This window comes from Moschus berezovskii, chromosome 8 (genome assembly GCF_049115385.1).
Source record: "Moschus berezovskii isolate FMDL1 chromosome 8, NW_MosBer_1.0, whole genome shotgun sequence".
Lineage (NCBI taxonomy): Eukaryota > Metazoa > Chordata > Mammalia > Artiodactyla > Moschidae > Moschus > Moschus berezovskii.
The window spans coordinates 85673807-85817985 of NC_142467.1; the positions used below are offsets into that span (position 1 = coordinate 85673807).

The 144179-nt window shown below is 41.3% G+C and overlaps 3 protein-coding genes and 2 pseudogenes across 11 annotated transcripts; 4 read left to right on the forward strand and 1 right to left on the reverse strand.

Moving 5' to 3' along the window:
• The first annotated feature begins 9107 nt into the window (after positions 1-9107).
• LOC148777111 (sorting nexin-15 pseudogene) lies at positions 9108-10061 on the forward strand (annotated as a pseudogene).
• ALDH7A1 (aldehyde dehydrogenase 7 family member A1) lies at positions 10017-81812 on the reverse strand. Of its 4 annotated transcripts, none has more exons than XR_008686366.2 (19): positions 81402-81696; positions 79757-79810; positions 78825-78890; positions 72481-72561; positions 71996-72119; positions 67266-67398; positions 65253-65297; positions 62208-62285; positions 60285-60382; positions 57051-57092; positions 55076-55170; positions 52767-52851; positions 51737-51843; positions 49318-49434; positions 47734-47831; positions 47422-47495; positions 45647-45722; positions 35143-35261; positions 10017-10586 (listed from the first exon to the last, which is right to left on the reverse strand). XR_008686366.2 is itself a non-coding variant. In XM_088838813.1 (19 exons), the coding sequence occupies exons 2-19, from the start codon at positions 81507-81509 to the stop codon at positions 44042-44044; spliced, it is 1536 nt and encodes a 511-aa protein (XP_088694939.1). In that variant the 5' UTR covers positions 81510-81577; positions 81727-81812; the 3' UTR covers positions 42531-44041. The 4 variants fall into 4 exon arrangements, 3 of the variants coding, with proteins under 3 accessions (XP_055284685.1, XP_088694939.1, XP_055284684.1); XM_088838813.1 differs by lacking the exons at positions 10017-10586; positions 35143-35261 and adding exons at positions 42531-44096; positions 81727-81812 and having other exon boundaries at positions 81402-81577; XM_055428710.2 differs by lacking the exon at positions 10017-10586 and having other exon boundaries at positions 34168-35261.
• On the forward strand, positions 68696-69556 carry LOC148777112 (heterogeneous nuclear ribonucleoproteins A2/B1 pseudogene; annotated as a pseudogene).
• A 6173-nt stretch (positions 81813-87985) lies between the features above and the next one.
• PHAX (phosphorylated adaptor for RNA export) lies at positions 87986-97470 on the forward strand. Its single transcript, XM_055430743.1, has 5 exons — positions 87986-88145; positions 89717-90330; positions 92184-92304; positions 93641-93724; positions 97162-97470. The coding sequence occupies exons 1-5, from the start codon at positions 88050-88052 to the stop codon at positions 97429-97431; spliced, it is 1185 nt and encodes a 394-aa protein (XP_055286718.1). The 5' UTR covers positions 87986-88049; the 3' UTR covers positions 97432-97470.
• Positions 97471-99538: 2068 nt separating this feature from the next.
• SPMIP10 (sperm microtubule inner protein 10) lies at positions 99539-126320 on the forward strand. Of its 6 annotated transcripts, XR_008686507.2 has the most exons (6): positions 103356-103483; positions 104155-104237; positions 104725-104885; positions 105061-105142; positions 121241-121354; positions 125576-126320. XR_008686507.2 is itself a non-coding variant. In XM_055430859.2 (3 exons), the coding sequence occupies exons 1-3, from the start codon at positions 99996-99998 to the stop codon at positions 104932-104934; spliced, it is 405 nt and encodes a 134-aa protein (XP_055286834.1). In that variant the 5' UTR covers positions 99539-99995; the 3' UTR covers positions 104935-105030. The 6 variants fall into 6 exon arrangements, 1 of the variants encoding a protein (XP_055286834.1); XR_008686501.2 differs by lacking the exon at positions 104155-104237; XR_008686504.2 differs by lacking the exons at positions 104155-104237; positions 105061-105142.
• Positions 126321-144179: the final 17859 nt, after the last annotated feature.

Here is a 144179-nt window from a genome sequence, read left to right on the forward strand (position 1 = left end):
GTAACCCATTCCAGTATTCTTGCCTGGAGAATCCCATGGACGGAGAAGCCTGGCAGGCTACAGTCCACGGGGTCGCAAAGAGTCGGACACGACTGAGCGACTGAACTGAACGGAACGGACCAGATGAAAGCGACCTTAGTCAGAATGCCTTCAAGGCAGTAGAAGTAAGAGAGTAACAGTTTTGCTGGCTGCCGAAGGAAGGTTTGTGTAGTTTTGTCTAACCAGCAGCATCCTAACAGTACTTCAATTTTTAAATACTTGTTTATTTTTAATTGATCGATGATTGCTTTATAATATTGGTTTGATTTCTGTCATACATCAACATGAATTAGCCACAGGTGTACACGTCCCCTCCCTCTTGAACCTTCCTCCCACCTCCCACCCATTCCCACCTCTAGGTTCTTACAGAGCCCCCGTTTGAGTTCCCTGAGTCATACGGAAAATTCTCATTGGCTGTCTATTTACATTACATGTTAGCATACATGCTTCCACAATACTCTCCATTCATCTCACTCTCTCCCACTTCTCCCCCACCCTTGTCCGTAAGTCTGTTCTCTACGTCTGCATCTCTACTGCTGCTTTGAGAACAGGTTCATCAGTACCATCCTTCTAGATTTCATGTATATGCATTAATATTCAATATTTATTTTCCTCTGACTTCACTCTGTATAAAAGGCTCTAGGTCCATCCACCTCATTAGAACTGACTCAAATGTGTTCCTTTTTATGACTGAATAGCATTCCATTGTCAAGGCTATGGTTTTTCCAGTGGTCATGTATGGATGTGAGAGTTGGACTATAAAGAAAGCTAAGCGCTGAAGAATTGATGATTTTGAACTGTGGTGCTGGAGAAGACTCTTGTGAGTCCCTTGGACGGCAAGGAGATCCAACCAGTCCATCCTAAAGGAGATCAGTCCTGGGTGTTCATTGGAAGGACTGATGCTGAGGCTGAAACTCCAATACTTTGGCCACCTCATGCGAAGAGTTGACTCACTGGAAAAGACTCTGATGCTGGGGGGGATTGGGGGCGGGAGGAGACGGGGACGACAGAGAATGAGATGGCTGGATGGCATCACTGACTCGATGCACATGAGTTTGGGTGAAGTCTGGGAGTTGGTGATGGACAGGGAGGCCTGGTGTGCTGCGATTCATGGGGTCGCAAAGAGTCAGACACAACTGAGTGACTGAACAACATTCCATTGTATATATGTACCACAGCTGTCTTATCCATGCATCTGTCGATGGACATCTAGGTTGCTTCCATGTCCTAGTTATTGTAAATAGTGTTTCTAGTTTTTAACATCTTTATTGAAGTATAATGTATGTGTACAGTAAACTATACATATTTAAAGTACATGTTTTAAGTGTATACCTGCGAAACCATCAGAGAATCAAGAAACATGTCTGTCACCCCCACAAGTAATTCCCCTGGGAGCACTCTCTATGCCCCTCTCCACAGCTTCCTCCCCAGGCAACCACAGATCTGCTTTCTGTCTCTATATGTTACTGTATTTTCTAGAATTTCATATAAGTGGAACCCTAGAGTCTGTACTTTTTTGTCTGGATTCTTTTATTCAGAGTAATCCTTATAAGATTTATCTACTTTTTGCATGTTTCAATAACTCATTTCCTTTTATTATTTAATAGTATTTCATATACATACAGTAAAATACTATATATTTCTTATTACTTAATAGTATTTCACTGTATGTGTGAATATATATATTTATACATATAATGAAATACATATATATATCTCTCTCTCTTTGAGATATAGATTTAATATACATATATTTTTGAGATTATATATATAATATACATATAATGAACTATATATATAACACAAATTGTTTACTCATCAGTCTGGATAAACATGCAGGTTGTTTCTAATTTTTATTTATTACAAAGCTGCTAAGAACATTTCTTTTTTTATAATTTATTTTTTATTATAAAAACTGAAATTTACAATGTGTTTATATCACTCACTGAGAACATGGCATTTAAAAACAACATCATTAAAGAAAGATAACAAAAATACAAAGTCTTAAACCTACAGGATATGGAAAACATTATCCACTGAGGCCTTAAATGTAGTAGACTTTACATAGAAAGGAAAAGCACTGAGTATACAAGTATACAGCCAGTTTAAGAAGTTAGCAAGATAAGCAGAATAATCATAAAGAAAAGAAAGCACCTAATACATACCAGGTATTAATGCAATAAAAATAAAATTGAGAGGCTCAACAGAGTCAAAGCTGCCTTAAAAAGCTTCTCTAAAAAGGGAAACATCAGGTAACAATAATCAACAAGAAAAACCTTACAAATAAACAATATTCAAAATGGGAATTATTCATAGAAGCATTAAGAATATAAATAATAGAAACAACTTTATGCCTGTACATTCAAAGATTAGTTGCCTTCTATACAGGGTTATCGTTACTGTCTTTCTAAATTCCACATATATGTGTTAGTATACTGTATTGGAGTTTTTCTTTCTGGCTTATTTCACTCTGTATAATGGGCTCCAGTTTCATCCACCTCATTAGAACTGATTCAAATGCATTCTTTTTAATTGCTGAGTAATACTCCATTGTGTATATGTACCACAGCGTTCTTATCCATTCGTCTGCAGATGGACATCTAGGTTGCTTCCATGTCCTGGCTATTATAAACAGTGCTGCGATGAACATTGGGGTACACGTGTCTCTTCCAATTCTGATTTCCCCGGTGTGTATGCCCAGGAGTGCGATTGCTGGATCATATGGCAGTTCTATTTCCAGTTTTCTGAGGAATCTCCACACTGTTCTCCATAGTGGCTGTACTAGTTTGCATTCCCACCAACAGTGTAAGAGGGTTCCCTTCTCTCCACACCCTCTCCAGCATTTATTGCATGTAGACTTTTGGATAGCAGCCATTCTGACTGGCATGAAATGATACCTCATTGTGGTTTTGATTTGCATTTCTCTGATTATGAGGGATGTTGAGCATCTTTTCATGTGTTTGTTAGCCATCTGTATGTATTCTTTGGAGAAATGTCTGTTTAGTTCTTTGGCCCATTTTTTGATTGGGTCGTTTATTTTTCTGGAATTGAGCTGCAGGAGTTGCTTGTATATTTTGGAGATTAATCCTTTATCAGTTGCTTCATTTGCTATTATTTTCTTCCATTCTGAAGGCTTTCTTTTCACCTTACTTATAGTTTCTTTGCTGTGCAGAAGCTTTTGATTTTAATTAGGTCCCATTTGTTTATTTTTGCTTTTATTTCCAATATTCTGGGAGGTGGGTCATGGAGGATCCTGCTGTGATTTATCTCAGAGAGTTTTGCCTATGTTCTCCTCTAGGAGTTTTATAGTTTCTGGTCTTACATTTAGATCTTTAATCTATTTTGATTTTATTTTTGTGTATGGTGTTAAAGATTGTTCTAGTTTCATTCTTTTACAAGTGGTTGACCAGTTTTCCCAGCACCACTTGTTAAAGAGATTGTCTTTTCTCCATTGAATATTCTTGCCACCTTTGTCAAAGATAAGGTGTCCATAGGTGTGTGTGAGTTTATCTCTGGGCTTTCTATTTTGTTCCATTGATCTATATTTCTGTCTTTACGCCAGTACATAAACATTTCTATAAAGCCTGTGTGTGGATATACCCACTCACTTCTTTTGGGTAAATACCTAGGAGGGAATGGCTGGGTCATATGGCAGGTATATGTTTAACTTGTTAAGAAAGTGTCAAACTTTTTCCCAAATGTACATCACTGAACATCAGCACAGCAAGGTATGAGAGTGCCAGCTCCTCTATATCTTCAACAGCATTTGGTATGATCAGTCTTTTAAATTTTAGACTTTCTACTATAGAAATTTTATTTTTTTTGATCAAAATTAAATAAAATTTATTTTTTATGCTGTTTTTCTTTTTTTTTTTCATGGTTTTCCATCTATTTTTTTTTTCAAAAACAATTTTAGGAATCTTTACTTAAAAACAACCTTATCTTAAAATGGAGTAACTTTAGTTTTACGAGCAGCAAGCAAAGTACAGAAGCAAAAATGCATTACAGGAGCATTAAGTTCTACATTAGGTCACAGCGTCTAATCTGAAATCACACCCGTAATATCATTTTTCAGGATATCTGGGAAATAGTTATTTCCCAGGATGTCTGAACCATAGCTACTCTATTTTGACTTTTAATTGTAAAAAAAAAATTTTTTTAACAGCCAAAGCAGATTTCACCATTAATGACGTCAGTGTTTTACTAGGTATGAGAAGATGCAAGAATTGGAACTCATAAAACCTTTTTCTGAAAAGATCTAACTATCTGAAGGCCTGTTCTGCCAGTTTTTTTGTTGTTGTTGTTGTTGTTGTTTTTCAGAGCACAGAGTGCCTCATTCCTGATTTTCACCCTGAACTTCTTTCAGGGGGTGTTGAAGGTCAGCAGCTTGCAGTGGTCATGATGTAATCTTTGTAGAGGCAGCTGGCAAGTACCAACTTCCAGTCAGCAGGGTCCCTTCATAGCCACATATCTGACCATGTGACACCATTTCATAGCCATTGTGTCCCGCGGTGCTGGGAAGGCTCATTTCCAGGCCTAGGGAAATGACGGGCCACTCAGTATGCTAAAATTGGACCAGGCCTTGCAAGTAGCAAAAGTCTCTGGACCACTGTCTTACTAGCCTCCTGGTCCAGGAAAATATTTCCTCTTGTTGCTTTTTCCCATACCCAGAGTCACATTGTTACAATTATTGATCTCATATGGAACTGTCAGTTCAGCATTATATCACAGGCTCAGTGAAACAAGTAACATAGAAAATAATATAGCCATAGCTAGCAGTTATTAGTAAAATAAGAAATATACGTCAAGAACTTTCATTAGATAAAGCCTGGTATACCCCAAGTCACCTGACTTCATTCATTAAATGATTATAGTCTGGTGTTAATCTCCTGGTTGTACATTATGGAGCATCCGACCTTTATCTGAAGATTGGTTACTGAGATAAGCCTTAGAAACTAACCTAGAGTGTCCTTTTTAATAACTTAAATCTTTTAGCAGTATCACATAACAAGGAACTGTCTCAGCAGTGAGTCTTAGTAAACACTGCTGCTGCTTCTAAGTCACTTCAGTAGTGTCCGACTCTGTGTGACCCCATAGACAGCAGCCGACCAGGCTCCCCCGTCCTTGGGATTCTCCAGGCAAGAACACTGGAGTGGGTTGCCATTTCCTTCTCCAATGTGTGAAAGTGAAAAGTGAAAGTGAAGTCACTCAGTCGTGTCTGACTAGTTGCGACCCCATGGACTGCAGCCCACCAGGCTCCTCTGTCCATGCGATTTTCTAGGCAAGAGTACTGGAGTGGCTTGCCATTGCCTTCTCCGAACTTTCTACTATAGAAATTTTAGACTTTCTACTGTGTTGTAGTATTTTATTGTTGCTCTAATTTGCATTTCCTTAATGATTACTGATGCTGAGCATGTTTTCATGTGCCATTTGACATTATTTGTATATCTTCTTTGATAAGAAGTGTTTTATCCATTTTTTTAATTGGGATGTTTACTTATTATTAAGTTTTGAGGGTTCATTATATATTCTAGATAAAAGTCCTTCATCACACATGTGATTTGAAAATATTTTCTCCCAGACTGTGGCTTGTCTTTTCATTATCTTTATGTCTCTCAAAGAAAGGTTCTTCTCTCCAATGCTCTGCTTTGCCACCTGGGTTTTCTCCTACCTCCATTTCTGCAACCCTCATTCTGCCTGGGTTCCCTTCCTGCAGCCTCAACATTCTCTCCAGGAAGTCAGCTGGAGCAATCAGAGAACTCACCTCCATTGTTTCTCTTCTCTCAGGATTAACTGTCCTTCAGTACATAATCTCCAGCATCTTGAAAACCATTGCTTATACATTTTTTCTGGATTTTTTTCATTGGAATGTTAAAATCAAATGGAGATTCTTTGAAAATTCCCTGAGCAGACAAAACCAGTTTAGACATAAAAGAGAAATTCAATGTAGTTTATGAGACTCAGTTGACCTGGGTCATTTCTTCTTCCTGCTTCTGGAAATCATAACCAAAACTTGAAGTGTTTCCCAAGGTTGATATGAGGTATATATCCTGACCAATTTTCCCTATCAGTTAGGAAAATCTGAATATGATAACCAATAACTGAAAATTAAACAGTCACTGCCTTTCCACTATGTAAGCTGTTCCATAACAATATACCCCTGAGCCTCGTAGCATGAGCCTCATTCCATGTTTGGTTTGAGTGCTCCCAGTTCATGGACTATCTTTTTGGTGTGTGCATAATCAAATTCTACTAATTACCACTTCAGTGATTCACTGATTTTAACTCACTTGTTGCTGAACCTTTGACACACAGAGATGGCAAATCTAGTCCGTGTTACTCCGTCTTGAGTGGGGATGGAATTCCCACACCAGACAACTTTGATCTCAAGTACTGTGAAATAGGTAGAAAGAACTATTAACTTGAACACACCCCCACACCATATACAAAAATAAACTCAAAATGGCTTAAAGATTTGAACATAAGCATGATACCATAAAACTCCTAGAAGAGATCATAAGCAAAACATTCTCTGACATAAATCGTAGCCATGTTTTCTTAGGTTGTCTCCCAAGGCAATAGAAATAAAAACAAAAAAGCAAATGAGACCTAATCAAACTTACAAGCTTTTGCACAGCAAGGGAAACTATAAACAAAATGAAAAGACAACTTACAGAACAGGAGAAAATATTTGCAAATGATGCAACTGACAAGGGCTTAATTTCCAAAATATACAAACAGCTTATACACCTCAACAACAACAACAAACAAACATCCCAATCCAAAAATAAGCAGAAGATCTAAATAGACATTTCTCCAAAAAGAAATAAAAATGGTCAGAAGGCACATGAAAAGATGCTCAGTATTGCTGAGTATTAAAGAAATGCAAATGAAACCTACAGTGAGGTACCACCTCACACCAGTCAGGATGGCCGTCATTAAGAATTCTACAAATAAATGCTGGAAAGGATGTGGAGAAAAGGGATCTCTTCAACACTGTTGGTGGGAATGTAAGTTGGTACCACCACTATGGAAAACAGCATGGAGGTTCCTGTAAAATAGAGTTACCATATAATCCAGCAGTCCCACTCCTAGGCACATATCCAGACAAAACTGTAATTCAAAATGATACATGCACTCCTATGTTCATATTCAGACATGGAAACAACCTAAATGTCCATCAACAGATGAATGTATAAGGAAGATGGGGTACATATACACAATGGACATAAAAAAGAATGAAATATGGCATTGGCAGCAACAAGGATTCAACTAAAGATTATCACACAACGTGAAGTCAGAAAAAGACAAATACCACAAGATATCACCAACTATGATACAAAATGAACCTATCTGTGAAACAAAAACAGAATTACAGATATAGAGAAGAGCCTAGCGGTGGCCAAGAGGGAGGAGGTAGGGGGAGGGATGGAGTGGGAGGTTGGGGTTAGTGGATGCAAGCTATTATGTATGGAATGGATAAAAACCAAGATGCTACTGCATAGCACAGAGAGTTATATTCAGTATCCTATGATAAAGCATAATAGAAGAGAATATTTTAGAAAAGAATTATACACAAGTGTAACAACCACTTTGCTGTACAACAGAAATTAACACATTGTAAATCCATTATACTTCAAAAGAATTGTTGACTCAATGATGTAACTGAGCAGGGTCCTATGAAGCCTTCTCAGAACACCAACCTCCCCATGTCCTCTACCTGTCTCTTGTCTGTAGAAAAACCTTAACCTCGTAGGCATTCCCTGAGTTCCAAAGGGTAAATTTAATCGGAGAACTGAGAAAATGCAGAAGGAAGGGAAAACAGTCAAGCCAGACGAAATAAAAATTTAGCCATTAAACAAAGTCAAGGACCTTTTGTTTCTCCTCAAGGGCTATGGATAAAATTCTGAGTCATGTCCTTTGAGCTGTTTTGCAGATCCTGAAACCACCGCCAAGTGGAAGAAGTTAACTGTATGCTGCCCACAAACACAGTAGAATCCCAACCCGTTGGAACCAGAAGGGTGATGATGTTGACTTTCAATTACCTCACCACCAGCCAATCAAAAGAATGTCCGTGAGCTGATCACACACCCTCACGACCCCCTCCTTCATCATCTCTAAAAACCTTTCCCTGAAAGCCTTTTGGGACTTTGGGCCTTAAAGTATTACTTGCCTGGACTCCTTGCTTGGTGCAATAAAAGCTGCATTTCCCTTCACTACAACCTGATACATCAGTAGATTGACTTTACTGCAGCAGGCAAGTGAACTCAAGTTTGGTTCAGTAACAGGGAATCAGAACACAAAGACAGCATGGAAATAGCAAACCCAGGTTTGGAGGGAACAAGAGTCAGGTGGCTGAAAGTATCTGAGCTTAGAAGCTGGGAACAGGCTGGGTGGAGCTGAAATTCAGCCTTCTGCAGAAGGGGCACGTCAGGAGGCAGTAATGTGTCAGAAGGATCATAATGAGGCTGGTTCTGCAAATGCTGAATAAACCACAAACCGGATCCACCTGCTGCTCCAGAACAAACTGCCAGTGCCAAGCCGAAGCCATGAGAATAAGATAACACTCACTGTAACAGGAAGAAGTTAAGAAACCGGAACGAGGCGCAATCCCTTCTTCCTGTCCAGCCTCACAGGCTCTCCCTAGAGCCCTATGTTAGCAGAATCTAACAGGGAGCAGCTGGCAAAACAGAAATATGGTTTGAAAAGTTGCAACTTTAGCAGCACAAAGCAGAGTGCGAAGGAAGGGCTTTAAGCTAAGAAAGAACCCCTTAATAATGGCTATGGGGCACCCCTTGGGCTACGCAGCATCCATACACATCCCTTCTATAGACACTTGAACTCTCACATGAGAAACACAACTTTGTTTCTAACACGATGCAACTCCACTTCATGCAAAGGAAGGCAGTCTCATCCTTACCCGAAAATGATGAGATGCAAAGTCCCGATACTGGTTGTATCTACTTGCTGTGATACAGCAACTTCCACAAGCTACTTGGAAATCCAGACTACCTCCTCCGCCTCCTCCATGAGTTCCTCACTTCCCCCTCCCAGCCCCGACCCTCCCCATGCACAAGTGTTTGGTGGTTCAAGCCTCAGTGGCTGAGGTGCCTCAGAAACGGACTAAGAACTCGATATGCTCCACAGTGCACGTGTCTGTGCTGAATCACAGCTCCCAACTCAATCAGTGCTTCTGGGGTGGGGAGGTGACAGTCCTCTGGAGTGTCCAGGGACCTGCGCATCCTGCCACCTTCTCTGATCCCCACACCATCCCCTTGAGGAGCCTGGGCTCCGGTCCTTGTTGAGTCCTGGTTGCACCAGCAACCCTCAGAGAAGAGGGCTGCAGAAGAGAAGAGGCCTTGAGTTGTTGAAAGTGCCAAGGGACCATCCCCCACCCCACACCCTCATCCAGCTCTGCCCACCTTTAACTGTGGGAGCACTGAGGAGACATCCAGTGCCCCTGCCGAGGCCCCATCACTGAGGCTGAACTTGCCCTCTTGGACCGCTTTTCCAAGGAAGATGCAGGCCTCACACCTACCCGCATCGGTGAGTTGGCATCGCTGTGGACAGAGTCATACAGGCTGAATCAGGGTCTGGGGAAACAGGAGGTCAGGGAGAGGAAAAGGAGGAAAGGCCCACCCCTGCTTATATCAGCTAAGCTTCAGAGCTTCTCACCCAGGGCTGCAGGAGGAGGCAAGCCTGCAGCTCTGCAGGGCTACCAGGATGGCATGCACACGCTGATTCAGGGAGATCCCAGTGCCCCATCCTTTGGTCTCAGGGAGGGTGTGAAGAAGGCAGCCAGCTACCTGAAGCAGTGGAGGCAATCCTGCACCTGTCCCAACTTCACCCCAGGAAGGAGTGGCTCCTTCCCCAGGGCTCTAGCACCGCCAGCCACCTCCTTCTCTCTCCCTGGTATCTGGCCCTGTCCCCGTTTTATAACTCCAGGAGACATTTCTGTATGTTACTGGACCAAGGATGAGAAAAATAAAGAATTCAAAGCTCCCCAAAGAGTTTTAATTTAAAATAATACTTTAAAATAAAATTATTTTTTATTATCCCTCAAATTTGGTCATAGTGCCATCTGAATATTCTGCTCTCTAGTGACTAAATCGTAAAGTTCAGTTCAGTTCAGTCGCTCAGTCGTGTCTGACTCTTTGCGACCCCATGAATCACAGCACTCCAGGCCTCCCTGTCCATCACCAACTACTGGAGTTCACTCAAACTCATGTCCATCGAGTCAGTGATGCCATCCAGCCACCTCATCCTCTGTCGTCCCCTTTTCCTCCTGCCCCCAATCCCTCCCAGCATCAGAGTCTTTTCCAGTGAGTCAACTCATCACATGAGGTGGCCAAAGTATTGGAGTTTCAGCTTTAACATCAGTCCTTCCAATGAACACCCAGGATTGATCTCCTTTAGGATAGACTGGTTGGATCTCCTTGCAGTCCCAGGGACTCTCAAGAGTCTTCTCCAGCACCACAGTTCAAAAGCATCAATTCTTCACCACTCAGAGTTCTTCACAGTCCAACTCTCACATCCATACATGACTACTGGAAAAAGAAAACAATTGTTACTATAAACAAATATTAATATAAATCATACAAATACACACACACATACACACAAGAAACAAGAAAATACGCAAAGCTGCAATTGCCTTCATTTTTGTAACTAATCACAAAAACAAATTTATAATCCCCTTCCATCTTCCACTACCCTTTACATCTTTTCTTTGACCTCAGAAAGAACCTCAGCTGATCAGAATTCTTTACCTGGCAAGGTGACTCAAATCTTTCTTCCTGAAGGGTCTGAATTCCCAGAGCCTTCCTCTCTCTTTCTTCTTCTCCCCACCACCTTTCGTTGGTAGTGGAGGTGGTGGTTGTGTATCGGCCCAATGGCATGAACAAACCAAAATAGATATTTGGCAGTCTTAGCCTCCAATTCAATAGAAACATTTGTCCATTAGGAGCAGACAAATGTCTGCTCCAAACCAGCAGAGTCCAAAATTGCAGGGTTGGGGGGCAAGAATCCCACAAGGAGATTATTATTAAATAGTAATAGTGAAAGGAAGACTTCCCTGGGGGTCCAGTGATTAGGAATCCGCCTGCCAGTGCAGGGGACATGGGTTCAATCCCTAGTCCGGGAACCACATGTGGCATGGCAACTTAGCCAGGCAACTACTGAGCCCACGCGCGCTAGAGCCTGTGCTCCTCAAGAAGAGAAGCCACTGCAGTGAGGGGCCTTAGCACTGCAACAAAGAGTAGGCTCAGCTCACTACAACCAGAGAACGTCCACACACAGCAGTGACGGCTCACTGCTGCCAAAAAAAAAAAATTAGTTTTGAAAAATATTGAAAGGAGATACACTTAACTCCAACCTTGACTCTTGGGCCTGTGTCTATAAGAGAGGCACGCATATGTGGGTTTCTTTCTTCATCTTGTAAGACAGAACCCTATGCTTTCAGGGTGTCTCTCCTAACTGGTAGCCTAACAGGCCCTTCATGAGGCCATGCCCTATCTTATTAAGCCAGCAGCTTCTGAGTGATGGAGTATGTGGCAAAAAAAAACAAACAGTGGATTCTGTAGGCACTAGCTCTTTGTTGAAATTCTGTATCATGAAATGGGTTCTTGATAGAAGCAATGTGGCATGGAGTGAAGTCACCATGATGGTGAGTAAGACAGAAACATGGACAGGAAGGCAGATCCATATCGAGAACGCGTATCTGTTCCAAAGAGGAATCTTTCCCTTCCATGCTGGAAGAGGTCCCAAGCAACAGTCTTGCCACCAAGTTGATGGCTGGTCCACAGAGGAATGACGTTATATCAAAGATTGTTGCCAGGTTAGGCACTCAGATGGAACATCCCTGGTGAAGGGAACTTTGTGTGGTTGAATCTAGAACAAAACTTCATGACAATCAATATTTATTCTCTATTTAAAGATTAACATCTGAATGCGCTACTTTACAATAGATTAAACAAGGACTCTAGCCCTTAGGGTCGCCCTTTCAAAAAACAGAGATAATCACAGTTTCCGGTCTGCCTCCCCACCAGCATTGGACTTGTTAAAACGCAATTTATTAAGTGGATGCCTAGTTGGGCAGTCAATCTGAGATGGTCAGCTGTCAGGGAAGTGTGAAAAAATTTTCCAGATTGCTTGGCTTTGCATGGTTCTGCTGGCTACTTCAGGAGAGAAGAGCGGTGGGTCAGCTGCATCTCTTCCATGGCATACCTCCTCATTTTCAAGGCTGTGGCAAATTTCCATTCAAGGGTTAAAGCTGCCTGCCCATGGGGAAATTAAACCATTTCTTGCTCAACAAAGAAATAAGAACAACAGCTACGTGATAATGCTGGGGCTCTGACACGCTTGATCTGTATAACGTTGCATGGAGGATGCGATACGCTGTTGGCTTTACAGACAAGCATATGTGACCCAATTTGCTTGCCACACAGTTATTCCAGAGAGGTAGTTTACTGACAGAAGAAAAATGAAGGCAGAGTACTGACTGCACAATCAAAGCCAAGTGGCTGCTGAACAGAATACGATGCTGTGTAAATCCTGAAGCCATCCCGGAGTAAAGAAAACTGAATAACAAGGAGAAAGAAATATTCACTAGAAATGAAATACTGGGTGATTTCTACTTGCATCTTCCCAAAAATTTAGTCACCTTTGGTAACTAAAATAGGCATGAGCTGTTTTGTTAGTACTACTTAAGGTATATATTTAATTTTCTTAAATTCCCTTCAAAAACTTAATTCTATGGTTTTGATTTTAGGTTGCAAACATTTAAAGTCTGCAGCAGTAAGTTCTTAGTTTTGTCAGTTCTTTTACTGTCATGTAACCAAGTAAGTTCGTATGTGGAATTCATGTTACTTTTTGTGTATTTAATCATGAAATTTAATTTCGCATACTTATTTGTAATGTTTCTTTTCAATAAAAGTGACTATTTTTGTTGATAAGAAACAGGGGGAATAGACACAGACTCAGTCTCCATCTGGGCTCAAACTCCTCCCCATGAGCAGAATCTGACCAGCAATCTTGATAAAAGAAGCAAATAAGCTTCACCATACACATCTTTTGCTGTCATTGTTGTTTAACTCTTAGGAATCCTTAAGAGAGGTTTTCAAGTGGATTTTACATCCTTCTGTATGAACAATGAGTGGTATTTGATATTGATGCTTTCCTCCAACACTGTTTTCTTTAATGCAAACATGAAATTCAACTTAAGGCAAGCCTGTCTTGCAGACTTGTGACTGTATGATCTTACTGCCCAAATGGATTTTTAAATAAACTTTTATATATATATAAAAAATAACACAGTCTATGTTTTTGAGGGGACTGAGCTCCCTTAAGACTCCTGATCTTTTTCCTTGTACTTTCAATATTAGTTTCAAAGAACAAATAATATGAAAACAGGTATCCAAAAATGAGATGAATTTGGCCTAAGAAGCAACTGTAAAATTTTCTGAGCAATTGATTCATTTCTCCATTTGAGGGACAGATAAATTGGGTGGGAATCCACCTATGTCAAGTTGTAGTCTCTAGAAGAAGGATTTAGTCAGGTAAGGAAAGAACATGCCTGGCTTCAATCAGAACTGCTGCTGCTACTGCTAAGTCGCTTCAGTCATGTCCGACTCTGTGCGACCCCATAGACGGCAGCCCACCAGGCTCCCCCGTCCCTGGGATTCTCCAGGCAAGAACACTGGAGTGGGTCGCCATTGCCTTCTCCGCCAATCAGAACTAGACTCCTCCATTTCTTCATGGAGCCTAAATGAGGGTCAGAAGTTTCCTGGCTTCAGATGAAGATGGCAGAGTGGGAAGACCCTGGGCTCACCGCCTCCCCTGTGCACAGCACAATCAGAATGATTTACAGAGCCACTCGGAGAAGGCGAGGCACCCCACTCCAGTGTTCTTGCCTAGAGAATCCCAGGGACAGGGGAGCCTGGTGGGCTGCCGTCTATGGGGTCACACAGAGTCGGACATGACTGAAGCAACTCAGCAGCAGCAGCACAGAGCAACTACTGATGAAAACAACCTGAAGCCCAGCAGAAAAGATTCTCTGCAACCAAAGACATAAGCAAGGAACCACAGTGAGATGGGCAGGAGGGGTAGAGATGAGGGACAGGCAAGGTCCACATCCCTAGCCAGGCAACCCACAGACAGGAGGATAATCCCAATTGCAGAGGTTTTCTCAAAAGAGGATTTTGAGCCCCACATTGGGCCCCCCAGCTCAGAGTCCTGCAATAGGGAGACCGGTCTCCAGAACATCTGGCTTTGAAGGCCAGATGTTTGGGGAGAGTCAGAGGGTTGTAAGAAACAAGCTCCACTCTTAAGGACTCACATGAAAATCTCATATGCTCAGAGACCTAACACAGAGGCAGTAATCTGAAAGTAGCCTGATCAGACCCACTTGGAGAGCCTCCCAGAGTGGGAGGAGGAAAATGGGATTCCCCTTGGGGACACAAATATGAACAGCAGCTATCTGAGAAGCTTGTTCTACCACAACGACACTGGTCCTACAAAGTACGAGTTTGGAGTCCTCTCTCCAATCTGTTAGCACCAGGGCTTACTTGTCCACCAGCTGGGTCAGAACCAGTCCTGGAAACCCTAGACTGCATAGCCCCCTTAACTCTGAACCCAGTCCTGTCCACCAATAGGCCAGCCCCAGCCTCAGGATACCCCAGGATGTGCAGCCAGCAATGCCATGACCCTACCCTACCCAACAGCAGGCCAGCAGCTTATGCATGAGGCAGGGCCTGGCAGCCAACCAGACCAGGGCCCAGCCCTACCTACCTGTGGGCCAACATTAGTCAGCCACACCACCGCAGATGGGCCCAAACAGCCCACGCAGGGGCAGCCCTCAGTTCAGTTCAGTCCAGTCATTCAGTCGTGTTCAATGCTTTGCGACCCCATGGACTGCAGCACGCCAGGCTTCCCTGTCTATCACCAACTGCCGGAGCTTGCTCAAACTCATGTCCATTGAGTCAGTGATGCCATCCAGCCATCTCATCCTCTGTCGTCCCCTTCATCTCCCACCTTCAATCTTTCCCAGAATCAGGGTCTTTTGAAGTGAGTCAGTTCTTCACATCAGGTGGCCAAATGTTGAAGTTTCAGCTTCAGCATCGGTTCTTTCAATGAATATTCAGGACTGATTTCTTTTAGGATGGACTGGTTGGATCTCCTTAATGTCCAAGGGACTCTCAAGAGTCTTCTCCAGCACCACAGTTCAAAAGCGTCAGTTCTTCAGTGCTCAGCCTTCTTTATAGTCCAACTCTCACATCCATACATGACTACTGGAAAAACCATAGTTTTGACTAGATGGACCTTGGTTGGCAAAGTAACGTTTCTGCTTTTTAGTATACTATCTAGGTTGGTCACAGCTTCTCTTCCAAGGAGCAAGCATCTTTTCATTTCATGGCTGCAGTCATCATCTGCAGTGATTTTGGAGCCCCCAAAATAAAGTCTCTGTTTCCACTGTTTCCCCATTTATTTGCCATGAAGTGATAGGGTCAGATGCCATGATCTTAGTTTTCTGAATGTTGAGTTTTAAGCCAACTTTTTCACCCTCCTCTTTCACTTTCATCAAGAGGTTCTTAAGTTCTTCACTTTCTGCCATAAGAGTAGTGTCATCTGCGTATCTGAGGTTATTGAGATTTCCCCTGGCAATCTTGATTCCAGCTTGTGCTTCATCCAGCCCGGCATTTCATATGATGTACACTGCATACGGAAAAAGCAAGAGGGTTCCAGAAAAACATCTATTTCTGCTTCATTGACTATGCCAAAGCCTTTGACTGTGTGGATCACAATAAACTGTGGAAAATTCTGAAAGAGATGGGAATACTGGACCACCTGACCTGCCTCTTGAGAAACCTGTATGCAGTTCAGGAAGCAACAGTTAGAACTGGACATGGAACAAGACTGGTTCCAAATTGGAAAAGGAGTACGTCAAGGTTGTATATTGCCACCCTGCTTATTTAACTTTTGTGCGGAGTACATCATGAGGAACGCTGGGCTGGAAGAAGCACAAGCTGGAATCAAGATTGTCGGGAGAAATATCAATAACCTCAGATATGAAGATGACACCACCCTTATGGCAGAAAATGAAGAGGAACTCAAAAGCCTCTTGATGAAAGTGAAAGAGGAGAGTGAGAAAGTTGGCTTGAAGCTCAACATTCAGAAAACGAAGATCATGGCATCTGGTCCCATCACTTCATGGGAAATAGATGGGGAAACAGTGGAAACAGTGTCAGACTTTATTTTTTTGGGCTCCAAAATCACTGCAGATGCTGATTGCAGACATGAAATTAAAAGACGCTTACTCCTTGGAAGGAAAGTTATGACCAACCTAGATAGCATATTAAAAAGCAGAGACATTACTTTGCCAACAAAGGTCTGTCTAGTCAATGCTGTGGTTTCTCCAGTCATGTATGGATGTGAGTTGGACTGTGAAGAAAGCTGAGAGCCGAAGAATTGATGCTTTTGAACTGTGGTGTTGAAGAAGACTCTTGAGAGTCCCTTGGACTGCAAGGAGATCCAACCAGTCCATTCTAAAGGAGATCACTCCTGGATGCTCACTGGAAGGACTGATGCTGAGGCTGAAACTCCAATGCTTTAGCCACCTCATGCGAAGAGTTGACTCACTGGAAAAGACTCTGATGCTGGGGGGGAATGGGGACAGGAGGAGAAGGGGACGACAAAGAATGATGGCTGGATGGCATCACTGACTCGATGGACGTGAGTTTGAGTGAACTCCAGGAGTTGGTGATGGACAGGGAGGCCTGGCGTGCTGTGATTCATGGGGTCACATAGAGTCGGACATGACTGAGCGACTGAACTGAACTGAACTCTGCATATAAGTTAAATAAGCTGGGTGACAATATACAGCCTTGATGTACTCGTTTTCCTATTTGGAACCAGTCTCTTGTTCCAAGCCCAGTTCTGTTGCTACTTGACCTGCATACAGATTTCTCAGGAGGTAGGTAAGGTGGTCTGGTATTCCCATCTCTTTAAGAATTTCCACAGTTTGTTGTGATCCACACAGTCAAAGGCTCTGGTGTAGTCATAAAGCCGAAGTAGGTATTTTTCTGGAACTCTCTTGCTTTTTCGATGATCCAACAGATGTTGGCAATTTGATCTTTGGTTCCTCTGCCCTTTCTAAATCCAGCTTGCAAAATACTCCTTATTGCAAAATTCAGACTTAAATTGAATAAAGTAGGGAAAACCACTAGACCATCCAGGCATGACCTAAATCAAACCCCTTATGATTAGACAATGGAAGTGACAAATAGATTCAAGGGATTAGATCTGATACACAGAGTGCCTGAAGAACTACGGACGGAGGTTCATGACATTGTACAGGAGGCAGTGATCAAGATCATCACCAAGAAAAAAAAAATGCAAAAAGGCAAAATGATTGTCTGAAGAGGCCTTACAAATAGCTGAGAAAAGAAGAGAAGTAAAAGGCAAAGAAGAAAGGGAAAAATATACCCAACTGAATGCAGAGTTTCAGAGAATAACAAGGAGAAATAAGAAAGCCTTAAGTAAACAATGCAAAGAAATAGAGGAAAATAATAGAATGGGGAAGACTACTACAGATCCCTTCAAGAAAATTAGAGATGCCAAGGGAACATTTCATGCAAAGATGGGCACAATAAAGGACAGAAATGGTATGGACCTAACAGAAGCAGAAGATATTAAGAAGGTGGTAAGAATACACAGAAGCACAGTACAAAAAAGATCTTCATGACCCAGATAACCACGATGGTGTGATCACTCACCTAGAGCCAAACATTCTGGAATATGAAGTCAAGTGAGTCTTAAGAAGCAACACTACAAACAAAGCTAGTGGAGGTGATGGAATTCCAGCTGAGCTATTTCAAATCCTAAAAGATGATGCTGTTAAAGTGCTGCAGTCAATATGCCATCAAGTTTGGAAAATTCAGCAGTGGCCACAGGACTGGAAAAGGTCAGTTCTCTTTGGTACTGGAAAAGGCCAATCCCAAAGAAAAGCAATGCCAAAGAATGTTCAAACTACCACACAACCGCACTCATCTCACACACTAGCAAAGTAATGCTCAAAGTTCTCCAAGCCAGGCTTCAATAGTATGTGAACCATGAACTTCTGGATGTTCAAGCTGGATTTAGATTGGGGCAACTCTAGAGCATATAAATCTGGTAACCAGAAGGGAGTGTGCTGCTGGGTCCCATAGGATATCTTCTATGTATGGCCACTTCTTAGGGTTAGGAAGCATAACCGATCCACCTAACACAGAGAAATAAAAACAGAGAATTAGGCAAAATGAGATGACAAAGGAATATTCCAAACAAAAGAATAATAAAAAGTCCCAGAAAAAGAACTAAGGAAAGCAATTACAATGAAGAGATCAAGGTAATGATCGTAAAGACGCTCAACAAACTCGGGAGAAGAATGAATGAATACAGTGGGAAGTTTAACAAAGAGTTTGAAACTAAAATGAAAAGCCAAATAGAGTTTAAGAATACTGTAACTTAGACTTCCCTGGTGGTCTAACTGTGAAAAATCCACCTGCCAGTGCAGAGGACACAGGTTCGATCCTTGGTCCAGGAAGATTCCACAGGCCTTGGGGCAGCTAAGCCCGGGCACCACAATGACTCACACCCTGTTAGTGGGAATGTAAATTGGGGTAGCCACTATAGAAAACAACATGGAGTTTCTGGGAAAAAATTAGAACTATCACACAACCCAGCAAGTCCACTCCTGGGTATTTTTCCAGAGAAAACAAAAACTCTAAAAAAGAAATATGCACCCCACTGCAGCTTTATTTACTAGCCACGAAATGGAAGCAACCTGAGTGCCCATTGATAGATGAATGGATCAAAAAGATGGTATACACACAGATACACTGGAATATTGTCATTAAAAAAAAAAAGAATGAAACCTTGCCATTTGCAACAACATGTATGGACCTAGAGGGTATTATGCTAAGTGAAACAAGTCAGGCAGAGAAAGCGAAATATCATATGATTTCAGTTACACGTGGAATCTAAAAACGAAATAAGTGAACAGCACAGCAAAACAGTAATAGACACAGACACAAGAACAAACGAGTGGTTTCCAGAGGGGAGGGAGATGGGAAATGAAACGGGCGAAGCATAAATTTCCAGTTATAAAATAAATGAGCCATGGAGATGGAACACCCAGCACAGGCACACAGTCACTTTGTAATAACTTTGTGGGGTGACAGGTGGTAACTAGACTTATCACGGTGATCATTTTATAATGCATAGAAATACTGAATCACTATGCTATGCACCTGGAACCAACATAGTGTTGTAGGTCAATTATCCTTCATTTTTTTTTTAAACTTTGCTAAATGTCATCTGGGGAAGTGGTGATGAATATGAAATAAGGACACCTGAAAAGCCCCTGAAGCTATAAAATGATACAAAACTGTAATAAGATGATGGCACTTACAGGGCTGCCTTTTCTGAGGTCAGCAACCTTAATGGCCTGAATAGATCTGTGTGAAAGGTTGCCAGGTTTCTGTCTGGTTCTGCTCCAAGTAAATATTCCCCATGACCACATCTGCTAGTGAGGTGTGCTGTGTGCTTAGTCATGCAATTGAGTCTAACTCTTTGCGAATCCACGGACTGTAGCCCACCAGGCTCCTCTGTCCATGGGGATTCTCCAGGCAAAAATACTGGAGTGGGTTGTCATGCCCTCCTCCAGGGGATTTTCTCAACCCAGGGATCAAATCCTGGTTTGATACAGGTCTCCCGCATCACAGGCGGACTCTTTACCATCTGAGCCACCAGGGAAGCCCCAAAGTACAGAAATAAGAACGTGATCATCCGGGAAAAAGAGGAGACTGTATCTATTTCTAAATCAACATTTTTATAGTCTTTTATTCCAGTACCACCAGATTTTTACATATGTAAAACTTCCTGGCCTTTGGATAAATGTTAATAAATCAACCCAGGTGTTTATAAAGAACAAAATAAATCACTCACATTCTTTGCTTCCAATTTCACAAACACTACCTGAGCCAGTGAGGTTAAATAATTTTCTGGATGCCAAGCACCTAGAACTGACCCAGGGGATTTGCTTTAGACCATTCAGTTTCCTTGCAAATCTGGGAGCTAGCCATGTGGACGTTTTTATTAATAGACACCTATATGATGGGGGAAAAGTGGAAACAACAGCAGATTTTATTTTCTTGGGCTCCAAAATCACTGAGGACGGTGACTGCAGCCATGAAATTAAAAGATACTTGCTCCTTGAAAGAAAAGCTATGACAAACCTAAACAGCATATTAAAAAGCAGAGATAACCTACATTGTTGGTGTTCAAGTTACTTTGAAGGGGTTACCTTGCTTGGATGACCCTAATCTTTTTCCTCCAGGGAGAAAGGGAGTAATGTATGTTTATATCAATTTGCAAATTCCTATACATAGAGATATTTTTTTTAAGTGTGAATGTAACAACATACTGTGAATTTCATCTTGGTTACAAAGGACACTCCTTCAGTCAGATACCCAAATAAAATCAGCTCTGAAAAAAAAAAAAACAGAGACATTACTTTGCCGACAAAGGTTCAAAGCTAGAGCTTCCCTTGTAGCTCAGCTGGTAAAGAATCCACCTGCAATGCAGGAGACCTGGGCTCAATCCCTGAGTTGGGAAGATCCCCTGGAGAATGAAAAGGATATTCCCTTTTTTCCACTCCTGTATCTGGCATGGAGAATTCCACAGACTGTATAGAGTCTGACATGATTGAGAGTCAGACATGATTGAGCGAATAAGCACACACACACACACATATAGTTTTTCCAATAGTCATGTATGGATGTGAAAGTTGGACCATAAAGAAGGCTGAGTGCCAAAGAACTGATGCTTTTCAATTGTGGTGCTGGAGAAGACTCTTGAGAATCCCTTGGACAGCAAGGAGATCAAACCAATCAATCCTAAAGGAAACCAACTCGGAATATTCATTGGAAGGACTGATGCAGAAGCTGAAGCTCCAATACTTTGGCCACCTGATGTGAAGAACTGACTCATTGGAAAAGACCCTGATGCTGGGAAAGATTGAGGGCAAGAGGAGAAGGGGGCAACAGAGGATGAGATGGTTGGATGGCATCAGCAACTCAGTGGACATGAGTTTGAGCAAAGTCCGGGAGATAATGAAGGACAGAGTAGCCTGTCATCCATGGGGTCGCAGAGAGTTGGACACAACTTAGCTACTGTACAATACTATCTAGACCTTGGTTTTAGGAAGTAAACAAGCACAGAAGTTAGTTTTTTCTTTCATGAATTTGATTTTCATTGCTGGAGAAGACTCTTCAGAGTCCCTTGTACTGCAAGGAGATCCAACCAGTCCATTCTAAAGGAGATCAGTCCTGGGTGTTCACTGGAAGGACTGATGCTAAGGCTGAAACTCCAATACTTTGGCCACCTCATGCGACAAGTTGACTCACTGGAAAAGACTCTGATGCTGGGAGGGATTGGGGACGGGAGGAAAAGGGGACGACAGAGAATGAGATGGCTGGATGGCATCACCAAGTCTATGGACATGAGTTTGAGTGAACTCCAGGAGTTAGTGATGAACAGGGAGGCCTGGCGTGCTGTGATTCATGGGGTTGCAGAGAGTCAGACACGACCAAGTGACTGAACTGAACTGAACATTATACTTCATATTTAATAGTATTACTTATTTACTGAAACTTGGCACCAGACAGTACAACTAGACACTACAATTCCCTGGTGAGACTAGTTTGAACAGCTAGGACACAAATGCTGCCTGAGTTTGAAACACTCAGCTCAAGCAGCTCATTTTCCCAGGTATTTAGGTTTCACCTACCTTCAAGCTCTCCTAACTTACTCTGGCACTGGGAAAAGCACAGGCCTGCTGCAACAGAAGTATTCTTATCTACCTCTCTTTCTCAATCTGATTCTGTGACCACAGGCCCAGTCTGAGGAGGAATTCTTTGATTACTGGGCCATTCTATTTAGCAACTCTACATTTCTCAGGGATAAACACAATGGAATTAAAGGCATGGCCCTCGCACCAAAACTACATGGTCAATGCCAACCTCAGCATCCCAGAGAGGTAGATCCTGAAACCCCATCAGATTTCCTGAATTAAAATTTCTGGTGATGGGTTTCAGAATCTAATCTTCTCATTTAGAGTAAAATGTTTAAATCCAAATGCATGCTAGTTGTGAACCATGTGTTCCTTTACATTTGCAACAGATGACAGTAAGTCTAAATATCACATTTATTAGGTAACTTGAGAACTTCATTCTCAGTCAAACATACTAAAAAGGATCACAATATGCTATCCCATTTAGACATAGAATTACTTTGTGCTGAAGGCTTTTAAGTCCATGAAATCTCTTATCTACCAAAAAGCAGAGCCTCCCAACAGAACTCAGTTGTCGTAAGTCCACTCCCTGAGAAGAACTCTAATTTTATCACACCCAAACAGACATTGCTGGAAGACTAGCATTTTTCCACTTAGTCTCCTAAGTGAGCCCATTTACCTTTCCAAAACTTCATTTGTTTTCCCCCAGCGGCCTTTTCTCTCCCTCCCTTTCTCCTGTTCATCTAGGTATATAAGACTCCAACTATGTAACTGTTTCTTTGGGGTTTTCACTTCTTTTCTGTGAAGTCCTTCATACATGTAAAATTATTTATATCAGTAATATCTGTATAGATTTTCTCTTGTGAAGCTGCCATTTATCAATTTAATTTGCAGGTCTCACAGACTGAACCTAAGAGGATGGAGGAAAAACATCTCCTCCCCTACAGTGTCAAGTAAAGTCTATGGAAATTTGTGACATTCATCCAGTAGAACAACAATAAGAATTTTTTATTTTTAGATTAGAACTGGCCCAGCCAAAAGACATAGATATTCTTGATATTTCCAGGAGTTCTGGAAGAAGTGATATACCAATTTCTAAATCTAGTGACTTATGAGCTCAAAAGTAGTTAGCAAGTGTCGAGACCACAGATTCTGGAACCCAAATCACTACATTCAATTTTTTTTCCAGTGACTTACTAACACTGAGGTTTGGCAAAGTTCCCTGTCTTTTTGGCATTCATCACATTGCCTGCAATGGACATAGTGACTCACAATTCTGCATGTTTATTGGCAGCGTTCAAGGAAATAATGGGCAAGAGAATCTGGGATGAGAATCTGAGCCTCACCTTCCAGGGATATTATATGCAAAATTCCTCCTTTATGATTATTTTTACTTGATTAAGGATCACTTGTTTTGGAACTGAGTATCTCATCATAGAATACAATTAAGAATATATCTGAGGTTTCTCCTTATGAGTCACAAATTATATGAACATTGTCTTTCTCACACAAATAATAACAGGGAATTGTTACAAAGCTCTTTTTTAAAATATATAATATGCCTTCAAGCCACAGAAAAATCTGGCCAAAAATGAATTTATTCCCATATCAATATTAAAATTTTACAGATGAGGATGCTAAATTCTGAGAAACTAAATGACTTTACTAAGGGACTAAATGGGGCTTCCCTGGTGGCTCAGAGGTTAAAGCGTCTGCCTCCAATGCGGGAGACCCGGGTTCAATCCCTGGGTCGGGAAGATCCCCTGGAGAAGGAAATGGTAACCCACTCCAGTATTCTTGCCTGGAGAATCCCACGGACGGAGAAGCCTGGTAGGCTACAGTCCACGGGGTCACAAAGAGTCGGACACAATGGCAGGGGAACACACTTGAACCCAGATGCTCTGATTCAAAAATCCCAGCCTCTTCCTACCACACACTCTGCCTCATGAGCTTGTCCTAAATCCACACTGCAGTGCTTTGAAAAATCTCCTAACTAGTAGGGTGGGAAAAAAAAAAACTAATCCCAAAAGACTCTCAAAATTAAAATTATTGTAGACTTCATGTTATATCACATTTCATTAACCACAATGAGACGTCACATGTCACAAACCAGCTATTATATGGACAAGATTAATACAGCCATTCTTTAAATTACTCAGTTTGCATTTTTTGTTAAATATAACAGTAGCTTAAGAATTTACATTTTGCCTCAAGTTATGCAAACTTTCCCCAGAAATTCTGAAATAAGTTTGATTTTGATCTTGTGGGAACAACTCTCCTTTGCTTAAGGGCAAAGTGTTGGGTCCATTAACCTTTCAAAATCGATTTAGTGCAACGATCCTAAGATTTTACTGAGACCTGAAGTTTAAGTTCAATTGTATGACCAGTATTTGTGACTATGGTGTTGCCATAGTAATTTACACCATTATAAAGAAGTTTAATGCACATACAAGGCTGTTATTAAGGGGGGAACAAAAGTATTCATTACAAAAGTATCTTTGATAAGAACTAATTGAAGTACACATAGTAATGTGAAATTACCATTCTCTGGACTTTCAGTTCAGTTCAGTTGCTCAGTTGTGTCTGACTCTTTGCAACCCCATGGACTGTAACACACCAGGCCTCCCTGTCCATCACCAACTTCCAGAGTTTACTCAAACTCATGTCCATCGAGTCAGTGATGCCATCCAACAATCTCATCCTCTGTCATCCCCTTCTCCTCCTGCCTTCAATCTTTCCCAGCATCAGGGTCTTTTCCAATGAGTCAGTTCTTCACATCAGGTGGCCAAAGTATTGGAGTTTCAGCCTTAGCATCAGTCCTTCCAATGAACACCCAGGATCGATCTCCTTTAGAATGGACTGGTTGGATCTCCTTGCAGTCCAAGGGACTCTCAAGAGTCTTCTCCAGCACCACAGTTCAAAAGCATCAATTCTTCAGCGCTCAGCTTTCTTTATAGTCCAACTCTCACATCCATACATGACTACTGGAAAAACCTTAGCTTTGACTAGACGGACTTTGGTTGGCAAAGTAATGTCTCTGCTTTTTAATATGCTGTCTTGGTTGGTCACAGCTTTTTTTCCAAAGAGCAAGTGTCTTTTCATTTCATGGCTGCAGTCACCATCTGCAGTGATTTTGGAGCCAAAAAAATAAAGTCTCTCATTGTTTCCATTGTTTGCCCATCTATTTCCCACGAAGTGAAGGAATCAGATGCCATGATTTTAGTTTTGTGAATGTTGAGTTTTAAGCCAACTTTTTCACTTTCCTCTTTCATTTTCATCAAGAGGTTCTTTAGTTCTTCTTCGCTTTTTGCCATAAGGGTGGTGTCATCTGCATATCTGAGGTTATTGAGATTTCTCCCGGAAATCTTGATTCCAGCTTGTGCTTCATCCAGCCCAGCGTTTCTCATGAAATACTCTGCATATAAGTTAAACAAGCAGGGTGACGATATACAGCCTTGACAGTAATGTAAATCAATTCATGTATTACTGGTATCAAATATCTCATATGAATCTAGTCCTAACACATTAAGATTTAAACACCCAGATTCTATTCCAAGCATCCAGGGCATTTTTGAGCTTAAAAATGTTTCTACATCTCCCAGATTTCAATGCCATTGCTCATTTGCTCCATTAGTTTCTACTCCTACAGAATTAATTTACATCACTTCACTTATCCAGATTTCAACCCTCCAGAATTCTCAAGCAACCAGAGTATCTCATACTCTGATAGTTCAAAATAAAAGAAAGCAAGAAATAGTAATAAAAGGCAAAAGTTAACCAAACAATTAAAAAAAGAAACAGCCTGAAGAATAACTGAACACTCAACTTCTGGAGGTTGTCAGAAGGCAAAATTCTGGTTTTCTGATGACCAGGCCTGGCCCTTTGTATAATGGTCATAAAACAATGGGGAAATAAAAGATGAATGGAGAAAAAGAGCAAAGGAAATGATAAATGGCTGTTGATAAGGAGAAAACAGGATGGGTCAGGGAGCCAGGCAGCATCCACTTGGTAAAAAAGAGAGCAGAGGCACCCATCTGAGAGGATCCCCCTCTCTGAATGGGTCACTCAGGCTTCTACCAGCCCTGTGAGTGCCAACACCAGAGGAGGCTGTGCCCCTGCACCCAGAATACAGCCTGAGGGCAACCAGTTCCCACTGTCACCTTGGGGGGAAAGCTGGAAGCAGACCAGGCCAGGAGAGCCCTCAGACCTTATTGTAAGTCTAAGCCCAGGGAGGAGACAGAGAGAATGTTGGCTGAAAACATCATGAAAGGTGGGTTAGGCAAAGCCATCAAGAAGTTCTTAGGCCAAAGGAGCAAACAAAGGAGCTCCAAGCAGTCCAGGATTGGGTCTGTCTTCACATTCTACCATGCGCAGTGGGCTAGGAGCAGCCGTGGGGGCCTGGCCTCAGTGCACCTCAGTGATGGATGTCAGAGTATAGCGGCTGGGGGACTTGGTCAGTCATGCTTCCTGCAGCCAGAGGTCTGCGAAGCACATCTGAGTGACCACCACGTCCCCCACCCCAATGGATAAGTAGTGAAACTGAGTCACAGAGAAGTTAAGTAACTTCTGAAAAATCAGAGCTAGTTAGTAGAGGAACCAAGGCTTTGATGCTCTGGTTTCAGAAGCCATGCTGCAGAGCACTATGCTATAGGCTGTCTCCTGTCTAAGCCTACATTTTTCACAGCTTCAGAAACTGTTTAAAATTCACAAATTGTCTTTAACAGACAACTGCATGTGCTTCACTGGGAATACAGCATTCAAGAAAAGACACTCTATAATAATTTCAGTAGATGCCCATCAAAGCACAGTTACTACCTTCATAAACCACCAAAATTAGGAGAGCATTTCCTAAGCCTAGATAACTACAGAGCAATCTAAAAAACTAAAATAAAAATCATATGTCCAGAATGACTCCTGAGCCCATGATGTGCAATAACTGAAATGATCACCATTTCTTGTTTTATCTCCATCCCACCCCCAACCCTTGACAACCACAAATCATTCTCTATGTCTGGTCACTATTGTTTTTAATAGCACAACATCAGTCAACTCTAGTTCATTACGTCCCTCAAATCTTAGAATACCTGATGTATGTTTCCATTCTCTAGGACCAAGCAAGGCCAAATTCTGATTGAGAAACCAAGTAAATAGTCCTGTTTCACTGGGTGAAGATTTTCTTAGTAGACCTGGAAACATGTCTCAGTATCCTAAGTTTCTTTGCTACAAGTAAACATTTCTAGAAAAATTTTCTTTACAGAAAAGGGACTACAGAACTGAAAGCCCTGGAAACAAAAGCTGCACAAGGGCTCCCCCAGGGCCTTTCATCACATCTCAGGCTGAACCAAGTCCACCTGCCATTTGCTGTCTGGCTCCAGCTCTGGAGGTCAGTGCAGGCACCCTTGGCCACCACTGCAGCCCGGGGCCCTAGTCCAATTCCCTCTGTGGCCAGGATAGCAGCCAGCACCCGGTGCCCTGGAAGCAAAGACATAAGGAACCAAAGCCACTTCTCATTCTTGCCTCACACCCAGGAGTTCCACGGGCCCAAACTTCCCATTTCTCTATAGTCACCTGGGAGTAAACCTACTAAGTTGTTCAAGATTTCGAGGGCCAGTGAAGTTATCCCAGACTAAGTAAAGTCTCCTCCTGGAAGCCATTCAGTGGAGAACATCCACGCTGTGGCTTCCATCCATCTATCCATTCAAATTTTGTACCCAAGGGCACTCATTTGGGAATCACAGTGTCCCCGGACTCAGAATCATACAAATGGCAGATCTTTTGTCCTCTTTCTGGGCCTCAGATTGCTTAATAAAATACATTTCAAGTGTCTTACTCCCTCTGCATGTGACAGACAACCAGGAACTTTAACTTTTATATAAAGAAAATCCACTAAAAGCAAAAACCTATTTGTATTAATTTGATTTGTTTTCCTTATGATAATTCAGGAAAATAACTACCAAGAATAATGGTCCCAAATCCTCTAAATCTGAGTCTGGTCTGAATTTGCAATGTATGAGGCCACTCCCCATCCACCCCCACGAACACACCAATCCCAGAATGCACTGGGCTCCTGAGACTACAGCTGGCAGCAGCTGGCACATCTCAGATCTTCGGTTTCACCAAAAAGTGGATCAAGTGGGAAACTTCAGCTGGGTGGGAATTGTGGCTGATTTTTCCCTCACACTGGGTGTGTGAGAATGTGGAGGTGTCCTTTCCTCAGCATTCACCGAACTAAGCTTTCCAACGCACAGACAAATGTGAAAAGAATCTCCCTTTTCTAACACCCTGCTAAACCCTGGGAAATCACCCACCTGCAAAAAAAAAAAATGTCCTTGGCTTTTTGTTTGCTTTTGTCTTGGGTAAGCCTGCCATCAGGTACTACCCAGAATACGCTAATCATTTTTGCCATACGTGCCTCTTAAAACATTGTCTTTTTCACTATGCTGCTGCTGCTAAGTCGCTTCAGTCGTGTCCGACTCTGTGCGACCCCATAGACGGCAGCCCACCAGGCTCCGCCATCCCTGGGATTCTCCAGGCAAGAACACTGGAGTGGGTTGCCATTTCCTTCTCCAATGTGTGAAAGTGAAGTCGCTCAGTCTTGTCCGACTAGTAGCGACCCCACGGACTGCAGCCCACCAGGCTCCTCTGTCCATGGGGTTTTCTAGGCAAGAGTACTGGAGTGGCTTGCCATTGCCTTCTCCGCTTTTTCACTATAAAGTTTGACTAAGTCAGGACTGGATACTGAAATTCTCAGCACTGAAACTCTGAAAGTAACTCATGTCAGATGGGCACACGCCATAGACCCTGTCTCCCTTCTGGTGATTATCAACTGAAAACAGTGATGGATGACCCAAAAAAGGATAGTGATGCAAAGCAAACACAGTATCTCCCCAAAGGACCCATTGATCTACCACCTGAAAGGCAGAGGGGCATGTTAATTTCTCAGAGAAATCAGAGTATTACTCTGGCTAAACATCAAGTTATGTTATGTGATATTCTGAAGAAAATAAAAAACACAATACAAGGTGTTACAATTTAATAGTATTTAGTAGTATTAACACTGTGTACAAATTCAATTTCATCCTCTGTTTGGGCTTCAGAGAAGGCAGGAGACAGGCCAAAAACAAAAAAGGATCTTTTCCTCTCAGGAAAACGCCCACTTGGGAATTTTTACTCAGTTCCAGGGAACAACCTTCATAGTCCCATATACAGGTAAGGGGCAGTTTTCCTGTTACACTGGTAGGAAGAGCTAGTCTAGTTCCCTAGATTACAAAGGCAGTGACAGAGCAAGAAGCAGGCAGGATTACCTGGGTAAGGACCCTGCCTCAGCAAAAAGACTCTGGACCCAAACCGTAGTTATTGATAATTTAAAAGAGTAAGTTACAAATGATGAGGGACACAGACTTATTCCATTTCTGCTCTTTAAACTACATATATAACTAATATCCCCGTAGGTCAGAATTCTGGCTCTCTTCCTAGTCTCATGAAAGTGTGTGCCATGTTCCCAGCACACACCCCCTGCCTTACTCCGGGCCGGTCACACCAGTCTCACCCACCTCCTTTTAGAAAGTCTATCCTATGTGCCAACCTCTTTCCTGTTGGAGAAGAAGCTGTTCCTCCACCCTCTCAGCTTCTGTGGCTCTAGAGCCTATGGACTGAACAGACAAAAGAGAGATTAAGAACAAAAATTCCCACCAGGCCAACCTGATGACCCAATCTGCTTTCAGGGAATGGGGCATGCAGAGCTAAAAGTGCTTATTTTAATGTCCCATGACTCCAATTAGATTGATAAAATTCCCAATTTCATGACTGTCTAAGCTTAATGGTAATTCCTACAGGGGGAAAAAAAAACGTATTATAAACTGAAAACTGAAGGGAAAGCCTTTTCTCATACAGCCAAGTCTCACAAACCTGTTATCTAGAGGCAGAGCTCACAGACTGCCCTCTCCCCACTGTCTGCACATCCCCACAGTCAGCATTCCTTGAAAAGAGACAGAATTTCCTTGTTCCTTTATGGTTAAGGTAAGTGAAACACAGCTTAGACAACTAGGTGTATGTGGGAAAGAACTAGTGTACAAGATAAGGAAACATGTGATTGTCAAGAAGTTCTTACTCATATGAGCTAAATTAGACTAGGCAATAAAGAAATTCAAATCTTATAAAGGACACCAGGAAACAGAAATTGCTTCCAATGACATAAACAAAATAGGGGAAAAAAATCTTAAAAAAAAAAAAGCAAGTGATTGGCTGCACTCTCCTTTTACTTAAGAGCAAAAAACAAGGTGGGCATACCAGACTTTTTGCTTTGCTGCCAGTTGTAGATGCGTAGCTACTTTCAGCCTCATAGGACAAATCAATATATTAATACTGAATGTACTGATTTGTTATTTACATTTCTAATGCCAAAGCCTTTGACTGTGTGGATCACAAGAAACTGTGGAACATTCTGAAAGAGATGGGAATACCAGACCACCTGACCTGCCTCTTGAGAAACCTGTACGCAGGTCAGGAAGCAACAGTCAGAACTGTACATGGAACAACAGACTGGTTCCAAATAGGAAAAGGAGTACGTCAAGGCTGTATATTGTCACCCTGCTTATTTAACTTCTATGCAGAGTACATCATGAGGAACGCTGGGCTGGAAGAAGCACAAGCTGGAATCAAGATTGCCAGGAGAAATATCAATAACCTCAGATATGCAGATGACACTACCCTTATGGCAGAAAGTGAAGAGGAACTCAAAAGCTTCTTGATGAAAGTGAAAGAGGAGAGTGAAAAGGTTGGCTTGAAGCTCAACATTCAGAAAACAAAGATCATGGCATCTGGTCCCATCACTTCATGGGAAATAGATGGAAAAACAGTGGAAACAGTGTCAGACTTTATTTTTTTGGGCTCCAAAATCACTGCAGATGCTCATTGCAGCCATGAAATTAAAAGACGCTTACTCCTTGGAAGGAAAGTTATAACCAACCTTGATAGTATATTAAAAAGCAGAGACATTACTTTGCCAACAAAGGTCCGTCTAGTCAGTTCAGTTCAGTTCAGTTCAGTCGCTCAGTCGTGTCCAACTCTCCGCGACCCCATGAAGGCTATGGTTTTTCCCGTGGTCATGTATGGATGTGAGAGTTGGACTGTGAAGAAAGCTGATCGCTGAAGAATTGATGCTTTTGAACTGTGGTGTTGGAGAAGACTCTTGAGAGTCCCTTGGACTGCCAGGAGATCCAACCAGTCCATTCTAAAGGAGATCAATCCTGGGTGTTCACTGGAAGGACTGATGCTAAAGATGAAACTGCAATACTTTGGCCACCTCATGCGACGAGTTGACTCACTGGAAAAGACTCTGATCCTGGGAAAGGTTGGGGGCGGGAGGAGACGGGGACGACAGAGAATGAGATGGCTGGATGGCATCACCGACTCTGTGGACATGAGTTTGAGTGAACTCCAGGAGTTGGTGATGGACAGGGAGGCCTGGCGTGCTGTGATTCATGGGGTCGCGGAGAGTCAGACACGACTGAGCGACTGAACTGAACTGAATCCAAAAGGTAAGAGGGTATATGCTCCATCTTGGTGAGCATATTCATGAAATAAATTACCAAAGAAAATGGGCTTTCCTCATAGTTCAGTCAGTAAAGAATCTGCCTGCAATGCAGGGAACCTGGGTTCGATCCCTGAGTCGGGAAGATCCCTTGGAGGAGGGCATGGCAATCCACTCCAGTATTCTTGCCTGGAGAATCCCATGGATAGAGGAGCCTGGCAGACTACAGTCCACAGAGTCTCAAGAGTCGGACACGACTTGGCGACTAAATCACCACCACCAAAGAAAATACCCTCAGCTGAGGCTGTCCTAAGATTCAGAACATCTCTAACTGGCATGGTTTTCTATGATCATCCCAGCTAGATTCAGATTTCTAATCCAAATTTCTCCTCAGAAATGCAAAGAAAAGCCAAGACACCTGTTACAATTAGGTTTGGCTGCAAGTCATAAACCAAACCCTGTAACTGCAACAGCATAAACAAGGTAGACGGTCATCTCTCTGTCTCAAAAGGGCCTAGGAGTTGGCAGTCCAGAGGTGATTCGTCTGCACCTAGAAGTCCTCAGAAACCCAAGCTATTTTAATACATGGCCACATCTTGCTGTAAGAGACTAGCAGATGCTATCCGTCTTTATCCAGGCACTCATGCACCCTTCACAAGAGGGAGAGGATGGATGCTGGAGTAGGAAATGAGCTGTCTCTACCAGATCCAAATTCTACCAAACACATAAAAGGGATCACAATATGCCACCCCCAAATATGCCACTTTGGCATAATCTCCTTGAGCTGAAGGCAATTGAGAAAAAGCAGAAAAAGCTCTCTGCTCATCCCCCATCAGCCTAAAAGCTTAACTTGCCTTGTGAAGATGTCCTCCTCTCTCACACCCAGAAGGAAAGAACAATGTTTATCACCAGAGCTTAAGACAGCACCCAGACGAGTCTGCAGAAACTAAACCTTACTATTAGCAGATAACCCTTTCTTTCATTATGTTTCCCCATATACTCAATATCCCAAAATTTACTACCCCTAGAAACCCAAACCCCCTTAACTTCATCTTTTCAATCCTCCACCATTCATTGCCCTTTGTTAAAATGGAATGTAAGTCCCCAACAGTAACTACTTCTTGGGTTTTCACTTCATTTGTAAGAAGGCCTCTGTGTACATGCATGTGAGTTGCTCAGTCATGTCCAACTCTTTGGGACCCCATGGACTGTATGGACTATAGCCTGCCAGTCTCCTCTGTCCATGGTGATCCTCCAGGCAAGAATACTGGAGTGGGTTGCCATTTCCTTCTCCCAGGGATCTTTCCAACCCAGAGATTGAACCCGGGTCTCCTGCATTGTAGGCAGATCCTTCTAAGCCACCAGGAAAGTCCCCTCTGTGTACATAAAATAATATTAAAATTTGTATTTCTTTTCTTCTGTTAATCTTTTTCTCAGTTTAACTCACAGGTCTCAGTGAAAGAACATAAGAGTGAGGAAGAATTTTTTTCCTTCCCCACACATACAAACAGAAGTCAAACCCTCCACAGAGCATCCATTTATTCTTTATTCAACAAACATTTACGGATTCCATACTACGTGGGAGGAGAGACAGAAAACTTGGTTAAGTTCGGCAAGGTCCTGCCCTCACAGAGCTTTCCTTTAGTGAGGGAAGCAGACATTAAAAAACTACTGGGGCAGGGCTTCCCTGGCGGCTCAGTGGTAAAGAATTCTGCTCATGCAGGAGACACAGATTCAGTCCCTGATCCAGGAAAATCCCACATGCCCCGGAGCAACTAAGCCTGCGAGCCTCAGTGACTGAAGCCTGTAAGCCTAGAGCCACTGCTCCTTAAACAGAAGCCACTGCAGTGAGAAGCCCATGCACTGCAACAAAAAAAGTAGCCCCTGCTCTCCACAGCTGGAGAAGAGCCCTCAGAGCAGTGAAGACACAGCATGGCCAAAAATAAATTAATTAATTTTTTAAAAAATTACCGGTGCATACAATAAACTGCAGAAAATTCTGAAAGAGATGGGAATACCAGACCACCTGACCTGCCTCTTGAGAAACCTGTATGCAGGTCAGGAAGCAACAGTTAGAACTGGACATGGAACAACAGACTTCCTTCCAAATAGGAAAAGGAGTACGTCAAGGTTGTATATTGTCACCCTGCTCTTTTAACTTCTATGCAGAGTACATCATGAGGAACGCTGGGCTGGAAGAAGCACAAGCTGGAATCAAGATTGCCGGGAGAAATGGCAATAACATCAGATATGCAGATGACACCACCCTTATGGCAGAAAGTGAAGAGGAACTCAAAGGCCTCTTGATGAAAGTGAAAGAGAAGAGTGAAAAGGTTGGCTTGAAGCTCAACATTCAGAAAACGAAGATCATGGCATCTGGTCCCATCACTTTTTGGGAAATAGATGGGGAAACAGTGGAAACTGTGTCAGACTTTATTTTTTGGGGCTCCAAAATCACTGTGGATGCTGATTGCAGCCAGGAAATTAAAAGACGCTTACTCCTTGGAAGGAAAGTTATGACCAGCCTAGATAGCATATTAAAAAGCAGAGACATTACTTTGCCAACAAAGGTCCGTCTAGTCAAGGCTATGGTTTTTCCCGTGGTCATGTATGGATGTGAGAGTTGGACTGTGAAGAAAGCTGATCGCCGAAGAATTGATGCTTTTGAACTGTGGTGCTGGAGAAGACTCTTGAGAGTCCCTTGGACTGCAAGGAGATCCAACCAGTCCATTCTAGAGGAGATCAATCCTGGGTGTTCATTGGAAGGACTTATGCTAAAGCTGAAACTCCAATACTTTGGCCACCTCATGCAATGAGTTGACTCACTGGAAAAGACTCTGATGCTGGGAGCGATTAGGGGTAGGAGGAGACGGGGACGACAGAGAATGAGGTGGCTGGATGGCATCACCGACTCAATGGAGGTGAGTTTGAGTGAACTCCGGGAGTTGGTGATGGACAGGGAGGCCTGGCATGCTGTGGTTCATGGGGTCGCTAAGAGTCGGACACAACTGAGCGACTGAACTGAACTGAACAGAACCGTGGGGATGCAACAAAAAAGATCTAACACTGGGGTGAGAACGATCATATGAAACTTTCTGTAACCTTCCTTATTGTAGTTAAGGAACAGAAATAACAAACCAGAAGTAGACCTTGTAAGTTCAATAACAGCCCTAAAGCGAATTTCCTGTAGTGATTGAGTTGGAGCCACAGAGCGGCCAGCACAAGATGCTTAATGGTAAACAAAGGTCAGCCAGGGAGACTTCGCTGGAGGAAATCGGCCGGCCAGTTAAAAAAAAAAGCCTCTTTTGTTTGTGGAAGCTACTAAAAATCCAAGCCCTTCAAGTCATTTGGGCAACACAGAGGGAACAATTGGGCTTTCCCCTTTTTCAGAGGATGCGCTTTACGGAGATGAATCTGGCTGGGGGAGAACCCGGGCAGCACACTGACTGGGTTCTTTATAAAGATCTGGGACTGGGGGGTAAGTCGTGACGTCAGCCACTTAGCCAAAGCGGCACTTCGCCTGACATCTTGACCTGGGAGGGAGGGGGCCCTCGGCAGTGCGGAAGCTCTGAGAGGGCTGGGAGGGAGGCGGGGAACACCAGCAGCAGCCAGCTCTCTGCTTTCGTGAGCAAGAATGAAATGAAATCCCTCAAGGAGGAAAGGAGGGAATGTGGTCATGAGAAAGTCCTTGTTAAATGTGCAGAGGTCAAAAAATACAATGGGGAACGCAGACTCAGCTTACCTGTGTTCACAGGAGATACTGGAACGATCTGCCACTTCCTAGGCAGCTAAGGCCGACAGCAGAGGTAGGCAGAGGTGAGAATTTATCTTCTCTTTTTCTGACTCCTTGTGCAGGGCAAACTACGAGAATAAAAAATTCACTGGGTCATTCCTACAGAGTCTACAGCCCTAAGCTGTAGAAAGTTTCCTGGTACTTTTTCCTCAGAGGTTCCTTCCATTTCAAGAGGTTAAAATCATTTGATCACTCTGTTTTGGGGTAGCTAGAGTCTGGATTTAAAACACCAGGAAACACGGCAATGATTATGCAGAATTCTTTTCCGTTAGGGCAGATCATCAAGTCAAGAAAAGAAAGAAAAACCTTCAATGAATCATCTTTGTTATTCTTACCACAGTTTGTTACGTTTTTTAAATGAATAATTGAGGGAAGTAATATAAAACTGACATCCCATTCTCCAAGTTGCAATTCAAAATAAAACAAGATGCATCCCTGAGACACTGTCCCCTCGTGTTATCCCCAGAAAAGACAAGGCCACGTGTCATCTCCTCCCCCAAAAAGAACACAGGAAAAGATGCTCTCATAGTCCTCTCATGAGGACTCCTCTCACAGGCTGCTTGAGATTATAAGCAAAGAGCATTTCCTGGCTCACACCTGAATGTCCTCATTTTAATTGCAAACTCAATCCATAAACTGGAGAAAATGTCTCCTCTTTTCACTCAGAAGATTTTTTCACAGCTGAAAGCCAAACAATTTGAATCGGAGTTCACCAGCTCAAAAGGAGAGATGCAGCGGTATGGCATGTGGCTCACTGCAACCCAAGATCAAACCAGTTCCTGTCATGGTACTTGGGTTTCTCTCAAGAGTCCTAGGTTAAGACTTCCTTAAAGGGACTCTGAGCTCATCAGAGAAAGCACTGGCAATCCCACCACAACAGGAGTAGCACAGTCTAAGGAGCATCTTTCTGACCATACACAAGACTATGCCCATCCTCCCCACTCCTTTCCAGATAAGTGTCTATGCTGACAGCCTAGGTCTAGACCTGCCAAACAGGGGTTAACCTCCACACCGTGTGGTCTCTCCCAGACCTTGGTTGTCAAAGGAATGACCTTTGAATCAGAGGTGACCCCCATCAGTCCAGATCCCTGAGGTCTCTTAACTAAATCAGTGCCCCTTGGCTGGCCCCAGACCAGCTCCACACAGAATACAGAGAGCTCCACTGCTTCTTCCAGTACCACCATGCATCTATTACACTTTACCCAGAAAGTTCTAACATCTGACATCGCACTCGTATTTTACAACGGTGCTGAGAAAAGAAGTATAGTAGGAAGATTATGCCCATTTTACAGAGGAAGACAGGGGCCTCAGAAGAGATGTGGTTTGAGAATGGAATCCTGCCCTTCTGACAGCCCAGATACAAAAAATTAGAAATCCACTGAGCCACCCCAGAAAATGCAGAGGAAGCTCACATTTGGTTCTCAGCCTCTCTTCCTTTTCCCACTTCTCTTAAACCAGCACTGACTTCTCCAGGTACCCACTTTCCACTTGGCTGTTGGCTCTCTACAGGATTTCCTCTGTCAACTCTACCTCCAACTATCCCATTTGTCGAAACTTCTCTCTTCCACCTCCCATTCTGTTCTAACCAACTCTGAAATTTCCCTGACTGCCTGCTTTTGGAAGCTGATGACTTATGTTTTTTATGAAGGGTCATGACGAATACCCCTAAGTAACGATAGCAAAATCTAAATGAATTCTTAATTGGCTGGTCATCAGAGCCTAAGGAAGTAAAGCGACATGTGACAGAAGACATTCCCCAAACTGGGCAGAAGTGAGTGTTTTTAAGAAACACTCTGGTAGAAGTTGCTAATCTTCCCCCAATAATTTTGTCCTCTCTCAACACAACACCCAAGTTGTGTCTGTGTACGCAGCTCCCAAAAATAAAGGTTTCTCAACCTCCCATTCGGCTGTATATGCCATGTGACTAAGTTCTGCCACGTGATGTGACATGTCGCAATTGACATGTGCAACTTCCCGGTCACACCCTTAAGTGGAAGAGTGCCCTCCCCTACCGAAGTATGTGGTAGCGATGAGTCATCCTTTATCAAGCAGAACCATCAGAAGCTTCAGGCCCAGACACCAGGAGGCCACCAGTCCACCCTGGACTACCTACATCTGGACTGTTAAGTAGAAAAGAGATACTACCTTGTTGAGCTTTCGTTCTTTGCAGTCTCTGAAAGAGAAGCTAAAATTATATCCTAAATATGGGCCTTGACTGGAAGTCTATAAGCTGTTTTCATTCTTCTTGGCATAAATACTGCCTTTAGCTGAGAAGGGTCAGACTGGGGCAAGTTTGATTCACCAGAGTCTAAAGAATAAAGCCTCAGAACCTTTGGGCTGGAAGGAAATGTGTGAAACTTCGAAAGATCATCTGAGCTGTGGCTCGTCTGTGGTTAACTGGCATGCACAGCCTCCTTCCAAAGAAATTTAAATTTGAATTCTTTTCTGAAGGCTAACACCTAAGTATAAATGAAGCACTTAGCCAATTTTGGCCCATGGACACCACATGGCCCAGTCTATTCATTTTATAGATGAGCGAACTAGGACACAGAAAGGTCAGATTACTCCTCTAAGAACATTCAGCTTCTGAGAAGCAGAGCTGTGCTGAGGACACAGGTGCTCCACCTCCCAGACCTGTGCCACCTATACATCTAGCTGAAGCCCCAGGCATCTCAGCTCCCAGACAAGCAGGCAGGGTGAGAGACAGCATCATTTTAACTGGCTCAGGATTCTTTGTAGTCTCTGTTGCAGGAGCTAAAATCTACTCTTTGCCTACTTTATTTCTTCCAGAGCAGTTCAGTCCTAACACCATTAGGCAGGTGAAGACTGTCCCCATCTGGGGACAGCTATGTATAGGATGCCTGAGTTGGCTGAGAAGGAAATCCACGTGGGAGATGATACCAGCACCCTCAAAACCAGAAGTAGGTGAGGGAGGTGTCCTCAGAAAGATGGGAGATTAGCTATCCCAGTGAGAAATACATCAAGGGTAATGAGAGGCAGTTTCTTATTATCAGAGTTGCAAATACCAAAAGAACTAAAATGAACCCTGTGATGTTGGGTTGGATATGGAAGTTTTGATGTGAACTCCTAGCTCTCAGTATAAGCAGATTCAGAAGTAAACACAGAGGTACTTGTGTATACAGTTGACCCTTGAACAACGCATTAGGACACTAACCCTCTGCAGTCAAAGACACACACATAACTTAGAGCTGCCCTTCTGTATACGAGGTTCTGATCCTGCAGATTCAAACAACATATGAATGTCTAATACTGTAATTCTGCTGAAAAACAACTGAGCGTAAGTGGACCAGTTCAGTTCAGTCGCTCAGTTGTGTCCAACTCTTTTGGACTGCGTGGACTGCAGCACGCCAAGCTTCCCTGTCTATCACCAACTCCTGGAGCTTGAGCGAACTCATGTCCAGAGTCAGTGATGCCATCCAACCATTTCATCCTGTTACTGCCTTCAGTCTTTCCTAGCATCAGGGTCTTTTCTAATGAGTCAGTTCTTCACATCAGGTGACCAAAGTATTGGAAAGTATTCAGCTTCAGCCTCAGTACTTTCAGTGACTATTCAGGGTTGATTTCCCTTAGGGTTGGCTGGTTTGATCTCCTTGCAGTCCAAGGGACTCTCACAACACCACAGTTCAAAAGCATCAATTCTTCGGCATTCAGCTTTATGGTCCAAATCTCACATCCATACATGACTACCGAAAAAACCATAGCTTAGGTAAACTAGACAGACCCTTGTCTGCAAAGCAATGTCTCTGTGGACCAGCACAGTTCAAACTCTTTCAAGAGTCGGTTGCACATGTATTTCCCAGCTCTATCCTCTGTAAGGACCTAGCAGCAGTTATATCTTCATGTCACTAGTCATACCTACGCCAGATCTTGGCTTCCAAATATGATTCTTTTCTATTTTTTGGCTGTGCTTCATGGCATATAAGATCCTAGTTCCTTAACCAGGGTTTAAACCTATGCCCACTGCATTGGAAACAAGAGTCCCAACCAATGGACCACCAGGGAATTCCCCCTAAATATGGTTCTTGACTAAAAGGAATCAGAGCTCCTGGGAGAAATGGCTGATACCAGAACTGGGGTAGGTTAAGGACAAGAACAACCTGGGACATCTTGTTTCAAAAAGCTAGGAAGTGCCCACAGAACAAGGACACATTCAAAAAACACAGAAGCCAGCTCGAGGGGAACTCTGCTGGCCAAATCAGGGACATCAAGGTACACTGTGAGCATCCAAAGTAATAAAACAAATGGATTATAACTTACTGTATAAAACAGGAAAATAGATGAGACAACTAAGAGGATAAAAAAGTTTGAGGGGGAACTGAACACACAGGTAGTTTCAAAGTATCTCCCCACAAAAGACATTAACTTACAAAGGAGAAATAGTTCACAATGAAAAAAGCTGGCAGACACCACTCTGGTCAAGGTATCAATGGTAGTATAAGACAAAATGCAATCACGCACCACCTCACAGGACGCAGTTAGGGGAACATGACGTCATTTCTGCAATTATAACTGCCAAAGGTGCACAACCTGAACCCAACCATGAGGAAACACCCAAGTTGAAGGTCACCCTACAAAGTACGTGGTCTGCAGTTTCCAAAGTATCAAGGCCATAAAAGCCAAGAAGAGACTAAAGGAAACTAAGTATGTATGACATGACTCCCTTTGCTGTAAGACTCTACTGGCTCAAATGAAAAGATGAATGGAATCAGTGTTAGTAACTTATCAATTGTATATGGTTACACAGTCAAATGTAGTTTGTGGGAAATAAAAGCTGAAGTACTTGGAGTTGATGGGGAATCAGATCAATAACACACTCAGTTTAGAGGGGGAAAAGTCACTTCCATTTTTAAGTTCATGATTATATAAAAAATAAAGAACATTACAAAAAGAAAGATTAGCGATCGAGAAACAGGCAGGGAAGGAGGCATTGCTAGAGCTCCAGTTTCAGGGGCTGCAACTGCTGTCACCAGACACTAACTCTGGGGCCAAAATGCCTGGGTGCAAATTTTAGTCCCATTACTTATCAGCAGTGAGACTTGGGGAAAGTTGCTTACCCCCTCTCTGTACCTGTTTCCTCATCAGTAAAATGAGGATCATAATACCTAATTTGTAGAACTGTTGAGAATTAAATGGGTTTATATTTAAGTGCTTTGAAAAGTGCCTGGATCACAGTTTAAGTAAAATACAATGTCCCCTGGAGTTGTTAAAAATGGAGTAAACTCACACATATGCTCACTACAGGGAGCAAGGGAAGGAAGAAAAATAATACTTTTTTTTAATGAAAAAGACACTATTCTGTGATTATAGACATTGTTTTTCCTCTGACACTTTGGGCCTTATGTTTTACCTAAGCACAATAATCAACTGCAGCAAAGGTGATCTGTGTAGTTATCAGATGGAGGTAGGGAAGGCGGGTAACCAATGCTGCTGGAGTGAAAAGCAGCTGAGAAAAGCCCAGCCTTAAGTTTAGCACATCGAGTTTAACGCAAAATCTTTTCCATGGTGACTTCCTGGATACCTGAGTCAGAACGAATCACTCCCCTGCCAAACGGAGGCGCTTGCTCTGATCAACAGCGCCACCTGCAGGGCAACACCGTGAAGGCAATTTGATAATACCTGATTCCTGGCCAGAATTCTCTAATAGAAAACCCTAGAATTGCCAGACTCGATGGACGTGAGTTTGAGTGAACTCCGGGAGCTGGTGATGGACAGGGAGGCCTGGCGTGCTGTGATTCATGGGGTCGCAAAGAGTCAGACACGACTGAGCGACTGAACTGAAATGAACTGAGAATTGCCAGTGAAAAGACCAACAAATCGCAAACGCTGGGGATTACTGAATCTGTCCTCCTATTTCACACCTAATCTACCCAGGAAAGAAAACTGCCTCTGCAACAATTTACACATAAGGAAAGAGGAAAAATCCAACTGACAACTAAAGTCATAAATTATATAGGAATAAACTTTGCTAAGAATGATAAATATTTGAATTCAACAGATACCATGTACCTAGATTTTTTAAATGAGTATTATAAATTGGTTCTTTCCTACTTATAAATTTGTGATTCCAATAAACATTTCAAAGAACTTCACTTTTCAAAAACCAATGCTTCTAAATTTCTTTCAGGAAAATACATTAAAAAAAGTTTTTTTTTAAGTGCAAAATACAGAACACACCCTAATAAACATTTACTGAACTCTTACCATTGACAAGCACTATGTTACTTTGTAATATTTTTTAAAAATCTTTATAATTGTTACTGTCCTGTACAGTGGAAATGCTAACCACAGCTGCTCAGGTCCACTGTGGAGGCAGGAACTCTCGCAGTATGGCTACAGCACTCAGGGAGAGTCAGTCACAGGGGATTCAGTGTAACCAGCATCCAGCAACACAGGACTAGGACTCCCAGCACCTTGAATCACATGGCCAGAAATAATGCATACAGATGTACATTTTAACGTCTATAGCTAAAAATGAGTAACTTTTATTAAACCAGTAATAAAACAAAGAGGGCCATTTAAAGGCAAAATTTTTTAACAAATGTCACAGCAAAAAATGTCCTTGTTGCTAGAAAGATGGAGAAAACTGAATTAGTTTCAAAAAAAACTTTTGCAATCAGTTTAACTTGACTTTTATAACCTAAGATTAGAGCTGGTAGTACCCCTCTCACCAGTGTATTGGAGATTATTATTTCAAATTGACTAGCATGGCGTGGCTTTAGGAGATACACAAGATGGAGAACCTCCTTAAATAACTGATTGCAGAGAAATTATAAATGTAAAAATTTTAAAATTAAAACATCGACACAGCTTGTGTTTCAGAATATTTGCTAAAAAATAAAATGCTTGGAAAAAACTGGGTATAAAAAAATATTTCAATCAGTATTAATCTCATATAATTTCACAAAATGAAAACAGCCAGTTACTACATGGTTTCTAAAAATGTTTTAAAGTAGTGCTTTATTTTCTTCAGACTATATTCTATAGACAGGGCTACAAGACCTAGCACTGTAACTTACAAAGAAAAACCATGGCGAGGTTTTTTTAAAAAACAAATGCCCAAAGAGAGTAATTTTCTCAAGCATCAGTTTGTATTAAAAAGTATGTATATATCAATACAAGGTGATTGTCTATTCTGAACTTCAAAACATGGAAGAAAACTTGGCTTTCAGCACAATCATCCCATGAGATGTTTAAAAGGAGTCCCTAGTTCAATAATGGGAAACAGACAAGTGTGCAACTTTGTGTGCTAGGAAGTGGGGGTGGTGGAAACGGGATCAAGAAATGGAGGATTTCAAGCACCTGATTCTCCAAGATCATTTTCTTTTTCATTGGCTTTAATTTTTAATCAAAGTCATACATCCTCTTGATTTAAAGAGACAACAGCTCTACAAGATCTGTTATGGAAAACAGCAATGCCACCTTCTCCATGTCCCTCCCCCCTACCAATTTACCTTCTCCTGAAGCAAGGAATTTTTTTCAGAATTTCCTATCTTTATAAGCCTACGTTGGTATTTCCTATTTTGTAATTTTAGACATTATTGATTCTCCACCACAGAACATAAACTGCCTACCTTTCTAACCTACTCTCATACCCTGAACTTCTGCCAACATGCTTTCAAAAGGTTTATCACCATGTTTGGCTTAATATCAAGGCTGACCACAGCTTTACCTAGGTGAACACTAGTCCCAGCTGGGCCATGGAACATGCTATGAATACCTTTCCTTCCCTGATAAATTTATAATCGGTTGGTCTTTTCATTTGCTTGCTTCTCTGTCATAACTCAACCCTAAACTCTTTGCCCATTGTCTAAATCTCTCTAATACATCCTGACACATCAGGTCCTGTACAAACATCATCTTCTTCCAAGGCTTCTGCCCAGTCCAGTCTGGCAGGAGTTAAGGTGGTGGGTAGTTACTACCCATTAGGGGAGCGAAGACTGCCAGGAAGATGGAACTGCAGGAGCCAGTGTGCGCTTGGCAGAGCCACTCCAGGGGCTCCTGGGCAGATTCTCAAGAGAAGGAGGCAAATACTCAGCAAAGAGAAAGTGAACTATGCCAAGGTCACTGCAAACACATGCTGCGACGCACTTGGTATTCTCTAAGAACAAACCTAAAGGCAGTTACAGAAGCTTAACAGCTAAGAAGGACAGTCTGAGGTTGCCTAAGAAATCCAGAGGTGCTTGGCATAGAAGTCCAGTCATCCTCAGGTGCACGTTCTAGGTGGGGCAGGGGCAAAATCTCCGTGTGTCTCGCAAATTTCTTCTGTGGTGACACAGGTGATCCTGAGCTAGAGAAGCTGTGATGGTGATGAATGCCCTCGGACATCTTAAACCCCAAGTCGATCCACAAGCATGACTGTCCTATGGTCCTCCATAAACAACAGACACTCTCTTCAGCCACACCCTTTCCAGGGTGTGTGGGTAACGTGAATCAAGCTCGCCACTGATTTCTTTATTTGCTTAGGAGATGTTCCAGGATCTACTGACAAGACTTCTATTTTCTTCTCTATTATGTTTTGATTTTTTCCAAATTCCCACCATGACATGTACTATTATTTTTTATAAATTATAAAAATAATCCTAAATTTAAAAAATCAGTAACTACCAGTAACATAAAAATTCACCTACTCTACTTTTTCTTACTTGAGACGATGTCATGAAAACATTTTTTTAAAAATGAGTCTTGATTCAGAAGCATAAGGGATTAGCCACCATCATATTCAAAATGATGCATTTATTCAAGGCAAATACTCATTTTCTTTGTCTTCTTCAGAAGAAAGAGTTATAACAATGCGTGAAAGACTTGAAATGTCAGTTTCAAGCACTTTTTACTGAAACTTGATTCCTTGGGCCAGAGGAAGGTCCTTACTGTAGTTGATGGTACTAAGGGGGGTAAAAAATGAACAAAAGTAAGTGAAGAATAGTACACACGTAATAGAGGAAATTTTATGCCATGAAAAAAATGTAGCCGATCTGCATATGTTAAGAAGGCCAAATGTTCAAGTTATAAGTTGGTGAAAACAATTAGTACACAAAAAGGTTAGTATAGATCCAGTTTTATAAAAGAAAAAAAAGGGAGAAACACAAAAGTCTGAAAAGACACACAGTATATGTGTTAGTCGTGGTTTTCAGGCTGTAAAGAATATGGAGACTATAACTTCATCTTCTTTATGTTTCTCAATAACATGCAGTGAATTAGTAGGAAAAACACAGGGATGCACATTTGATAGAAATAAAATAAGGAACTGTAATAATTTGGAAAATAAAAGGTTCCCTCTTAGCCATCTGGCTTTACTCCTGACACAGAGTGTCCCCATTAAATAGGTTCCAAAAAGGCCGCAGCTATTAATACATGCTTGGTCCCCTAGATCCCAAGTACACAAGACAAATAAAAGGAAGACTGTCTTCAGCAAAAGGGAATCAGGCAAAGAGCATGCGTATGTCTGAGACTAAACAAGCCATAGCCAAAGCACGTCAGAAACTCCTGACACATATTCAAAACTTTGCTAAGAGTAGATCTAAAGCATGCATGCATGTGCGCGCGCGCGCACACACACACAATGCTGTGAGGTTAAGAATGTGCTAACTTGACTGTGGGAAACTTTTCACAATGTATGCACACGTAAATCATCATGTTATACATTTTAAATATACTGCGATTTTGTCAGTTATATACTTCAGTAAAGCTGAAGGGGGAAAAAAAATTCCTGACCTACATGAAGTTGCTGGGGAACTCCCCACCTGCTCCTGCTGAGGTTCTAGAGCCAGTGAGAAACAGTAAATGAGACAAGACAGTGCCCTGGTTCCTCACCCGTGCTCCTTTAACACCTGTCACCACACGGGCCTCACCTCACATACCATCCTATTGCACTTGGATGGAGCAATTTCTATTTAAAGGCGGGGGTGGGCAGATAGAAAACAAGTAAAAAGTCCTAATCAACATCTCCCAGCAACAGGTTCCCTCACCAGCTACCCTTGTGCTGGGTGAACGTGCTGTTCTACTTTCAAGGCTCATGCTCGCTATTCCCAGAGAGCAGGATCCGCCCCCCCAATCACTAGCCAGGCCTGCAGGCAGCCCGCCCACCTCCATGTCCTTCTACCCTGGTAGACTGCAGGGGCAGGTTAACTGCACCCAAGGAAAAAACTCAAAGGACAGCCTCTTCCACTTTATCCTGCTGGCTGTCCCCAAGTGTCTTGCTACGGTGCTGTCCCTAGACAGAAACCATTGGTTTCACAGTCAGGCACTGGGCACTAGCTGAAGACAATTAGGAAAATAATAGTACCAAGTGGATGATCTGGAAGGGGAGAGCTGTGGAATGTTAAAAACATAAAACCAAGAGAAATTACACGAACACACAGCAGAAAGCAGAAATGTGCAGAAGCATGTTCTAGAGGCTGCAAGGCCAAACCGCTTCCCCAAAGCCTTCTCTTACCAAGTAGATCTTCTCATGTACTGCTTCCAGGCATCACTGCCCGACTCCCTGCCACCGCCAGTGTGCTTCTCTCCTCCTAGAGAAGTGCACAAACAGCTCGTGACTCGTGTGCAGTGCCTCCATGTGGGCTCCTACTCAGTATCAGGGGAAGGAAGGCACCAGGGGACCAGAGCTACCTGACCAGGTACCTTACCTGTGGCCATGGCCAGAGTAGCTCCTTTGCAAACACATAAATAAAAGACAGAGACCAAAACAAACACCAAAAAGGGAACTACTTTGGAAAATAAAGTTAAAGGAATTAACAAAAAACAGAAATATCAAGCAGCAGAATGAAACCTTAAAAAACCTTACCATTAGACCAAGGTGTTAAGAGTAGAAACCTCTCGACAAGGGAAATATAATTTATTTTCCCATTTATGCTTATCTGTATATAATTTTCTAAGATATACATAAACTAATCTTATAATTAAATGTTTAAATGTTATATTAATATTTTTAAAGAGATTATAAAAAGATAATGATTCCACAAAACAAGAAAAGGTTACATTTAAAAGTATGCTATCAAAGTACACTTAATATTGTCTTTTGTAAGAGCAGAGGAGAAAAACTTGAGAGAAAGAAGAAAAGTTTGAAGAAATCTCTCAAAAAGACTAATGATAATGAGATAGATAAAGGGGAAAAAAACAAAATTAGATAATTCTTCAAGAGATAACATTCAAATAACAGGAGTTCTAAAAATTAAAACAAAAAAAATCAAAGGGAAAAAAACTCAAACACCACTAAAACAAAATAAAACTATCAAAAACTTTCCACAACTAAAACCTGTGAGTTCCAATGCTAAGGCCAATTACTAGCCTACTGACTGTGCAACAAGAATTTTACCCAGATCTCCACTGAGGAATATTACTGAAAAATTTCAGAACATCAGACATAAATAACAGACTCCGAACTTTTGAAATGAGGGGAAAGATCAGAAATCAAAGTGGATTGGGTTTTTCAACTACAGTAATGGAAACCAGAAGACAAGTAAGTTATAACTTCAAAGTCTGAGAAAAGTTACAATCTGTGCAGAAAATACACAGCAGATCTGTTTATAATGCTGTTAGCATCTGGAAATTTACAGGCTAACCAGTTCCCCATATGGTCTCACTGGGCAAACAATGTAGTTTATGTAGTTTATGTTTAATACCTGTTTTATTAATATACACAATGGAGTATTTCTCAGCCATCAAAAAGAATGCATTTGAATCAGTTTTAATGAGGTGGATGAAATTGGAGCCAATTATACAGAGTGAAGTAAGCCAGAAAGAAGAACATCAATACTGTATATTAACGCATATATATGGAATTTAGAAAAATGGTAACCTGAACCCTGTATAAGAGACTGCAAAAGAGACATAGGCATTTAGAACAGTCTTTGGGACTCTGTGGGAGAGGGTGAAGGTGGAATGATTGGGGAGAATGGAATTGTAGCATGTATATTATCATAAGTGACCAGTCCAGGTTCGACGCATAAATTTTCCTCTGTTCATTTCTTTGCATTTGTGCTTTTTTAATAAAATTCTTTTTTAGAAATAAAAATAAAAAAAAAAAGAAAAAAAAAAATACCTGTTTTCCTTCTGAGAGTCTGAAATTTGGGGGCATGTTAGGCCTTGCATGCCTGTGTGACCAACTCCCAATAAAAGCTTTGGGTACCAACTGTCTATGCTTTCCTGGCAGACAATGTTTCACATGTGTTGTCCAACATGGTATAACAAAAAGGATTCTCTACATACCAAATGCACCTCCAATTTCAGCCCCACTCGTCGGAATGTTCACGTTTACAATGCCACAATCTGATCCTTTTGGTCTGCATATATAAAAAGGGAGGCACAGTGAAAGCAAAATATAGGGAAGTTTAAAAAATACATATATATATACACATATACACACAAAAATGAATAAATAAATAAGCCGAACAAAACTTCTAAGACTCTCAATGCTGAAAAACAGATTTTCACCTATGATGGCTTCATTTTCTTTTTTGTAAAGTCCATTCACCACACAAATCAGACTTATATACATTTTCAAAATAAACAAAGTTATACCCAAGCCAGCGAAAGACTCTGCTCATATCCTTGGTAAAGATGCTACTTGAAAGTCCCTGTTTGACTTCATTATTCCATGCAAAGACCTCATCTTCACTCTAAAAGGACAGACATTGGAAGCTGTTAGATGATACAGTGTCAGGTCCAATCACTAATGGTAAACTCATTCCATAAAATTTACCAGTGTAATCGTAGGGAAACTAAGGAGTCAACATCTTCCTAATACAATGCTTTGTGGGATCTTCCCCTCAAATGAACTTTGAGAAAAACATATAAGGGGACTTGCTTGGCTGTCCAGTGGCTGAGACTCAGTGCTCCCAATGCTGGGGATCTGGGTTCCATCCCTCATCAGGGAACTAGATCACATATACTGCAACTAAGAGTTTCCATATGAAGACCCAGCACAGCCAAATAAATAAATATTAAACACACACACACAAGTACATCTTCCATTCAAGCCACCACATATAAGATCCGTTATTTACTAAGCTCTTACTACATGCAACATATGACCTGGGCATTGAACACACATTTATATGTTTAATTCTCAGCCAATGACATAGGCTCGATGTTATCCCAAATTTACAGATTAGGCTGCTGCTTCTGCTGCTAAGTCACGTCAGTCGTGTCCAACTCTGTGTGACCCCATAGATGGCAGCCCACCTGGCTCCCGTCCCTGGGATTCTCCAGGCAAGAACACTGGAGTGGGTTGCCATTTCCTCCTCCAATGCATGAAAGTGAAAAGTGAAAGTGAAGTCACTCAGTCGTGTCTGACTCTTCGTGACCCCACAGACTGCAGCCCACCAGGCTCCTCCATCCATGGGATTTGCCAGGCAAGAGTACTGGAGTGGGGTGCCATTGCTTTCTCCGACATATTAGCCAAGAGGGGCTAAATGATATGCTCAGGAACTGACACATGTAGACACATTACAAAACATGAAACTACAATTTATAGTCACATTACATGGAACAATAATAGACAATTTAAAGCAAGATTTTAATTCATGCAATCACATAATTGCAGCAAGGTATGTCTCATTACCCTTTAACTGTTAATCATAGTAGCCAAGCCTCGATTCAATCTCTAAGCTGCTGCTGGCAGAGTAGGGCCTGTTGCACGTGAGGAAGGAGACCCTCTAGATACCTACATCTGCTGAAACCTCTGCAGCCTGTCCTCTGATAGAGGTTGGAACTGTACATTTCTACCTTCTCATTTTGTGCACTGGTATTGAGCACTCAGACTATCAAGCTACCTGGTCCCTTCTGTGCACAAGATGCTTGCATAGCATACACAGCTCAGAATCAGGTGATACGGACAACATGGGCCACATTCTCCATCAACTGCAACACTGGCCCTGGGCTTGTCTCAATTCCCCAGCATCTAGCTTAACATGCTTTATTGCGTCAAGTGTTCAGATTATCATATTTTGTCCTTAACTTTCAAATGTCTACGAATCAGAGTCATTTTATAAAGCCTCCCCAAAGGCTGACTGAGTGAAATTTAATATGCCTTTATTTTCTCCTGGTCTTCTCATTTGTTTCAACATTAAACTAGAGAAAAGAGAGAAGGAATCCACATTTTACCTTGAATTTAAAGACATAAAGAATCGGGGCAAAAGTCTCTGTGTGTACAATGGATGCGTCATGGTCAAGACCTGTCACAATGGTCGGTTCTACATAATTTCCAGGGCGATCCATAACCTGCAGCAGAGAAAGGAAATAAAACCATTTGTTTTTGGTTCTTCAGTTCAGAGATACCATCTTTGCCTATATTTTAAGGTTTTTTTTTTTTTTTTTTACGGACCATTTTTAAAGTCTTTATTGAATCTGTCACATTATTGCTTCTGTTCTATCTTTTGGTTTTTTGGCGGGGCATGTGAGATCTCAGCTCCCCAACCAGGGATCAAACCCACACCCATTGCACTGGAATGTCCAGTCTTAACCACTGGACCGCCAGGGAAGTCCCATGCCTGTACTTTTGGGAAAAAAATAAATATCATTTATAAGTGAATTATTTCTCCAAAATAACTTCCCATCATGAATGAAAATTTCTCTGCCACCTGTTGGTTCTAACTTAGTTGGTCAGAAAAGGAAAAGAAAAAAGGGTCAAGGACAGAGCCAGGCTATGCATCATGACCAAGTTACAGTGAAAAAATGTGGCTACAGGTGGCTATTTTTAACTCCACATAATTTTTAAAGAGGTAATCTATATCCATCCTGTTAATCTATATCCATACCCACACCCCAAGGCCTCCCCAATTCTTACATTGAAGCCTTAAACCTCACCTTCTCCACTGTGACTAAATTTGAAGATAGGACCTTTAAGGAGGCAAAGTTAAATGAGGTCATGTGGGTGAGGCCCTTATCAGATAGAATTAATTCCTCATAAGAAGAGACACCAAGGACCTCCTCTCTCCAGGCAGACCATGTGAAGACACTGAGAAAAGGCAGCCACCTGCAAGCCAAAGGCCTCATCAGAAAGAATCAAACTTGCCAGCACCTCGATTTTGGACTCAGCCTCCAGAACTGTGAGACAATAAACGTGTTGCCTAAGCCACCCAGTCTGTGATGCTTTGTTATGGCAGCCCTAGCAAACTAACACACAGTAACACAGAAACCTAAAGCACCAAAAGGGCATACTGCAGACACCCTCCTAACTAAGCTCCACATAACCGAATTACTAGTTCATCTCCACGTTATCTTCTATAAAACATTCTGATGCTGGCAGCAAGCTGCTTGGCCAGTGGTCAGTTCTCCAGTGTGCCTGTACAATTCTGCTCTCACCTTCTGAACTATATGTTTACCAAGAGTCATCTGTATTTACTTCCAGTTCTGTATGCAGCAGCTGTATTTGTTACTGTAATCCTATACTGCATTATGTAACTTAAGTAAATTATTACCCAAGGGGGGAAAAAGTTACTTCTAAAAAGTTATACGCTTTAAAAAAAAAAAACCTCAAGGTAAATAAGTAACAAAAATACAAATGTGCATACACATCTCTATCAGGCGAAATGCAGGATTCTGCTCTCAGAGAGCTTTGCAAGAGACTCAGTTCACTGTGATTTTTAAAGAACTGAAAATACATTGTAGATAATAAATGATACTTATAGCTTATTCAAGGATGAAGACAAATTTCTATCGTACATGAAGAAAATGCCTTGGGTCTACATCTCAAGAATCAGAGTGTGAAATGAAATTCATATTTTACAGCAAGACAAGAAAAATTTAACCATCAAAAGCTTTCTCTGCCCTATGGCCTCCTCTCTCCCCTCTACTGTGCATTGTGTATCTGTATTATGTGTCAACCAAACCTCCCTACAAGCAGAAACACCTGCTCAACCATAAATAGCAAACATTCTCTTAGCACCCATAAGACAATTCCTAAAATATAACACTCCTTCATTATCTTGTAAGGAGCCACGATGACATTTCTCTAGACTGTGTAAACTGTCATTTAATATACAGCCCTCTGTCTAAAATACTTTTATAACTGCCTTGACTTCTAACAAGCAGAACGGTTCTCGAAGCTTTCCAAGATGCTGTTTCTGAGTTATAATCAACTTGGCTCAAATAAAATTTTCCATTTCTTTCTTAAACCAACTAATTAATTTTCCATTGACAACAGTTAATATGTGTCAAATTAAAATGCTCGTAGTGTGTATTTTTTTGATTCTCCACCTTAAATGACTTAAAAATCACTACTAAATGCGGATTTAAAATGCACTGAATACAGTCTTCCCCTGTACCATGAAAAAGAGGTCTTCATCTTCCTTCCATACAAATTGCCAGGCACTCAATTCAAAGATAACCTTGGCTCTGAGTTGTGCCTTTTCAGAAATGTTCCATGAGTGTTACACTGTCATCCATTCAAATATGTACTTACTTCCCTGTTACAAAAGGAATGCAGAAAAGAAAGCTGGCAGTCAGGGACACTTCATCAATTTACCCAGAGCCTACCTGTGCGCAGAAGGAAAAGAAAGTCCTGACCTCAAGTGGTCATTACCTTGCCACCATAGACAACGGTGCCACCTTCTTTCTTTGCTTCTTCCACTGCTCCAAGAAACATGCTTACTGCCTGTTTGGTGTGGAGTGGCCCATAGAGGACATTAGCTGGAGAGAAAAAAAGAATGCTCTTCATTTCACCCTAAAAGGCATCATTTAACTATTTTAACAGCTATCCCAATGAGCAGACCAATCCCTTCATATATCACTTTGGTTTACAGCAGGAGGTTTCAGCAACCTTTCTCTGCAAAGAGCCAGACGCTATTTAATGCTTGGTGTGACACGTGGCCTCTGCCATGACTACTCAACTGTACCAATGCAGTGCAAAAGCAGCCACAGAAGATATGCAAAAGAGCAGGTATGACTGAGTCCTCATAAGCTTTCTATAGAGAAACACAGAGGGTCAAATCCAGGCAAAGAGCAATCAATTCATCAGAGCACTGCAGTCAAAATATAGGCTCTGCTTCTTCATTACAGGGTGACTATTCTCTCAGAACTTCATAGGCCCAGCAGTCGTGAGCAAGTTAAGGGTGCAAGGGGGTTGGGGTGGGGGCAACGAGGTCAGACCACACAAGACTATAAACTTGCTAAAACGGGGCTCCAAGGCATCGAAGTTTAGTCCAAAAGCAATGAATGTGTTAATCAAGAGAGTGAATTATCTGATTACATTTTTAAAACTGCTCTGGTTATGCTGGAAGACAGAAATGGAAGCAGAGAAGTAAGGTAGGTGCCTCTCGTCACCTTGCCTGAGGGAGGATGGTGTTAACTCCAAAAAGGGAAAAGGAGAAGGAGCAGCTCCTCAAACTCACCCCACCTCAAGATCATTTCCCAAGCTCACCCACCAGCTCACACGAAACACTAAGATCCTAACTCAGAGCAGACTTGGCACCCTATATGCCCAATACGAACCTGCTTCATAGTCCCTTGGGACTCTCAGGACAGTGAAAATATACATATATAAGTAGAAAATCAGAAACTCTTATAACAGCAGCAGTTAGAAAGAAAATCTCTGAAATCAACCAGATACTCACAGTCCCAAGGGTTCCCAACACGGATCTGTGCGTAGGCCTTTTTAAGTCTATTGACAACTTCATCATGGATGTTTTCATGTAAGAACTAAGTGAACAAACATTCAAGGGATTAGGAAATACAAATGCACTATTAATAATACATATAAATAGTACAAATAAATGCACAAAATTGCTAACAATGTACAATTTTCTTTTTTTCGTGCAGCCTTATTTTGTTTTTTGCCCTCATCGTGAAACTGTGGGATCTTAGTTCCCTGACCAGGGATTGAACCCATGCCCTCAGCAGTGAAATCTCAGAGTCCTAACCACTAGACTGCCAGGGAATTCTTCCAATTTTTCTTAATAGCACTGATTTATACAGGTGATCCTGGAACAACATGGTTTTGAACTGCTCAAGTCCCCCTGTATAAAAATATTTTTCTAGAATAAATGCTACAGGACTACATGGTTCACAGTAGGTTGAAACAGAAGATTTTGAATACAGAGGGCCAATGATAAATCACACAGAGGTGTGCAGTACTGGAGTGGATTTTTCTAAAGACTATTGATGCTTTTGAACTGTGGTGTTGGAGAAGACTCTTGAGAGTGCCTTGGACTGCAAGGAGATCCAACCAGTCCATTCTAAAGGAGATCAATCCTGGGTGTTCATTGGAAGGACTGATGCTAAAGCTGAAACTCCAATACTTTGGCCACCTCATGTGACGAGTTGACTCACTGGAAAAGACTCTGATGCTGGGAAAGGTTGGGGGCGGGAGGAGAAGGGGATGACAGAGAATGAGATGGCTGGATGGCATCACCGACTCTGTGGACATGAGTTTGAGTCAACTCCGGGAGTTGGTGATGGACAGGGAGGCCTGGCGTGCTGTGATTCATGGGGTCACGGAGAGTCGGCCACGACTGAGCGACTGAACTGAACTACTGTCCCTATAGAAATCGATTTGGACTATGATCCAAACAGTATCCTTTAATATTTGACACTTAATAGAAAGGATACAATAGTATCCTTTAATATTTGACACTTAATAGAAAGCATAGCTATGCATATTTGCTCCAGGACACAAAGGAAAAACAAAAGTTAACCAAATAAAAAAATGCTTGACATTTACATCATTTCATAGTTTGCCATGTAATTAAGACTGTAATATTTTGGAGTATGACTGTTTCCTTCTAAGCTTTAATGCAATAAGTGCTTAAGGTGAAGAAATTTAATAAATTGTAAATACTTTATGAAAATTGTGCTTAAATGTTTTTGAGAACTTCAATTGAATAATGTAAAAACAAAGAAAAGATTTATATTCATTCACTGTAAAATATAGGAAAAGTGAAAATGAGAAGTCATGGCAAAAGTAAAGACTTAATTTCCCTATTATCTTATTCTAACTAATTTGGATTATGCTAATCTAATAAAGAATTTGTTCACATTCATTGTGGGTGAGAGGAAAAACTCAAAGCTAATTCCTCCATAATTCGATTTTTTTTTTTTAATGACAGGAGGAAAACTCAACAATAATTATTTTTAAAAAGGCAAATGTAGCCAAATTTTCTGCCTAATCAAAACTTGTTTGGCAGAAGTTTTCAGTAGCACAAGTCATGAAAATTAAGGTTGTATCCCATAAAAAAAATTTTAAAATTCAGCCCAAAACTAAGGGTGGATATTAAACTTCCCAAGCCCCAAACACTGAAGGGAAACCACTCTCATCATACTCACTTCATATTTACGTGCTCTATACACTATGTGTACAGACTTAGACACTTTTAAAGAGAGAATACACATACATTTACTTTACAGAAAATTATGCCACATCAAGTCAAATCCAAGACTTGACTTACAGGCCAAAATTTTTTTAATTTTTAAAATATTTTACTACTTAAAATGGCTTTATAAAAAAGCCAAAATTGTCTATCTTTTAGCAAACAGTTTCGAATTTTTCAAATGTTTTGTTGTTGCTGTTCAGGCTCTAAGTTGTGTCTGACTCTTTGCGACCCCATAGGGTGTTTGGGTTGTTTTATTCTCTAAGTGACACGGGACTCTGTCCACATTGTTAGGTGCAGGATTCAAAGCAGCTCTAATCTCCCGAGTCCAACTCCAGGGAGGGCTTGACCACATCCAGCTTGGGGCAGAGCTAAGGCAGAGACCCTGGCTGACCAGCACAATGCGCCAAGCAGCACAGAACAGTGCAGGAGCGTCAACCACGTTCAGAAACCGCAGGTTTCCAGTAGCGCTTCTTCACACTTCCTGGATGGTACAGTGTGTTAAAAAAGGGCAGTGGAAAAGCAGGACCCTCTCACACGCCCACACAGACACTCACCAGGCGCCTCGCGGTTGTACACCTCTGGCCGGCTGTCCCCACGGCTGCAAAGAGAGCTGACGGGACGACTAAGCTGAGGTCCGCATCCTCAAATGCTTAGGGAGACAAAACACACCATTAGTGTCATGAAGTAGGCTTCTTGACACTAAATGCTCTAAGATGATGCCTTTCGAAAGCACAGGAAGAGAACATCAGAACTACTTCTATAAGATGAGCAGGTTCACACTGCAGAGGCAACTTCTCTCCCAGGGAAAATGAAATGAGAATAGAGCGATGAGTTCATCCTCTCTGACCTGTTTTATCTTTCACCTCTCAGGAGTCTCTGATGCTGACTAAGCCTTGTCTGCACCCATACATGATCCCTTCTATAAGATACCGTTGTCTTTGTCAGTTTTACTTGCCTCCACCCTCAACCCCACGGCCGATTACAATGGCAGCTTCCCTGGGCCATAGAGAGCCCACTGGGACCCTTCTGATTTATTACCACCATCAAACCAAGCTCTCTAACTATATCTACACCCTCACCTGCATCAGTCCGTTCCCTTAAATACTACTTGTTCCCCCCTCTACAGAAATTTTTTCAAATCTCTCAAACCCCTCATGCCCTTTACTCCTGTACCAGATGACCTCACCCTGCACTTCGCAAAAAATCTTGGAGTGATCACACACCAAGCCCTTTCCTGCTTCCTCTGCAACTCTGAAGAGATCAACACAAAATCACCTCCAGATTCCTCTCCCCTTTTGTCTATATTCCTTCCTCCTGCTCTTCTGCCCTCTGAAGAAAAAACGAGCATTGTCTTTACAAGATTAACCCTGCCAGTGATACACGGTATTACTTACAACTCCTTCCTTTCCACCCCTTCCATAAACTTACAGTCCCAATTGCCTTTTACATCCTCAATTTTCCCCTGTCTAGTCTAACAGCATTCTCAGACTAATGTGATTGTTAAGAAGGTAGTTTATACAACCAAACAGACCAAAGTTCTTATCCATCCCCATCCCTTTTTTAGTTGTGTTATTTTCACCTTTTTAAGCCTCAGTTTCCTCATCCATAAAATGGAATACTATTATCTGGGGTACTAATGGATGATAGGAAGGAGTTTTACAAAGAGAGCTGTGCTCTGGGGTCTGATTGCCAGGATATAAATGCTGACTCTGTCACTTTAGGCACATATCATTTTAAGCCTAAGTGTAACCTTCAAATGAGATTAATAAAGGTATCTGCCTCAAGGGACTATTGTGGGGATTAAATGACATATGGCATAAAACAGCTTATCACAGTCCTTGTCAAACGCCCAGTGATCAATAAATGCTAACTGCATTTTTTAATCAGCTCTCTTTTACAAGATTAGAAGTTCATCCAGAACAAATCCTTCATCATACACTTTTTCTATTTCTGGTGTCCCCCAGAAACACAAAGGCATTAAAGACAATAATGATAGCAATGTACAATTAGGAAGTTTTTTATCATAAAATTCATAATTCTATGAAGTCTCAACCAACTGATATTCATTATATTATCCAGAAGTTATGCTGGTGGACTATTTCCTTTTGTGTCAAACAAGTGAAAAAGAGAATTAAATAATCTCTAAGACTATAGCTAAATGATAAAATACCTTAAGGAAGTATTCGTTCCCAATATAAAAACACTCAATATTCCATTGAAGACAAATTAGTATTTCTGGAAACAGATCATATAAGAGTGACTTATTTATTCGAGAGAAACATGTGGCCAGTTTAAAAGAAAAAAAAAGGAGAACAAGAAACATGCCACATTAGAAAGTCTCACACACAGGTTCTAAGCCCCAGGTAACATTTTCCAAACATGAGCACACCTTGTTCTGGCTCATAAGGAAAAGTTCCCACGCACAGGAGTTAGATCTCAAACACAACAGATGAGTTCTCACACGAGTTCTACACATTCAGGATGACTACTGAAGATATGTTAACCAGAAAACAAAAAAGGCAGCCTTACCTATAATGGCATTGTTTCCTCCAAGTTCTAATAAACTTCTCCCTTTAAAAATATATAAACACAAATTAATGCCTATTTCAGTTTATTGCACACATCTGCAAACCACAGCCTATCCCATTTATTTTCAGATTTAAAATATAGCATGAGCATAAATCAGTTGTACCTTAAGGAAAAGAAAAAAGAATGAGCATTGCATTAATGTCAAGATGACTGATTTTAATAACTGTATGATGGTCATACGACAAAAAGTCCTTGTTCTTAGGAAATACACAATATTTAAAGGAATACAATGTCTTCAACTTTCTCAAAAGGTTCAAAAACAATATACTCTCGCAATATATATGTGTTTTTTTGTGTGTGCGTGTGCTGCTGAAGAGAAAGTGATTTTATTTTTTTTTAAATTTATTTATTTTTATTGGAGGCTAATTATTTTACAATATTATATTGGTTGGTTTTGCCATACATTGACATGAATCCACCCCGGGTGTACATGAGTTCCCCTTCCTGAACCCCCCTCCCACCTCCCTCTTCCCCTTATCCTCCCCTCTGGGTCATCCCCGCACACCAGCCCCGAGCATCCTGTAACATGCATCAACCCTGAATTGGCGATTCGTTTCACATATGATAATATACATGTTTCAATGCCATTCTCCCAAATCATCCCACCCTCACCCTCTCCCACAGAGTCCCAAAGACTGTTCTATACATCTGTGTCTCTTTTGCTGTCTTGTATACAGGGTTATCATTTGCATCTTTCTAAATTCCATATATATGCGTTAGTATACTGTATTGGTGTTTTTCTTTCTGGCTTACTTCACTCTGTATAATAGGCTCTAGTTTCATCCACGTCATTAGAACTGACTCAAATGCATTCTTTTTAATGGCTGAGTAATACTCCATTGTGTATATGTACCAAAGCTTTCTTATCCATTCGTCTGCAGATGGGCATCTAGTGCTGCCATGTCCTGGCTATTATAAACAGTGCTGCGATGAACATTGGACTATGTGTGTCTCTTTCAATTCTGGTTTCCTCGGTGTGTACGCCCAGGAGTGCGATTGTTGGATCATATGGCAGTTCTAGAGAAAGTGATTTTAAAAATGGGGCAAGTGACTGGTAAAACTTATTAAAGAGTATATAGGATTCTTTGTGTTAGTCTTCGAATTTCTCTAAGATTGAAATTATATCCCCTTAAACTCCAAACAGTTAGTGTAAAATGGTGCAGTCACTGAGGAAAATTATGCGACAATTTGACAATTTCCCAAAAACTTAAACACAGTAAGTTTTCCACCTCTGGGTACTTAACCATAAGAAGTAAACAGGGACCGGAGTAGTATTTGCAACAGTATTTTTCACAATAGCTAAAAGGTAGAATCAACCCAAGTATCTACCAACAAATGCATAGATAAATAAACAGTGGCATAGCCATACAATGGAATAGCACTGTCTTAAAAAGGAAGTTCTGACACATGCTACAGGATGGATAAACCTTGAAGATACTATGCTAAGCGAAATAACTGAGACACAGAAAGACATCAACTGTATGATTCTATTTATAAGGGAAGGTTCTTAGAATAGTCAAATCTGAGACAGAAAATATAATGCTTGTTCCCAAAGGCTAGGAGAAGGAAGAAATGAGAAATTGATTTTTAATGGGTAGAGAGCTGGGAAGACAAAAAAAGTTCTGGAAATGGATGATGGTGACAGTTTCACAACAATATAAGTGCAAATGTACTTAATGCAACTGAATTGTACAGTTAAAAATATATATATATATAAACCAAATGTAAAGTTTTGTTATATATATACATATGTTACCACAATAAAAAAGTTTAAAAATTATGTGCTCATTGTAGAAAATTATTTGGAGAAAAAAAAATCAAATAAGCCAAAGGCATGGCACAAGTTACCATGAAATCTCTCCTCAGAATTTGAGACAGTGCCTTCCAATCTCTTTCCTATACATCTATATTCAGTTGAGATAATAATAATCTATTTTACTTTACTTCCTTAATACAAACCTATCAGTTCTTCTCTAAATTATTGAGCTATTTTTTTTAAACATCACAATATAGCGTTCCATCACCATGATATAAGCCAACTGTTATTTAACAACTTCTCTAGTGTTGCATATATCGGTTGTTGATTACCTACCTCTCATTTATCTACTTAGGTCAGGGGCAAAGGGTATGAATATTACAGCTCCTGATATGCTCTGCCAACTTACATTCCAGGAAGGTATACAGGAGGCTATGTACACCATTCTCATTTTACACTCCTGAGCACTGAGAGTTGAGATTTGTTTGCCTCAACTTAGAGCTGTGTTTATTACTGATCTTTTAAATATATATTTTTTCTTAACTGCACTTCAAAATCAGCTTCTATGTAAGTAACTTCTATTTACTTGTGATATTAGGAGCATATGTAACAACAGGAGAATATGTTCTCACCTCCACTACTCTGAAACAGTTAAGTATCAAGTGGATTTTTATTTTTAAAGGATTTTTTTTTATTAATTTATTTTATTTTTGGCTCTCTTGGGTCTTCCTTGCTGCATGGGCTTTTCTCTAGTTACAGATTGAGGGGGCTACTCTCTAGTGTGTGGGCTTCTCACTGAGGTGGCTTCTTTTGTTGCAGAGCACGGGGCTCTTGGGCATATAAGCTTCAGCAGCTGTGGCTTCTGGGCTCAAGAGCACCAGCTCAATAGTTGTGCACAGCTTAGCTGCTTCAAGGCATGTAGGATCTTCCTGGATCAGCGATCAAACCCATGTCACCTGCAGTGGCAGGTAGATTCTTTACCACTGAGCCACCAAGGAAGCCTAAACATCAAGTGGATATTAAATGACATGGAGATGGGGCTGTTATTACCAAAGCCACAGAGAGCTACATCATAAATGAGAAAAGAACAGATGCAAGTCTTCTATGCCGCATTCACTCTGGGTCCTGTACTCTGAATGGTCCTGTTTAAATCACGAGTTTCCTTTTTTTACTTGCGAAACTGGTCTGATACAGATTAATAAATACATTTGATATGATTCTACTACAGTCAGTTAGGGAGGGAATGACATCCTTTTCCAAATTATGGTATATCTGCTGTTAATATTAACCCACTATTAACTATATCTTTTCTTTTACTTGGACCGTCAGTCAAATAACCCCTGGGAAAAAACCCAATCTTTAGATTGCACATCCATAGCTGAGGGTATTAAAATGCTCATTATAAATCCAACACTTACCAAACCTCTCCTGTACCATAAGGGCCACCTGTTTTCCCACCTGAGTGCTCCCGGTGAAGGATAGCAGGTCCACTCGCTCATCCTTGGCCATTGCTGTGCTGCAGGGGAACAGACACGGTCGCTCAAGCAGAGAAACCCAGCAATGGTGGCATCTGACAGTACCTAACCCACTCTGGGAGCTCTCCATTAACAGAAATCACCTGAAGGATGTTGTTGAGATATTCCTTTGTGATACACCCTTCTTGTACTGATGGGTGACTAGCCATTTCAACTGGAACGTTTCCTTGATGAGCATCTCAGTTATTTTGAAGTCTCTTAAAACTGATTCTTTCAAGAATTAAAAGTTTAGGGACTTCCCTGGTGGTCCAGTGGTTAAGGCTCCATGCTCCCAATGCAGGGCGCATGGGATCAATCCCTGGTCAGGGAACCAAGATCCCACATGCTGCGTGGCTTAACTAAAAACAAATAAACTCTTCAAAATAAAATAATTAAAAAATATTTTTGAAAAAGAATTAAAAGTGCAAAGACTGTAGGGAAATATCCTAATCATCCCTCATAGAAGCTGACTTAGAAAGTCTGTGCTAGGATTTCCAGTTTCTAAGGAAGGTAGACCAGACACTGTCAATCTGAACCTCCTTGCTTATAGCTCAGTGCTTCAAAGGGTGTGGTGTGTGCCAAGCAAGACAGACACAGATTCAGACCAATGCAGGGCGGGAAATGCTTGATGACACCGTGCATGTGGGCTTCCCCAGGTCAGTCAGCACACATGGGCACTGACACTCAAGGGGGTTGCTGCTTAAAGCCCTCTTGCATACACTACTGTTATCATCTGAGCTATACCAAGGCCAACTTGAAGGACTGCATGTCCTAAGTACAAGAACAGAGTAGGTCAAAGGATAGACATGTTTTAAATGGCATTTAGATAATACTTCACTATATGCGCTCTTTATATGGGAGTTCTATTTTGTAAATAAAATTTCTAAAATGTTCTCACTTATCTAAAAAAAAAGTCTTCACTACTCCTTTTTGAGACTGCCCATTAAGTACGATAGATGGAGACAAGAGTAAGACTTTCACCACACCAGTAAGGGTTCTAAGACCTGACTCCTAGGAAACATCACCTAATAAAAGTCCAGGCCAGTAGAACCAGCTTTTACAATGGTTCAGAGAAAGTATAGTCCGTTCCAGTTGAAAAAGAGGTTGTGACATTCTGCCAAGTGAAAGAAGCCAAACACAAATCATACAAAATGTTGTATGATTACATTTATAAGAAATATCCCAGACAGGCAAATACAGAGACGGGAAGCAGAAGAGGGGTTGCCAAGGGAAGTGACTGCTATGGGAATCAAGTTCTTTTGAGGGGAGGGTAACAAAAATGTTCTAGAATAAAGTAATGAGGATGGCCGTACAACACTGTGACTATTCTAAAAACCACTGAATTGTACATTTTTAAAGACAGAACTTCATGCTATGTGAATTAAATGGCAACTTTTGAAAAACAATAAATCAGAAGTTGGGTCTCCAGGGTTCCCTTCTTTGGTCACAGAGGAACCCAGAGAATAGGCTACGGGTCCTTGGTGGGGAGTGAGAAGCCAGAGCACAACTCCACAGTTCTGCTTTGTAAGTGAGCACATTTGATAAATCAAGCGCCAGGAGACCACAGGCTGCACACCGGCAGTCATGTGTAACACAAACACCTTACAATAGAAGCTCTGGGCAATGAAAAAGACAACTCTCACTCGCCCTCCAACAACAGCTACATATCAATGAAGTAAAGCCCAGGGAGATCCGTTAGCAGTAAAGATTTCCAAACACCACTCTCACCTCCTCCACTATACTGGGTTTTGAGATCCTAGTAAAGAAGATTCTAGATGGTCATCCCAGGTCCTGCAGCAGAAAGACACTCTGGGCCTGCTGACTTACCCGATATCTGCTCCACCGCAAGTCAAGGAACAGACCGCACCAGGCAGCCTGTTGTCCTCCAGAACTCTGGCTATTATCCTAGAAGAGAAAAGGCGATTCTAAGGAAGGACTGATGTAATCTCTTACCATATTTTGAAAAATAATAAATTCCAACCACTTGGCTTGCCTTTTTCAACTTTCTCTCCCATCCCTCAAATATCTAGGCCTAGATTTCTCCTCACATACTAGAGGAGGTTTTCAAACACTTAAACGCAGAACCTTTTTTTCCCCCCTAAACTTCAGAAGAAGACAGGCAAAATACATAAAAGACCTAAAGCATCGGTCAGGAAGTTCAAGTGATCACTGTCCTTAAATATTTTCTGCCCAACTATGAAGACATCCGGTTCAAAGTGGTAAATTGACTGCAGGGCTTTTAGGGGGCAGGTGGGGGAGCCCTTTCTCACCACAAATCCATTAAAATAATGTTAAAGAAATAAAAAGGGATATATGGAATAAAACCCAGAAAGATGAAGAAAATGAAGGATAGCTCCCATTAGCCATGAGAGGTTTTGCCACATCTCTTCCAACCAGAGCCAGCTAGAGAAATGGTAAAGGATGAGACGGGAAAAAGGTTCCCCAAACCAAGAGGGGATGTGGAGGAAACAGCAGAGGGCGCAGGACCTGCCTGCAGAACCCAAGAAAGCTCAGGACTAGTGTCAGGACTGGCTTCCCACCAACCTCTCAGTCAGGAAATAGCGCCCCACCCACCAGACTAAAGTAAGGTGGACAAGCACAGTCTTCTCTTAGTCTGCTGCTTACAACTTAGGCTGTTAGAGTCAAATAAGAAACACAGTTCAGTGCTACTTAAATCTCATTTTAAGTTGTAAAATATGGCTCCAGTAATTCCGATTTCTCTGAAACAGGGTTCTTTCATTGATTTTGAGCTTCCTGAGGAGGAGGTGCCTCAATGGGGCAAGAATTCTTTTGATCCATCACCCCAAGCTACTGGCTACTTTCCACCTGAAATATCATAAAGATCTAAATCCTATACCCACTTCCATAAAAAAGATACCATTATCATACCCAAGTAAATTCTCCAATTGGCCCCCAAAATGTCCTTTACAGCTGTTTTCTTTCCTCCACCCATCAAGGATCACACACTGTAGCTGTCATGTCTGAGACTAAGGATCACGTTGTATAATTCTCTCCAGGGACTCAGGGTGTATCTACTGTCTGCCCAAGCAGCTGACTGCACCTGAAGGGCAGGCATTTTCCTTTGCACCTGTGGGTAAAAGTTAATCAAACCCTCTCTCCCTAGTGCATGAGAATCTGACCTTGGGTTAACTCTTCAGTTTTGTTCCTCAGCTTACCTTAATAAATGCCAATGTCAACAATGCTATCTAGACAACATGGCTCATGGTAAAAGCAACCCCTGACTGATCACCCCCATCTAAACTGGAATAATGACCCTAGAACTATGACTGGAATCTCATGCTTTTGCTCTTCTCTGAGCACAGTGGCTTCTGTAACTACATGTCCCTTGTGAGTGGCTGAAAGCCACGCATACAAAAACTGTTACAAGACTTCTTGGTTTCTGTGGGGCATTGAGTTTCTAAGCCAAGGTAACCCCTGTCTAGTGTAGATCTCAGCTCCTCTGCCCCAAATAAACTGCTCCAAAAACAATGAATGAAGAGAAATACCTGTACCTGATGCTATCCTCCCAGAAAACTATGCTCCTGTCCTATATCCTTCTGAACAGACAGGTACAATACATAGTCATCTTATGAGTCTGAACAGCACCTGAGTTTAAAAACTCGCAGTGAAAAAAAATAAGAACTCCCAGTGGATGGTATGATACCTTTGGTTAACTCCAGCACAATATATCATCATTTAACTTACTGTCTTCTATCACAAAAATCAGATGATATTCTCAATCATCTTAAAAAAAATCGGCCATGTTCCTATATGAACACCTCAAAACTTTCAAAGGTTTAACCAAATATTTAAAAGCACAAAGAATACCTTTATGCTTCAGAATACCAAAGCAATAACTGAGAACATCAAAATAATAATTTAATCAGCTATTTTATAACAACTGGCAAGTCAGTTCACCATGTTCATATTAACTGTTTGCTTGTTGTTTTTTTTTTTTTAGGGATTATTTTTAAAAATTGCCGAGGGGAATCTCACTATTGTGTTTTGTATATGGGTTCTTTTTCATATTTAATTTGAACCCTTACCTTGAAAGACTTTGTTTCCTCAATATCACACATTCCTGTTAATACTGACACACACTACTCCCTTAGCCGACTTTTTGCTTCCTAAGCCAGTGCTCCTAAACAATCTTCTAACATTAAGGACGCTCTTATGAATAGACTTCATCACAAGCTCTCTGCCAATAGTTCTTAAATCAGAGAACGCAGGCCATGCAAACAATGGATCATCAAGGGCCCATCATCACCCTACACAGGAAGCCATTTTCCTCTATCCGTTCTCTAACTCTGGAATGATAAATTAGTAACATTGATTTTATGACTTAACTAGTGTTATCATGTTCCCAAAGAGGAATAAATAAAACAGCAATTTTTAACCAAAAGATGAAATACATTTTAGACAGTGTCCGAAGAATCAGTTGAATAGCATAACCCTTTCTTTGTTTTGATCAGGTCTATTAAACAAGAGCAATGAAAGTATCGGCCTGAGTACAAATTAAGACCATTAACACGCTGCATAGTTACAGCATATAGCCCCTACATTGCAAGACTTTATTTCCTCTCCACTGGATTTGTTTTTATTTTGCAAGTGTCAAAAAAAAAAAAATGTTTTAAGAGTTCAACATTTATATCAGTATTTGGCATGTTTCCCACGACTTAAATAACATGGCCCTGAAAAGGGTCTATAAGCTACATAACGATATAAATATGTTATCACAATGAAAGAACAGAGTTTATCCAGATTCTATGCTAAAATAAATGACACTTTCATGTCAGATTAAAAATTCAGTGCTATCAATCACCCTTTTAAGATTCTCCCGGACCCAGGAAAAAGAAAGCCACACATACTTACTTTGTGACAGCTACACTAATGAGGGAAGTTGTAGGAGCTCCTTTCCTTGTAAGAGTAAAAAATAAAAACAAAAATTCAGCTTACTTTGGTGAAAATCATAAATACCTTTTATTTTTAAGCAGAAGCAACAGTCTTTGTGAGAAAAAGTTCTAAATAAATAACAGAGCCTAATAACTGAAAGAGAAATCAATCCAGCTTGGTGCCTCTGGGGCCCAAGGGACTATAAAACTTCCATAAGCATAAAAATGGCACTGAGACTCCACATTAACCTCTGTCTATTGTGGAAACTGAGTAAAACAGAGATCAATCAACATGAACTTTCACTGGAAGACTCAGGGGGCTTCGGAAAACCACACGGCTAGCCTTTGGTAACATGATGCCAAATTATTGATCCTTCCAACTATGCCTTGCTTATATAGTCTTTGAGTACCTTCAACTGAGAACAATGCTAAGATCAGTACATATTAGTGGGGCAGACACAAAATGGGCAAAGACAATTCTCCTGGTTTTCCTGATGTAAGTGGCTCCACTGAACATGAAAGCTAAAAGCAACTGTTTTGTCATCTATAAATACTGACATTTCCCCAGCTAACTTTTACTATCGCATATTTCATAGCAATGTAACATTTAACACAGCAATGGGAATACCGGCCAAGTGCCTCAGAATCACTTGGGAATTCACTATCAAATTTTTATTGAATTAAAAAAAAAGAATCGTGTTTCTAAAAGAAGGTTGTGACTTCTCACGAGTTCTCTTTTCCCTCCTAATTGTTTATTCAGTTTTCCACTTGTGAAATGCAGCATACTGAAGACAGTATCTGGCGTTCAGTTCAGTTAGTTCGGCCACTCAGTCGTGTCCGACTCTGCCACCCCATGGGCCGCAGCATGCTAAGGTTCCCTGTCCATCACCAACTGCTGGAGCTTCTCAGGGATTTGGCTCCCAGTTTCTGGCACACCCAGTATCAACAACCTTGGAACTGTCTGAATGACAGAAGGGCCTTTGTTATGCTACTGAGGTAACTATTGCCCATCCCCACAAGATAGCTTCAGGATGGGAGGGAGTGATGAGAAAGATCAATCATGGGGAGGGAAGGAGGAAGACTTGAGTTCAGTCACATGTACGATGATTTACTCAATCATGCCAATGTCATAAAAACCCCATAAAAATTCTGGACGCCAAAGCTCAGTGATGCCTCCTGGTTGTGAAAATGAAATGTCCTGATCTCACAGGGAGAGGGTAGGGATGCTCTGTGTTTGAAACCCTTCTAAACCATGCCCTAAATATATCCTTTACAACAAGTACAACCATTAAATACTCCATTTTCTTGAGTTCTGTGGGCCATTCTAATGAATTACTGAAACCAATGCATGTGCTGTGCTTAAAGTCACTCAGTCGTGTCCGACTCTTTGTGACCCCATGTACTGTGGCCTATCAGGTCCCTCTGTCCATGGGGATTCTCCAGGCAAGAATACTGGAGTGGGTTGCCATGCCCTCTTCCAGGGGATCTTCCCAACCCAGGTCTCCCGCATTGGAGGCACATTCTTTACCATCTGAGCCACCAGGAAAGCTCTGCTGAAACCAGTGGTAACCTCCAAATCTGTAGACAGCCAGTGAGAACTGCAGAGGTCCTGAAGCCTGGGAACATTTGCAGCTAGCGTCTTAAGGAGGAGGAACTGTGTGGAAGACTGAGCCCTTAAACAGGTGGAGTCTGACACTGAGTCCAAGTAATTAATGTCAAAATTGAATTACAGTAAACTTGCTTGGGTAGAAATAACTAGAAGAAAGAGGGTATAAGATTTGTCAAAAAGTTGAGTCAAAAAATATAAATTTTACCAATGGTAAAATATGTAAGTAACTAAAACCCAGCATTTCACACTTAGCAGGTGTCACTTGCTGTGTTAATGGAAAGAGGAACAGAGAACATTTCAATACATTTGCAATACTTTCAGTAGTACCGGAAAATGGAGACTTTTACCATCTAACCACTGGATAAGAAAATGAGCCGCTCTTACCAAAGGCAAGCATTCCCACAGATCATGGCAATGGCGTTGTTCCAGCCATACACGGCCACGGGGAAGTTGAAAGCAGTGATGATTCCAACCAGGCCTACAGGATTCCACTGTTCAATGAGAGCATGGCCAGGTCCTGAGGAAGAAGAAGACATGGAACATGCTTAAACACATTAATTTAATGCCTGTCGAGGTCACAAGAACAAAGTCTGCAATCTTTCATTTTCAGAACAAAGATGCACCAGATCACGTGGGGACTATAGATGCTTTGTAGCAGATCACCTTACACAGCTGGGGGACACTGGTTCATTCACCAGCATACAACAAATGCTGTTATTACCAGACTATCTTACAAACCATGAGGATATCCTTTAAGCCTCTATTCCTCCAAGGAACTGTGTGGATCAGGGAAGTCCCATCTGGGAGACAAGGAAACTTCAGAGAGTAAACGAGACATGTCCTTGGTGATGTGATCACTCAGGGCAGAGCACGACCACAACACAGGAGTCACGACTCTCAGGGCCATGTTCCTGATGGTGCCAGATGAAGCCCTCAGCTCACCTCTCTAAATTCAGGACAAGGTGACTCATGTACAGTGGGAAAAACGTTTTAATAATTACATAAACTTTGAATGAATTAATTGTACACATCTTTACATACATACAGGAAAACTGAAAACATAAATTAAAATAGTTGTATCTTATAGACAAACTTAAGTCACCATAATCCCACAAGTTGATATTGTTCAGTCGCTCAGTTGTGCCTGACTCTGCAACCCCAGGAACTGCAGCACCCCAGGCTTCCCTGTCCTTCACCACCTCCCGGAGTTTGCTCAAACTCATGTCCATTGAGTGATGCCATCCAACCATCTCACCCCACAAGAGCCTTATTTAATCAAAGGCAGCTGAAGCAGTGAAGAACCAGAGCAAGGAGTGCAAGAACCAGAGCAAGGAGTGAAGAACCAGAGCAAGGCCACGTCAGCAAGAACAGGGAACCCACCACTTGTGCCAGCTCACTCCCAGGCCCTCCCTTAGTCCGGGAACCCTATTCTCCCTATAGGTGATGAGCTGGTAGTCTCTGCCTCAGAGCCTGCCTCCTCCTCTCTGCCCCTCCGCTCTGTATCCTTCCCCCCAGGGAGACAGCATAGCTCTGATGACGTGACTCCCCCGGCTTGCCACTGCTGGAGCTGCCCTCAGGATAAAGGCCAAACTCCAGGAAGACTATCTCCAGCAAGCTACTGGTTGCCTTCGTCTCAGGTGTGGGTCACAGGATAGCTCTTGGAACTGGGAGAACCAGTATTCACAAATCAGACTGTTCTGGAAAATTGAAAGGTGCTCAAGAATTTCGAAGGGTGGCACCAGGTCTTTGTGAAGGTGCTCCTAGAAGGTGTTGTTCCTGGAGCAGTGGAGGTTCTCCCCTCAGATCTGGGGAAAATGGCTGAAGTGATGGAGTCCAAGATCGAGCAAAGTTTCCAAACTGTTACTTCTTGGAGGAAAAAGAAGGAACAAGAACAATTCCGTAAACTCTTTATTGGTGGTTTGAGCTCTGAAACCACAGAAGAAAGTCTGAGGAACTACTACAAGCAGTGGGGAAAGCTTATAAGCTGTGAGATCATAAGGGACCCTGCAAGCAAAAGATCGAGAGGGTTTGGTTTTGTCACTTTTTCATCCATGGCTGAAGTGGATGCTGCCATGGCTGGCAGACCTCATTCTATTGATGGGAAAACAATTACCCCCAAACGTGCTGTCCCAAGAGAGGAATCTGGACAGCAAGGGGTTTTCCTAACTGTGAAGAAGCTGTTTGTTGGTGGAATTGAAGATACAGAGGAACATCATCTTAGAGATTACTTTGAGAAATATGGAAAAATCAATGCCATCGAGATAATTACTGACAGAGAGTCTGGAAGAAAAAGAGGCTTTGGATTTGTGACTTTTGATGACCATGATCCCGTGGATAAGATTGTGTTGCAGAAAAACCATACCATCAACGGCCATCATGCAGAAGTGAGAAAGGCCTTTTCTCGACCTAAAATGCAACAAGTCCAGGCTTCTAGAAGTGGAAGGGGAGGCAAAGCTGGTTTTGGAGATTATCCTGGTGATGATGGAAATGTTGGACCAGGGTCAGGACGAGGAAGTAGTTTGGAGGACGATCTGATGGATTAAGAAGTGCTCAGTGGACTTGGTCATGGTTATAATAGGTGTGGAGGATGACCAGGAACTGGCAATTTGGGAGTTAGCCCCGGATATGGAGGAGGAGGAGGAGTTTATGGTGGTGGAGGACTTGAATTTGGATAGACAAGAGGATCTTTAGCTTCCTATTTTACATGGACTTGACTGTACAAAGAGGAGAGAATAAGAGCCCAGAGGTAACAGGGCAGCTTTAGGCTATCCAAATAATTAATGAAAACTCTTTTCTCAGTCATGCCATGACTGTGGCAGTGATGTAGCAGAAGACACCAGAACAGATGCAGAGTCATTTGTGAATGGATTGGTATACTTAAGAACATCACCTTACTATGGAGGAAAGAATGAAAAACATTGCTTTTGAGACAGTTTTCCAATTTTTTTGTTTCTTTCAAGTAAGAGGACAGAAGCATCCTTTCTTTGATAACATTAATTTTTTAAGTGTCCAGTGACATGTGAACCTCTTTTCAAGATTTTTCTCACAAAGTTTTGAAAAACTGTTTTCTAGGATCATGGTATAATGAGACATTTAAAAAACTGAAGTGTCTTGTAATTAAGAAGTTGTTGTACATTTATGATTTAATAAAGACTTCTAAAGGAAAAAAAAAAAAAACAAACTCCAGGAAAAGCCCCTTCCCAAGGTTCCTTCTCCACCCATCTCTCCCTTCATGTTGTGCCCTCCGGCAGGGCTGCAGTAACACAGTTCCGCAAACGAGCCAAGTTCTCCCACCTTAAGCTTTCACACAGGCTTCTTCCCAGTTTAAAACCTCCCCTGGGAATACCCGGGCAGTCCAGTGGTTCAGATTTTATGCTTCCACCACAGGGCACAGGTATGATCCCAGGTTGAGGAACTAAGTGAAGATCCTGCATGCCGCGTGGCCGATAAGTAAACAAAATTAAAATGCAAGGAATCTACAGCTTTATACATTTCTTGAGGGAAAGGACTACACTTTTCCAACCAAGTATTACCTATTAGATCACTTGGCAGACACTCAACAAGCATTAATTGAATTAATGAAGTCAAAGTTACCCAACAGCTTCTGCATAAATTAGTAATCTATTTTTTTAATGTGTGAACAATTGAAAATGATTTTAAATGGTGAGTCAGGCATTAGAGCAAGTAAAAATCAAAGTTACTTGCTTGCACATATATACCTCCCCAAATTGGCAGTTTACTTTCTTAACTCTGAAAAACCTCTGAAAAGTGTTCAATATAAAATGAATCTTGGCTAATGGGACTCACTGTTATGTGTCCAATTATGGACAATAACTGTACATTTGAAAAGAACTCCCTCTTTCTACCAGCAGGGAATCTGCCCAATATTCCAAGAGGAAGCAGGAAAACGTGATTTTTTTTTTTAATGTCTTTTCCTGATTATAAATGTAACCTAATTCCCAGTGTGTAAACTTTGGAAAATACAGAAGAAAGACAATACCAACCATTAGTAATTCTGCCCTGACAGATAACCACTATCACTACTCCAGGAGATTTCCACCTCGGTGCTTTCAATACAGTCACATGAATTCACCCAGTTTGTTCCACTGACGTGGCAAACACTACAAACTGCGTAAGCCCTTGTGCCCGTCACTGAGTACAAGGCTGCAGCACAGTTTAACTACCAAAGACTAAAAACACCCTAAATATCTATTACTTGGGAACTGGTCATCCTTACAACAAAACAGCCATTAAAAAAAAAAAAAGATGAAGGGAGCACCTTATTGGAACAATATGAAACAATTTCTAAGATAAATTAAGTAGGAAAAAAGTATAAAACGGAACACAGGGTTTGCTACATATCTGTCTGCACCTGAAAAAGCTACAGAAAGATATACTGGAGAAACCAGAAACATCTGATACATTCATGGGAATACTATGGAGTATCCCACTGGGAGGAGGAAAATATTTCTTCCTTCACCTTTTTATTCCTCTTTAATTTTGTGAAATGAAAAATACTATCTTTTCAAAAAAAACAAAATAATCTAAAAATAAGTATATATAAAAAAAGAAGACAAAAGAAGTAAAAATAAGTAAGTACAACTTTCCTATAAAGTTTGCAGTTGGGGAAGGCAATCTTTATGATCTCTTGACAATATCTGCTAATAGACTGCCAAAATTATTTGCTCAACCTTTGTCATGATTGGACATGTAGGCCATTTCCATGGGACAATGCAACACCTTAACACCTGAACCTCAGTTGCATTTCAGATTATTTACTTAAATCAAGATTCTGGAAACTTGCATTAAATATTTTTGGGATAGATATTTTTCCAAACTGTTTTCCAGATAAGATTGGTGATTCACTTCACAAAGTCTCCGTAAAAAAGTGTCAGTCTTGAACTTGCCAACACTGAGCTTTATCTTAAAAAATTGTAAAAGCTTAGGCATATTTATCTGATTATTTTCACCTGTTTTAATTTGACTTTCTTAGTAAAGAGATTAAAGACATTTTCGTATACAAGCATTTTGTAGAAACTGCTCACAACCAGAGAATTTGGGGGAGTTCTCTGTTTCGGAGTGCAATACTTAGCAGAACTGACTTCACTGCTTACTTTCAGAAGGCAGGATGGGTCCCCCAATCATCCGAGATAAGCCAACAGCATAATCACAAATATCCACGTATTCCTGAACTTCTCCCACACCTTCCACCAAGATCTTCCCCATCTCCAAAGACACCTAAAAATACAAAAGACCAAGCAGCATTTTTCCAACAGAATTTATGCTTTAAACATTAAATTTGAGGTGGGGAAAGCAAAACATTTTGTTTCTGCTTTGTGAGGGTTATAAACCACAGTCTGTTCTTATTTTTCTGAAGAATTTTAAAGCCCAAGAATTGTCTTCACATTTTCCTGTCCATCTTGCTAACCTGTCCTCTAAAGAAAAGATTTTTGAAATATATGTTACAAATTTATATACATATATATTTTTGAAATACATAAATTATGACCTTAAAAAGATCACAATCTTATACACAAAAGTAAAAAACAGCCTTATTCTCCACTAAAAGTACTATATATTTACTACAAAAATACTTTACCAAGCTTCCTAGTACTTGGATCTTCTCCCGCAAGGCATCACCAATCTGTCTCACTACTTCTCCTCGCTTTGGAGCAGGAATCTAAGGAGGAATGGCATTTCAGTGTCTGCTGAAAAGTTTAAGTTCATGTTTATTAACACAGTACTAATGTGCTGTAAAAGAACAAAGCACAGCCACATCAAAAACATCTGTTTTGATCTCATCAGTGTCTGACGTGACAGGCCTTAAAACCCATGCCAGAGACCAAGAAAACATACAGATGACACATTCTTGGTGAGCAAGGACTGTGCCAAGTACAGAGAGAAATTCAGATTGAACACAACTTTTTGGGATGACTCTGCATGCGTAGTCGTTTGTTCCTTCAGCTGTGTCTGACTCTCTGCGACCCTATGGGCCATGGCCTGCCAGTCTCCTCTGTCCATAGGATTCTCCAGGCAAGGATACTGGAGTGGTGGATGACTTTGGAAATCTCTAAACACCTTACATAACCTGTAACCCTAAATGATTCCCACTGATGTTTTCATATGGGTCAAACTGATTGCATACCCAAACCCTAAATTCAGCTTACTTAGGCTGGTGTCCAAAATCCATTCAAATCATACCACTCACTCACGAAATACTTTCTGAGCACTTACTGTGTGACATCAGCAGTACTAGGCACTGGAGCTAAAATAATTGAGGCACTCATGGAGCTCAAGGCTCTTCTTCACTCTCTCTCTTCCCCAAATGTACACCAAGTATCCTTGTATAGTTTTTCTAATCTAAGGGTAGCCTGGCTTTCTATTAACATTTAAAATGCATCCTGCGTCCCCACTACTTTGAACAGGCAGTTCTACTTCTGGAAACTGAACACATACATTAAGTGTGCAAAAGTATAGATTACAACAGCATTTACTGCGATGCTATTTCCGGTAGAGAAACAGAAGCCATCCAAATGCCCATCAGCATAATGAAAGTCAAAGTCACTCAGTTGTGTCCCACTCTTCGCGATCCCATGGACTATACAATCCATGGAATTCTCCAGCCAGAATACTGGAGTGGGTAGCCTTTCCCTCCTCCAGGGGATCTTCCCAACCCAGGGATTGAACCCAGGTCTCCCGCATTGCAGGCGGATTCTTTACCAGCTGAGCCGCAAGGAAAAGCCCATTAGCGTATGATTGGTTAATTATGGAATAGCCATTAAATGGAGGGCTTCCCTGGTAGCTCAGATGGTTAAGTCTGCAATGCAGGAGACTGGGGTTCGATCCCTGGGTTGTGAAGATCCCCTGGAGGATAGCATGGGAACCCACTCCAGTATTCTTGCCTGGAGAATCCCCATGGACAGAGGAGCCTGGTAGGCTACAGCCCACGGGGTCACAAAGAGTTGGACACGACTCAGTGACTAAGCACAGAACAGTACACAAAATGTCTGGACACTTTCTAAAAAGAATAAAGTAGGTTTATAAGGAAAAACTTTTAAGAGACATAACAAGACAACAACAACAAAAAAGCAAGATAATGCATATGGTAAATAAACTTGCTTAAACTTGATGGAATATACAAGAGGTTAACAGTTGCAATTTCCAAGAAATGGAATCATAACACTTTGATTCTCTGCATTTTGTGCATCTGCAACATTTGCCATTTTTGTGATACATGCACACTTTTGGAAACAGTAAAGAAAAACTGTAACGTTAAATGAAACAGCAAAGATCCTCTATATTTTCTAAGGCATTGAATGAGTTGAGCCAAATTTAGCCCGCACATTTATAGCCTTAGCAAATTGGTTAATTTCAACTCAGAATGGCTAATTCAGTACACATGACTGCTGCTGCTGCTGCTAAGTCACTTCAGTCGTGTCTGACTGTGTGACCCCATAGACGGCAGCCCACCAGGCTCCCCTGTCCCTGGGACTCTCCAGAAAAGAACACTGGAGTGGGTTGCCATTTCTTTCTCCAATGTGTGAAAGTGAAAAGTGAAAGTGAAGTCGCTCAGTCATGTCTGACTCATAGCGACCCCATTGACTGCAGCCTACCAGGCTCCTCCGTCCATGGGATTTCCTAGGCCAGAGTACTATTCTGAGCTTATTCATTCTATCAGTCTTTGAACCACCACTTATTACTGCACACATTTTATGTGCGAGAGAGTGTGCTATTCCCTAGGATTCAAGGGAAACAAGGCAGCTAGATTCAAGTCCATTGGGGATGGCAGACACAAAACAGGAGATTATAATCTCACGTGGTAAGCGCCATGATGGTGCTGGACTACACAAGTGGACCACCTATGAGTATTAACCCAGCGTTACTTGGGGGCAAGGAAGTGGGAAGGAAGGGGGCTTTCTAACAAGTTGAGGCCTAAAGCATGATTGGTGTTTGCCATCTGAAGAGGTAGGTAAAGCAGAGGGAAATTATGGGGGACAGAGAAGAGAACATATGCAAAGGCTAAAAGGCAAGAGAATATGATAATTTGGGGAAACTATAAAGACTTCAAAGAAGTAGGAGTAGAAAGTAGGGGCCACACTGCAAAGGACCATGTAAAGGGTCCAAAGAGCAGTGGGGAAATCACTAGAGGGTTTTGTACAGTGGGGAGAAAAATCAGAGTGCATTTTAATTTTTCAGCTGCATCACGCAGCATGCAGGGACTTAGTTCCCTGATCAAGGACCAAATCCAGGCCCACTGCAGTGGAAGCACAGTCTTAACCACTGGACCACCAAGAAGGTCCCTCACAGTGCATTTTAAAATACCACTCTAGATGTGATATAGAAAATGTTATCAGAGGGAGGAAAGACTCAGGCAGGAAAACTATGAAGCCAGACAAGAGATGGTGGCTGTCTGGACCACAAAAACAGCCATAGAGACAGACATAATTCAAACTGTTAAGACTTGGCAGCTGATCAAGTCTCAACCCTGGGTACACATTAGAACCCACCACCTGAGGTTTAAACTACATTCCCTCTCAGATCACTCAAACTTGACTTTTTTTTCTTTCTTCTCGCTTCCAAAATGATGGGTAGGAGCAGCAGGAGATAAAAAGAATGTCAGGAATAAGTATGAGGTGAGGGATGAGGGGGAGCCCGAAACCAGGAAGACAGTCCCATTCTCCGTGTGCGTTTGACCAGCCCAGCACAACAGCACATGAGTAACCCTAGACCCTCCTGAGACAGCCACCGAGAGCCCTCATCCCTGCACACTTCACTCTGAAGTCAGGTTTACAGTGAGCATCAGAGGCAGCCATGAAAAGGGAACTAAGAGCACTCAGTTAGTGATCTGCTGAGCCCTTGGGGAAGCATTGCAAAGACAACGGTGTTAAAGAGTTACAGGGACATACGTATACCTACGGCTGATTCATGTTAACGTTAGGCAGAAAACAACAACATTCTATAAAGCAATTATCCTTCAATTAAAAATTAATTAACTTAAAAAAAAAGAGAGAGCTACAGGTATCTGGAATCCCTTTATGCAGCTGGAGAAGGCCCATTCAAGTTCCTGACATCAAGAGAAGAAAGAGACTCTGGCTCTCCTCCTCACCAGGACTGCAGGAGGAAAGTGATGACACCCATAGGGGATGCAGACGGGCAGAAACAGGTGGTAGGACTAAATCAGCTCATGAAAGAAAGCAGCAGAGCAAGAATTCCCAACCAGGTTCTTGATGGTTAGTTTTAGTTAAGAGAAACATTTTTATAAACTGCCTTTTCATATTTTCATACTCTGTCTCCTTTTTCCTTAAAAAAAATAAACTTCCCTTTCAAAAGTCCCAGGTCTAATACAAATGAACTAAGTGAAACTGCAGTTTGTCCTCACAGGCAAGGCACCCAGAAGGGTGAGGGCCAAGCAGAAGCAGCCCCATGCAAGTGAGGAGCCAAGAGGAAAAGTGTGTACACCAGGAGGGGACCAAGCTGTGTTCTTTTCATGTTTGAGGAGTCCCAGAGGCACACTGAAGAAATGCTCTGCTTCCTCCCTAAACTCTGGACTCAATTGCTCACCTCAAATTCCAACAGTGGGATTCCCAACTGATTCTACCATCACCCAGAAAAGCCACTCGTTCCCACTTAGCAGCCCCACTCTATGGAGAGGAATAAAAATTAAGGGCAGAAAAAGAAAGAACACTAGGTGCAGAGGCTCGCGTGACTGTGGAAGAGCCGACGTCAACGAAGAACCTGAAATGGAAAACAGCAACGACGACAAATCCAGCACAATATTAAAGACATCACAAAGCCAACTGCCACCCCGTGGGCAAAGCCAAGACTGACCTAAAGGTCAGTTCAGGGAAAGAAAAGACCCCGAATTCACACAAATCTTTTTTCAAACAAGACTGTATTTACTGTGGGTACAAACACACATATAATGGAAGTTTCTCATCGAAAGTTCCACTAGCATTCAAAACAGCACACGCAAAGAGTGAATCTTAATGCAGCTTATGGACTTCAGTTACTACTGATGTGTCTGTACTGGCTCGCCAATTATAAGACGTACCACACTAATGCAGGGTGTTAGTACAGGAAACTCAGGAGTTCAGAATAAGCCACCCCAGAATGGGCCAGTCCGACAAGTTCTTTGGCTTTATTTTGAGCTACAGATAATTAAGCCCCAGGAGACTCCAGAAGAGATTTCTAACTCCCCTTAACAGCCCAAAAGAAATTAGAAAGGGACCTGTACCAGGAGTTATCACCAGAGAAAACTTTTTGTATCTGACTTATCTGCATGAGAGGGAAAACATCTGCTTACCGAACACTTGCTCTGCTCACATTCCTAGCAACTATCCTCCTCCTCTTTGAAGCCCCAGGCTCCTACCCCTTTACTTAGCTCAGGATGGTGTATAAGCCTCAACTGTCTGGCTGCCTTTGGATCTCATATCTTTATGCCTCCCCCTCATAAAAAATTAAAATTTGTTTTTCTCCTGCTAATCTGCTGTATATTGGTTAATTATTAGACCAGCCAAAGAACGCAGAAGGGAAGAATAAAAAAATTTCATCCCCTACAGTTTCACCCTAACACTGTTCTAAAATATAGTCTATTAATTGAAAAAACAAAAACAACACAGCTGTCCCTCAGTATCCATGAGAGATTGATTTGGGACCCCCATGGATTCCAAAACCTGTGGATGCTGAAGCACCTTAAGGGTGGTGGAGGACAGTCAGCACTCCATATGATGTGAGCCCTGCAGAGGTGGAATGAGCTGATTTAAAATAAGTTGACATGGTCACTATTCTCTACATTGCTAAGGTGAACTTCACTTAGCACACTACTTTTGCAAGCAGTATTTTCTTTGTTCAAGGATTTTTTTCAGTTCAGTTTTTAATTGTATATAATAAACCCTGAGCCTAACTTATAGCCAAAATTAATTAAAGGAAACGTTCTTCCTGCTTTGCACAGAGGCAGTCTCTTGGCTAACAGTAACCCTGCATCCAATTCAGGGCTCTCCTGGAGAGTCTGCCCTTCCCCAAGTTCCCAGAGCAACCACTGATTCCAGAGGAAAAAAAAACAAACCACTGAGGCTCAGCAGTCCCAAACTCAGCAGCACATGGTTCTAAAAATCAAACAGGTACTAAGGTTTACCCCTGCATGTAAGCATGTTAAATGATTAACTCATTGAACCCTTATGATAACCCAAGGGGTAAGCACACCTAGCCTCCCCTTTTCTACAAAAGACAAAGCACACTAAGGCAAAGTAACTACCTGAGGCAGAGCTGGGTTAACCTTTCAGGATATTCCTATAGCTTCAGGCCAAGTATCTCAGGCAGAAGACCAAAACAGGTGTTCAGGGTGAACCGGCAAATCCAGACTAAGCCAGTTTTTCACTCTCCCCTCCTCCAGAGCCTGGCCCTCATCTATCGACATTTCAGGGTGGCCCAGCCCAGCTGTCAGTTCCTACACCTGCTCACAGAACTGGTGGAGACAGAGACGGGGAAGGCAGAATTAGCCTCAAAGCCTCATCAGACTGCTGAGGAACTGGAGTCTAGGCCCCTATTAGAGCTGCTGCTGACACCACTCCCTCTGAACCAAGAACGCCAACCTACTCCTAACATCCTCTCCCTGCCCCTAAAATAACCTGGTGGTGGGGAAGGAGCATATGGTTTCTTTTTAGCATAGATATTCCTTTCTCTTTGCTTAATTTTTGGAGACTTGGGTGTTCACAGATCAGTTGGAGACAAAAGTGTTCATAGATTGTTCACACTGCAACAGTACAGAGTTCTTTTCCCTTTAAAATTACCCTACTATTGAAGGCAAAATATGGAAGAGTACTAGTTTAGGACTACAGCTTAGATAGTCACAGCCCCCAAGAAGCTCCAGCTTCAGCAAGGGGGTGCTGGCTGCCTCCTGTCTGTCATTACAGTAGGTATTTGTGTCAGAGACTCTGTACTTACATCTGCCCAGATGCTCCATGCTTCTCTTGCTTTTTCTACTGTTTCTTCATAGTCAGCCATGCTGGCCTAAATAAAGATTTGGAGGGAGACAAAGGGAAAAGGAAAGGGCAGTGATGATCTTCTCCTAAGAACACAGACTTCTGGAAAAGCACTGTAAAATCCCCAGTGACCCTAAGATTTGTTGTTTAAAATGATTATCACGGCTTATACTTCCCAAAAGTTGCTGAAATTTGCTAAGTTAGAATCTGTACTTTTTAAAACCTTGCCTTTCAAAGCAAGGTCCAGGAGCCTCATCTATGAGCAACACCTGAAGTATATGAGAAATTCAGAACCTCAGGCTACAACCTAGATTCAAGAGGTCAGAACATTCATCTTAATCCAAGTCCCCTGGTGATCCAGAAACACAGAGCTCAATGGAACCCCTCTTGAGTAGTCCTCTCTAGGGGTCTCCTTTTTCAGGGCACATACACTCTCACAGAGTACAGGATCTCCCCAAGAATTCTTTTTTTCCAACTGGGCAGTGTAGCACGCAGGATCTAAGTTCCCCGACCAGGATCAAACAGGTGTTCCCAGCAACTGAAGCCCAATACCTTAACCACTGAACCTGCAGGAAAGTCCCTCCCCCAGACATTCTTAAATGTTAAATTAAAAGGAAACATTCTTTGACTTTGTTTTTTTTTTTTTTTTTAGTTCTACCAGTTTATTGCTACCAACCATCTCCCTCCACCATCATGCACACATGCTCAGTAATGTAACCCCATAGACTGCAGCCCGCCAGGCTCCTCTGTCCATGGACTTTTCCAGGCAAGAATACTGGAGTGGGTTGCCATTTCCTTCTCCGCATTCTTTGACTTTGTAAATTTGTATTACTCAGTGAACACGGGCACAAACTCCCTAAGGGCATTTTGCATTAAAAAAAAAAAAGCGCTTACCTGTCTGACTCTTGCAATGGGCTCATTGTTAGCAGGACAGTAGGTGGTGATAACCTAAAACAAAAAGATGATCTACATAAATAGAAAATGGGGGAGCAGACCAAATGGAGGAAGGTAAAAAGGAAGGTGGGGAGGGGGCGGGAACGAAGATACAATAACCAAACTCAGAACCTTTACATTGGTGGTGGTGGTGATGGTTTAGTCCCTAAGTCGTGTCCGACTCTTGCGACCCCAAGGACTGTAGGCCACCTGGATGCTCTGTCCATGGGATTCTCCAGGTGAGAATACTAGAGTGGGTTGTCATTTCCTTCTCCATTAACTTGTTACAAACAGGAGACTACAAAGTTTTCACTTTTGACCTGAACACTCAGAACAACCTTTTCTGCAAAACCTACCCTCGCCATGCAAAACCTACCCTCGCCATCTAAATATTAGGCATCTAAACAAAAGCCTAAAAGTAACACATTATTTTGCCTCTTCTTCCATTAACAGACCAAAGTTACAAGTTTTAGGGACTTCCCTATAGCTCAAATGGTAAAGAATCTGCCTGGAACTCAGGAGACCTGGGTCAGGAGGATCCCCTGGAGAAGGGAATGACAATCCGCTCCAGTATTCTTACATGGAGAATCCCATGGACAGTGGACCCCGGTGAGCTACAGTCCGTGGGGTCGCAAAAGAGTGGGACACGACTGAGCAAATAACACACACGCAGTTACAAGTTTAGCTTATTCCCTTTCTCCATAACTCTGCCCACCCTCTGGTCAGAGGTGAAAAGACCAAGGCTAGACAACCAAGGGAAGGGCGTGTGTCCACATGAACTGGTATAGATTTAAAAAAGGCTTTCAGGAAACGGTCTTTCATCCATGAACCCAATGATTGGATACCACAGGAAAAACAGGATAAAACCACCAATGGGGGATTTGGGAACAATTAGAACCTGCATTTCCTACAGCCGCAGGTAACTAAACGATGCCTTTCCTCTAACAAAGCAGGTTCATTCAACAAACTGTTGGGATGTTATATAATGTTTTCTTATAAGTTTTCTTTCGTATGCAGCCCTCAAAAAAAATCAAAGTAATAACAACCTTATCTTTCCATCCTAGTCTATAAAACATTTTATTTAACATTAACTGAGTCAAGCTACTGTTAGGGTCTGGAAATAAGAGAAATGCTGAAAATCTGGCCCTCGAGGAAGCTCTGAGCCCAATGATTGCAAAACAGGATTTCAGCAACTTCGAACTTGCATTCCAGAGGATTTCAAAAAAGATAATATAATACTGTAGAACATTACCTGTGGCGCACGTCACATGTGAGGAGCCACAGTCAAGTAGAAAAGTCAGATTTCCACTGCCAACTGTGTGGCATTTCGCACTACAGAGTGCAGAGCTCCGCCGTGCGTTTTAAGTACGCTTGGGAAGTTCAACCCCTTTCTGCTCCAAAATTGAACTCGATTCTCGGTAACGCGCGAGACCTAACATCTATTGGTACTTTTAAAGGTTCTACTTGAGAAAACGTTTACTATTGACTTCAAAACTTCCCACCCAGTTATAAGCCGACAGCGTCCGCGGGCATTAGGGCTGGGCAGCGCCTGTCCGGCCTCCCAGCGCGAAGCGAGGCCGCAGAGATTTGCCCAAGACGTGCGTACCTCTCCCCGGCCTCCCCAGCTTCCATTATACACGCCGTCGTTTTCCTCGCGGAGCCCCAGCTCCTTCAGCCAAGCATACTGGGGCTGATTGATGAGCAGAGTGGACATGAAGGCGGCAGGCCTGCTCCGAGGCCCGGAGAACTCGCTCTTCCTTGCAACGCGCACGCAGAGCAGACCTGGAACACGCCACATTATGAGTCAGGGATGCGAAGGGCGCCTGCGGCCCGGGGAGCAACTGAAGCGGGGCCCGCCCCCGCGCCCCCCGGAGGAGCCCATTGGGTGGGCCCGGCCCCGCCCTCGAGCACGCCCCCCGCCGTCGCCCTGCCTGGCTGGGTCTTGCGCGGGAGCCGGGAGCTGTGGCCTGGAGGTTAACCAGGGCCCGGAAAACGATGAGGGTGAAACCCGGAGGAAGTGAGCAGGCTACTGCCATCTAGTGAAAGACGGCGGGAACAGCGGCACCAGCTAGGAACTTTTTCCAGCAAAATATTGGATCTAAAATACAGTGAAAGCCTCTCAGGCTGTAATGTGCATGTGATCTCAGCTGGCTATCGAGTTAAATGCACATTGTGATTAGGTAGATCTGGACTGGGGTCCAGTCTACCGCCGTACCACCCTGAACGCGCCCGATCTCGTCTGGACTGGGCTCTGAGAGTCGGTATTTTTAACCAGTTCTGGTGGAAAGAAGAGGATTGTTTCCATCTCTTTGTTACATTACAAATTAGAGATTTCTAATTATTGAAAAATGGAAATTGTGATAGTTCCCTCCAAATATTCTGCGTGGGTATATTCTTGCTTTTGAAGAACAAAGACAGTTTTGATCAATTTCCTTTTTTCTCCATTTCTTCTCTCTTCCTGCAATATTCTTGCCATCCCCACCATCCCATCTGCCACCTAATTCCACAATAACTAGGCCTATCCTATTTAAGGGAAATGGCAACATCTCAATCAGCATGATTTGGGCAGGAGCTTAAAATATACACACACTCTCAAATCATTGCATAAATAAGGTGATTCCAAACCTACTTTCCCAAAATATTACTTCTCCGTACTTGCCTTGTGGCCTTCCACATGGCAATCAGACAGTTGAGAGTCACACGTTTCTTTACAAAGCCTGTGTTTTCCTCTCATGGTGCCTTTGCCCTACTGTTCCCTCCATCTGTAAAACCTTTCCTTCCATCTCTGCATTCAAGCTTTATCTGTTTGACCCTTAGAACATAAATGATTTCAACAAATCATGTTGAAACAGGCATGTATCAAGCATCTACCAGAAACTGTGGTAAGTGCTGGCGATATCTGAATGGTGTTTCCACTTGAAAATGTTATACTTTTCCCCCATTAAGGCAAGGACCACCTCTGACTCATCCTTGCATGACTCCACAATTCCAAGCATCCTACCAGGCTCACATCCATTTACATCATTGGGGGAAAAATGAACCTAAGAACACACCTCAGCAGTAATAAGCAAGGATACCCTGTTCAGCATTGGTAATCTGTATCAACAACCCAACTACTCCTGTCCATCCACTCCTAGGACTGACGCACTAATTTCCCTCATTTTAATTCTCAGACATTTTAATAGAGAATTTAATTCTCCTCACTTTCTGGCTGCCAGTAAGATTCTTTGTACATGTATCCCAACATCACATCCTTCCATTGTCTTCCCCTCCATTTGATTCAAAAAATGAAAAGACATTTACAGATGCACTAAATTTTAGAAGCAACACATGACGCTCTCAAGGAATGTTAACTTCCATCTCTTCACTAAGTCAAAAAGAGAGGTTCATGATGGTCTCCCTCTAAACAAGTTTTGGGACGATAGACACTAGCAACTGCCTATATGGAAAATAAGGATTACATCTCTCTTCCACCTTCTTTTTTCAAAACTTACTTAGCCTGTCAATAGGAGGTCAGGGAAAATCACCAACAATGAATTTTGATGGGGCAAAGCGGGAAAATATAGAATTAAATGAATCCTATGAAGGCACATTTCACACTTGAAAAAGAATTAAATGGATTGTACATGAAAGCATATATAAAAACTGCAAAGCCCTACAGACATTTAAATGTCAGGATACCTTGAACTAATTTTGTATTAAAAGTGGAGGAGTTAGTAGATGGCAGATTCTACTTTTTAAATGACTTATCAAAGGCCTCAGAGAGTGGTTAAAGCAAAGACTCTGGAGTCACAGCCTAAGTACCAATGACCTGGGCTTGGGAAGTCCTCTGTGAATACTAGCTGTCTTTATTCTTCAAAGATAGTTGGCCAGAAGGCAGAGTGATATGAACATGCATGCTTGCCCCAAGACAGCAGTAAATTGGAGAAATCACCACCACTCAGAATATAATTGCATTATTGTAAACTCGGCATCTGACTTTTCAGAGCATCAGTGAGTGACACTAACTATTGCTCTGGGCATACTCAGAGTAATCAAGCTCACCAAAATATCAAAATATGATGTTGCAACTAACATGCTGGCTTATTATTTAATGGGGAAAATTATTCTCAGAAAGGACCAACCATTCACATCCTCTAAATACTGAGTTCTCTCCCAGGATACATTCTACCTATCTAGTGGTTTAATGAGCCCAGTGTCAGAAGAAGAGTTATTGATTAATAATATTTGATTCCAGCATTCAGTGGTCTCAGGCTACTACAGTCTCTCAAATGTCCAAATTAACCTATAGATTAAATGCAATCCCAATCAAAATACCAGAATTGGCAAGCATATTTTAAAGTTTAAATGGAAAGCCAAATGATCTAGAATAGTCAAAACAGTTTTAAGGGGGGAAAAAAAGAATAAATTTACATTACCTGATTTTAACAATTATTTTAACAATTTTACAATTGTTATAAAGCTACAGTAATCAAGAAAATGTCACACTGGTATAAAGACAGTCATAAAGATCAATGGATCAGAAATAGGGTACTCAAAAATAGACTTTCACATGTATAGTCAATTTTCAATGAAGGTGTCAAAGAAATCAAAAGAGAAAGAATAGTCTTTTCAACAAAGAGTGCTATATTATTTGGACATTCAGGCGCAAAAAAAAAAAAAAAAGAACCTTGACTTCTACTTCATGCTATATACAAGAATTAAGTTAATATAAACCATAGACTTACAAGTAAGAACTAAAACTCTAAAACATCTAGTGGAAAACATTGGAGAAAATCTTTAGTGTGAGGGGCTGTTCTATGCATTATATGATATTTAGCTGCATCCCATACCACACAGTATAATGTTAATAACAACATGAAAATGTACTCCTACCTCACACTACACACAAGAACCCATTCAGGGGAACTGTAATTCTATGCAAAAGAAGTAAAATATCAGTTGTCTGAGAGGAGTTAATGCGTCTGCCTCCAATGCGGGAGACCCGGGTTCGATCCCTGGGTCGGGAAGATCCCCTGGAGAAGGAAACAGTAACCCACTCCAGTATTCTTGCCTGGAGAATCCCATGGATGGAGAAGCCTGGTTAGGTTACAGTTCACGGGGTCGCAAAGAGTCGGACACGACTGAGCGACGGAACGGAACGGAACGGAAGAGGAGACCTTAGACAACCTAATCAGTTCAGTTCAGTCGCTTAGTCCTGTCCGACTCTTTGCAACCCCATGAACCACAGCACGCCAGGCCTCCCTGTCCATCACCAACTCCCGGATTCACTCAAACTCATGTCCATCGAGTCGGTGATGCCATCCTGCCATCTCATTCTCTGTCGTCCCCTTCTCCTCCTACCCCCAATCCCTCCTAGCATCAGACTCTTTTCCAGTGAGTCAACTCGTCGCATGAGGTAGCCAAAGTATTGGAGTTTCAGCTTTAGCATCAGTCCTTCCAATGAACACCCAGGATTGATCTCCTTTAGAATGGACTGGTTGGATTTCCTTGCAGTCCAAGGGACTCTCAAGAGTCTTCTCCAACACCACAGTTCGAAAGCATCAATTCTTCGGCGATCAGCTTTCTTCACAGTCCAACTCTCACATCCATACATGACCACGGGAAAAACCATAGCCTTGACTAGACGGACCCTGGTTGGCAAAGTAATGTCTCTGCTTTTCAATATGCTATCTAGGCTGGTCATAACTTTCCTTCCAAGGAGTAAGCGTCTTTTAATCTCATGGCTGCAATCAGCATCCGCAGTGATTTTGGAGCCCCAGAAAATAAAGTCCAACACTGTTTCCACTGTTTCCCCACCTATTTCCTATGAAGTGATGGGACCAGATGCCATGATCTTCGTTTTCTGAATGCTGAGCTTCAAGCCAACCTTTTCACTCTCCTCTTTCACTTTCATCAAGAGGCTTTTGAGTTCCTCTTCACTTTCTGCCATAAGGGTGGTGTCATCTGCATATCTGAGGTTATTGACATTTCTCCGAGCAATCTTGATTCCAGCTTGTGCTTCTTCCAGCCCAGTGTTTCTCATGATGTACTCTGCATATAAGTTAAATAAACAGGGTGACAATATACAACCTTGACGTACTCCTTTTCCTATTTGGAACCAGTCCATTGTTCCATGTCCAGTTCTAACTGTTGCTTCCTGACCTGCATACAGGTTTCTCAAGAGGCAGGTCAGGTGGTCTGGTATTCCCATCTCTTTCAGAATTTTCCACAGTTTATTGTGATCCACACAGTCAAAGGCTTTGGCATAGTCAATGAAGCAGAAATAGATATTTTTCTGGAACTCTCTTGCTTTCTCCATGATCCAGCGGATGTTGGCAATTTGATCTCTGGTGCCTCTGCTTTTCTAAAACCTGCCTGAACATCTGGAAGTTCACGATTCACATATTGCTGAAGCGTAGTTTGGAGAATTTTGAGCATGACTTTACTAGTGTGTGAGATGAGTGCAACTGTGCGGTAGTTTGAGCATTCTTTGGCATTCCCTTTCTTTGGGATTGGAATGAAGACTGACCTTTTCCAGTCCTGTGGCCACTGCTGAGTTTTCCAAATTTGCTGACATATTGAGTGCAGCACTTTCACAGCATCATCTTTCACGATTTGAAATAGCTCAATTGGAATTCCATCACCACCACTAGCTTTGTTCATAATGATGCTAAGGCCCACTTGACTTCACATTCCAAGATGTCTGGCTCCAGGTGAGTGATCACGCCATCGTGATTATCTTCGTCGTGAAGATCTTTTTTGTACAGTTCTTCTGTGTATTCTTGCCACCTCTTCTTAATATCTTCTGCTTCTGTTAGGTCCATACCATTTCTGTCCTTTATCGAGCCCATCTTTGCATGAAATGTTCCCTTGATATCTCTAATTTTCTTGAAAAGATCTCTTGTTTTTCCCATTCTGTTGCAAGGAGAGATAAGAAAGCCTTCCTCAGCGATCAATGCAAAGAAATAGAGGAAAACAACAGAATGGGAAAAACAAGAGACAACCTAATAGACCTGTCTATTAGGAGACCTGGAGTCAAGGCAGAGGTCTGCAATAGCTTAGCTATGTAATCTCCCTTCAGTTACGAAAATAAAACGGGCCAAGTGACTTCTAAGTTCTAAAAAGGTACTAAATTCATATTTCAAAAATATAAATTCATTTTTTCCCATACAGTCTATACTAAGGAAATAATAAAACAAGTTTGTAAAAAGACATGTTCATTGCAAAACTGGCTACACTTTAAATGTACACCATCAGAAACTAAATAAGTGATGCTACCTCCATGCAATGGAAAAACTGGGAAGTCATTAAAAGAGAGCTAGATCTTTATATTTTGGTATAGAAAAGTGTCCTGGATAAACAGCTATATTGTTTCTTTTTGAAAGGAGATTACAGACTAGTAAAAGGTACAAACAATAAGATCCCCTTTATGCCGAAAAAAATTCAATTAATATTTCTTCACCATGTTTACATACAAGAAATCACTGGACCGGGCACAGGTAGCAAAAAGTGAATAAAATAGACATTTTGGTGGGGAATTCAGACAAAAAAATAAAACAAATAGGCATATGACTATTGAAGCCATGAAGGAATAAAAAGGGTGCGAGAGTGCCTGTAAAGAAAGGACCCTGTTTCAGTGAGAGTGCTTAAAGAAGACCTTTGTGGAAAGGGCGCGTTTAATCAGAATTCTGAATCATGTGAGAGCATGACCTCTGGAAGAACGGGGTGTGGGGTACCGGAGGGTCTGCAGGCCGAGGAACAGTAACTGCAGCGCCCTTGGGCGGGGAAAGGACCAAGGGTGCTTGAGGAACAGCGTGAGAGGCGCGAGCGTGGCTGGAGAGCAGGAGAGGGACCCCGGCCTGAAGCACACACTTGCAGCTCTGCCGGCTCTGCTAAGGCCTGAGCCGGGCGGCGGCGTCGTTCCGTCTGGAAGGCTCCCCAGGAAGCTACTTGCAGAGTGGGTCACAGAGGAGCAATGGAAGCCGAAAGGCCTGCCTGGAGCATCCAGGAGAGGACTGTGAGGCCGAGGGAGGGCTCCCTCACGGCTGCCACGCGTGCACATCTTTAGGTTTGACGAGAGCAGGTCAGAAGAAAAGGCGCCGGGGTGTTGAGGCCGCACAAGTGAGCGGTGTGCAGTGACGACGCAGCCTCGGCGCGTCGCGACTCCGGGCGGGAGCGGGCGAGAGCGGCCCCTCGCGGGGGCGCCCGAGCGCCCGCCGCCCGCCGCCCCGCCGGAAGTGCCCTCCCGGCCCGCCGCGCCGCGCCGGCGAAGATGGCGCAGGAGCCCGGCGACATGGAAGATGGGCAGCTCTCCGACTCGGATTCCGACATGACGGTGGCACCCAGCGACAGGCCGCTGCCGCTGCCGGTGAGCGCGCGGGGCGGGCGGGCGGCGGGGAGCCCTCGGGCCGTCCGCGCCTGGCCGGGCCCTTCGCTGCGAGGCGGGGAGCGCGCGGCGGGCGGCGTCCCCGCGGCGGGCGTGCGGGCGTCTCTCTCCCGCCTCCCGCGCTCCTCTCCTTGTTTCCTAAGGCCCCCGGAGCCCCCACCCCGGCGTCGCGAGGTGCTCCCCGAAGGGCAGGTTTCCCCGAACGTGTCGGACGTGGGGACGTCGGCCCACAGGCAGCCCGTGGCGCTCATTCGCGCCCTGAGGAGGGGAGAGCGGGCCGGGAATGAAGTTCACCTCTTGCTCAGGGGCCTGTTTTTCCACGGATCCTAGCTTCGTCGTGCCATCATGTGCCACCGGGTTTCATGTTAGCTTCCCAGGTTTCTAAATAGGCGCTTGTGTCTTGGCCGCCCTACTAAGTAGCAAGCTGTTTTGAGAAGGCTGTAGTGCCACGCTGCCCGCGTTCGAATTCCAGAGCCGCCACTGTGTGATCGGTGACAAGGTATTTAGCCTAGTGCCCCATCTTTAGAGTGGGAATAATAGAACCACAGTGATGGGGTGGCTGTAAGGATGCGGTGGAGCCTAAATGGTGGCTGACAAGTGTTAGTGCCGTCATTGTTTCCAGATACGAGGACTTACCCTCTAGCTTTAAAATACCCCTCCCCCATTTCTAGCACGGATTAGGAGCTCAACAAATACTTTGATGTTTAGTTGAGAAAGCAAAGGTGATTCCTTTTGCATAGAAGCATCTTGGGAAATCGGTACCAAGATATTTTGTTTTTCAATCTTTTTCAGTTTTGCATAGATTGACTCTTAGTAAACTTAATGCCATGGACTCTGCGGCTTTACAAGTAATTTGTCAGTGATGCTTGCACTACACTCTAGTCTAAAAGGAACATAGTCCCAAAACCTTATAAAGGCAGTTGATATATTCAAATGCATGACAGGCGCCTTTGGGAAAGAGGAAAACAAGTTCTAACTGCCTGTACCAATTGTTGAAAATGTCATTTTCAAACGTTCTGACAACTGAAAAGATTGAAAATCTTCTGAAGGTGAGAATTAAGAGCTTTGGTAATTTTTTGGAAAGCTGTTTTAGCACTGAGTGCTGCATTAGCTATATAGAAATAAGAATTTGTGGCTTTAAAAATGGAAATTTCAGGGACTTCCCTGGTGGTCTAGTGGTTAATATTGGCCACATTCACCGTGGGGGGCCCAGATTCGATTCCTGGTTAGGGAGTAATCTTCGGAAGATCTCTGAAACCAATTCAGTCCCTTACATGGATTTTTCTCTCTCTTTTTTTTTTTTGGCCACTTTCAGGATCCCGGAGTGACACAGGCTAACACTCTCAGGGATCCTGCAAGTGGTCAAAGAAAATAAAAGGAAGTTCTATGTAAACTTTTAGAAATTCAGGCACTGAATTGGTTTCAGAGATCTTCAAAGATCACTGCTGCTTTAAAATGGTTCAGCTGAATCCCTAAATAATTTTTTTTTAATAGCACAGGGTGTGTGGGGTAATGCCTTTTGTGGAATTGATGTAATTTTCCTTCACTTGCAGAAAGCACTAGGTGGGGACTGTGCAGTGCGGCCCTTCCAGAGTACTGCAACAGTGTGTGCCCCGGTATCACATTATCGGACTGTTAAAAGTGTGGATTCAAGTGAAGAGAGTTTTTCAGATTCAGATGATGATAGCTCTCTCTGGAAACGCAAGCGACAGAAATGTTTTAACACCCCTCCCAAACCAGAGCCTTTTCAGTTTGACCAGAGCAGCCAGAAACCACCTATAGCTGGAAGGAAGAAGGTTAACAACATATGGGGTGCTGTGCTGCAAGAACAGAACCAAGATGCAGTGGCCACTGAACTTGGTATCTTGGGAATGGAGGGCACTATTGACAGAAGCCGACAATCTGAGACCTACAATTATTTACTTGCTAAGAAACTTAAAAGAGAATCTCAAGAACATACAAAAGAATTAGACAAAGAGCTAGAAGAATATATGCATGGTGGCAAAAAAATGGGACCAAAGGAGGAGGAAAATGGGCAAGGTCATCTCAAAAGGAAGCGACCTGTCAAAGACAGAGTAGGAGACAGACTGGAAATGAACTATAAAGGCCGATACGAGATCACAGAGGATGATTCTCAAGAGAGGGTGGCTGATGAAATTTCTTTCAGGTGAGCATTTAAATATTTCTACAAGTGAACACTTGACCAATTATCTTCCATTTATAAGAAATACCATAGATTCCAAATACATTGATGGTGGTGTTCCTTTTTGAGATTTTTAAGTGCAAGGCAAGAACTGAGCTTATGTGGTTATATGAATATGGTTGGCTATTCTTAAATTTGGGCAGACCTGATAGAATAATTTTGTAGATTTTTGTGAACTTTTGAGCAACTCTTTCTACTGAGGGCTGTAGAACTCCTCAGATAAAAACAGATCCTTTTAAATCATGTGGGTTTCTTGGAGTGTTTTCAAGCATTTGTGGCTTGTTTTTACAACTTTATTGAGGCTTATTATACATGTAATAAAATTTGTCCTCTTTAAGTGTTGACTTTTTTTGGTAAATTTATCGGTTGTACAACCATAAAGCACTTTTAAAACATTTCCATCACCCAATAAGATCCCTCATACCATATGCCCATTTAAAGTGAGTTCCTATTCCCATTCCCAGGTAACTGCTAATCATTCTGTTGCTGTCAATTTGCATTTTTTGGAAATTTCGTGTTAATAGAATCACAATATGTAGTCACTTGTGCCTGGCTATTTTCACATAGTGCAGTGTTTTCAAAATTCGTCCATGTCGTAGCAGTCAACAGCTTATATATTTACACACACACACACATTTGTATTGGCTATTACACTTTCTGGCAATTATGAATAATTCTGTTATGAACTTCCATGTACACATCTTTGGACACATATTTTCATTTACTTTGGATAGATAGAGTTGTTTGAGGTATGGTGAATTTACATTTCATGTATTTTTTACATGAAATTTTTAAAGTTGAAATTTTGTTTACATTTTATTAGCTCTAAATCACTAGTGAACAGTGTCACAAGTTTGAAAATGTGTTTGGTTCAAAGGTAATATAACTAGTAGGAAAGCAAGTATTTACTTTCCAGGCAAGCCTGTCAATAGTAGTATTAGATTTTTTAAGTACTGAGGTGGTTTGGAATTTGAGTGCTGGAAAGAAACCTAGAGATTTTGTAAACCAATACCTTCACTTTACAAATAGGAAATTGAGGCCTAGTAGTTGTATGGTTTGCTTACTGATGTGTCAGACCTGGAACTGAAGTCTAGTCCCTTTATTCCTAGTCTAGTGCTTTTTCCACAATAGAGGAAAAACAAAAGAAACCAGAGCTTGCTAGGGAACTGGTAAGACTTATGTAATATTAATCCTCCTTCATCTCAGCAGACTATGGTCTCTCATGTTAGGTGTGCTACTTACTTAGGCTTCCTGTATTTTTACCTGTCTGTGGTAAAAATAATTATATCTGCTTTGTAAGATTGCTGAGAGAATTAACTGAAATATAGTGCATATATAGTTCTTAGGATTGTGCTTATCTCATAATAAGCCTCTGGTAAATATTAGCCATATCTTCTGTTCTGAGACAGGGAACCCATGAGGGAAAAGTCCAATCCATTTTAAAGCTCCTAGACATCTTAAGTTAGGAGAGCTAAATTTTAGAAAATTTTAGAAATATGTTTGCTTTTAGACTTGCATTTGTCATGCTGTGTGTGCGTGTTTCTTTTGAAATTTGCTGTAATCCCATAAGGCAAAGTGAAGAGGCCAGTATGTAACTTGAGATGGAATCTTGACATTACTGTCTGCTTGGGTGACCCAAGATAAGAATGTTTCCATGTCAGTGATTCCAAGGTTAAATATTGACGATTTCGGAAAGCAGATGTTACTAGAATGGGATGTTAATTCTATCTGGGTACTAAATTGGAGACTAAGGTAGATTTCCTCAACTTTATGCAATGAAGAAAGAGGTTGATATTACTTCATTTGTTCCTTATCAGGTTGCAGGAACCAAAGAAAGATTTGATAGCCCGAGTAGTGAGAATAATTGGGAACAAAAAGGCAATTGAACTTCTGATGGAAACTGCTGAAGTTGAACAAAATGGTGGCCTTTTTATAATGGTAAGACTAATAAAATGTCCTTGTTTCTGATTGTTGGTTCTCTTATTTATGGATTATAACCAGTGTGTTTCAGACTTTTTAAAATCTTCATTAATAATGAAAATTGAATTTAAACATTCAGTATGGTCAGTTTTTACAATTAGTACTTTTCTTATTAAAAATATATCTAAATTGTAGCTTGTTAGTGTGTGGTCAACAACAAATCTCTTAACAGGCTTCATTAAGGGTAGGGGCTGAAATTTTAAGAAAAATGTCAGGGCAAAGGACCTGGAAGCTCAAATATAGTGAGTATGGGTTTTGGAGTTTGGGGTTTCTTGTTTTGAATTTTGGATGTGCAGCATACTAGATATGACATTTGGCTAAATTATTTGACTTTGGAGGCCTCAGTCTCGGCTATAAAATGAGATTAATCCTCTAATGTAAGGATTAAATAAGATAATGCATATATAGGGCTTATCACAGTGCCCAGAACTCAGTTAGTAGTGGTGAAGAGAAGTGTTATTTTTGGTTCATTTAATTCATACATTCTTGGAAACTGGTTCTTGGGGGGCAAAAAAAAAATACTGTTATGTATAAAGCACAGATAAAGTGTATCTGTGAGTATTAAAATTTCATGGGAGGTAGGGGTGAATAGGAAACAAAATGTCTAAAGAGGCTTCTGGGGTTGAGGAAGGGAAAAAAAAAAAAACAATGGTTAAAAAGCATCTTACTGTCCCAGAATGACGGATAGAGCAGTTCTCTTGCTGGGGCCAGATCACAATCAGTAGCAGTTTATGCCGTAGAATGAGTGGTCTTGCAGATCTCATTTAATTGAGCTTTCACCACAGGGTGAGGATGAGGGTCGAATGGTTTCCTTCTTATTTGTTTCTCATGAATTTGAGTAATAACATCACAAGAGACTCTATCAGTATTAAGCTGTGGAAATGGAGAGAAAAGTAACTAGTTAGAAGTGATAGCACTGGGTGAGGAAACAGCCTGTGAACACAGATTATAGAAGTTAACAGCAAACTGTAATGATCGTGAGTGTAATGGCATCCCCTGTCTGTGTCGTAGTTTAAGGCACTGTTTTAGACACAGGAAGCTTATGTTGTCATAGGGGGTGGGAAGGAAGTGGTCTAAAGAGTAAATGTAGTATCTTCCAAGTATGCTAGAAAGTGATACCTGCTGTGAGAAAAAAAATAGAGCAAATGGGAAGTCTGGAGAGGCAAGAAGGACATTGCAGTTTAACGGAGTGGCATAGTAAATCTTAATAGCTCCTTAGGAATGTCTCTGAAAGTTGCTCTGACCATTCATGGTAAGAGTCTACACAGGATAATTTTTCTGTTCCTTTTTGTAGAATGGTAGTCGAAGAAGAACACCAGGTGGAGTTTTCCTGAATCTCCTGAAAAACACTCCTAGTATCAGTGAGGAACAACTTAAGGTAAAAATGATAATGTCCTTGACTTTTAAGATCAATCATAATTTGACTGCCACTCAGCCTCTAGCTTCATTTTCTATTGATCTCTATTACCTGCTCTGCCTTACATTGACTGATTTTTTTAGTTGCTCTTTTCAAGTAAAACTTGAACCTCTTATAAAGCTCTGCCTCCTCTTTTTCTCCCCTTTCAGAGCCAAGATCATGATTCCTTTTATGGAAATTTTTCCTGGTGTCTTAGCATGTAATTATTTTTTTCTACTCTCCTATAACTTGGCTTTCAGAATCTTAAGGCTTCCCTAGTGGCTTAGACAGTAAAGAATCTGCCCTGCAATGTGGGAAACTTGGGTTCAGTCCCCTGGTCGGGAAGATCCCCTGGAGAGGGGAATGGCAGTATTCTTGCCTGGAGAATCCCATGGACAGAGTAGCCTGGCGGGCTATAGTCCATGCAGTCACAAAGAGTCAGACATGACTGAGCAACTAACACACACATAACTTGGCTTTCGGGATCTTAGTTACTTGACCAGGGATCAGACCTAGGCCCTCTACACTGGAAGCATGGAGTCCTAACCACTGGACCACCAGGGAATTCCCTCTATAACTTTTTATTAATGAAAAATTTCAAATGTGCAGAATAGATGAAAAAATAAGAGCATGTCTACCAGTATATCCTTTACCTAGTTTTAGGGGTAGTTAATATTTTGACTTTTTTCTTCTGTACCACTGAGAAATAAGAAGCAAACTTCATGACATTGAGCCCTAATTATTTCAACAAGAATCTCACAATAGTAAGGACAATATCCTCCATTACCACACCTAAGAGAAATAAAGATGATGATTTCATAGCATCATCCCATTATCTATGTAGAACTTATTCTGGTTTAATGAATTGTCCCAAGAATGTATTTTCTAGCTTTTTTCCTCCCCAAACCAGGATCCTATCTAATAGATTTCCACATCCTCTTTGCTGTATCTCTTTTGGTCTTTTTAATCCTACCTTTTCCTCTATGATGTAGACCTTTTGATGAGTCCAAGATTGCTCTCTAACAGAGTGTACCGCATTCTGGTGATTTTCTGCACATGCGTTTGTTTCGTTTGTTTCTCTATCCTGTATTTCTGATAAACAGGAAGCTGGGCACTTTAGTTTTCTTAATCATTTTTGTATTACTGGAATGTCATTTGGAGAAACTTAAAACTGTGGGTTTTTCATAGCTCAGAATTTGGTATCTTTTAATTTGTTAATTAAGGAACATGACTTGGCGTTTAGCACATCTGATCAAAATAAAAAACTGGCTTCTTACATAGGAAGGAGGTGGTACTTGTGCATCACAGCTGCAGTATTTGAGAAATTTTGTATTCTCTTTATTATACCAGTGGGCGATAAAGGTTGTAGGAATGTGCTTTAACTGTTTTTAATAGAAGGCTGATGGTGACACAAAATTAAAAGCCTTTTCTCTTGAGCTGATGCTCCGTGTGAGAATATTTTGCATCTGTTCATTTTTTTTTCCCCTCACTATTCATTTTTGGTCATTTTTTTTTTAATATGTTATTGAAATTCCTACAAGAAATGTTCCCATTGTTGCACGTTTGGAATCTGTATTCCTGAAGTGCTTTTATCCCTCATTGGACAGTTATTCTGATAACATGAACTTGTAACGAAGTGGATTTCCTTGGGAACACAACTTTTGAGTGATAGAACAGAACTTATATTAATACCTTAATGTTCTCCCTCCTCCCCTAATATTACCCCTGGCCAGAAGTGTATACTTAGAAGGAACATTCTTCTCAGGTTTTATTTGATAGCAAAGTGTCACTCTTTAGAAAGACATAGTATGATGTGATGAAAAGGATTCTCTAAGATTCAAAGTCTAGGTTTTAATCTTAATTTTGCCATTTAGCGATTGTAGCTGTGAGTAGATCGCTTACTGTCTCCCCCAGCCTTGATTTTGTCATCTATAAAGTGAGGACTTTAATATGTGCCCTGCCTGTTTAATATTACTATAAAAGAGTTAAATAAAATGATATCTAAAAAAGCTTTTTCTTGGTAACTAAATCTGGACAAACAATTTCCAGAAGCAGGAGAGAAGAAAAGAACATTTATTCACCTTGAGCCTGACTCTAAGGCCAATATTTACAGGACTTAACTCTTGACACCTGTCATTGGGTGTCACCCTGCTCTGCGGATGAAAGCAAGAAAAGGATAGGTCTGAGATCACACAGGACTCTGCCTTCACACCCATGTTGCTTTCACCGAATCACCTGTCTTTGAAATTCAGTTCTTCTCATTGTTGAGAAGGGAATTTAATGTTTGTAGATTTTTATCTTAAACTGTCAGAAACATTGCATTATAATAAACTTTTTTAATAGTATCCAATAATAGGGAATGTTGACTTGTAAGGACATTATTAAAACAACTTTTGTGTAGCTTCTATTTTTGTGAAGCAATTCTAAGAAAATTAGAAAATAAAATAATAGCTGATAGGCAGAGTACAGATTTTTAAAGAAAAAGAATCATGGGACAATAGATTGGTAGTTAAAACACCAAAATGTTACCAGTGCTTTGGTCTGTTGTGAGGGGTTAGAAATGTTTTGGCTTTTAAGATGTTTTTGTATTCTGTTTTTTCCAAATTTTCTGTTGTATATGGATTGACTACTTTTGTTACTAGAAAGAAAAATCAGAAGGTAGATATAATTTTATTGCAGGTAATTTCATATTTCATTCAAATAATGTTCAAATTTTTCTTTTAGTCACTCGTATTGTCACTCTTTAGTCACTCTTATTAACAATCACAGTCTATAGAATTTGGAAGCCAGAACTGAACTGAGTGGGCTTGTTTTCAACCTTGCCTCATTTGATTTTATTTTAGTATGTGACCTTATAATTTTTCTTCTAGAGAATACAAAGTTTGTGAAGATAAAAAGAGTAGGAATAGTTAGAGGTTAATTTGCTATATTTTTTTAAAGTCCAGCTATAACGATCTCCCTCTTAAAGTAGTATGCACTAGGTTCTTAACTTGTGTATGGGAGAAGAAAAATTTCTCTCAGATTATCTATTGTCTGCATTTGTTGTAACACGTTAACAATATGATAAAAAGACATTTCTTTAGGCCATTCCCTGGTTTGTTTTATTTCAATATATAACCCATGGGAATGACATTTCCTCTTTAATAAGGTTTGCTGTATTTGGAGGGAAAGGGGGAACTTCATAATTTAATTTAGTATTGCCAGGCATTGTACTAGTTAGAATTGTTTTTATCAAGATGTTTGGATGTGTTTTCATATAAAATGAAAATACTGCTACTATGCTCCACTTAAAGGTAAGTAGACACTTGAAAAAATTGTGAATTTTCACACTGTTGTGAAGGAAGCATAATAGGGTTTAAGGATATGGTAGTTTTAATAAATAGTAGTTCTTGTTTACTAAAGTTGTTCCTTTATTGTAGGACATTTTCTACCTTGAAAATCAAAAGGAATATGAAAATAAAAAAGCTGCTAGAAAGAGAAGAATGCAGGTGATGGGGAAAAAGATGAAACAAGCCATTAAAAACTTAAATTTTCAGGAAGATGATGACACATCACGAGAGACTTTCGCAAGTGACACTAATGAGGCCCTGGCCTCTCTTGATGAATCACAGGAAGGACATGGAGAAACAAAGCTGGATGCGGAGGAAGCCATTGAGGTTGATCATTCTCACGATTTGGACATGTTTTAGTACATTTTGAGGAATAAACCTTTCTAAGATAACAATAAACCCTTTCTACTGAGATTATTTTACTTTGCACTGATAAACACAAAAATCTGGAGAGAACTGTTACCTTGTTTCAAATAAAATTGAATATGTGGGAGATGAATGTGATAAGAACATTTAAAACTTTCTCATGTCTGACAAAATATTTAAAGGTATACAGTGGAAGATTTAATTTCTTAATCTGTTGCATGTGCTAATTATTACTAGTTGATCATCAGTTTTGTCCAGGTCATTATAACATGCCGTTCAAAAGTTTTTCTGATTTATCTTTTCAGTGAACTATGATTGGTTTCAAAACATTCCATTAAAAGATTCCATTAAGAAATAAATTGTTAAACTATTACAAATGCATTCAAATTTAGTTTTTCTGTGTTTTAAAAACTCTTAGGCTTTTAATGATAGAAACTAAAAATAGGTTTATACTAGTGGCTCATCCCACTTATGTGTTCCGAAGTAAATAAACATCAGAAGCTTTTTAAAGAAGTATCGGTTTGTAACTTTAGCTTTGTTTTTGACTTATTAGTTACTTTGGTCATATATTTAAATACTGAACATAATCCATACATGCATAATTACAATGACATTTAAAAAATTCCCAGTGGTGGCCTGCCTAAGACAGTTTTACCTTATGTTAAGGAAGTTAGGTATTAAAAATGTTTCTTCTGCATGATGTTTAAAATTATTCATTTTTATTTAAGAAAATAAAGGTAGTTTACTTAAGGTGTCCCAAGAGTTGACTACAGTTTACAGAGTAAGCAAAAATATGTAGGAAGCAGTTATTATCTATTCTTTGCAGTAATGTACTTGAAGTCTTTCACATAATCATTGAAGTTGGATCTAAGCAGGGAAGGAAGAGGAAAATGGTTATTGGTTACATTTTATTCATAAAGAATGCAGAAATAAAATTGGAATTCTGGAAATCAGTGAGTTTCAAGTGATTTTTTAATCTCAAATTTTCTTTCATAAAATTGCCATAACCAAGGAAAGAAGCGTTTTAAATAGGTAAGTATTTAAATATTTTCCCTAAAGTTTTTTTTAACCTTTTATTTATTTATTTGAAGAATTTTTTCCTAATTGAAGTATAATTGACTTACAGCATTACATTAGTTTCAGGTGTACAGCATGGTGGTTCAGTATTTTTATATATTGTAAAATGATCACTACAGTTCCTGGGATTACTTTATGTGAGGTGATTTTTAAAGGTCTGGTATATTAGGTAAGATAACACTCAGAAATCTAAATGTCATGTATCCTTGTAGATACTGCTAATTTTTCTAGTGAAAGTTACAGTTTTTGAAGGATATTAATGTCTCAGGCTGCTTCATCTTTAGTGGATTGCTCATTCCCCCCCACCCCGCTTCCTAGCTTGTTTTCATTATTTTCTTAACATTTGCAAACTACACAGATTTCTGGATTGTATTACATCCTAATGTGTATAGAAACCAGTGCTTCAGTTTTTAAGGTGTAAAGTTTTGTTTATTAACATAACCTTTCTAATTATCCAGATCTAGGAATGTCTCTCCAAACTCTTGCCAGAAATGTATTCCCTTAATACTGTCACCATCCCAGCATACATTACAGTCATTCTTCCTGCTCAGCCTAACATTCTTCTGCTTGCTGGCTAGTAGGATGAACAGTAATACCCTCTGTGTCTCTGGCTTAGTAATTTAGGTGCTCATGCTCACTCATAACCTTTATTAGAATGAGTTTTTTTACCTAAAATACTCTGTGATTCAACTCAGAACCTAGGAGATAAAACGGGTTGGATTGGTTTGGGTTAAGGCAAGTTTGATTTACACTCAGTTCAGTTCAGTCGCTCAGTCGTGTCTGACTCTCCGCGACCCCATGAATCACAGCACACCAGGCCTCCCTGTCCATCACCCAACTCCCGGAGTTCACTCAAACTCATGTCCACAGAGTCAGTGATGCCATCCAGCCATCTCATTCTCGGTCGTTCCCTTCTCCTCTCGCCCCCAACCTTTCCCAGCATCAGAGTCTTTTCCAGTGAGTCAACTCATCGCATGAGGTGGCCAAAGTATTGCAGTTTCAGCTTTAGCATCAGTCCTTCCAATGAACACCCAGGATCTATCTCCCTTAGAATGGACTGGTTGGATCTCCTTGCAGTACAAGGGACTTTCAAGACACAGTCACAGATATCTAAATAATGATGAAACAGAAATGGGACGTATCAGCTATGTGCAATATATAAAGAGGAAAATATGAAGTGATTATTTGTGAGTAATAATTGCTTAGTCCACTATGTTTCCTAGTATCTTTGTCAAAGTTGTAGTATGTCTGCAAATATCCTTATTTTTTAAGTGCTCATGATAAGAATGATATTGTACTCGAGGAGTATTTAAAAAACACTGAAAATGGCTCTAAGCCCCACATTCTTAATTAACTGCTGAAGCAATTGCTATGGGTTGCTATGAAGTTAGCAAAACATTGTTACATCTGAGGCAGCACTGCCATCATAATTAGTAGACTAGTGAAGTTCTAGATGAGAATTCCTGTCACTACGGGCAGTGATGGCTTCAGGCAAAGACACTTGTCCGATCTTACCTAAACTCACCAACAACTGTTCTGATGAGAATTCAGATAAGCCTGCTAATAAGTGAGGACTTAAGGGTTTGGGGTTTTCCGGTGGTTTTGTTTGTTTTCAGTCTGGGAGTTACATTCATAGGGACACCAATTCTATGCTTCCCCTTGCTATCGATATAGAAAACGTTATGTTCCAGAACAAAACTGTGTTCTAGAGAAAGCAAGACTGTCCTGAGTGTACTGCTGCTGCTGCTAAGTCACTTCAGTCGTATCCGACTCTGTGTGACCCCATAGACGGAAGCCCACCGGGCTCCCCCATCCCTGGGATTCTCCAGGCAAGAACACTGCAGTGGGTTGCCATTTCCTTCTCCAATGTGTGAAAGTGAAAAGTGAAAGTGAAGTCGCTCAGTCGTGTCCGACCCTTAGCGACCCCACGGACTGCAGCCTACCAGGCTCCTCCATCCATGGGATTTTCCAGGCAAGAGTACTGGAGTGGCTTGCCATTGCCTTCTCCGCCTGAGTGTACAGCATGTACTAAATCAGAAGCTAAATTAGTTACTGATTTTTGTGACTGGCCAGAGATTCCTTTAGCCAGTGCATAGGCCTGAGCTAAATCATGGTATGCTGTTTTTCCCCTTAAAATAGGCCAAAATGAACATAAGCAAATTGTAAAGGACAGCATGCAGTTAGAGTAATGATACCCAGAGTGGACTCTTGGTGACACTTGGGGATTTAATGGGTCGGTTATCTGCTATTAATAGGTGAGTCTCAAAGCAGTGGCAGCTCTGTCCTACAGCTGCAGGGGTCCAAACCTCACAGACACAACTGCTTCCATTCCCTCAAATGATGCTAACGCAATTGTATTTAGTTGACAAGATACCCTTCTTGCTTTCTTAATCTTCAGGTGTTGCGAGATTCATTTGCCACGGTTTTCCTTAAAGCAAGGGATGATCCCAAGACATTATGTAATGCCTTGGAAACAGAACATGAAATTCAGGAATGTGAATCTGAAGGTATTTTCCTATAAATATTCATAATTTTAAAAAAACTATAGTTTGTAACATATCTGTGTATAAACATACAACTCTACAAAGTCTGTTTTGAAATTTATTTTTCATTTTTTCAGCTTTATTGAGGAACAATAGACAACGATTGTGTATATTTAAAGTATACAACATGGGACTTCCCTGGTAGTCTAGTGGTTGAGACTCGTGCTTCCACTGCAAGAGGCACAGGTTTGATCCCTGGTTGGGGAAGTTCCTCATGCTGTATGGTGTGGCCGAAAAAAAACTACAGAAAATTGTGAATCACTATGTTATACAGCAGTAACTTACATAATATTGTACACCAACCATACCTCAACAACAACAAAAAAATTTGAGGGCAACTCGGGGAAATATTTATAGCATATACAGCAAAAGGCTAATTTATTAAAAAAATCTTTAAAAATAGGAGCTTCCCTCTAGTGGTTAGAAATCTGCCTGCCTGTAAAGGGGACACAGGTTGGATCACTGGTCCAAGATGATTCCACATGCCATGGAGCAGTTCAGCCCACGCACCTAGAATCTGTACTCTGCAACAAGAGAAGCCACCACAATAAGTCCACACTCTGCAACTGGAGAAAGTCCACATGAGAAAAGGAAGACCCAGTGCTGCCAAAAATAAAAATTTTTAAGTGTACAGCCTGATGCTTTGTACATCACTGATTATCAAGATCAAGATAATTAACACATTCATCATCTCTCATAGTTAACTTTTTCCTTGTAGTAAGAATGCTTCATATCTAAATAGATAAACTAAAAGATATCAGAAATATATGTCTACATTTTCGCTACATAATGCCAACTCACAGTTGTTAAGTTATTCAGTCGTAGGCACCATTATTGTTCAGGCTGTAGTACAGAGTGACCATGGAGAAAGCAAGAGAGTTCCAGAAAAAGATCTATTTCTGCTTCATTGACTATGCCAAAGCCTTTGACTGTGTGGATCACAATAAACTGTGGAAAATTCTGAAAGAGATAGTAATACCAGACCACCTGACCTGCCTCTTGAGAAACCTGTATGCAGGTCAGGAAGCAACAGTTAGAACTGGACATGGAACAACGGACTGGTTCCAAATAGGAAAAGGAGTACGTCAAGGTTGTATATTGTCACCCCACTTGTTTAACTTATATGTAGAGTACATCATGAGGAACGCTGGGCTGGAAGAAGCACAAGCTGGAATCAAGATTACTGGGAGAAATATCAATAACCTCAGATATGCAGATGACACCACCCTTATGGCAGAAAGTGAAGAGGAACTCAAAGGCCTCTTGATTAAAGTGAAAGAGGAGAGTGAAAAGTTTGGCTTGAAGCTCAACATTCAGAAAACGAAGATCATGGCATCTGGTCCCATCACTTCATGGGAAATAGATGGGGAAACAGTGGAAAAAGTGTCAGACTTTATTTTTTTGGGCTCCCAAATCACTGCAGATGCTGATTGCAGCCATGAAATTAAAAGACGCTTACCCCATGGAGGGAAAGTTATGACCAACCTAGATAGTATATTAAAAAGCAGAGACTACTTTGCCAACCAAGGTCCGTCTAGTCAAGGCTATGGTTTTTCCAGTGGTCATGTATGGATGTGAGAGTTGGACTGTGAAGAAAACTGATTGCTTTTGACCTGTGGTGCTGGAGAAGACTCTTGAGAGTCCCCTGGACTGTAAGGAGATCCAACCAGTCCATTCTGAAGGAGATCAATCCTGGGTGTTCATTGGAAGGACTGATGCTAAAGCTGAAACTCCAATACTTTGGCCACCACATGTGAAGAGTTGACTCACTGGAAAAGACTCTGATGCTGGGAAAGGTTGGGGGCGGGAGGAGAAGGGGATGACAGAGAATGAGATGGCTGGATGGCATCACCGACTCTATGCACATGAGTTTGAGTGAACTCCGGGAGTTGGTGATGGACAGGGAGGCCTGGCGTGCTGTGATTCATGGGGTCGCAAAGAGTCAGACACGACTGAGCGACTGAACTGAACTGAACAGAGTGTGTATATTTTTATTGAAGTATATTTTATTTTCAATGTGTTCATTTCTGCTGTACAGCAAAGTGATTCAGTTATATATGTATGTAAATATACACATTCTCTTTTATATTCTTTTCCATTAATGGTTTATTACGGGAGATTGAATATATTTCTCCATGCCATACAGTAGGACCTTGTTGTTTATCCATTCTATTTGCAATAGTTTGCATCTGATAATCCCAAACTCCCAATCCAACTCTCCCCTACTTCTCCTCCCCCTTGGCAACCACAGGTCTGTTCTTTACAGAGTGTATTTTTACAGCTGTACTGCAAACTCAGGTTGAAAGCTATGGGAACAGTTTGGCTAGATTTATAGATAAGACCCTTGTTCACTCAGTGCTTCTATTCAGTAGTCAGCAGTTTCAAAACATTTTCCAAATTCAGATTTACCATTCACTTGTGAAAAGGTAAGTTGTTTCTTTAAAAGAGAATATAATATTTTGTACTAATCAGACAACAAGAAGTTTCAAGTTACGATTCCTAGGAAGAAATGTGTATATGTAACTAATTTCCACATTTCTAATCAATTAGCAATTAATGTTGAATAAGAATATACTTTACCAAAACAGATGATATTATAAAATATGAATATTATATATAAAACATTTCTATTATTCTTGACCTTACTCTTTAGAGCTATAATTCAGCATAAATTTTTCATTGTTATTTCACTTCTGCAATTTAGTTGACAATGTTCCTAACAGTTTTAAAATGTAATAACAACTGGTGTATGGAGCATCTATCTTACAGAGTAAAAGTGAAAACTAAACGAGAATTATAATGAATGTGCACTGAGTAAATGCTAGCTTTGCCTCTCTTCCATTGTGCCATTTTTCCTATAGGAGATGAAATAGTTATTTAACAACATGAAAACAAGAGCAGGGCACAGGAGAGAGGGGGCTGCACCCCAAGATCAGGCCAGACTGCTATTCAGCAATATCAGAGAGTCAGAAATAGATGTACAATTCAGATAATAACCTCTTATTACAAATAAGTAACTGTTATCTATCCAATAGCAGTTGCAGCGGCCTCCACACACTCTACAGCTTATTTTACTTTGTGTTCTTTGGTTGCTCAGTGGTGTCCGACTCTTTGTGATCCCATGGACAGTAGCCTGCCGGTCTCCTCTGTGCATGGGATTTCGCAGGCAAGAATACCTGAGTGAGTTGCCATTTCCTTCTCAGGCATCTTCCTGACATAGGGATTGAACCCAAGTCTCCTGCACTGGCAGGCAGATTCTTTACCATTGAGCCACCAGGGAAGCCCTAAAAAGAGCTCTGAAAGTCAGCAAGATTTTTCATTCACATAAAATGTTTTATTCAACACTCAAAGAATTGCTTAATAATTCCCATTTTATATTTGAGAAAACTGAGTCCCACAGGGCATAAATGACTTGCCCAAGGACACATAAGTGGTGAAGCTAAAGGTCAGTGATCTGACTCCAAGTTTAGAGTCTGCAGCCCACACCACTGGCTCTTCCTGTTGGTTGGAAGACACCAGTTAGCACTGCTTTTTAAAAAAAGGGTTATTGCTTTGCCCACTAGAGATTCCTTCTTGACAGTAAGAGAAAAACTACTGGGCAAATTCCATCTTAATATAATAAAGTGATTTTTGGTGTGATATACAGCAGATTTTTTCTTCCTCTTAGCACGCAGAAGCATGTGGGATCCATGCTGGCCCTTTGGAAGACTCTCTGTTTTTGGATCACAGTGAAAGGCTTTGCCATGGGGAAGATCGTAAAGCTGTCTTGAAGAAAGGCCCCCCAGAAATAAAAATTGCAGATATGCCTCTGCATTCACCTCTCTCCAGGTACCAAAGCACTGTGATTTCCCATGGCTTCAGGAGGCGACTGATCTGATCAAAGAATAAAATAATCAAGTAGTTCAGTCTCTCCCTCTCTCTCTTCCATAAATATTTCGCCTACAGGTTTAATTTATTCAAAGGCTATAAGGCAACTGCATATTTTTTTTTTACATTATTACAGCTTAGAAAGAAAATAGTCTCTGAGAATACCTGAAATGAAGTGGAGGAGCAAGGAAAACTGTCTCACTGAAATTGATTTCAGAGTAAGTAGTTAAGAAACAGCAGACTGATCCAGTCCCACCATCTTTCTTCACCACACTCTTTTACCTGTTTCTTCTCCTCATTCCATCCTTATTATTCATCTCTTCCAAAACTCAGGGTCAGGTAAACCAAACTGAGATAGAGTTGGAGGATGTAGGATTATTTTTGCTACTTTTCTGATTGCCCCAACACCTTTCTGCCTCCCTCACCAACACACATAACCCTAAGGCTATACTGGTAAAGAGTTGGACACGACTGAGCGACTGAACTGAACTGAACTAACCAATATGGTTATGAGAAGTGTTTGGTAGACAACTTTATGATGCATCATATAATTTTAGCTGAGATATACTTTCCCTATTGGTTCAGTGTATTCAAGTATCAGTATCCTACAGCAAAGAACTGATTCACATAACTTAAGAAATAAGAATGACTATGTGTAAAAATGATGCACTGCTGTGGAAGACAGTATAGTGGTTTCTCAAAGAATTATACACAGAATTACCTTGTGACCCAGCAATTTCAATTCTAGGCATATGCCCCAAAGAATTAAAAGCAGTGACTTGAACAAATATTTGTACACCAATGTTCATAGCAGCATTATTCATTATAGCCAAAAGGTAGAAACAAATGTCCATCAACATTTGTTGGGGAGGAAAAAATTTTCCTCTGTTCTTCCAGGTTCTTCTGGTGGGTTTAAGAATTGAATTGACATGAGACAGACTAACAGGAGAAAATCAAATAAACATTAAATAACATGTATACATGGGAGAGACCCAGGAAAACGGAGTAACTCACCAAAATGACTGAAACCCTCACCTTATATATCATCTTCAGCTAAAGACAGAAGAGGATTTGAGAATAGCGATTTGGGCTTCAGAGAGGAGGAAGGTAATTGACATGGAGATGGAAAAGCAAACGTTCCATAAATGTTTGCTGGGCCATGCAGAAACAATGGGACATAGAGAGGATAGCAATCTTGAGCGTTTCCCCCACCATACCTTGCTCACATTTTTGCAGACATCTCTGGTGATATAGCTCTATTCTTGTAATAAGCCTTCTATCTAAATTCCTTTAGGCACTTTAGGGTACCTGGCTCAGTGACAGTCTCATCACTCTACAGTATCAATTATTCTGTTCTACTTAATTTTCTCTAATTTTGTGTGACCCTCTATGTTACATCCTGGGAAGTGATTCTCTTTCAGATTATCCCTCATCTAATTTCACTCTCTTAAATGTAAACTCTAATTTGTACCTATGGCTTCCTTCTTTAAAAATTCCAGGGACTTCCCTGGTGGCCCAGTAGCTAAGACTCTGAGCTCCTAATGAAGAGGGTCCTCTTTCAATCCCTGGTCAGGGAACTAGATCCCACATGCTGCAATTAAGAGCCCACATGCCTCAGTAAAAAATGTGGCTCAGCCAAATGAATAAATATGCTTTGAAAGATTCCCAAGAGAGCAGATTATCATGCTGCATCTTGGCCCAGGTGGGTTAATCCCTGTGGCTGGTAAATCTCTGAGATTTCCAGGGTCAAAAATGACAAGGGATATATTTTACACATATTGAGAATATAGGTGATCATATTTGACCATTACAAATTAGCTTCCAGCAGGCTAAGGGGCCGCCAAGAGCAGATGAATAGGTGTGTCCCACACAGGGCTGTCTGGCAGAGAGGGTGAGCAGTGGCTGGAATGGAGCCAGCACTACACTCCCCAAGCTCTGTGCATCTCAGTGCACAACTGGGGCCCTGGCAATACAGAGACCAGTTCCAAAGTCTTCACTATGAGTTCTCTGGCTTTTCTCCTGATTTACCACTAGAGGCCTGGCTGTCAGAGAGCATCTGTCTTCTTTTAAGAATGTGGCCAAAACAGTGGCCACTCCTGAAGCACCAGCAGCCAAAATGAAGTTCAATTCTTTTGTGGCTTCTCATCATCAGAAAAGGCACATCAGTGCACTGCCCCACATTCACAGGAAGATTATGTCTTCCCTTCATTCCAAAAGAGCTGAGACAGAAGAGCAGCGTTCGATCTGTGCTGATCTGAAAGGATAAAACAGTTCTGATTTTGTGAGGGCCCTGCAAAGAGCAGCAACGGGCAACACAGCCCGAGCTTAGGGGAGAAGTACGTCGCCTACACTGAGTACAGCAAGAGGAAGCTAACAGCACAAGTGTCCACGGAGGCCTTCAGCCCGGTGAGGCGCTGTCACTAGACGAAAAACGGACAAAGACCGAAAACAGACAAAGCCGGAAAACAATCCAAAGTCTGGCCAAGTGGGAAAGGCAAGGGGCAGACATAAGGAAGAAACAATTGAGAAAACGCAAGAATCATCTTCTTAGCAACTTTCATTAGAAACTGGTAAAATGGGACTTCCCTGGTGGTCCAGTGGTTAGGAATCTGCACCTCCACTGTAGGGGGTGCAGGTTTGATCCCTGGTGGCACATGCTACACAAAAACAAAAAAACTGTTAAAATTTTTTAAAAAGGGGAAGGTGGCAAAATATGTGGGATAGAAGGCTGGATAAAAAAGTCAGGATCTAGCAACTTGTGTGGATAAGGAGAATGCCTATGACCAGAAAACAGTGCTGGAAGCCAGAACATCAAAATGTTTACAATGTTAGTTCTGGAAGGTGGAGTTATGATTCTTATTTATATCCTTGTATCTTTGTAAATCATCTGCAGCAAACACCGCTGTATTTTACCTTTGCAGACACTGCTCCCCACACGTGGAAGGCATTCCTTTCTATTCTGCTGTCAATTTCATATTCAACACAACTGCCAACTCTTCTATGAAACCTATTTCATATTCTTTTTTCTCCAATACCAATTCTCTCCACCTGAACCTTTTCCAAGTTGGTTCTCTGCCTAAGCCTTCTGCTTCTTGACCAGAAGAGGTCTCTGCTGTGTTGCGCAAAAAAAAAAAAAACCAAACAACTTTTTTTTTTTTAATGTTTTGTTGGTTTGCACTTTTTTAATAAGAAAAATCTTTGTCATTACCTATTAGAGATATTGTGATATTATAGAAATCAGAGGTAGAAATTCTTCAATGCTTCTGTACCTAACAAATTTTCAGATAGAGCATTTTATTCACAAAGGGGAGCTTAAACCCTTTGGGTCTACCCCTCAGTGCTTTACAGTGGAATTAAACCTGATATGTAAAAATTTGAAAACTGAAAAAAAAAACTAAGGGATAACACATTTAGACAGAAAAACATGTCTTTTTCTAGGGACAAATTAAAAACCATCAGTAAAGTGTTTCTTTGGAATTCAAGGAAGGCCTCGGAGGCTAAATTTTTTCTACAGACAAGAGGCAGGCAGAAGACATGTTGTGGGGAGTCTGTTCCAGGAAGGCCCATAGGGTTCTGCTCAGTTACAGATACAGAACAAAATCAGCAAAGCAAAAAGGTACATGGGGTGAAGTCCAAGGGACAACGAGCACTAATTTCCAAAAATCCTCTTTCAGTGAAGTAACACAAGATATATTTAATTACCCCTAGCAATGAGCTGTGACAACTCTGTTCTTTCTTTGATCAGGAAAATTAACTTGGGCATTCTTTGGTCTGTTTTGGGGATTTAAGAGAATATCTTGCAAGTACAGCAAGGTTCATTTTCTTCCTGGTATTAGGAGACAAAGGTCATGGGGTTCTCAAGCAATCACAGGTGCATTTTATCCTAAGTGTTGCCTAGCACCTCAGCTGGTGCTACCCTCCAGAGGAGAGTTAAGCTTTAGAGTGTCAGAGAAATCAGAGCAGGTTTCAACAGGATGCTGAATTTGAGCAATGGGTCAGATGTAAGCCAGTGAGAGCTAGAAAGGACTTTCCACACATGGGAAAAGCATAAACAGAGGCAATGAGGAAAAATCACTATGTTTACAGAAAATGTGAGGATATCCTAGGCAGAGAAAAGTTTTCTACTGGGAAATAAAAGAAGGTAATCTTAGGAAATCTTAGGAAAAAGGACCCAGCTTATTGAGGACTTTAAATTCCAAATCAGTGGTTGAAATAGATTACTATTAATGATCATGACAGAGTTTGAGAAAAACTAATCTGGCAATAGTTCAAAGGATGGATTGAAGATTAAGAGATAAACTGGTTTGAACATAAATCTAGGTAAGAAGCCCCAATTAGGATCAAAGCTATGCAGATGGGGAATAGGGACCTCCATCGAGATGGTTTACATCAGAGTGAATGAAGTGCACAGCAAGGCTTGAGCACGCGGTCAGCCTATCCTGGAAATGAGTTTAGCTGCACTTGGTAAGTCACCTTTATAAAGCTGGTCAGTAAGGCACTATTACAACCTTTTTTTTTTTTTTCACGCACAGCTTCCTCAACCAGGGATCAAATCCTAGCCCTTGGGAGTGAAAGGACTGAGTCCTAACCACTGGACCACCAGGGAAGTCCCTATTAGAGCTATTTTAACCTCCAAGAAAAGTTATAAAACACTTTTACTAGAAAGACAGATGATAACGCAGAGAGGAAAAAATCAGTGTGTGATGTAGGAGTACCAGGAGGTGCAGTTGTTTCTTATTTTTTATGGTGAAGTATTTTAAGAAAACCATTTAGTGTGACTAACCTGTTTTCCCTTTCAAAGATAGTTTATTTAAGTATAGCCTGATTAGAAGGAATAAATAAGGCACGCAAGGTCAAGATTGGACCTGCTGTGTTAATTTATAAAAATTCATGAAAGCAATGATATTTAAGAGCTTATACGTTCATATCTAAGATCTGATGCATTTGAAATGAGCTATGAGCTGATGTGGGGGTGTGTATTTCTAATAAAAGCAGGAATGACATTTCTTTTTTAAAAAAACATTTCATTGAAGTATTAGCTGATTTACAATGTGTTAATTTCTGCTATATAGCAGAGTGGTTCAGCTATAAATATATATATATATATCCCCATACATGTACATTCTTTTTCATATTCTTTTTCGTTTTGATTTATCACAGAATATTGAATATAGGCCCCTGTGCTGTACAGTAGCACCTTGTTTATCCATTCTCTACCCAAGAGTTTGCACTGCTAACCCCAAACTCCTAATCCATCCCTCCTCCAGGTCCCCTCCACCTCTGGCAACCACAAGTCTGCTCCCTATGTGTGTGACTCTGTTTCGTAAATAAGTTCATTTGTGTCATTTTTAGATTCCACATATAAGTGATAGCCTGTGGTATTTGACTTTCTTTTTCTGACTTTGCTTAGTGCGATTATCTCTAGGTCCATCCATACGGCTGCAGATAGCATTATTTATTTTTTTATGGCTGAGTAATAAGGAATGACGTTTCTAATCACACCTCTCAGATTTTCTCAGAACAAAAAAAATTCCATTAGTAACATGCTTTAAAGATGTTAAGTGTCTCGAGGAAGCGGTGGTCAGAATAAACGCCAGCTGTTGCCTGTGTTGTGCTGCTCTGTCAGATTCACAAGCTCAGTCTCTCCATCCTCGCCTCTGTCACCCCATTCCACTGGCAATGACCTTTCTGCACTTCAAACATGCCAAGTCAGTTCTCATCTCAGAACTACCTGGAATGATCTTCCCCAGATTTTCCCGTGGCTGCCTCCTTCTCATCATTCAGCTTTGAACCTGTATCGTCTCCTCAGGGAGGGACAGAAGATGCTGTTGGAGGCCCTGCCCATTTGCCCCTTCACAGGGTGTGCATCCATCCCCCAGATGCTGTGGGTGTTGGCTGCTCCTGGCTCAGGCTTTTGTCCTTTCATGTGGAATTGCCCTTGGCTTGCTGAAACCCCCTCACCCGGCACTGATCCAAGAGATAATGGCAGTAACTTACACCTACCCACCCAGGGGAAGGCCGTGGACAAAGGCTGAGTGATGAAAGGATTAGCAGCCTTCACCTCTGATGGCTCAGATGGCAAAGAATTCGCCTGCAATGAAGGAAACCCTAGTTCGATCCCTGGATTGGGAAGATCCCCTGGATGAAGGGAATGGCAACCCACTCCAGTATTCTTACCTGGAGAATCCCATGGACAGAGGAGCCTGGTGGGCTACAGTCCACAAGGTCACAAGAGTCGGACACAACTGAGCGACTAATACATGACATGACACCTCTGGGTGGAGCAATTCATGATTCAGGGCTTCCCATGGGATCAAGTTGAGACTAGACTTCTCCTAAAGCCATATCTTTACTGAACTTCATCCCCTGCTCTCTCCTACATTTTTCACTCCCTAAAATGTTTCTCCTTAAGATCTTTTAAGTAAGAAGTCCCACCTCAGATTCTGTTCGCAGAGAAAGTGATTTAAGACAGCTAGTGAGAGGAATGGTCCTAGGAAGCCAACTGGATGTAGGTTTGGTGTTGGAGTACTCATCCACTAGATGGCAATGAGAACCCCGTCATCGGTAGTGAGTGAACTATTGTTACTGCTTGACTTGCTGTAGTGGTGCCATTGCTAAGATTTTCACCTGCAGAGAACTAGGACAAAATATAGGAAGAAGAAGCTGTATTGAATTCTGCAATGGCTCTGGGTATTTAACATGTATGAGGAAAACAGGGGGAAGCCTGGTACACAGGAATGCTTATACTGTCTTTGCCACTTCCTGGCAGTCTGTAGTTATTTCAAAATTAAAAGTTGTAAATGAAAACAGATAGCTATTTAGTGGGTGATGAAGAAGTTTACTGAGCTTCCCAGATGGCTCAGTGGTAAAGAATCCGCTTGCCAATGCAGGAGACAGGTTGGATAGCTGGGTTGGAAAGATCCCCCAGAGGAGGAAATGGCAACCCATTCTACTATCCTTGCCTGGAAAATCCTTTGGGCAGAGGAGCAAGGTGGGCTATAGTCCACGAGGTTGCAAAGAGTTGGACGTGACTGAGCAACTGAGCTTGCCACATGAGGAAGCCTACCAGTTTAAGTGGGACTTAGAATGCAAAAGGGGTCTGTAGTGGATCTAGGTTATGGTATAAGAAACACTGCCTTTTGGGCCACATGACGCCAAAAATTCTAGGGTATTTGATGTATCTGTGGTAGATAAAGATGTTGCGTGAAATACTTCAGGACCCTAAATGTGAGAACTGCAGTGCAGATCTCTAGGGTTCTTGGGCAAAGCTGTGTTACCTGTAGCAGAGAACTATACGCCATTCACAAAGCAGCGTCTGACACATTACTGTGACCTGGAAGTGACTATCTGATTATGAGACATCAAATGACTGTGAAACAAGAGCTTCCCACCACAAGCTGGGTTTGGTCAGATCTACCAAATCACCTTGGTTGGCAAAGTAATGTCTCTGCTTTTTAATATACAACCTAAATAGTATATTTAAAAGCAGAGACATTACTTTGCCAACAAAGGTCCGTCTAGTCAAGCCTATGGTTTTTCTAGTGGTCATGTATGGATGTGAGAGTTGGACTGTGAAGAAGGCTGATCACCGAAGAATTGATGCTTTTGAACTGTGGTGCTGGAGAAGACTCTTGAGAGTCCCTTGTACTGCAAGGAGATCCAACCAGTCCATTCTAAGGGAGATCAAGCCTGGCTGTTCATTGGAAGGGCTGATGCTGAAGCTGAAACTCCAATACTTTGGCCACCTCATGCGATGAGTTGACTTACTGGAAAAGACTCATGCTGGGAAGGATTGGGGGCAGGAGGAGAAGGGGACGACAGAGGATGAGATGGCTGGATGGCATCACCGACTCGATGGACATGAGTTTGAGTGAACTCCGGGAGTTGGTGATGGACAGGGAGGCCTGGCATGCTGTGATTCATGGGGTCGCAAAGAGTCGCACACGACTGAGTAACTGAACTGAACCAAATCATAAGATTGGGTACACCAGCAGCATCCATCATAAGATGGAAACAGTGCATCTGAAACTGGGCCTGAGCAAGTCCCCAAAGTATAACAAAGCTGTGCAAACAAGTAGATCAGAACAACTACTGCTTTTAACCTGAGGACAGCCTGCAACATCAAAGTTGTAATTTGTCCCAATAATTCTCCTCTTACAAGTACCAGAAATTGCACCAACCAGAATGCTGGAGGACCTGCAACCGGAGGGAATGATAATAACGTGAGAAACAACTGGCCCTGAGTGGGGTAGATTGTAGCAGATGCGATTGGGGCCTTCCAGGGGGCTCAGGGCTAAAGCATCCACCTGCCAATTCACGAGACACAAGAGATGTGGGTTTGATCCCCGGGAAGGGAAGATCCCCTGGAGGAAACGGCAACCCACTCCAATATTCTTACCTGTGAAATTCCATGGACAGAGGAGCTGGGTGGGCTACAGTTGGTGGGGTCACAAAGAGTTACATAACTGAGCATGCTTGAAATCCCCTTTACAAACTGGAGTACCAGTGTTGGCTGCTAACTACACCTGCACTTTTCCCCAGGAGGTTGCATTTGGCTGATTGGAGCTGCCTAAGTCAGAGATGAAGCCTCCTTCCACAGTCTACAGAGGCAGTTGTCCAGCCACGGACTACACTTGCCAGCCTCTCTTGCAACGCGATAGGGACATGCGAATAATTCTCACTGAGAACTATTGAGATGTATTCTTTCAAGACCAAGATTAAAAATCTTTCTCCATTTGTTTTTTCCCTATCCTCCTCCTGCATGTAAAGGGTGAAGACCCTGGGAAGAGGAGGCTACAGATAAAAGGAGGCTGGGTTCCTGAGTCACCATGTGGAAGCTGCCGCCAGTCAGGAACACGTGTATTGTTAAATGACTGGGGTCACAGTCGCAGCAGCTGCATTACTCTAATATCCTCTCTCTGTGAACTTTAATGGGATTCCTGACATACTGGGAAGTGGGACTGGATGCTTCTGAAAGTTCCTTCTGATAGCGATTCTCTGGCACATTTTTTCTGAAATTTATAAACTATTGTACTTGAAGGTTATATTGTCAAATAGGATCATTTAATTATCCTGTAGTAAACACGGTAGAGCTTGACCACTGGGTCAGAAGAACTGGTTTCTAGCTCTGGCTCTTCTACAAGCCTGTTATATATAGAGTCTGGAAAATTTAACTTTACTTCTCTGAGCCTCAGTTTCATCAACTGTAAAATACAAATAAAATGCAGTGTGAATGAGGAGACAGTATGACCTCTAAGTTCTTTTCGAACTCATGGTTATTACTTCTCTGCATCATATTCAAATAAAATCTCTTCGAGGAATGTATGCTATGCTATGCTAAGTCACTTCAGTCGTGTCCGACTCTGTGCGACCCCATAGACAGAAGCCCACCAGGCTCCCCCGTCCCTGGGATTCTCCAGGCAAGAACACTGGAGTGGGTTGCCATTTCCTTCTCCAATGTGTGAAAGTGAAAAGTGAAAGTGAAGTCGCTCAGTCGTGTCCGACCCTTAGCGACTCCACGGACTACAGCCAACCAGGCTCCTCCATCCATGGGATTTTCTAGGCAATAGTACTGGAGTGGCTTGCCATTGCCTTCTCCGCGAGGAATGTATAGCAAAGCTCTTTATAGGCAGAGAGAAGTGGGAACAAAAAACTTTAGTGCATTAGTCAATATTGCACTAAACTTAACCTATAATAAACTCTTTAATCACAGAGTATCTTTTATTATCGGACTTAAAAAATTGGAGATGAGTCATTAGGTTCTTCGCTTTTGGCTCTAGATATAGTCAAATTGTCTTGACCAACTCAGATATTCCATTCAGTTGAGGCAGTAATTGGGGATGATTTGTTCCAAGAGTAGGAAATGGGGCCAAGTGAGTCCAGTGGGAAATGACTGGCAATGCCAAGAAACACTCCAGGACACTGGGCCATGACCGTGTCAGTGACACACAGCCCTCACTGACATGAATCCCACAGTAAACCATAGGCTGATTGAAGTTTTGTTTTCTTTTATAAACAAATAAGCATGGCAGTGTTCCAATAAAACTTTGTTTACTGGTTTTGGTTATTTTTTTAAATAAATTAACCAACCTAAGAAAGTCATTTAGAAGGCACAAAATTATTACAGAAAAAATTCTGCAAGCTATTAGATAAATCTGTTTCCCTGGTAAACATGAAGTCTTCTGACACTCTGCGTCTCTAAATCACATCATTTCATTTTGTTTGTGTTGGACAGGGCATTTAACTAATCTCTTGGTGTTTGTGTAAGAAACTTGGGCCGGCCGTAGATAAGGGAGGGATTGGGCTGCCTTGTGTCTTATCCATTGTAGAATATGCATGTTTTTATTGGGTTGATTTCCCTGCAGGTGAGCATGAGCAATTCTCAGAGGTTAGAGGAGCTGTTGGGTTCAATCTAGGCTGTTGGATTATATCTTCCTGAATGGCCACACATGCAAATGTTTGTCAAATTCTAAGGTTAAGATGCAGCTCCAACAATGATATCTGGTAAAGAATCTCGAGGGATGGAAAAAGGAGATAATTTCCTCAGCCTCTTTACTAAGTATCAGTTCAGTCCAACTTCCCACAGACCTGGCTCCCAGTGTTGGGCTGTGTATTCCTTGCACTCCTAATAGTAATATAAAGAGAATGCACTGACTTTCTCAGCTGAGGCTCTGTGGACAAATCTGATGTCTCCTTGCACACAAATACATCAAACCATGAGAGGACACACTAAAAGATCCACAGGTGTCTAGGACATGCTTTAAGGTTACCAAAACTTAAAATCTTAGCTCTGTCTGCCCCCACCCCAGACTGCTGTTTACTTTCTGTAGCCAGTCACTTGCCAATTTATGTTTATTTAACATACACAGGGGTTTTCATTTCTTTCTAGGGCTACTCTCACTTACTTCAGAGCCTCTCACTGACAGTATAATATTAGATTCTAAACTGCCTTTCCAGATCCAATGCATCTTAGACATGCTAGTAGACTAAGCATTTGAAACCTGGTTCCCATCATGTTAATTTCTGCTCGGCCTTCTCAGTGGTTTCCTGTTGCATATATAATTATGTGTAACCTCCTCCTGGCATCTCTTAAAATTAAGCTCACATTTGCATTTTCCAGTCTTAATCACCTATTTCACACATCTAACTCTAATATAACTGTCTGGAAAAGCTGAAACTCCCTTATGTATGTGCTGTTTTTCATATTAAGCCTCAATTCTCCTTTGAAACTTTCTGCATATAAGTTGGCTCTGGTTTTGTTTTCCTTCACTACTCCAAGTACAGAACAATTTACATAGCTGGTTTTCAGTACATTTTTGTGGATCTGAGTTTGAAGGTGAAATCCTTCAGGTACAATCCAAAATCCATTCTCTCATGTTTATGTGTTAGGCATTGTTCTAGGACTTGGGATAAAAAAGCTGAACATACCAACAGGACTAGATGTATGCCCTCACGAAGCTCAAATCGGGGGGAGCTTGGGTAGGAGATGAGATATTAAATAAACAAGCAGCATATTTAGAATGTCATATGAGATGTGAGCCATAAAGAAAAGCAAAGTGGGGAGAGGAAGGCTGAGGACCAGAAATGGCTGGAATAGAGGGAGAAATTTTAAATAATAGTGATCACAGAGGGTCCTTCTAAGAAAGTGATGTTTGAACAAAATACTTATTGGGGGTGAACTTGTGGCTACTGAGGAAAAAAGCACCAGATATGTGGAGGCCCTGAGGCAGGAACTTTTGGTGTCCCAGTAATAAGTAGCAAAGAAAGCAGCGCGAGACAGGCAACAGATGAGAGTGGAGGGTCTCAGTGGACCATCAGTTATTGTAAAGACATTGACATTTACCCTAAGTCAAATGCAGAGACTTGGTAAGGCACTGAGCAGAGAAGCTCCATGATCTGTATTATTTCTTAAAAAGATCTCTGGCTCCTTGAGAGTGAACTGATAGGCCAGGTAGTAGAAGCGGAGAAACCACTTAGGAGCATCTATGATAAGCTAAGATGGTGACTTGGACTAGGGTGGTGGTGAAGCGTTTGAAAGGAGGTCAGGTTCTAGAAATATTTTTAAAATAGAGCTGATAAGAACTGCTGACGGTTTGAATGTGGCATGTGAGAGAAAAAGAGAACCGACAATGAGACTTTCTGAGTGGTCCACTGGTGAAGAATCTGCCTTCCAATGCAGGGGGCGCGGGTTCAGTCCCTGGCCAGGGAACTAAGACCCCACATGCCACAGGGAAACTAAGCCTGAGCACCCCAACTAGAGAAGCCTGCCCACCGCAACAAAAGAGGCCCACAGGCTGCAACTAGAGAAAGCCTGAACACTGAAATGAAGAGCCTGTGTGCTACAAAAAATACCCAGTGCAGCCGAAAACAAAAATTTAAAATTAAAAAAGAGAGAGAGAGAACCAAGGATAAGTCCAAGGTTATCCTTGAGTAAGTAGAAGGAAGCTGGCCTCATCAAGATGGGATAAACTATTAGAGGAACAAATTTTAGAGTTTTGATAGCAGGATGATCAAGATTTTTATTAGGTTATCAGTGATAATTTAAGGTAATTCTGGTCTCATCCAAAGTTTTAATTAGAATGTTCCTTTCTACTAGACTGTGAACTTTATCTCAAAGCCTTTTTCTTCTAGTACTCTTATAACACAAATCCGAGACACTGTAGATAACTAAAAATTAAATTATGTTTTAAAAGTTAGCACAGCAAAAACTACCAAAAGCAAAGACTAAATACAAATGACAAACCATGAAACAGTATCTGTAGCTCATATTATAATCCTAGCTTTCTTAATATATAAAAAACTCTTATAAGTAAATAAGAAATAACAACCCAAAAGGAAAAATGGACAATGAATGTGAACAGACAATTCATGGAAAAAGAAAACACCACTATGAATGCCTCTTAAACACAAGACACTCAATGTCACTCATTTAAAGCTATAATTAGACAGCTTCTTCCTTATCAAATTGATAAAGATCAAAAAGCTTAATAACTCAGGATATTGGTTAGAGTATAAGGAAATACGTGTTCTCATATATCAACATCTATGGAGGACAATTTAGCAACATCTGTCAATATTTTAAATGTATGCTGCTGCTGCTGCTAAGTAGCTTCAGTCGTGTCCAACTCTTTGCGACCCCATAGACAGCAAGCCACCAGGTTCCGCCGTGCTTGGGATTCTCCAGGCAAGAACACTGGAGTGGGTTGCCATTTCCTTCTCCAAATGTATACACTCCAACAAAGCAATTTGACTTCTGGCTAGGTATGCTAGAGATGTAGTAACATATTTCAGAGAAGATACACACAAGGTTAGGTTTTATACCATGGTATGTAATTTTAAAAGATTCAGAACAATGTTCAGTTCAGTCCCTCAGTGGTGTCTAACTCTTTGCAACCTCATGAACTGCAGCTCACCAGGCTTCCCTGTTCATCACCAACTCCCAGAGCTTACTCAAACTCATGTCCATCAAGTCAGTGAGGCCATCCAACCATCTCATCCTCTGTCGTCCCCTTCTTCTCCCACCTTCAATTTTTCCCAGGATCAGGATCTTTTCCAGTGAGTCAGTTCTTCACATCAGGTGGCTAAAGTATTGGAGTTTCAGCTTAAGCATCACTCCTTCCAATGAATATTCAGGACTGATTTCCTTTAGGATGGACTGGTTGGATCTCCTTGATGTTCAAGGGACTCTTCAAGAGTCTTCTCCGGCACCACAGTTCGAAAGCATTAATTCTTCAGTGCTCAGCTTTCTTTATAGTCCAATTCTCACATCCATACATGACTACTGGAAAAACCATAGCTTTGAATAGACGAACCTTTGTTGGCAAAGTAATGTCTCTACTTTTTAAAATCCTGTCTAGTTGGGAGAAGGAAATGGCAACCCACTCCAGTGTTCTTGCCTGGAGAATCCCAGGGAAGGGGGAGCCTGGTGGGCTTCCGTCTATGGGGTCACACAGAGTCGGACACGACTGAAGTGACTTAGCAGCAGCAGCAGCAGTTTGGTCATAACTTTTCTTCCAAAGAGCAAGCATCTTTAATTTCATGACTGCAATGACCATCTGCGGTGATTTTGGAGGCCAAAAAAATAAAGTCTCACACTGTTTCCACTGTTTCCCCATCTATTTGCACGAAGTGATAGGACCAGAGGCCATGATCATAGTTTTTTGAATGTTGAGTTTTAGGCCAACTTTTTCACTCTCTTTCACTTTCATCAAGAGGCTTTTAAGTTCCTCTTCACTTTCTGCCATACGGGTGGGGTCATCTGAATACCTGAGGTTATTGATATTTCTCCCAGAAATCTTGATTCCAGCTTGTGCTTCTTCCAGCCCAGTATTTCTCATGATGTACTCTGCATATAAGTTAAATAAGCAGGGTGACAATATACAACCATGACGTACTCCTTTTCCTATTTGGAACCAGTTTGTTGTTCCATGTTCAGTTCTAACTGTGTTTCCTGACCTGCATACAGGTTTCTCAAGAGGCAGGTCAGGTGGTCTGGTATTCCCATCTCTTTCAGAATTTTCCACTGTTCATTGTGATCCACACAGTCAAAGGCTTTGGCATAGTCAATAAAGCAGAAGTAGATGTTTTTCTGGAACTCTGTTGCTTTTTCCATGATCCAGCAGATGTTGGCAATTTGATCTCTGGATCCTCTGCCTTTTCTAAATCCAGCTTGAACATCTGGGAGTTCACAGTTCACATACTGTTGAAGCCTGGCTTGGAGAATGTTGAGCATGACTTTGCTAGCGTGTGAGATGAGTGCAAGTGTGTGGTCATTTGAGCATTCTTGCAGTGCAGATTGCTGAATACTGTGATAGCCTCAGTGCACCTAACCCAGATGGGGTAGTGGAGGAGGGGTGCGGAAGGCTTTCTGAAAGCCTAAAATAAAATGTTAAGGATGAAAAATGGGTTAGCTAGGTATTGGCAAAATGTTCCAGGTAGGCAGAAGAAGCAAATTTCTCCTTCTACTTGAATTTCCATGGAGGGAAACTGAGAGAAGGGACAGCATGTTTAGGTAGAGACTAATGATTAAATAAATTGTGGTATATCTATTGTAAACATCCATTAAAAATAATAAGGCAGATTTGCAAAGCATATTATTAAAGGGTAAATATATAATTAAATAAATATATATATAATTAAATATCTCAGCATTCGTAAAACTAAGATCATGGCATCCAGTCCCATCACTTCACGGCAAATAGATGGGGAAATAGTGGAAACAGTGACAGACTTTATTTTGGGGGGCTGCAAAATCACTGCAGATGGTGACTGCAGCCATGAAATGAAAAGACGCTTGCTCCTTGGAAGAAAAGTACTGACCAACTTAGACAGCATATTAAAAAGCAGAGACATTACTTTACCAACAAAGGTTCATCTATTCAAAGCTATGGCTTTTCCAATAGTCATATATGGATGTGAGAGTTGTACCATAAAGAAAGCTGAATGCCAAAGAGTTGATGCTTTTGAACTGTGGTGTTGAAGAAGACTCTTGAGAGTCCCTTGGACTGCAAGCAGAGCCAACCAGTCCATCCTAAAGGAAATCAGTCCTGAATATTCATTGGAAGGAATGATGTTTAAGCTGAAACTCTAATACTTTAGCCACCTGATGTGAAGAACTGACTCATTGGAAAAGACCCTGATGCTGGGAAAGATTGAAGGCAGGAGGAGAAGGGGACAACAGAGGATGAGATGGTTGGATGGCCTCACTGACTTGATGGACATGAGGTTGAGTAATCTCCAGGAGTTGGTGACGGACAGGGAAGCCTGGTGTGCTGCAGTCCATGGGGTCAAAAAGAGACAGACACGACTGAGCAACTGAACTGAACTGAACTGAACTAATTAAAAGAAAAGGCAAAATGAAGAATGATTTGTGTGGTGACCTACCATTGGTTTTAAAAAATACAAGAGAGAATGTACACGTGTATATTTATAACTGCCTGGAGTTTCTCTGCACGTATTATGGTAAAGTAATAAATACGATGACCTCTGGAAAGCAACCTGGGGAGCACTCTTTTCAAATAGATGACTCTGACATCATTAGACCCCCTGGAGCTACCATCTCATCCAAGAGGATTCTTACGTTCCTTTAAGGCGCACCCGTTTTCCTTCAGTGGCAGAGGAGGAAAGAGAAATAAGCAAAGTAATCGTGACTTGACAAAGAAATTCACTACACCATTTTAAATGAAAAGTGCCATATTTTATTTCCTTGTCTAATTTTAGAAAACTTGGCTACATCTAATTTGAAACCGTTACATTTTAAAATAAGTTTGGCATCCTTTTCTTCTGTTTCTTTCATTATGAAATTAACATATTCACAGAGTTCCCTAGTGGACCAGTGGCTAAGACTCCAAGCTCCCAATGCGGTGGACCTGATTTCAGATCCTGGCAGGGAACTAGATCCCACATGTCACAACTAAGACCCAGTAAGCCAAGTAAGTAAATGTTTTAAAAAATAATATAAAATATTCATATATTACTTAAATTCATTGGGGAAAAAATGAGATTGAATGAGACTTAAAGAGGAACTTCCCTGGTGGTCCAGTGGTTAAGAATCTGCCTTCCAATGCAAGGACTGGTTGGGGAACAAAGATCCCATGTGCTGCAGGGCAACTTGTCAGGCTGCTATAACAGAATGTCATTGACAGAGTGAATTAGAAACATGAAAATTTTATTTCCCGCAGTTGTGGAGGCTAAGAAGTCCAACAGCAAGGCACCAGCAGATTTGGTGTCTAGTGAGAGCCTGTTTCCTATTTCATGTTAGATCTTTTACCTGTGTCCTCACATTGAGAAAGGTGTGTGGAACTCACTGGGAATCTGTTTTAGACACTAAGATCACTCATGAGGACTCCACCCTCAAGACACAATCACCTCCCCAAACCTACCCCTTCCCTCCCCCACCCTGGCCAAATACCTTCCATATTGGTTAATTTATAATTAATGCACCAATTTGGGGGGGGGCGGTGAGTTCAGTTCAGTCCCTCAGTTGTGTCCGACTCATTGTGACCCCATGGACTGCAGCACGCCAGGCCTCCCAGTCCATCACTAATTCCCGGAACTTACTCAAACTCATGTCCATTGAGTCAGTGATGCCTTCCAACCTCTGTTGTCCCCTTCTCCTGCCTTCAATCTTTCTCAGCATCAGGGTCTTTTCCAATGAATCAGTTCTTCATATCAGGTGGGCAAAGTATTGGAGTTTCAGCTGAAGCATCACTTCTTCCAATGAATATTAAGGACCAATTTCCTTTAGGATGGACTGGTTGGATCTCCTTGATGTCCAAGGGACTCTCAAGAGTCTTCTTCAACACCACAGTTCAAAAGCATCAATTCTTCAGCCCCCAGCTTTCTTTATAGCCCAACTCTCACATCTATACATGACCACTGGAAAAACCATAACTTTGACTAGACAGACTTTGTTGGCAAAGTAACGTCTCTGCTTTTTAATACGCTATCTAGGTTGGTCATAACTTTTCTTCCAAGGAGCAAGTGTCTTTTAATTTAATAGCTGCAGTCACCATCTGCAGTGATTTTTGAGCCCCAAAAAATAGAGTCTGTCACTGTTTCCACTGTCTCCCCATCTATTTGCCATGAAGTAATGGGTCAAGGCTGTATATTGTCACCTTATTTAACTTATATGCAGAGTACATCATGAGGAACACTGGGCTGGAAGAAGCACAAGCTGGAATCAAGATTGCTGGGAGAAATATCAATAACCTCAGATATGCAGATGACACTACCCTTATGGCAGAAAGTGAAGAGGAACTCAAAAGCCACTTGATGAAAATGAAAGAGGAGAGTGAAAAGGTTGGCTTGAAGCTCAACATTCAGAAAACTAAGATCATGGCATCTGGTCCCATCACTTCATGGGAAATAGATGGAAAAACAGTGGAAACAGTGTCAGACTTTATTTTTCTGGGCTCCCAAATCACTGCAGATGCTGATTGCAGCCATGAAATTAAAAGACGCTTACTCCTTGGAAAGAAAGTTATGACCAACCTTGATAGTATATTAAAAAGCAGGGACATTACTTTGCCAACAAAGGTCCGTCTAGTCAAGGCTATGGTTTTTCCCATGGTCATGTATGGATGTGAGAGTTGGACTGTGAAGAAAGCTGATCGCCGAAGAATTGATGCTTTTGAACTGTGGTGCTGGAGAAGACTCTTGAGAGTCCCTTGTACTGCAAGGAGATCCAACCAGTCCATTCTAAAGGAGATCAATCCTGGGTGTTCATTGGAAGGACTGATGCTAAAGCTGAAACTGCATTACTTTGGCCACCTCATGCGATGGGTTGACTCACTGGAAAAGACTCTGATGCTGGGAAAGGTTGGGGGCGGGAGGAGAAGGGGACAACAGAGAATGAGATGGCTGGATGGCATCGCCGACTCTGTGGACATGAGTTTGAGTGAACTCCAGGAGTTGGTGATGGACAGGGAGGCCTGGCGTGCTGTGATTCATGGGGTCGCATGGAGTTGGACACGACTGAGCGGCTGAACTGAACTGAACTGAATGGGATCAGATGCCATTGGTTGGGGGAAGAGGGGAACACAAACATTCAGTCTATAGACCTTACCTAAAAAAATATTCTAACTGAAGTTTTAAAAGGTTTTTATTTCTTCTTTTTTTTTAGTTCCCCAACAAGGAATCAAACTGTGCCCTTTTCTGTGGACATGCAGAGTCCTAATCACTGGACCAATGGGGAATTCCCTTAAAAAGTTTTTAAATAGATGTTTAATATGCTCTCATGACCCAAAGTCTGTTGGAAAAAATTAGCTTAAACTTAATATTTAATTGTAAAGTTTTTGTTTATTACTCCATTACGACTTTTGATGTCAGCTATTTTATTTGCCCAACATCTAAAAACTTCTATTTTCCCAGGTAATGCTTGGCATAGTTTGTGGTATTAGTCTTTCCAATACATTATTTTCTTTGCACTTCTTATTATGGGGTGGTATTTCTTTTCATTTAGTAAGACATGTTTAAACAAGCAGCTTTGGTCAACAATCTGCTACAAATGCATTATTTCTTTTAAGTAACTCTCTTTCTGTTTATAAAAGTAAACCATACTCACTGAAAAAAAATCAGAGAAAGAAAAAATAATCAGAGAAACAAAAAGTACAAAATAAAGATTACATAGAATTTCAGCTTTCAGAGACAACCACTGACAATATTTTGTGATCTAATCCTCCAGATTTTATTCTACATATAACATCAATTTGTCATCACAGTACATAGACAGATATCTGAAAATCAGATATAGCAAACAACTAAAATGTGGCCAATTTGCTTTAATGTTTGGAGTAAAATGAACCATGATGGTGACAGACATTGCAAAAACACATGGCTTTATACTAAAAGCGCATCTTGTGAATCTAGGAACTTAGTGTCAGAATATTTTTTTATTTACTAAGGCTAAAAAGTTGATGCTACTAATCTATCTAGATTCTGGTCTCAAGGTCATATTCTTCCTCATGGACAAATAAACCAGAGTTTCCCAGTTTGTTGGCAAGACTGTAATTTTGCAAATTATAGGGCCTGAAGAACCTCACAGTTTTCCACAGATGCTGTAGTAAAAGAAGCATCTGAGGAGACTTTCTGAATTAACCAGATCTGTTCTTGTCTCATTGTTCTTTAGCCTACAGCATTAATTAACCTTTTCATATATGTACTCTGAAATGTTCATCCAGTTATTCTCTGAACAGATGGTCCCCAGAAGTTACCTCATTCAGAATAGGGTAATTAAGCATGAAAATTATGATACGAGTTATGGTCCCATTTTCCACAGAAAATGCCACAAAATCCTGCAGACAGGGTGGATTTAAAACAGTGTCTTTAGCTATGCTGTGCTTAGACCAGAGAGTGAAAGAGGCCCATACCTGTGTAAAACAGGTTACAAGAAGGATAGAAGCAGTTCTTCCTGTATTTCCAGTTAGTAAGGAAAGAACTTTCAGAGCTCATTGGCTATCCAACTCCCTAGGATTGTTAGTAGTAAATCCCTAGTGAATCTGTCAGACTTTTCTAGGGCCTGATCTTTCTGCATGAAGCTTTTGGATTACAAGATAGTTGTGAAGTCTTCACTGCTTTGGCCTATTAAATGTCTGGTTTTAAGTCAGACATTTGGAAATTGCTCAAAAATCTTCAAGATGCAAAATTTAGTCCAGCCTAGTGGATGATCTGTATACAGTGATAGCTAACAGCTAATTCACCAATCATATCCTTCCAATGTGATGCATGATTATAATTCTTTAAAAAATTGATAAGTAAATAAACTGGAAAGGGAGCTACTAGAACTGATTAAATAATTTCCCTTTATAAAGACATTTTTAAAATTCAATAGGTTTCCCAATGTGTCACCTGTAGTAGGGGTGAAATTATATAATGGCTTGAAAAACTTTCTTGCAAATTTGTAGATTTGAAAGTCTGATCGTCCTGGTGGGGTGTGAATATCAACATCATTTACTTATTCATTTGTAAGAATAACACCCCTCCTTATTTTCTCCATTAATGTAGTATGTTGTCTTGGCATATGAACCTTAAGTTTCTTTCTCTAATGTACAAATATAGAGCACATTTGTTCCCTGCTATTTCAGTTTTCTGTTTTTCTTCTGATCCTCAGATTACAAGTAGCTGCAAGGATCTGACTGTTTCATGTCTTTCAGTGCTTCACCGCTATGGAAGGTATGGTCGAAGGACCTCACCTGGGAGCTTGCTGGAATTGCAGAATCTCAGTTCCCTCCAAAACTACTCCATTAGGATCTATGATTTTTACAAGATCCCCGGGGCATTCATAGGTACAACTAAAGTTTGAGAAGCACTGTGATAGTGTAACCATGCCCTATGGTTCACTTGTTGAAATGGTGAAAAATTATATAATATTTTATTATAAATTGTGTTATGGGCTGAATTGTATCCCGTTAAAATTCACATTGAATTTGAAGCCAAGACCCCTTCAGAATGTGACTTTATTTGGAGACAGGGCCTTTACAGAGGTGATTAAGTTAAAATGAGGCCCTTGGCGTGGGACTTAATTCAATCTGAGTGGGATCAAAACAATATGATACTGGCATAAAAACAGACATATTGATCACTGGAACAGAAAAGAGGCCAAGAAGTAAACCCACACATATATGGTAAATTGATTTATGACAAAAAAGTCAAGAATATACAAAAGGGAAAGGATAATCTCTTTAATAAACGGTGTTAGGAAAACTGGACAGTTCAGTTCAGTTCAGTTCAGTCGCTCAGTCGTGTCCGACTCTCCGCGACCCCATGAATCACAGCACGCCAGGCCTCCCTGTCCATCACCAACTCCTGGAGTTCACTCAAACTCATGTCCACAGAGTCGGTGATGCCATCCAGCCATCTCATTCTCCGTCATCCCCTTCTCCTCCCACCCCCAACCTTTCCCAGCATCAGAGTCTTTTCCAGTGAGTCAACTCGTCGCATGAGGTGGCCAAAGTATTGCAGTTTCAGCTTTAGCATCAGTCCCTCCAATGAACATCCAGGATTGATCTCCTCTAGAATGGACTGGTTGGATCTCCTTGCAGTATAAGGGACTCTCAAGAGTCTTCTCCAACACCACAGTTCAAAAGCATCGATTCTTCGGCGGTCAGCCTTCTTCACAGTCCAACTCTCACATCCATACATGACCACGGGAAAAACCATTGCCTTGACTAGACGGACCTTGGTTGGCAAAGTAATGTCTCTGCTTTTTAATATACTATCAAGGTTGGTCATAACTTTCCTTCCAAGGAGCAAGCGTCTTTTAATTTCATGGCTGCAATCAGCATCTGCAGTGATTTTGGAGCCCAAAAAAACAAAGTCTGACACTGTTTCCACTGTTTTTCCATCTATTTCCCATGAAGTGATGGGACCAGATGCCATGATCTTTGTTTTCTGAATGTTGAGCTTCAAGCCAACCTTTTCACTCTCCTCTTTCACTTTCATCAAGAGGCTTTTGAGTTCCTCTTCACTTTCTGCCATAAGGGTAGTGTCATCTGCATATCTGAGGTTATTGATATTTCTCCCAGCAATCTTGATTCCAGCTTGTGCTTCTTCCAGCCCAGCGTTCCTCATGATGTACTCTGCATATAAGTTAAATAAGCAAGGTGACAATATACAACCTTGACGTACACCTTTTCCTATTTGGAACCAGTCTGTTGTGCGAAATGGCTGTCTGAGGAGGCCTTACAAATAGCTGTGAAAAGAAGAGAGGCGAAAAGCAAAGGAGAAAAGGAAAGATATAAGCATCTGAATGCAGAGTTCCAAAGAATAGCAAGGAGAGATAAGAAAGCCTTCCTCAGTGATCAATGCAAAGAAATAGAGGAAAACAACAGAATAGGAAAAACAAGAGAGCTCTTCAAGAAAATTAGAGATTCCAAGGGAACATTTCATGCAAAGATGGGCTCGATAAAGGACAGAAATGGTATGGACCTAACAGAAGCAGAAGATATTAAAAAGAGGTGGCAGGAATACACAGAAGAACTGTACAAGAAAGATCTTCACGACCAAGATAGTCACGATAACGTGATCACTGACCTAGAGCCAGACATCTTGGAATGTGAAGTCAAGTGGGCCTTAGAAAGCATCACTACGAACAAAGCTAGTGGAGGTGATGGAATTCCAGTTGAGCTATTTCAAGTCTTGAAAGATGATGCTGTGAAAGTGCTGCACTCAATATGCCAGCAGATTTGGAAAACTCAGCAGTGGCCACAGGACTGGAAGAGGTCAGTCTTCATTCCAATCCCAAAGAAAGGCAATGCCAAAGAATGCTCAAACTACCGCACAATTGCACTCATCTCACACGCTAGTAAAGTCATGCTCAAAATTCTCCAAGCCAGGCTTCAGCAGTATATAAACCGTGAACTCCCAGATGTTCAAGCAGGTTTTAGAAAAGGCAGAGGCACCAGAGATCAAATTGCCAACATCCGCTGGATCATGGAGAAAGCAAGAGAGTTTCAGAAAAACATCTATTTCTGCTTTATTGACTATGCCAAAGGCTTTGACTGTGTCGATCACAATAAACTGTGGAACATTCTGAAAGAGATGGGAATCCCAGACCACCTGACCTGCCTCTTGAGAAACCTGTATGCAGGTCAGGAAGCAACTGTTAGAACTGGACATGGAACAACAGGAAAACTGGACAGCTGCATGCAAAAGATGAAACTATACCCTTATCTTTTGCCGTAAACGAAAATCAACTCAAAATGGATTGAAGACTTGAAACTATAAAACTTCTAGCAGCAAACATAGGGGGTGAGTTTCTTGACACTGGTTTATGTTGCTTCTACTGGTTTAGAAAATATACTGTAATTTATTTTTCTCATTGGTAATCCCTAAAATACAAATATATTATTTGACAAAGCAGAGACTTGACAATTGTTTTCTTCCTGAACAATTCAAGAATTTCACTGTGCTTTAACTTTGAGAGTGCCACTCTCATCTTTACTTCCTTTGGTTGCCTAGTATATCGCTCTATGGGATATATATCTGTATGGGATATACACGACTGAAGCGACTTAGCAGCAGCAGCAGCTTGATCTAAGAATTACATAAGAGAATTTGTTTTCTTTACATATTTGTATAGAAGGGCCTTTATTTTGTGATCATGTTAGTTAGCCTAGTTTTACTGAATTGTGAATAGAGAATGTGGCCTCTATTATTACCATTCAAAGTCTGTTCAGTGTTTTTTGTGGACCAAAATATGGTCAATTTTCTATGGACACTTGAAAATGAAGTATATTATCTATCTTAAGGAAACACAGTATACCTATCGTGTATTATTGAATCCAGTCACAGTTTCTTTCTTTTACATTTTAAAATCACTGCTGGAGATTCATCTTTCAATTTTAGCACCTCATAGATGCTTTCGGCCAGGTGGTAATCGTAAGGCATTGCTGCCACAGGCATATACGTGGTCCCTGCTGTTTCCATCATTGACACTTCAACTGAGATATGTTTATATTGCTGACTCTGTACATGTGGAGTTCAGTTATCATTTTAAGTGGATGAAAAGATTACAGTGTATTTTGGTGTTGAAACTAAAATTTATTGGGTACATAGAAAGGCTTGGAAAGGTGTAAATTTGATATTAGTAAAGCAAATATTATTGAATGGCAAACTATACATTTTCTTGCAAGAAACAACCAAAGACTGTACAGAACCTTAAAACAATAAAGGAAAATAACCATGAGTAGATGAATCTATGTGGCATTTTATTCCTGAGACACATGCTAGAAGATACCTATTGCATAGCCACTGAAGCAACCGAATTTAGGAGAAACTGCAAGATCCCTCAAAATGAAATAAATTTCATAACTAGCAGAGGATACTGAGACTTCTTCACACATTTTGCAAGCCATAAGGCATGTGTCATAGTTTAATTGAAAGCACTTATTTTCTTGTGCTACATTTTAAAAATGACATGTTTTACAGTTGGTGGCATCTTACATTCAAATGAAATGTGATCTATTAACCAGCTTTAGCTTCTCATGCTACTTATGTTGTCTATATTCTCCTTAAAAATTTCTTTGATCTACCTTAAACGCAAATGAAATGTCTCCTAAACAAGCACATCTACTTCCCTTTGATATCTCCTGTAATGTCTGCTCCTTGAATGTTGCTACCAAGCTTTAAGGGCATGTATACCACAAGTGTTATACCATCATTATCGTTTAAATCTTATAATTCAATATTGTAAGTAGCCCGACTTGGTCTCATTTTATGGCTTTTTGGTGTGAATATCTGTTGCTGATGTTAAGATCACAACTCCTGCTTTTTTTTTAGTTCGCATCTGTCTCGTTTACTTTGGCCCATCCTTTTATTTTCAACCTTTGTGACCACTTTGTTCTAGGTATGTTTCTTTCACATACCAAAAAGTTTGGATTCTTGCCTTGTGCTCTAATCTGAAAGTCAGTATATTTCTAGAAGGTAAATAACCACATTTAAAAAATCTGACTGACATATTTCTTTTTTGCTATTTTTATAATTTTTAAATTCCCTCATGATATAACTTATTTTCTTTGCTCTTTTGATAATCTGATATTTGGAGAAGTTTATGGTTTTTGTGACTTTAAATTGTTACTCAAAAAAAATATATTCTTTTGCAAATAATATATCTGATAAATGAAATGTATCCAGAATATTTAAATGACTCTTACAAATCAATAATAAAAAGACAAAAACTCAGTTTTAAAATGGACAAAGTATTTGAACAGACATTTCCCCAAAGAAGATAAACACATGAACAGATGCTCAGCATCATTAGTATTAGGGAAGTACAAGTTCAGATTCACAGAAATACTCCTTTATATTCCCTAGGTTACGGACTGAATGCCTGTACTCTAGCAAAATTCAGAAGTTGTAAGTTCTAACTCCTATGGGGCTAAAATTGGATACAGAGTCTGTGGATGTAGACCAGGGTGGATACAGGTGTATTTTTGACTGCAAGGGGCAGTGCTACACCCCTCTCATGCCTGTGTTGTTCAAGGGTCAATTGCAGTATTCAGAGAAAATTAAGAAAATGGGGGAAAAAGGTAATTATTAAAGCTAATACTTTGGCTACCTCATGCGAAGAGTTGCCTCACTGGAAAAGACTCTGATGCTGGGAAGGATTGAGGGCGGGAGGAGAGGGGGACGACAGAGAATGAGATGGCTGGATGGCATCACCGACTCGATGGACATGAGTTTGAGTGAACTCCGGGAGTTGGTGATGGACAGGGAGGCCTGGCGTGCTGTGATTCATGGGGTCGCAAAGAGTTGGTCACGACTGAGCGACTGAACTGAACTGAGGGGGTAGTAGAATAGAGGTAGGGCAGGGAGGAATGCTGTACAGGAAAGCAAGAACATTCGGTCATTATATACCACCTGGCTCAGCCGTGAATAGTGTTTACATAGACATAATAATGAAATTCTGATTATTTATATAAGCAATCTTACAGTATAACTGTGGAGACAAGGGGAATGAGAAATGTGTGTGTGTGTGTAAGAGAGAGAGATATACAGAGTTAGAATTCATGTCAGTCTCCCCACGGTGTGAAATCTGTACATAATGCCTACAATTAGCAATTCAAGAAGTGATTAAGCACATTATTTAGAGATATGGAGGTAAGTATCTAAAAAATGCACAAAAATAGTTAAAAATCATTGCTATGGGAAACAGAAGTGGGATGTTGAGGGAGGGTGACATGTTGGAGAGTGGGGAATAGCTGGGATTTTACAGTAATAACCATTATAAGTATATTTAACTCTACATTTGCATATATAATTTTTGATAAAAAATAAAATAAGAATATATGGTCAACTGTGTTGAATGTCACCAAAAAAAAAAAAAAAACCACCCCACCAGATTCACTAACAGGAATTAAAAATATATAGTGAGGGACTTTCCCAGAGGTCTAGTAGTTAAGACTTTTCCTTCCAATGCAGTCAGGTAGCTAAGATTCCACATGCCTCAGGGGCAGAAAACCAAACCATAAAACAGAAGCAGTATTGTAACAAATTCAATAAAGACTTTAAAAATGATCCACATCAAAAAAGTCTTCTAAAAAAAGTTATATTAATAACACTTGGCAACATTAATTTTTCCAACAATTGTATATGTTTTACTATCATCTTTTTTATATGGTTTCCCTCATTTTATTTATGTATAGAACCTAGAGGAACTACCCATATGAATATTTTTCATTATAAATTACAAGTTATTCATTGCCATAGTCTGTAAAGTAATGTTTGTAGGAAACTTCAAAGGACAAATAATGTGTAATCTCCATTCCTTCCCACCCAACCAGTTCTCACTGAAATTCTTCACCAGTACCTTGAGGGCGTCTCCCGGCAGCTAGGGACCAGTCATTCTTGTTTCAGGGGAAGAGTTTCACTATCAGCACGTTAAAAGTTATGAAGACTGAAAAATTTAGAGACACATTTACAGTTCCTTGCACCCCTCTCCCCATCCACCCCTTCTGACCAAATCAAGATTCCACTGGAGGAAAGGAGAGACAGAGGGGACAGACCGCACAGGAAGAAGCGGGTGGAGAATGGCATCGGTGTTCAGCCTGAACAAGGAGGCCCAGTGTCAGCGGCAGGTCAGCTCCCAGAGGCCATCCAGTCGCTAGGCAAGTGAGGACGGGTCACTGCTCTGCAGTGTTGCCGTGTTAATTACCCTCATCTGTTCACTCTCCCTCCCTCTCTGACACCAGGAGAGATCAGTAGTCTGTTAGGAATGACCAGCCTCTTTCCCAACAGAGGCTTTGCCACCTCCCACCCCACGGGCTCCATGTGCTCGGCTGGCCTTTCTGTGGCCATCACTGACAGCCCTTGTCTGAGCAAGACTGGACCAGACACGAGCAAAGAGGCACCTAACACTGAGGGGGGTGTTGGGGAAACATACTCTCCACTGTGATCTCAAGTGGGGTTGGGCCATCTGGGGGAGGCAGAGCTTAAGGATACAGAAGGATGGAGGGAGTCTGCAATTACTGCTCCATTCATGCTTCAAAGACCATCACCTAACTCTACAAACTCCACCTCCAGAGATTCGACCCAGGACCCCGGTCTCCACTAAGGTGGGGAGGAAGGGCCAGTCCTGAATGTACCTTGTCCATCTGCGTGCCAGGGAGTAAAACAGTTGTCTTTTTGCAGTGTGACTTATTTAACTCAATAGTTTTGTTCTGTTACTCAGTAATTGTTCAAGTTTTCAAATGCAACCCTTTGCCTTTCTCTACTTTTAGCAAAATGAAATATTTCAAGTAGATAAACACCAAAGCTGGCCCCAGATATTCTGTAACCTTCCCTTTACACCATTACATGCTGAATAAGGTTCTGATTATCTTGAGGCCCATTGTGACTTAAAACATTGAAGAATGATGAAGGATGAAGTAATTTGTTTTGAACTAATAAACTAGTTTCGGCTGAATTATTCGTAAGATTTTTTTTTTTAATGACCCAAATCGACTTTTTAAAAACCTAGAAACTTGCATAATTGTAAGAACTTGACAAATTCTACTTCTTATCCTAGACAGATATGTTAAGCACTGGCAGTTCTGAGATCCATAATTCAGCACTCAGATTGCTCATGTAACATTGATTTGTGAGGTTTCAAACACTTATCGAAGCCAAACTGAGACAAAAGGGCAACAATTTAGTGCTTTGAAAAATCATATAAAGTTTTCTAAACATTGCTAACCCTTACTTTAATTTTAATCTTTTTCAATCACTTACAGACTAAAAGCTGAATTATAATTTTATATTTTGAGTTAAACTTTGTAATCATAAAAGTAGCTATTTCCCCGACAGGATCTCGGAGACTAATCTTTAAGCTTAATACAAATATTCTACTACATTTTCCCAAGAATCTATTGTTTTCAGAACTGAAATAGTGAAGATACTTTAAAATTAAATTTTATGTGAAAACAAAAAACTGGCTGTAACTCTTATACCATTTCTACATTTGCATAGCAAGTAATAATTGCCAAAAAATTAGAGAAACTGCCATCTTCCCTGGAGTTTTAAAAGGTACTTCTTCATTCTTTTATGAAAAGATAAAACTCGTGACTGAAGACGCTAGATTGTTTTGAATCTGGAGGCACAGATTTAATAATATTGGATGGACTATTTCCTCTGCTGCTGGGACTTACCCCTAAGGGCATTTAAGTCTCAGAAGAGCACAGCAGCTGTCTTGAGCAAAGCAAAAAGCAGGGTTTAGCAGGAGCTCATGTGAAAATGATTTAGGGAATGCAGGCAGTAGTTGTATCAGTACACACCCATTGTGAGGTTTCCACCAAAAAAAAAATAATAATAATAATAAAGTGATTATGATCTTGGTCTGCATTAAGAGAAAAGCAGAGATGACAGTTGCTCTCTCTACTCCAGAAACATGACTTTCAATTCTGGACGTCACGTCTTGTAAGGAAAAGAGACAACCTCAAAAATACTCAGGGGAATCAGGATCACGAAGGGCCTCGACATGTCGCACAAGAAACAGTTGCACAAACAGTTCTGAGTGTGTTCAGCTTTGAAAAGTGATGTCTCAGGCTGACCCACTTTACTTTGGTATTTTATAGAGGATGGATTAAACTTAGCCCTTATTGCCTCAGGTTGTAGGACTCAAGAGTGAACATTACACAAATTCAGGCTTAATTTTCAAGATACTATTTTACTAATGTTTCCAAATACAGAATGAGGTGCTTCAGAAAAGAGTGAGTTCCAGTCTTAAGAGCTCTGTTGATACAGGCCGGACAACTCCTGGCAAGAAGTGTTTAATGCTGGGTGTGTCATTAAATGAGACAATCTTTAAAGTTATCTCCAAAGTCCAGAATATAGATTTCAGGACCTCAGGGCAACAGAATAAACGCCCAGTTCTCTTCAGAATGTAACTGAGGTTACGTATGATTTGGGGTAGAAGCAATGCTTCCCACCTGCACATATCCTCAGATTATTGGAAAATTCAATTAAAAAAAAAATTATTAGAGTGCAGTTGATTGCCAATGTTGTATTAGTTTCAGGTGTAGAGCTGCAAATTCAATTTCTACTCCTCAACCCCCATGTCTCCTCCAATCCCATTATATTTGGGACCCTCTCAAAGTACTGTTACTGAAACAAGTTTGTTTTGCTTGATGCCCAGCAAGCAGTTTGCTGCAACACATAAGTTTGAAGTAAATAGAAGGCTTATTCACAAGGCAGTCAAGCAAGGAGAAGAGAAAAAAGTCACATCAGCCTCTCTGAAGACAAGGGGATGGGGTACTTACGGGATAAAAATACAGCAGCAGTATGTGAGGCAAGGGGAATGTGGGGAATGTTGACTGGAAAGAGGTGTGTAATATGTTCCTGCAGAGGTGTAACTCATCTTCAGTTCAGTCGCTCAGTCGTGTCCGACTCTCCGCGACCCCATGAATCACAGCACGCCAGGCCTCCCTGTCCATCACCAACTCCCGGAGTACACTCAAACTCATGTCCATCGAGTCGGTGATGCCATCCAGCCATCTCATTCTCTGTCGTCCCCTTCTCCGCCCGCCCCCAACCTTTCCTAGCATCAGAGTCTCTTTCAGTGAACTCACCTTCAGGCCTCCGCAAATTCAAAATGGAGGGACCAAGCACGGTCTGAGGGCGGAGTTTTGGCTCTCTGACGTCCAAAGGTCACGGAGCTGACATGTGCGCATGCCCAGTTGGAGGGTTGACGTCCTAGCCAGACTTGAGCAGCTCAGTTTAGCTGATCAGTCCTATCCGACTCTTTGCAACCCCATGGACTGCAGCAGGCCAGACCTCCCAGTCCATCACCAACTCCCAGAGCTTGCTCAAACTCATGTCCATCAGTTGGTGATGCCATCCAACCATCTCATCCTCTGTGCCCCCTTCTTCTCCCGGCTTCAATCTTTCCCAGGATCAGGGTTTTTCCAGTGAGTCAGCTCTTCACATCAGGTGACCAAAGTATTGGAGTTTCAGCTTTAGCATCAGTCCTTCCAATGAATACTCAGGACTGATTTCCTTTACGATAGACTGGTTGGATCTCTTTGCAGTCCAAAGGACTCTCAAGAGTTTTCTTCAACACCACAGTTCAAAAACATCAATTCTTTGGTGCTCAGCTTTCTTTATAGTCCAACTCTCACATTCATATATGAATACTGGAAAAACCATGGTTTTGAATAGATAGACCTTTGTTGGCAAAGAAATGTCCCTGCTTTTTAATATGCTCTCTAGGTTGGTCATTACTTTTCTTCCAAGGAGCAAGCATCTTTTAATTTCTTGGCTGCAGTCACCATCTGCAGTGATTTTCGAGCCCTCAAAAATAAAGTCTGTCACTGTTTCCATTGTTTCCCCATCTATTTGCCATGAAGTGATGGAACCAGATGCCGTGATCTTAGTTTTCTGAATGTTGAGCTTCAAGCCAACTTTTTCACTCTTCTCTTTCATCAAGAGCTGATGAGCTCATTAGTTCACAGCTGACTTTCCACAAGTTCCTGGAAAGCAACTGGGGCAAACATCTTTAGGCTACATGCTGCTTGGCAGACATTCGGGTCTTAAAATGTCCTTGCTTAGTGCAATGGACCTAATGCAGGGTTTAATCACTTCAAGGGACAGTCCTCTGTGCTCATGTCTCACTGCTAGAGACTAAACAAAACTCAGATAGCCACCCTCACTTGAGGACACCAACATCTAGGTTCCTAGAGTAGAAGGAACCTCCATGCTGCTATTGCTGTAACCAGAGGGCAGTGGTAGCCCCGCTGAAACCTAGGTAATCAAAGAACTCTGTACTCACATCTGTTATCATCACATGCCATTGCTCATCGTGTCCAAAGCAACATGACTGAAGCTGCGACTCACTAACACAGACGCTTATCACACTCTTGGCAGTTCTGCAAGGAGTTTCAAAGGGTAAGGAGGAGCAGTACTCGCTGTGGTCAGTCACAGCACCTGAACTCCCAACTGAACAACTTTTTAGACTGAAATCACCAGCTAAGTTCTGGTCTGTATGTCCCAAGACTTAATCTCTTTAAACTACACTCAGTTGCCAGGAGAAAATTAATCAGGAAATGTGGAAAGACTTGATGCATTTCCATGAAGAGGGTTGGTAAAAGGGCAAGAATTCCCATATCATATTATCAAACCAATTAAGAGAATTGGAGCCACTTTGATCCAAATGATTCATTGTTAAATTTATTCTGGATTTATTAGCCAGCTGGGAAATTGCCACTTAGTGGTTAGGACTGGGGGTTCTCAGGCTAGTCTGCCTGGTTTCACATCCCAGTCGCATTATGCCTCAGAGCCTCTGCTTCCTCATCCTTGTATTAGAGATTATAACAGCATCTATCACACTGGGCACTTGTGAAGATTAAATTAAATGATCCACATAAAAGCAAGTTTAAGAAAATAGAATTCAATAAATTTTAGCTTTAAAACAGATGCTTCTGGAGAAGACCCACTGTGCTGGGAATCCTGATTCTGATTCCTAGGTATAATCTGAGAATGCCTGAACAGTAGGCTTTCTGCTAAAAACTTACATTAGTAATTTAGGAGGACATCCTCTACATTATCTAGTTATCTCCTTTTTCTTACTAATATCTCTGGGGACTGTATTTTTTCTCAGACTTATCTTCAGGATACCTGTATTCAAGTATGCTTGTATCCATAACAAGACTGCTGAACTTACAGGGGAAACAAAGCTTAAGATAGATTATCTTCAAAAACGTTTTTGGATTTGATCCAGTACTTGAACCAGACCTCTCTGGTAGGTCCCTCCCTGTCCCAATTCTCCTTCAAGTGTACTTTGCGTACCCTGGAATTCTCTGCCCAAGTTGCCTCAAGAAGTTCATTTTCAAGACCTGACTGACTGGGCCGTGTCCCTAGTCAATTCTCCCAAGAATGGGCCACAGCACTGATGTGCTTGCTCCTAGCCCAGGGGGTTGAGCAAGTGTGTGGATACAGCTTGAACAGGAGAATGAGATAGGCTCACAGGTGCACACAGCCCTGTTTAGGCAGAATAGAGCTGGCAGCAGGAAGGAAAAATAGATGGGCCATGAGGGGACCAGAGCTGAGGCTGGACCAGCTCTTCCTATTTCTCCAAGCTGGGGTACAGTAGACAGTACTTACTGTCTGAAATTTGAAAATTCTGAATTGATATCTGGAATTTTAGGTGGTTCTGAAGGTAGATGTGTCTGAGTATAAATAATGGTGCCTGCAATATTCTTGCACACATGTAATTGAAATGTCTCCAAATTCCCTTGCCTTCTAGATTACCCAACCCACTCCAGTATTCTTGCCTGGAGATCCCATGGACAGAGGATCCTGGTGGGCTACAGTTCATGAGGTCACAAAGAGTCAGATGCAACTAACACTTCCACTTTCCATCCCATTCAGAGTAGCCCAGGACCTTCTGTTTTATACTAAAAGGTCTCTTAAGGTGAGAGAGAGGAAAAGAAAGGAAGGAAGGGTGGGAGAGAGGGAGGGAGGGGAGAAAGAAGATGAAAAAGAAGAGGAGGAAGAGGAAGGTCGAGAAAAGAGGAGTTGGGGAAGAGAAGAAGAAAAAGAAAGTAATTTCCTACTTAAAAGACAGACTGCTTGTTGTCTACTGTGACCAGGTGGAAATTTTATTCCCTTTACACACACACAAGTCTTTGTTCTTGGCACTGGTTATTTTCTTAGGCCAAATCCCCAGAAGTAAACTACTGAGATAAGGGTCTGATTGTTAAGCATTTTAAGCTATGTTAAACATATCGTCGAGTTCTGCTGCAGCTGCCATGGCCTGATATGTGGTGTGCTCGCCTTGACTTGATTCAGGCCTCCTACTGGCCACTCTGGGCTTTCCTGGTGGCTCAGAGGGTAAAGAATCTGCCTGCAATGCGGGAGACCTGGGTTTGAAATCTGGATTGGGAAGATCTCCTAGAGGAGGGCATGGCAACCCACTCCAGTATTTTTGCCTGGAGAATCCCATGGACAGAGGAACTCAGTTGGACATGACTGAGTGACTAAGCACAGCACAGCACTGGCCACTCAGCTTGTGTTGCCCATGACTTGTTCACAAAACTTTTGTGAAGTAAAGGCTGTTCCCTGACACCTTATCCCTAAAACAATCTGGAGAATCCTGTGCCAGATGAGAACAGAGATCACTTTGCTGTATTGCTGGCCGTAATGAGAATATTTCCTGGTATTTTATTATTGAATAGAATGTTGAGTTTTGGTATAAGATATACACTTTTAAAGTCAAGAAGATATTTATCCTGGACTAGTCAGGCTTCTTGTTTACAAAATCCCAAACAAAACCTAGGTAACTTAATGGAAGAAAATATTGGATGCCTATTTGATAACCCATGGAATCTCTGGGAAAATTGAAGATTCAAACTCAGCTCATAAGAATAAAAAAGACTGGGCATCATAAAATTGGAAGTTCTTTTAAAATATGGGGTTTTGCTTATTCCCAGACTGAGAAGTATCCAGGAATAAATCTCCAGTTTGCAAATATGAGTTCTTCTGGTCTGAGTACCGTCTGATATTTGAATCATCTTTGCAACATCCCTATCAAGTGCAGATCAATCAGCTGTTGTCTGAATGCCAAGACCAATGCCGGAAATTGGTCTTGCCAATTTCCTTTGACTTCCTTTAGCATTTACCCATTGTTACTAGCTTTATGCCTTGAGTCATCGGAATAAACCCAATGCATTCCGTTTGTTCTTCCAAGAATGCTTTTCCCACCTTCAAAAGACAGAAAAATACTGGTCTTCCAAACATGAAATGAAATTTTATCAGTTCTAAAAGAAAAAAAAAATGCTGGGAAGCCAGACTGCAGATGTCTCTGTCCCAAGAGGCATCAGGTTGAGATGCCTCCTGCCGCCCCTGCTGATCCCGAACATTGTCCCATCAGACACTTCTGTTCACCTCTACTTTTCAAGAACCAATAAGCCAGAAATATAACCATGTTTGTCAAACATTCAATGGAATACGGCTGAACCAAAAGATAAGGGGCAGATTTGAAGTTGGAATCTTCGGAATGTCTTTTGATTCTGTGTATGGAACTCTTTTGCGGAGTAGGTTCTCTCCAACAGCAATGTAATCGGGTGATTTTAATGGAGCTACTAAACCAGAATCCTGTTCCATAGTGGGCACAGGACACTCCAGACATTCCTAATATCCAAATATCCTGGGCTTCCCTGGTAGCTCAGTTGGTAAAGAATCCATGCGCAATTTGAGAGACCTGGGTTCTATCCCTGGGTTGGAAAGATCCCCTGGAGAAGGAAATGGCAAACCACTCCATTATTCTTGGAGAGTTCCATGGACAGAGGAGCCTGGGGTCGCAAAGAGTCAGACATGACTGAGTGATTTTCACTTAGTAGGCAAAGGCATACGACCCAAGTCAGGCCAATGGAAATCCCTCCTGGGATTTTACATTTAGAGTTGGAGGGGAAAGCACTTTGCTTTTGTGGTGTGGAGATGGGAGCAAAAAAAAAAAATTTTTTTTTAATGTGGACCATTTTTAAAGTATTTATTGAATTTGTTACAATATTGTTTCTCTTTTATGGGTTTTTTTGTTTTTTAGCCACAAGGCATGTGTGATCTTAGTCCCCCACCAGGGATCAACCTGCACTTCCTGCCTTGGAAGGCAAAGTCTTAACCACTAGACTGCCAGAAAATTCCCAGGGAAAGATATTAACCAGGAAACATTGTCTGATAAGCCCCCCGCTACATGGAAGAAAAGCCTACCTGCATAGAAGAGAATAGGTCCAGAATGGTTAAAAAAACAAAGTTGAGAAATCTGAGGCTCATCTGAGACCCTGGATCTGTCATCCTGAAACCAGCCACACCCGGAACACCCTGAATTTACCAGTTACACAGAAAGCAGTGAATTCTCCTGTGTGTGTCAGTCACTCAGTCGTGTCTGTGGACTGTAGCCCGCCAGGCTCCTCTGTCCATGGGATTCTCCAGGCAAGATTACTGGAGTGGGTAGCCATTCCCTTCTTCAGGGGATCTTCCTGAACCAGGGATCAAACCTCAGACAATTTTTAGTTGGCTTCTGTCACTTGCAAAGGAAAGCATGCTGCTTACTACACTAGAGGCAGGGAGTGTACAGAGGGTGTTAACCTATTTCATAATCACACTATTTTAATTTTCCAATCTACAAGTATTTTGGCAACAGCAAAGGGCTTATCTAAATTATGCTTTTATACTACTATTTCATACCTTATGCATTGTGTAACTAAAGTAATTTGCTTTTTGTACGTTGTTGGACCATAAACTTGCAATTTCTTTTTTGAACTCAAGCCGTTACTTCCATCTGTCACCAGTGGACTATGTATGATACTTTGCTTCCCCGAAACTGGCAGCTGCCACAAAAGAAATGAAGTCGAAACTGCAGTCCCCTCTGGGAGTTTGTTCACTTGGCAGAAAACTGAACAGGGCAAACCTTGGCAGCTCTCTTTGCTCTATTCGGCTTAACCAAGAAGAAAACACATCGGAAGCCCTCAACGAATATTTATTGAATACATGAAATACAACCTGGGAGAAAAGTAACAATTAAAAATGAACACTGAGGATTTTATTTCAGCAGCTAACTTCAGTATCCGTGCATGAATTTAGGAAATGTATTCACTTTGGGAAATGTTATGTGTCAGACGAGTGTAGCTGCAGTAACAAAAGTTGTCTTGTGGTGTCTTGAAGTCTTAGATGGCACAACCAGGACACCTGGGCCGCACAGCCAGAGCCTGGGCTTGTCAGGTGGAAGGTCCACTATGAACATTTAGCTGGTGCTGCTTATCTCTGACCCAGCCTCACCCTCGTAGCTGTCCAAGTGGATTACTGTATTGTCTTGGCTCCTGGCCAAGGCTGGCTTGGATGTGTATTTTTGAAATGTTTATGGCTGGTGAGATTCCAGCCTGAGTGGTGCTAAGCATTTACTCAGCTGAGATATCATCCCTAATGGGATATAAATTCCAGTGAAAAGGAAGTTCAGGGAGACAATTGATTCCTGCTGGAGTACTAGAAAGATTCCCTTATCAAGTTGTGGTGTATTGGCCTTTTTCATAAATAACCTTGGCACTTCTCCACGAGGTCCAGTGGTTAAGACTCCACGCTTCCACTGCAGGGGGCTCAGGTTCAATTCCATGTCAGAGAACTAAGATCCCATCTGTCCTATGGCAAGACAGAAAAATAAAAAGAGAGAAAGAAATTTATTTGACCTTGTTAAATAGAAAACAATTGGGTCTTAGATTCATTGTTTTTTTCCTGAAAAAATTTTATTTAACCTCCAACTATGAATATCCTCTTGCTATCTGACTCTACAAAGTAGATTCTTTAAAATATAGTTCAGTTCAATTCAGTTCAGTCAGTTGTGTCTGACTCTTTGAGACCCCATGGACTGCAGCATGCCAGACCTCCCGGTCCATCACCAACTCCTGGAGTGTACTCAAACTCATTTCCATTGAGTTGGTGATGCCATCTAAACATCTCATCCTCTGTCGTCCGCTTCTTCTCCTGCTTTCAATCTTTCCCAGCATTAAGGTCTTTTCAAATGAGTCAGCTCTTCACATCAGGTGGCCAAAGTATTGGAGTTTCAGCTTCAACATCAGTCCTTTCAATGAACACTCAGGACTGATCTCTTCTGGTTGGATTTTCTTGCAGTCCAAGGAACTCTCAAGAGTTTTCTCCAACACCACAATTCAAAAGCATCAATTCTTTGGAGCTCAGCTTTCTTTATAGTCCAACTCTCACATCCATCATGATCACTGGAAAAACCATAGCGTTGACTAGACAGACCTTTGTTGGCAAAGTAATGTCGCTGCTTTTTAATACACTGTCTAAGCCGGTCATAACTTTCCTGCCAAGGAGTAAGCTTCTTTTAATTTCATGGCTGTAGTCACCATCTGCAGTCATTTTGGAGACCCCAAAAATAAAGTCTGCCACTGTTAACACTGTTTGCCCATCTATTTGCCATGCAGTGATGGGACTGGAGGCCATGATCTTAGTTTTCTGAATGTTGAGTTTTAAGCCAACTTTTTCACTCTCCTCTTTCACTTTCATCAAGAGGCTCTTTAGTTCTTCACTTTTTACCAAAAGTGTGGTATCATCTGCATATCTGAGATTATTGATATTTCTCCCAGAAATCTTGATTCCAGCTTGTGATTCTTCCAGCCGAGTATTTCTCATGATGTACTCTGCATATAAGTTAAATAAGCAGGGTAAAAATATACAGCCTTGATGTACTCCTTTTCCTAATTGGAACCAGTCTGTTGTTCCATGTCCAGTTCTAACTGTTTCTTCCTGACCTGCACACAGATTTCTCAAGAGGGAGGTCAGGTGGTCTGGTAGTCCCATCTCTTTCAGAATTTTCCACAGTTTACGGTGATACACACAGTCAAAGCTTTGGTATAGTCAATGAAGCAGAAATAGATGTTTTTCTGGAACTCTCTTGCTTTTTCCATGATCCAGCAGGTGTTGGCAATTGATCTCTTGTTCCTCTGCTGTTTCTAAAACCTGCTTGAACATCTGGAAGTTCACAGTTCACATACTGCTGAAGCCTGGCTTGGAGAATTTTGAGCATGACTTTACTAGCGTGTGAGATAAGTGCAATTGTGCGGTAGTTTGAGCATTTTTGGCATTGCCTTTCTTTGGGATTGGAATGAAAACTAACCTGTTCCAGTCCCATGGCCACTGCTGAGTTTTCCAAATTTGCTGACATATTGAGTGCAGCTCTTTCACAGCATCATCTTTTAGGATTTGAAATATCTCCAGCTCCACTGGAATTCCATCACTTCCACTCGCTTTGTTTGTAGTGCAGCTTCCTAAGGCCCACTTGACTTCACATTCCGGGATGTCTAGCTCTAGGTGAGTGATCACACCATCGTGATTATCTGGGTCATGAAGATCCCTTTTGTACAGTTCTGTGTATAATTGCCACCTCTTCTTAATATCTTCTGCTTCTGTTAGGTCCATACCATTTCTGTCCTTTATGGTGCCCATCTTTGCATGAAATGTTCCCTTGGTATCTCTAATTTTCTTGAAGAGATCTCTAGTCTTTCCCATTTTATTGTTTTTCTCTATTTCTTTGCTTTGATCACTGAGGAAGACTTTCTTATCTCTCCTTGCTATTCTTTGGAACTCTGCATTCAAATGGGTATATCGTTCCTTTTTTTCTTTGCTTTTTGCTTCTTTTCTTTTCACAGCTATTTGTAAGGCCTCCTCAGACAGCCATTTTGCTTTTATGCATTTCTTTTTCTTGGGGATGGTCTTGATCCCTGTCTCCTGTACAATGTCACAAACCTCGTCCAGAGTTCATCAGGCACTCTGTCTATCATATCTAGTCCCTTAAATCTCTCTCTCACTTCCACTATATAATTGTAAGGGATTTTATTTAGGTCATACCTGAATGGTCTAGTGGTTTTCCCTATTTTCTTCAATTTAAGTCTGAATTTTGCAATAAGGAGTTCATGATCTGAGTCACAGTCAGCTCCTGGTCTTGTTTTTGCTGACTGTTTAGAGCGTCTCCATGTTTAAAATATAAGCCCTTTGAAAAAATCCATAACTGCAATTTTCATGTATTCCAGTTGCAGTTTGCTAATCCTCTCTGTGCATTCTGGACATTCATAGAACAGAAAAGAATATGTCACACATTTTGAATTAATCTCTCTTTTTAAAATTTTTTGATGACTCTACCACTAAATCAACACTTTAGACTGCTTTTACTGTCTCATTTGGGTACTTCCTTTTAATATCCTAAGGTTTTGATTCTAAATAGATTTAATTAACTAAAATATTCCAAATGTTTATAAATGTGAAACCTAGAAGTAT

What these genes read in the sequence shown, in the direction of transcription:
- ALDH7A1 (XM_055428709.2), bottom strand. Translation starts at nt 81,593, where the DNA reads ATGTGGCGTGTTCCAGGTCTGCTCTGCGTGCGCGTTGCAAGGAAGAGC. An exon ending in ATTAGTGTAGCTGTCACAAA is followed by an intron (nt 62,286 to 65,252) that starts GTAAGTATGTGT and finishes TTTCTCTTCTAG; the next exon opens with GATAATAGCCAGAGTTCTGG. An exon ending in TGAAATTGGAGGTGCATTTG is followed by an intron (nt 45,723 to 47,421) that starts GTATGTAGAGAA and finishes GCACTTCTCTAG; the next exon opens with GAGGAGAGAAGCACACTGGC.
- PHAX (XM_055430743.1), top strand. Translation starts at nt 88,050, where the DNA reads ATGGCGCAGGAGCCCGGCGACATGGAAGATGGGCAGCTCTCCGACTCG. An exon ending in ACAGGCCGCTGCCGCTGCCG is followed by an intron (nt 88,146 to 89,716) that starts GTGAGCGCGCGG and finishes CTTCACTTGCAG; the next exon opens with AAAGCACTAGGTGGGGACTG. An exon ending in ATGGTGGCCTTTTTATAATG is followed by an intron (nt 92,305 to 93,640) that starts GTAAGACTAATA and finishes TCCTTTTTGTAG; the next exon opens with AATGGTAGTCGAAGAAGAAC.
- SPMIP10 (XM_055430859.2), top strand. Translation starts at nt 99,996, where the DNA reads ATGGCTTCAGGCAAAGACACTTGTCCGATCTTACCTAAACTCACCAAC. An exon ending in TCAGATAAGCCTGCTAATAA is followed by an intron (nt 100,082 to 100,912) that starts GTGAGGACTTAA and finishes CTTAATCTTCAG; the next exon opens with GTGTTGCGAGATTCATTTGC. An exon ending in TCAGGAATGTGAATCTGAAG is followed by an intron (nt 101,022 to 104,724) that starts GTATTTTCCTAT and finishes TCTTCCTCTTAG; the next exon opens with CACGCAGAAGCATGTGGGAT.